We start from the raw sequence: 128,040 nt of genomic DNA, 5'->3' as shown, positions 1-128,040 counted from the left end.
TAACACAGTATCCCTGCAAACACTTCAAAAATGGCTTATCTGTCTCATGAGAAAATCACCAAAATATAGGATCACGTGTTAGGTAGAAACTTGAGTTATACGGGGGACAGGTAGCAGGGGACTGTTATTTGGAGGCTTCTGTCTGATACCCAGTGCTTTTTACATAGTATAATTTGTTCACACTGCTGTTGTTTTGCTGGGTTTTCTTGTACTTCAGGTGTACATTCGCTGGACAGGGGCTATCCTTCTGTGTGGTGCAGTAGAAACTGCACTAAAAGTTACTGCTGTTGCAATAAAATAGCTTCAACTTGGGACTGCTGGTTTAAATCCTGCTCAGACAAGAAGTGATAACAGGCTCTTAGAATTTAAGCACCTCTACAAAATGTAGTTTCCCCATAGCTGTTTATATTCAATACAGAGCTGTTGACACTGAGGGCATTGGCAATACTATGAGTATTTCATATGACAAAATGCACCATGGAAACCTGCTTATTTTCATCAAGAGACAGTCCTTTCACTTCAGGTGGGATTGAAGTGTACACCTGGGAATACTAAGGGAAAACTGTTCACTAGGCCTACACACTACTAAGACTGTCAATCCAATATTTTCCACAAGACCTAGAATAAGGAATTTCTCATAATTATAAACCGTAGGTATTTTCCTGTGTTTTATCAGCGTATGACTTAAGTGTCTAATATTAGGTTCTCATGCCACACCTCAATAATTTAAACAATGGGGGGAAAAGATATATTAAAAATCCTCTGCATGTAAATGTATATTCTGATGTTTTTCAACATGATTTTAGACCACGAACAGATGGCATGGTTTTCCATTTTGCCATTGCAAAAGTCCTCTTTTTTCTAGACTAAAAAAGGCAATGCATGGACTGAAAAGTTCAGCATTTTTGTTCAGGGCTGTACTGTAGTAAATGCCCTTCAAACTGCAATTAGTATTTCTTTATGGCAAACACTACATCTGGCTTCTCAGCCCTGAAAGTAGAATTGAAATTTTTCTCAGTAGGGAAGCAATAGGGATGGGAGGGAGGGAGAGAGAGCTGGAGGGAAGAGCCCAACTGCTGCTGGGGCAAGGTGAATGTGAGCTCTTGCTGTAATGGGAGTAACAGTTCCTACCACAGTCCCATATATTCTGTAATTCCTGCAGCAGCAGGGGCTAACTTGATTCTCAGGGCTTTGTTATTAGACAAGTAGGCAGTGAGAGCCATTTCTCACCCCCTCCTTTCCCTCTTCCCCCTTCAGCAATCTGCTGCTTTGGGAACTGCCTTTGCCTATAACTAACCCTGGCAAGTGTGACATGATGTTATAGATAATACTACATGGTTTCGTTGTGCATTTTATAAGCAAAGAATTATGATTGCTGCAAACTGCCTGGCACTTTTTTCTCTAACCCTCATGGTAAGATTCCAGCTTCTCCAGCTGTGTTTCCTTTTCTGCATGTGAACAGGAGATTGAGACTTATATTTAAATAGAAAGAAGTTTGTTTAATTAATCCCAGCAAATACATGTAAATGTCCACTAAAACCAAGAAATGCTTCAGTGGATCAAATGCATTATAAAGATTTATCTGTGTTTTCACATTAGAAAATTCTGCCTCTCTCAGATGTGAAAGTACTTAAAGGTTTTTTGATTTCTAGAAATTGCCTGAATTCTGTGTGCACTTCTGAAGATGCAGGAGAGTGTTTTTGTTTGAAGAAGACAGTCAGCATTTCCAGTTCAGCTGCTTAGGTCAGATACGTGACTTAGCTCTACCAAGCCCTTCAAAAAGCTCTATGAGCTGAAAGTGATCTTCTTCTGTCAATATACCTGGGAGTGATTCCGTTTGCAATTATGTGAGTCAGTGTTTAGTTTTTAATTGGAGCAGGAGTGAGCTCTTTGTTTTGTGCCATCTGGGCTGTAATTTCTTTCAAGTACAAGTGCTTTTAAATAGCTGAACTGCTTATTTATTTATATATTTTATTAAATTAATAATTATGTTAAGAACTTTGGCATTGCATTTACGTTTGGTCAAGGGCTTATCTATTTCTTCCAAGAGTAGTGTAGGAGGGGTAAATGTAGAGCACTGACTTAATGTACTTCTTTCATAGAAAGATGGCAAATCCTGTTTGGTTCATGAGATGGTGTTAACATCTTGGATGGCAAGCACTGCAGAAAAGCAATTTTTCTCCTGCCAGTGTACCTCTTGTAAAGGTCACTGATGGTAAAACCTATTCTAAAAAATCTAGGATTCATGAGACACCTCCATCAAAACTGTTGAAACTGAATTTCTGTGGGAAGAAGAGACAGAAAGGGGAGAAAAGCATAGAGAGCACAAGCATGCATGGCATGTAATCTGTGTGTGACCTGCTGTCTATTCACAATCCTTCACACTGCCAGTGCCAGAGGAAACTGAAATGTGTACACTTTGCTTCTGTGAAACAAACCACAGAACCCCTCAGTGCAGGCATCTGTCCCGTCTGCAGATGTGCACTGCATACAACATGCACGTGATCACTTGCACTAGAACGTATTCATGGGTAAAATGTTTCACAGTCCCTCTCTTTTTGCACGATTAGGGTTTTGGGGAAGAATAAGCTACAGAGAAATGTGGTATAGAGATTTGATTCTTAAAGAAATGTTGCTGTTTGTAGATGTGGGTAACAGTTGTTTAAACCAAGCTTAATTTCTCCTACTTTTTTTTAGTTATTTTAAATCTTTCAGAAAGAAAAAAAAAATAGGATTTGTCCATAAATCTGCTGCTAAATATAGACCATGATAACAATTGCATCTGCTTATTGTGAGAACTGCAGCTCTCCTCTCCTCTTGTGAGTCCTCTGATGGTTGCTGGGCAGTGCCATACATCCTGTGGGATGTATACCCACCCATCCAACTGCTGAGTCACAACTCTGGTTGTGTCCTGTTGTAGGCCTGGCTCCTCTGAGTGCTCTGAGCCCTGTGACAGGTGACTCTGTCCAGCAGTATGTGAGAGGAGGCATTTCATTCCTGTGACTGAATGTAGGATCTGTCAGGAGTTAACAGATGGGAAGAAACACTTTTGTTGGCTTATTATTTCACTGCCTGGTACCTTTATGTTTAGAATTGTGTTTAGAAAAGAGAAAAGGGCTACTGGTTCTGGATCAGCAGGAGAGACAACATCCCTATGACCTGGTACTGAGGTAAATGCCACATCTCTGGTATCTCTAAATCCTTGAAGGGAAGGAAACAACCCATACACAGTGTCTGAGAAGTGTCCCTGTTAAAGCTGGCATTATGGCTGTTGTCAGGTTTTGTACAGTGCATGGAATGTTTGATTCCCAGTGATCTCAATCTGTCACATCAGAGCTAACCAGCTCCTCAGTGTGAGGCTCTAAAGATGCTATTTAAAAAAAAAAAAAAAAAAAAAAGGCATCCTTCCTTACTTTTAAGAAGACCTTTATGCTTCTGTATAATCTGCTCAAATATTCCAGAGGCAATTACGTACTGCATTATGGCAGATTTAGCTTATCACTTCACTGCTGTGCCTAGGGATCATCACCCCCTTACTTACTTTCCAGTATCACAAATTGCAGCCACATCATATTAGGCTGGGACCTTGTCAGAGTCCCACTGGCTGCTCCTCTTGTGAGACATTGCTCAAGGAGTGCCAGCCAAATGCACCTGGGGCTAAGGGAGAGGCCTGAGTCACTCCAGTGACGCTTGGAAAGCAGCAAGGAATCAACAGTCACCTGGAATGGGTCACTTGGGCAGGTAACTGGCCATAGTGCACCGTTGGTATTTTGGCTCATGCTGTGTTGTGGTTATAGATACCACACACTGCTTCCCAGTGGGACACTGCCAATTTCCCCATGGCAGTCGAGGAACAGCCATCAAACTGCAGTATCTTGTTCCCTGTCACATATTGTCCTCCTTAGAAGTAAAAATCAATTTTCAAATAATCTCTTCCTCCTTTTTTTTTCCTTCTTTTTTCTAAAAAGGTTGATGTTCCAGGCAGGTACACAACTTCAAGCAATAGAGTCTCTTTTGTTTTTGATAAGTTTGTGGGGTTTTTTGGGGTGTGTGTTTTGGGTTGTTTTTGGGGTTTTTTTCTGTTTTTTTTTTTTTTTTTTTTTTTAAGCAAGACCTGTAGGCATGGGATAAGGAGAGCTAAGAACCTTATAGTCCTGATTAGTATAATAGTCTCAACCATGCCATATGATGTGGCACAGCCTTGGGGACTGTTTACTCCTGTGCTGTTGGAGGGGAGGGATCTGACTTCCTTTTCCAGTAAGGCAGGAGGGAAACAGGATAGAAAAGACAGGTCCTCAAAGAATAAACAAAAACTCCACTGTTAGTTAAATTTCTTTTATTGGTTCCCTAAAACATTTGGAATTGCTCCTCAGAAAGGGTATTTTGTGTGTTGTTATATATACAGCATGCTGTTGGAAAGTGCAGATAAATAACAAACCTGACAGCAAAACAGACCTGTGTGCTATCCAGATATCCATAATTTAATATCTTAGTTAAGACTGTGATCCATTATCAGACCCTCTTTCCATATGTATCTACTCAGTCCTTAGAAAAATTATGAGACTACCTCAAATACCCCATCAGACCTTACCTGGCATCAGGACATGTAGGAATTTTGCATCATAGGATATTTTTATCAAAATTCACATCTGATTCTTTATTTGTACCCAAAGATAGATAGTCACAAAATGTATTATATTTTTTCTGCAATGAGCATAAAGCAACCAATGTCCATCTGTCTCTTCCTGCCCCTTTCTGTTCAGCATCAGTCTGCTTTTCCAATCCGGATTAATGAGAGGATTTTCTTGCCCTGATGATGCAGGAACACAGGCAGGTTCAGAGCTCACAGTCCAAGTTACTGAACATTGAAGTATTAACTGGAGGAATTGTGATTGATGGATTTCTTGCTTTTCTGGCAACAGTGTAACATTTATCGTCTAATGTTTTAGCTGGTATAATTAGCCTTACAAATACTTAACATCATCTTACTTAATATCTATAAACTTCTCTTTGAGGGACAAAGAGAAAAGGAGAGAATTCAAAAGTAAATTCCTGTAGGAGGAATATGAGAACAGTGGAAAAGGCTAATCTGTCATATATACAGCAGGGGAATATTTTCTGGTACTGCTTTCCTCAATAATTTTTAACCATTGTATATGGAGTGAACTGTATTGATCTATCAAAGAATAGCCATCACTATAGTTAAAATTACATTGGTTTGATGCACAAGCTGAAACTGCCCTAGGTCATGTTTAATTGGAGCCTGACATGTTTCAGTGTTTAATCAGATGTCAGAAAACAACTTAGATCACAAACAAGTTCTGAATATATACTGCATGAACTGAGAAGGGGGTTGAGAGAATGGATGTCAGCTCTCTGCCTTTAATATATCTATTAAGTAGATTCCAGATATGCATCTGTCAGTTTTTTTTTTTTAGCTACTTTTATTTCAGTATTCACCCTTTCAGAACTGTTGAGATCTGACATAATAAATGTACACATTTCAATCAAGTCTGTGTCAAACAGGCTGGTCCAGCAAGTGCTCTGACACGTCAGTGTTTCCAGACCTCACACATGTGTGCAGTGATAGAAGTGCCTCAGCACTGCAGCTGTTGATGCTGTAGTTATGAATTTCCACCTTCTCTCCTCCTGTTACAGTTGGTGCCACAGACTTGGGGAGTTCTGCCAAATGCTGTCGTCTTCAGTAGAAATTCCCCAAATACTATGTTTGGGGTTTTAATATGTATCCTCAAGTAGGCAACTTGCTGGTGGTTACATCAAATATTTGATGCCAGAAATTATTCAACATGCGTTTAAAATAATTATTCTGTTAGAGTTCAGATCTATAAAACTTTTCAAATGCAACGTACAACCTCTTCTCTTAGAAATTGATGAGAGATACTATGGAGCTTGTCAAGGAGTTGTACTGGTGTACCTGTAAACAGTGTTTTAAGAGGATAGGCTTTGATTCCTAATCTCTGAAAATAAGTAAATTTGGTTTTGCCATACTATGGGTACTTACTAAAAAAGATGATAGTAGATATTAATCAATTCTCTCTTCTTTTCAGGAGTATGTAAACTAAAGATCTCAATGTTTGTGCCACATTTTAAACAGGAAAATTAAAGATTGTAGGAGCCTTTTCATGAATTTCAAGCAATCGGTAACCTTCTGCTGTGGGAACTTTTCAGTGTATCATTCTGTAACAGTTAAGTCTTTATGCTATTTCCTGAAACAAGAGATTTCAAAGAAATGAGCCACCCAGCAAAGCACCACAGTTCGCCTGGAGTAAGCTGTTACCCATTTTCTACAGCCACTGGAAATCCTATTCCTGGGCAACTATTCCTATTTTTTTGCTATTTTTTGGGTTGTTGGGAGTTTTTACAGACAACATTGGGGAGTTATTAAGAGGAGATGCCTCTTTCGAACTGCCCACTGAACTGTGTTGGCCATGTCCTGTTTTAGGGATCCAGGATTCTGAAGAGGCAGTGTGCTGACTCTCAAAGCATGATTGCTGAAGAAACAATTGCCTTTTTTTCTTCTTCTTGGAAGTTGACACAGAATCATGGAATTGTTAGTGTTGGAAGGTATCTTTGGCGATCACCCCATCCAACCCTCCTGCCAAGGCAGTCACCTGGAGCGGTGACACAGGAAGGTGTCCAGGTGGGTTTGGAATGTCTCCAGGGAGGGAGAATCCCTAATGGCCCTGAAGAGCCTGTTCCAGTCTTCTGCTACCCTCAGTGTAAAATAGTTCTTCCTTGTGTTGAGGTGAAACTAATTGTGGTTTAATTTATGGCCATTGCTCCTCGTCCTGTCACTAGACACCACAGAAAAGAGTCTGGCACCATCCTGGCACAGGCTGCCCAGAGAAGCTGCGGCTGCTCCATCCCTGGAAGTGTTCCAGACCAGGCTGGACAGGGCTCTCAGAAACCTGATCTAGTGAGTGGCATCCTTACCCATGGCAGGGGACCGATCGAGATCATCCCTAAGGTCCCTTCCCACCCAAACCATTCTGTGATTCCATGATTCTGTGACCCTCTTGGCACCCACCTTTGAGGTATTTATATGCATTGAGATTCCCCCCTCAGTCTTCTCCAGACTAACAAACAAGGCCCAGCCGTCGCAGTCTCTCCTAAGAGAGACACTCCACACCCCTCACCACCTTTATGGCCTCCGCTGGACACTCTCTAGTAGCTGATGTAAATTTTCACATTGTTGACTTACAAAACATAATCAAATATACATATAATAGAATATATATTATATTCGCTATTTTTATATACATATACATACATACATACATACATATATATATATATATATATATATATATATATACACACACATACAGATCAGCTGCTCGGCCGCCCCAAGGGCTGAACCCCGCAGCCTCTCCCCTCCGCTCGGCCGGGCCCGCGGCTGCCGGGCCGGCCCCGCCGTGAGGGCGGCGCGGGGCGGGGCGGGGCGGGCGCTCCCCCCGCTTCCCGGCGTGCACCGGCGCGGGGCTGCCTGGCCACGTCCCCGGGCCACGTCGCTCGGTGCCCGCTGAGCTTGCGCCATCTTCGCTCCCCGGCTCCGGCTGCGCCGCCGCCTCTGCCGCCGCCATGAACATCTTCCGCCTCACCGGGGACCTGTCCCACCTGGCGGCCATCATCATCCTGCTGCTCAAGATCTGGAAGAGCCGCTCCTGCGCGGGTGCGTGCGGAGGCCGCGGGGTGGGACCGACCGGACGGCTCTGGGCCGCGGAGCCCCGCGGAACCCCGCGGGAGCCCCGCCGGGGCCGGGCGCCATCGCCCCGAGCTCGCCGCGGCCGCGGGGTGCTGTGATCGTCCCCGAAGGACCGCGCCCCGGGGTGGGGGGCGGGGGGTCCCGCCTGTCTCACTGGCCCGAGAGGCGGCCCTGGTGAAGCGGGGGAAAGGCGGGGAGGGGATTGACCCCGCTGGGGAGCCCCCGAGGGCCTCCGGGGCGGGCGGGCAGAACTCGGCCCGGGCAGGTGAAAAGGGACGGTCGCTCCCCTCCGCGCGGGGGAAGGGGCTCTGCCCTCCTCCTGACCTCCCCGCGATTCGGCCCCCTCCAAATCCGGCGCCGGCGGAGCGGGTGAGCAGCCGGGAGAGGGGGAAGGAGGAGGCGCATCCCCGCTCCGGGGTGGGGGTGCGCCGGCGGGAGCTGCCATTCCCTGAAAGGGGTTGTGGTTGCCATTATTTGTACTTTAATCCTTGTGCACCGCCGCTCCGGCTGTGTCCGGGAGGGTCGCTCCTTCCTTACGTAACTGCTCGGCGGCAGGCGAATGAATGGGGAGGCCGGTTTGGAGGAGGAGAGGGAGGAATTCGTCCCCCGCGGGGCGGGCAGCCGCCCTCCCTTCATCCCTCTGTCCCTCCATCCCTTCCTTCGCCTGCCCTGGCCGCGCCCGGCCTTTCTGCCGCCGGTGTTCCCGGCAGCCCCGGGTTCGGTGCAGCGCCGGCCGCCGCTGACTCGCGGTTCGCAACCTGTGAAGTTTCCCCGCTCTCTCTCCTCCGCGGCGGCCTCACGCTCCTCCTCTCGTTGGCTTTTGTGCAGGAATTGAGCAGCGTTTCGTGCCGCTGTTAGGGCTGCTGGAGGGTTTGCTGTCGGCCGGGCCAGCTTGCAGTAGGAAGCGGTAGGAGGGAGATTCCCGGCGGGAGCCGCGGGCCTGTATGACGTGGCAGCGGGAGCTGCGCCGGGTCCCGGCCGGGCGAACCCCGCTCCGCCGCCCCCCGCTGCCGCTTCCCCCCCGTTCCGAACGGGCGTGCTCCAATTCCTTGTGCCGAGGTTCGCTTTCCCCCTTCGGCCGTACGGTGTGGTGGTTGGAGGGAATTGCAGGCAGTTCCCATAACTGCAGCATGGCTGATTTCTTTCAGAAAACTGGGAGTTGTCATTCAGAATGGGCATTTGCTTGCGGTGTGTGTTATGTGGATCGGACCACCCGCCCTGGGAATACCGGTTTAGTTGTGCACGGGAGTTTGACTGTGAGCTTGACTTTGCTTTCTTTCCACTGAGCTTCTCCTTCTTTAGTGAGGGAGATTGTTCTTGAAATCAGTTTACCGTGTGTTGATGTTCAAATACCGGGTTAGCACTGTTGAACAGACGTACCTGTAAAATTTTCAGTTAAAAGCACGAATAATTAAGTTGTACCCTGAAATAACTGAGAATGGGGAAATGAAAGCGATTTACACTACAGGTAGGAGGAAGTGCAGGTTCTGTATGTTGTCGTGTCAAATCACTGGCTAATCACTTGGTAGCACAAAACAAAAAAGAGTAACTGAATAGTTTTTTCGGTTTGCTTTTTTTAAAGAAACTAATAGCTTTGGTTTTAAGCAGACTTCAAGTAAAAACTGTTCTTAACAAAAGAAGTCAAGCAAGTGACTCCATGGCTCCCATACAGTGGTTGTGCAGAACTATTGTTCCTGAGGTCATGAGCACAAGAGCACCTTCCTGATGAACTTACCTGGCTCAGGCTCTAGTGCATCACAGGAATCCTGCCTGGACCTGGCAGGAGAGGGCCTTGCTTCCCCCAACTCTTGTGTTTGAGAAGTGCAGTTGAGATTACAAACAGCAGGAGGGTTAATGATCTGAAAACGGTATATCGTTTACTGTGTGAAGAAGAAAAAACAAACAAAAAAAACCTGTTGCAAAGGTGAAATTCAGATAGGGTTTGAGCCAAGAGATCCATAAGTGACCTTTGGATGTGAGATTATTTACACAGTATAGTACAATGTGACCTGGTCCCATCTTTCTGCTTAAAAAGTGATCTGATGTTGCTTTCCTCAAGCCAGTTGTGGTTGAGAATCTCTGCTACTTGGGATTTATTCATAAGAAAGCAGCCTCACACCAGTCAATGCTATGGCCTTCTCCAAGACAGAAAAGTAAATAGGCCTGTGTCATATATGTGCTACAGCTCTCCCCTTTGCTAAATTAGCCAACATGCCTGGACACAAACACAAATGCATGAGCTCTTCCGGTAGAAAACGTTTGCTTACTTCGTGTTCCTGAGGAAAAAAAGAAGCAGGGATGTGTTTGTCAGGAGTTGGTTTGTTTTGGTGTCTTCCAGTTCTGCCTGAGTCCTCAGGAGTAAATGCAGATTTGTATTGGTGTCTGAGGCCTAACAAATTTGTCTAGAATGAGAAAAACATGAATACCTCAAAGGAACACAAGCAAATAATTTTATTTTGGGGGCTCTATTCTGTTTCTCCTAGTGGATCATTGTTGTCAGTTGAGGTTTCTATTGAAGAAACCTTTGTAAATATACATTTGCATATATTTGTAAAATTATACATTATAATAATCCCTGAGTAGTTACCAGTTAATGTTGAGCAGCTACGAAGAGCCTCTTATTAGAGGGTTTTCTGCTGTTTCTTTACACTGTATGGTTAATAGAGCCATTTGTAAATTAAATAAACTTACACCTCGTGGTTAGTGGTGACTAAGGAAACACGGGCAAACCAGCTGCTACTTTACTGTGCACTTTTGAAGCAGTAGAGGCTTTGAAAATAAATAAGGGTTAACTGCTGGCTGAACTGCAGGCTGTGATCCATGAAGAGCTGGCAAACCACATGGTGCCGACTCCTCTCTTCTGGTTGCATCTGTGTGTGAGGCCTTTGTTCCAGGAGAATTCGGGGGCCTGTAAAAGCAGCTGGAAGTGAGGGAGACAGCCTGTGCACCTCTGCTGCAACCTGATGTTTTTGAAGACTCACAGTCCCCATTTTCTTTGCTAAGAAATGACTCCTCTAATTGAAGAAGATGGGTAAGGCTAGGTTTATCTGCACTTTGAAGCAATCTTTGTTTCAGATTTTTTTTCTTATTTAGTCAATAGGTTGAAAAGAGAGCAAGGGGAAAGCAAATCAAATAATGACTTAAGAATTTCAGAGCTGGCAGGGAAACAATTTTTTGCATGTCTTGTTATTTGGGTTTCCAAATTTAGAATTTGGAAAAATGTTTGCCACTCAAAATAAAGAGTTCAAAAATCATTAGGAAGAGCCATGGAGAATGTAGTAGGTAACTCCATTATTGACATAGTGTCATAATTAGGAAATTGATGAGACTTGAGGAATCCTGTGCTTTCAAATATTGTCCTGTTCAGATTATATTTTCTTACCCATTTCAAGTCAAATTACATTGTTTGCAGTGCAAATTACTGCCTGAAAATTGATTCACACTTCTTTGTGCCATTTATCAAGTGTTAAAGGTGACCTACAGTTCCAGTGCTGTCAAATTATATGCAATATGCTCTAAAGAAGTAGCATAGATAGTAAATGTGTAGTACTTCTGCTAGGTAATGTAGCTATAACTCAATTCTGTTTGTCTACTGTGGACCAGATAATATGCTAAGATGAAGGCTTCTGACAGTACTTTGCCATAGGCTGCTGCTAATTTGTCTGTGTTGTCTCAAAAACTGTTGCTTTAGGTAGCTTTCAAATTTTTTCTCTCTCTTTGAAGGAAAGTATTCTCTTTCTCAGTTGGAAAATATGTCTTTAAAATTAGTTAGGGTTTTTAAATTGGAAGCACTAGAGTCTTAATGCTGGTACTTGTTAGCAGAACCAAAGAAGTGGTTCTGTGGCTGATGTGGACTTGGTACAGAACTATTTTAAAAAGTCTGTGAAGTTTCCATGGCAAGGTATGGATCGACCTACCTTAGAAGAGCTTTTGTTTGTAGGTTTTATGGCTGTGATGTGCAGTTCATAGTTGGTAAGTGCTGTACACACTCCACAGTTCATTGCCTCTGCTCCTGCCTGTTACTCCTTACCTGAGTCACCACAGCAAAATGAAGTTGATAAGAAAGTACTGCAGTTTCAGCTCTGCCCTCCTGCCAGGCTGTGAAAATCACCTGAATTAAAATTTCATGCTATGGCTTTCAGCCAAGCTGGAGCACAGAGGTTGAAGAAGTTAAGTGCGAAGATGAACAAAACGGAGAGGTTTGGTTCTTCCAAATTTGAGCCCGGAGCTTTGGAATAAGATATAAAAACATGTTTATTTAGTTCAAGAAAAAAAATAATGTTTGTGGAAGTAAAAGGAGAGGGAAAAGGATGAGAATAACATCATTGTAGCCTCAGTGTATTGCAGTTGCCCACATTAGCCAGGGTCAGTGCTGTGACGTATTGATACATTTCTTAAAGTTTTGATTTACCTGTTCTCTCACCCTCTTTTTGCTCATGGTATAGATGTTTCTTCTAGTTTGCCTGTCCCTTCATAGGCCTTTGGTTTACAATTTAAACCCTGCCTAGCATAGGTTACTTAACTTGAAAGTTAGTTTCATCTTGGATCAAGGGTGGGTTTCAGGATTTCACAAATACTCTAAAGGTTTAAAAATCAGTGAGAGTATTGAAAGCCTTAATAAAAATTCTGACTTTGGGGTTGAGGAGGTGAGACTGGCAGTAGCTTAGAAGAATTTATCAAGTATATTATATGTATTTATGACAGTATATCCAGATCCAAATTTATAGCTGTTATTAATAATTAATGTCTCTTATATGCTTTTTTTTTGCTGTTCCCAGTTATTTGCTGAAAGAAAATAGCATGCTACATAATGTAGCTTAATTATATTCTCCAGTGTGATGCTGTTCTGTAATCTGTCCAGGTGGATTTCTTTGTTCTGTGGATTCTGACCTTAGGACAGCTTTGCTTGCTGGAGGGTTTTATTGGCAAGTTGTGATGCCAAGAGGCACAGCTGGGATGAGCCTGGAGTCCTGCTTCAGTTGTCTGTGCAGTGTGGTTGTAGTTCAAGAAACGTCAAATGTAATTTTTTCTAAATTTTGAGAGGTAGTTTGTTTGTGGGTTTTTGGTTTTTTATTTATTTTTTTCTTGCGGGGGTGGGAGGTGTTTTGTTTGTAATACTCCTAGATTTACAGCCTGCAGGTTTTGAGGTGGTTTATGTTCCCTGTACTGCTCTTGGGTTGTTCTGTAGGTGGCACATCAGGCTCACCTTGCAGACATTTCACATGTGAAAGTTGCAAACACCGTCCTTTCTAATTGTTACTGTTTCAGCCATTCTTGTACTTTATAGGTTAAATTCCTTCGTCTGGAGCAGTTTATTCCATGTTCCTTAAGCTAGAGTGAAAAAGGACTTGAATAGCCATAGCAGATTGCCTTCTCCTAATTGCTTTATGGCACTGTTAATAAAAGCTTTTCTAGAAATATCTCTCTATAAAGGGACAGGGATTTTCAGCCTTGCATCATAACCCTCTCCTATGGAGTATTTTTCCCTCTTGTTTTTTTGAACAAGACTTGCATGCTTAGCTGAACAGATTCAATTATTTTCACCCTGGATGACTGAAAACAAGAATAATTGGAATAACAAGATAGAGGCACAGAGTGGGTTGTTTTGTCCCCCTGCTGTGACACACCACCATATCAGTATTATGGAGCGGTGCTTCACCTCCGTTTTTGGAAGCTTTTAGTGATTGACTGTGCAAAGCTTTTATGCTTCTGACTGTGCTCTAGTGCTTGAAGTTAAGTACAAACAAACGTTTTGACATTGGGGCTTTGACCTAGAATCGAAAGTTGCTTTGAAGATGCAGTGTAGATGTCTGACGTTTTATCTCACTTCTCTCTCTTTTTAAAATTTTGTTTTAGTACATAATAACACACAAATTTGATTGTTTGATGTTTTTCTCACCATGTGGCAAATTGAGTCTGTGTATTGAATTGCCTTACGTTTTAAAATCTGTATGTTCCTCTAAAATCCCATTATTGGTGCCAGCATACCTTCTGCTTGTCACTGGGTCTGTTCTGTCTACTGCCCTTCTACCTTTCCAGCTATTCAGCATCTAAAGATTGTACTGAGGCATGTGACAGCACTCTGAGAACTGAAAGCAGCAGCTTTGCCCAGTGATAATACAGAACAGATAGCTTCCAGGTGATATTTTTGGAGATGGCACTACCTGCTGTGATTAATTTCTAAACCTTGTGTAGTGCCAGCACCTATTCCAGTACAGGGTAACTTATGTTCACACTACTGAGCTATATAGGCTTAGAATTCCATTTGTACAGCTTGAGAACTTGGATTTTGTCCTAATTTTGTGATGAACTTGCTTAAAAATAAAGGATATAGCCTTTCTCATCCCAGGCATCAAATGTTTCAAAGCACCTCATTGCTTTCTGAATAATTAATTATTTCCTTTATCACTTTAGGTATTTCTGGGAAAAGCCAGCTTCTGTTTGCACTGGTCTTCACTACCCGTTACCTGGACCTCTTCACTTCATTCATTTCATTGTATAACACATCTATGAAGGTAGAGTATACTGAAGAGTTAGAAAAGCTAGTGGTGTTGCATGCAGAGTGCATAATTTCATTAATAAAAGCTACTTTGAATGGCCCACTGCACAGTTGTTACAGAGTAAGTTCTAGATGGGCTTTAGATAAAGAATGTGGAAGATGGACTCAAAATCCTGCTTTTTTTTCCTGCACTCTACATGCAGTGTTAAAAAACTGTTCATCTCAGGACTGTGACATTCAGAACAAAATGGCATTTTGAATATTGAAATAAAAGCTTTTGGAAAATGGTTCAAATAAACGGTGTTTCTCAATTGAGATATTAAAGTTCACGTAAATCTCATTTGATTCACTGCAAGCTAAATCAGTATTCAGGATGCACTGCTGGAATTGCAGCTACTGTCTGGTCAGAGGCTGATCAAAAGTTGACAAAAGTAAACTCTAAGGAATGTAGCTTCTGTGAGTTATGTCCCTGTCACTCTCCCACTGAATGTCAGTGAGCCTGAGCTCGATTGGTTACTTACTCATTCCTGCAACTTCTGGTGCTGAGTACAAGAAGATAAAGCTGCAGTCTGGGAGAGGACAGTATGTTTGTGCTTCTTTAAATCCAATTACATTATTCCTGGATTTTCTTGATGTTTTTCAGGTTTAATTTAGAGGGTAGTATAACTTTGCCAAGAGGAAAGACCAAATAATCAATAAGGCATAATGTACTGAAGAATTAGCAAAATAATACTGTAAAATAAAATTTTGTTTCTTAAACTCACACTTCCTTTCCAGCAAATAAAATGTTTGTGCTTAAATTTTAATATTAGCAGTATAGATGAAGAGTGGATTAAATAAAATACTTTGAAACAGAAGCTTTTTCCATATGTAGTTTCTGATTGGAAGGTAATTATTAGATGCACTAAAGGAGCAGGTTAGGGGGGTTTTGCCATTTATTTATATATTGGTCTTGATTCAGGGCCATGACCACATCTTTGTTCTGCAGCCCTCCTAATCAGAAAAGGAATGAATGTAGAAATTCTTTCAAAATACTAGCCTCTAGTTCAATTTCAAAAGTTACTGCTTAGAAAGACTGTTGGCTGTAATTGTTTTTTCAGGCCATTATTACAGTGTCAAGATGAAGCTGTTTGAGTGTCCCAACACAATATTGTGTTATATTTATACATATGTAGGAGTATATAATGTTACACAGTTGTTGAGAACTTGAGAGAACTTTAGCTGAGAAGTTGAGAGTTGAAATTCTTGAGACTAAGAAATATGTAATACAAGAAATTTGGATTCATTCACGCTTTCTTAGTGTCTTCTGTGACTATACCTGCTGTGATTAGTTTACATTCATAGTAAAGATTCTCTGTATCCTGTCCTGTGGTTCTTTATCTCCATTCAGCTGGGGTGCTTGTGTAGCAGATTGGATTCTTAGCTTCTTTATACAGCATTTGTAGGATTTTGTATCTGTGAGCAGAGCATTTAGTGATTAATAGCATCTGCAAACAGTGGGATTTTTAATCTGTTAATTCTCTGTTGCAGAGAACCCTTTTTAATGTCATAAATGGTTTGGAACAATCTTTGTGCTGAAACTGGCAGAAGCTAAAATATTTGTCTAGTCTGCCATACTGTGTTGACTCTGGGACAGTGAGCTCTGTCCTGATGATGGCAGATTGACCTTTAGAAAGTCTTAGATTCTCTCTAGGTCTGTTCTCTCACCTGTGAAATGAAGCTTTTTTCTTATTCCACAGGGAATAGCTATCAAGTCCAGTGTGCCATAACCATTCAAAATGGTTAGACATCAGCTCAAATTGAATTCTGGTTCATTGCTTCTCTCAGTCTCTTAGTCTTGCAGGTTTTGTGTTGGTTGGTAAAGAGCAGCATCCGGTTGCCACTCTTCAGATTTTAGAGATGTTTAGAAGTCTGAAGCAAATCAGCTTGTGATATGTTAAATGGTTGTCTGGATGGGGCTTACTGAATATTTTTTTATTTGCCTTGTGAACCACACCACGCTGGATTTTTTGAATGTAGAAAGGCCCCTTCCATTATTACTGTGTGTATGCACCTGCACATCTTTAACCTAAATGTTTGGGGCCAGTGCTTCCCCTGCAGTTGCAGAATGTGTATTCCTACTCCAGTCACTTCCTCGAGTTCTGGAAAGGGTCTTCACCTTTGAGCAGTCACTTCAACCATAGACATGTGATGCCTTTAAAATCAACAAAACCAGTAGAGCCCAGAATTGCTCATATGGCAATATTACTCTGCTAACAAAAGTTAAGCAGCACCAACAGCCTGCAAAACCGTGTAAACAATGCAAAGAATCAGAAAGACCACACTTACTCCTCTTAGTGCTTATTTGGGGAGAGTGAATTAATCCTGGAACATCTATGGATTGTTTTGGGGTTGTTTCTTTCCTTGCCTTCAGCTTATCTACATCGCTTGCTCGTACGCCACCGTGTACCTGATCTACATGAAGTTCAAGGCCACCTATGATGGAAACCATGACACGTTCCGAGTGGAGTTTCTGATAGTTCCTGTTGGTGGGCTCTCTTTTCTTGTCAATCATGACTTCTCTCCACTGGAGGTGAGTTGATTGTGCACAGGAGTGGTTTGGGCTTTTTTTTTTTTTGTTTTGTTTTGTTTTTGTTTTGTTTTTTTTCTTTTTCTTTTTTTTTTTCTAAAATACTTAGAATGTGAAGATGAGCATTTTTAGCCTGACCAGTGAATGTTTGAAGGGTGTCTATGTTAAGTGTGTTCAGGCTCATCCTTTCCTCAGTGAATCTATGTGATGCAGGTATCCCTGCAAATTTAAGGCACCTCAGGAGACCAGCATTGTTATCAGCATTGATTATTTTATTAAGGAGAAGACTGTGTTTTTCCCAGTACACTCTGATGGCTGTATTAATTCAGAATTCTTTTGTTCTGTTAAAGAAATCCCCAGGAATGCATTTTGGGAATAGTTGGTGCCACCTAGTGAAAATAAAAGGAATTATACTACTGCTTAAATTTTATATAATTTCAAATAGTCTAGACTATTAAAAAGAATTGCATTTTATTTAAAATTAAGCTATATTTTTAATTGCAGAAAAAGTATATTAAAAATGTAATTATAGAGAGTTCAAACAGGTAATTTGTCCTACAAAATAGAGATTAACTTCAGATCGTTGTTTTATGTTGACTGAGCTGCATTTTTACATTGGGATTAATATTATAGAGTAAGGGAATTTGAATTGTGACACTGAGACAGATTTTAAATTTTTTTCTGGGTTAACTCACTCTCTAAGGAAATAGATAAAAAATAGAAGAACATTATGGGGGAAAACAGAGTTCATCTTCCCTGCAGCTTTCTCAGCATGGACTCTGTAAGCTGCATTTCATTTTAACGTGATTTGGCTGCACAGAAGTTCCCTCAAGTAAACCTGTGTGTGCCAGCTCAGCAGAGAGCTGGTTTGGAGAGTCTGCTGTCTGCCAGGAGAGTTCCTTCCTCCTATCCACTGGTGGGTTATGAAGCTTTGACTTCGTTTTTCCTGTACTAGGGAAAGTTTGCCAAAATACTGTACCTGGGCAAATAGGTATTCATCCATAACGTTGGAGAGTAAAAAGTCAAGCCAAGTCAAATGTTTTCTGTCTTGCTGTTATCAGTAAGACAGTTGGATATATCTGTGGTTTTTTTTTCCTTTCAGATACTGTGGACCTTCTCCATCTATCTTGAATCGGTTGCTATTCTCCCTCAACTTTTTATGATCAGCAAAACTGGGGAAGCAGAGACCATCACTACTCACTATCTTTTCTTCTTGGGTCTGTACCGTGCCTTGTACTTAGTCAACTGGATTTGGCGCTACTACTTTGAGGGATTTTTTGACCTCATAGCTGTTGTTGCTGGTGTGGTCCAGACCGTTCTGTACTGTGACTTCTTCTATTTGTATGTTACAAAAGGTAAGTAAGGCAGTAACGTCCAGCTTCAGGTTATGAAATGTAGCAGTTAACAGGTTCATAGGGATCTGCTGCATCAGTATTACAAGTTTGTTAATGCTGTGTGCAAATTAATTCTGAAATATCCTTAATTTATTGAGTACACTCTCTGCTAGTGTGGGGCATTGCTGAGGGTTTTTTGGGGATATGGGTCGAATATAAATGCATAAATGGTCTGATGAACTTTTGGAAGAACTTAAGTATGGCTAAGTATATATTGCTGTTGCCTTCCATGGATAAGCATGATCCTTCTGCTTCCCCTGACCATGTGCAGTGTTACATGAAGATCCCGTGCCTACAGAGATCTTTCTCAGTGGTTTAAATATCATAAGAGTTGAAAGTGTGTTGGATGTTTCTGTTTATGCTGAGTGCAGAAGCAGGCACTTCTGCTGGGTCCATTAATAACTCTGCCCTTACTCACATTTCAGCTTCCCTCATGTAACCACAAAGCTGCATGGGGCTGTGTTATTTTAGTCATAATTCTTGAGAGGCTATGATGAGGGGCTAGGCTAGCATGTCCTGTGAGGATGAAAAGTGGGAACTCCAGAGTGCCTCAAGAGGGCAAGGTTAGAATTGTTAATTCTAGTTTTACCAGTATGTACTGAAGAGAGAGAGGCAGCCTGGGAGGATTATCTGCAATGGACCCATTTGGTGTGAAAGGTTTTGGTCCCTTTGACATTTTAACAGTGTGTGCTTTTCCTGCATCACAGCTTTGCTTTGCTGACTGTTTTCTTTCCCACTTTTCCTTGCAGTTCTCAAGGGAAAGAAGCTTAGTTTGCCAGCGTAAGTGCCAAAACATCACCAGCATCTGTCCTTCTGGATGCTTGGACAGAACAATCCTTATCACAAGCAAAGGTGAAGATGCTTGAGACAGAAAGTCAGAAACACAGCTCTTTATAGTGCAGGTAGTCATCAGCGGCTCTGTAAGAACGGAGGAAAAACGACCAGCAGATTTCTGTTTGATGCATCTTGCCTTTATCTTTTTTATTACTATGTATAAAGATTTTTTACATAAAGAAACTTATACTGTATTAATAAATTCAGTGTATGGTTTCAATTGGAATAGTTCCAAAAGTGAGATTTTTGTGAGATTGCTTATGACCAGGAACAAGTGCAAACGTTTTTTTAATTTTCAAGATTTTCTTTGAAATGACTGATTTTTTTTTTCTTTTTTTTTTTTTTTTCCAGTGCACAAATATGTGCATCCTTGATGGATGGTAGTCATCTGTTCTTTCCCTTTGATTAAGTTTCCATTCCACTATATTTATTTTTTTTCCAAAAGGCGAATATATGTCAACTCTAAATCTGAAACCACCAATGTTTGATGTGATGTGCTGGTGCCCAGTCTTTGTGCCATCTGCTGACATGGAGTTCCTTATTTAAAATATATGTTGGTCCTAGAAGGGGAACAGTCACATTTTGTAGTTGTTCTCCTTCTAAAACAGACTGATGACAAGAGGGCAGTGAGGAAATCACTTGAGAGCACAAGGATGGGCCCTTTCCTGTTCTGCCATGATGTCTGGGAGGATAATCTCAATAATAAAAGTACTTAGCAGCCCAGGTCGTGAGGGGTAAGAGATGCAATTGTGTTAATTAGTGGCAAGTATTTGTGACTGTTGTTTGTTCAGGAAGAGAAGGTTAAATATCTTGAATGTCCAGCCCTGTTCCACCATTACAGCTGTAGGAATGGGAGACTTGTAAGCTGTTGATTACAGAAATCTGTGGGTGATCATTTTAAACAATATCTACATTTTCTTATTAATGAATGCTTTATAAGCAACTTCCATGTTCAGTTTCAAGTGGTTTTCGATGTCACTTTTGGACAATTAATATTTTTTTTATAAACTTTTCAGAATCAGCAGCACCAGTTACCATTCTTCATCCTTCAAATGATTCCCTTTTTTTACTGAGCTGTTGCATGATTTATCCTGTGTTACCATCCTCAATAAACACTTTATGAAATGGTGAAAACATTTTGTTTTTTTTTTTCCTTTTTGCATTCTTGAATGTGAAAGTTTTCGGTTTGCCTGGGACTCGATGAAAAAAGTTGCAGTGAGGATGAGTTGCTGTATTGAAATAAAAAGTTTTTTTAAGGCTCTGAGGGGCTGATGGAAGCAATGATGGCTGAGTTGTGCTTGTTTAATAAGAGCTCAAGTCTTCAGCCTGGGGCAGAGGAGCGTTTGGTGCTTGTATGTGTTTTGTTTTACCCTCAGTTTAGTTCGCTGTCATCTCCGTAGTGAGTGCCGGTTCTCGTTCCTGAGCCCAGCTGAGCAGTGTTCGTGCACAGCTGTGCTGCTGCGTCTCCTGGCCGGCCTGCTCCAGGCCCAGTGCAGTCCGCCAGCCCGCAAGGAAGCGCAGGGCCTGCCCGCTGTTCGTTCCGTGACGTCACTCAGCGGCCTTGGAATCTTGTTCCGGGCCGGCGTGACGTCGCGGGCCTGTGACGTCATTGCTCCGCGGACACGCCCCGCCCACTGGGGCGCGCTGCGCACGCGCCCTGGGCGCCACCGCCCTTTTCCACCGCCCCACGCGCGCGCGCCCCGGGACGGGGCGGGGCTCCCGCCGGGCGCATGCGCGGCGCGGCCTGATGGGGGCGGGGCGACGCGCGCAGGGCGGAGGGGGCCTGCGTGACGTCACGGCAGCGCGAGGCCGTGCCCGCCCCGGCGGGCGGTGAGGCCTGAGGGCGGGGGGGGGGGGGGAAGCGTGGGACTCGGGCGGCCCTGAGGGGGACCCGCAGAATGCCGGGGCTCGTGCTGTTCGGCCGGCGCTGGGCCATCGGCAGCGACGACTTCGTACTCCCGGGAGCCTTCGAGCTGTTCGTCAGGCTGGTGTGGTAAGGCGCGCCCCGGGGCCGCTGCCCGGCGGGATGAGCGGTGCCCGCGGCCCGGACGCTGTCGGTCCCTGGCACAGCACTCACGGTGCAGTGCCCCGCGCTGCCGCTGCGCTCCGGGCCGCCGTCACCCGCTGGGCTTAATCTGCGAGTAGCGCTCGAGTGGTTTCGTAATTAATACAGTGATTGCTTTGTGCCCGCCGGCCGCGGTGCTTTGGGATCTGAGGGAGGGAGTGAGTAGCACCAGGCAGGGAGCAGGTGTCTCCGTCTGCACTCGGTTGAAGTGTAATTCCTGTTGAGTGTCGGTGTTGTGGTTTCATCCTGACACTTTCCTTATGTAACAGGTCCCCTGCTACTAATCTTTGTGCAGCGCTTTCATTAAGACGACTGCTGCCGTCAGGTGATCACTTCGCAGCCGGCACTTCTCCCTTCCTGCTGTAACTGTTGTTATCTCCCTTCCCGGCAGGTGGATTGGGATTTTTGTCCTTTACACAGTTCACAAGGGGCAGTTTAACTGTCCCGGGGGAGGATTGCTGCACAGCTACCTGCTCGGCCTCATCATTCTTCTGGCTTCCATAATATGTGCGTTATCTGCTCTTGTATACATCAGTATGCAAGGTAAATAGTTAATAATTATGTTTTGTGTTTATCTAGTAGAATTGTAATAGATGTGTGTTTTTAATCCGGAGCTGACTGGATTATAAAATACAAAAAAAAAAAAAACCTGAAGTGTTTTCATGGTAGTCAGACTTGAAAAACTCTATCAGCATTAACATATTTGCTTTAATAGTATTATCTTTGTTAGTCTGGAACCTAACAGAATAAATAGGTACAACAGCTTAATGCAGCCAATGGTTCATTGCCGTCAGAGCATCCTGAAAACTCTCTATGCATGATCTGTGATGTAACAGTGCTCAACCTCTCTGACAGTAATTTAGGGAAGTGTATCCAGAATCATTTGAAGTATCCTGTTAGTTCTGCCTTGCATAGGCAGGTTTAGTCATGTCTTGTCAAAGTCCCTTAGCTGCAGTGGGCTGCTTGAGGAAAAACACACAGAAAAGTGAGTTGTATGAATGTCATAATAAAGCTGAAAATGAGTATTGTTAAATAGAACAGGACGGCTTGAAATGAATGGCTGAACAGAAGTAAGGACCCAAATGCAACATCTAATTATTTGTAGAAATGGTTCATTTTGGGTTAAAATTGCTAGAAAGGTATTTTTCTGGTGAGGCGCCTGATCATCGAAGTAATGTTAAGAAGATCATTTTGAAATATGTGTGTGGTCTCTGGAGTAACAGATGAGACTCCACAGTTTCTAATATTTAGGTTTTCATGACTCACTGAAAATAAGTATTTATGCTTCTGTAAATAAGTATACTTCTTTTCATTTAAGCAATTTTAAGAGTGCACAGAGAGAAACTATGACAGAGCAGAGGTGTGGATGGTAACACTGGCCTTGAATCTGACTGCTGGTTTTCTCAGTTTCCAGAGGAGGGGAAGTAAGATCAGCCAGACCATGATGTTTATCTCAAAGTTTCACAGAATAGTCTGGTTTGGAGGACCCACAAGCATCATCGAGTCCAGCTCTTAAGTGAATGAGCCATACAGGGCTCAGTGTCCTTGGTGTTGTCAGCACCAGGCTCTAACCAAAGCTGCAGAAGTGAGAGATGTAACTAAATAGCAGTGATAAAAGAACCTTGTTCCGTATGAAAGTACAGCTACGAGGCCACTGTAACTAGGAAATGGAAGAATTCTGAGGTTAAATTTCCAGGAAAACAGGGTGAGGTGTGTTGGACTGTGGTGGGAATGTGTGGATTTGGGTGTGCTTGGTCTTGCACCAGCCCTTGTGTTGTCCTGAGGATTGGTGATGCCAGCAGGGAACCTGGCTGGAGCCCTCACACCCTGGAGGTGGTGCTGAGAAAGGAAAAGTTGTTTAGAGGACACACAGTTCCTTCTGATTGTATCAGGACACGCTGCAACATGAGAATGGGGAAAAGCAGCCTCTGGATCAAGGGCTTTTGAAACAGCTTTATCACTGGGTGTGAACCACAACTTTGTAATTGGAAAACAGTTCCCAAAGTTTTGGTTTTTTTTTTCTGCAGCCTTTACAAATTACTTGTCTACACCTGAGCATGCACACCCCACTACTTCATTACCCTGGGATCAGCAGACTGGTTTAAGGAGATGAGCTGGCCAAAAGTGACTCCCTTTTTTATTACCTTAGAGTACTAAAACAAAGAGGTTATTAGTAAATTAACAATACAGAAAATAGTCTGAGAAGTATTTGTTATGGTAATGGTCCTACTTTTGTTCTCCTGTTATTACCTAGTAACTCTATTAAAAAAACTTCATTGTAGCCCAGCAAAAATAGCATCTGAAAATGAAATATTAACCAACTAGAAGCTAAGTGGAATAATAAAAGCAGGCCCCAAGAGTTACAAGGAGATGTAGGTGAGCCAGTGCTCCTGGATGCAGCTTTGGCTTACACTGGGCATGGGCACAGCACTGCTGCCTCAAGTTCAGTGCAGAACTATCTCTGGCTAGAGTTGTTTTGGGTTTTAGTAGAGTATATTCTAAGAATCACAGCTATAAATCTATGTTTTTTCTTAGCTTCAGTGATGGCTTTCCAGTATGAAAGAACTCCATAGTTTCACTTACGTTTCTTACTTTCTGTAAAGCCCAGAAAGTTCGTATTTCCAATAGGATTTTATGTACTTGAGGTGGATTTGTGAACAGTTCTTACTGTAAATTCTCTCTCTAATTTCAGGAACAATTTCTAATCCAGGCCCAAGAAAATCACTTCCCAAAATACTTTATACTCGCCTGCTTCTCTATTTCCCTGAATTCATCTGGGCTGTTGTAGGAGCTGTGTGGGTGTCAGACAACAGCGTGCAGTGTGAGAAGACTGTGATAAATGGTGTCATTGGGACAGTTATTGCAAGGTAAAGGTGCCTCCCCACAAACCTGAGCTTGACAGTGCATGGGAAAAGGAAAATGAGTTGGTATCCGTCCTTAAAAAAGCTGCTTGCCCTGGGAGAGAGAACATGTCCTGCAGTGAAGGAAAGGAAGTGAAGGTCAGAAAGGGTGAGGGGGGCAACGGGAGTGTAGGAAACTGGGTAAATATGAAGAGTGTGGTAACCCGATCACTTAGCTGGTGGTGAAAAATGGAGATGCCACTCCTCTGTACTGCTGTTTCCAAAGCGCTGGGCAGTGATTTCGGGTTTGGTGCCCTGTGTGAACTGAGCCACCAGCCTTGTTCTGGTGCCCAGAGTATTGCAAGCACAGTCCGAAGAGCTGCAGCCTCAGGACAGCAGCAGAGGTTTCCATACAGAATTCCATACCCAGCTTCGGTTTCTGTCTGCCAAGATCTGTAGTTGGGATTTCTTGCACACTTGTCAGAAGTGTCTGGTTTCACAGTCTGTTATCCCACTCCCTCCTGTCTGGCAGCTGGATTATCATAATCTTTACCGTCATTGGAGTTGTCATTGTCTTCGATCCCCTCGGGGGAAAGAAGACTTTCTACCTGCCCGACGGTGTGAGCCGTAACCTGGAGAGCAGCCAGTCGGGGCAGTTGCTGTACAATGTGAAGAGCTCTGCCACCAGGGTGTGGGAGAAGAGGATCAGGCTGCTGTGCTGCTGCATCGTGCAGGATGATGATCACCGGGTGGCCTTCACCAGCATCGCCGAGCTCTTCCGCAACTACTTCTCAGTAAGAGGGAGAGCCTCGATCATGGTCAGAGTTTTGCCACGTTGAGGTGTGGGATAGTTTTACAGTCTCTTCCATGTCTTTGTACAGGACACTGATCTGGTGCCAAGTGACATAGCAGCTGGTTTGATTCTGCTCCATCAAGAGCAAGATAAAATGGAAAATTGCCCCAAAGAACCTGAAGAAGTCCTGTGTCATTCTCCATCATCTCTCGTGGTAAGATACAGTTGGTGCAGCCAATGGTGTAATTATTCTAAGAAATGGTGCCAGATCAAATTGAAATGCACTTCTTTCCGGTGAGGATTTTTTTTTGGGTTTGTTTGTTTGTTTATTCTTTTGATAAAATTAAACACTGCAATAAAAATTGCAATGTACGTTATTAATAAATGCAGTGAAAACAAGTTTGGGGTCAAAAACGTTTTTCTGCTTTTGCATGAATAGAACTTTGAGTGGGGAATTAAGTACAAAAAAGGAACCATTTAGGAATTTGATTATTGCTGAACAGTTGGGAGAGAAAGGGAGCAGAGGGAGAATGAATATTTGGAACTGATTACATAGAACTGAGAAGATAATCTTCTAGTATGTGTTGTGGGCTGTTTGTCTGCTGCAAATACCCAGACAAGGTAAGAAGCAAAAGTAGCATCTTTTAAATGCTTGCAGGTGGTCATTTAGTTTGCCAGCTGATTTTTCCTGGTCTTCTGTGGAAAAGTGCCTTTGTAAATTTTTTCCCCTCCTTTTAAGCCTGTTTCATAGATGCATGTAGTTGTACTTCAACCAATGCATCTCTGTCAACTTCTCTAATTCAGCCAGTGTGACGGGGTTGTGCTTTAAAAGTCTGCACCAGAGAGATCTGCTGCAGATTCTTTAGCCTTCCCTTGGACATCCTTAGGTAACATATTTGAAGTGTATGTTGTTTTCAGCATTGAGCTTATCAGTGTATCAGCATTGGAAGAAACTGATTCAGTGAGAGGTTTTCAAGATCCTTGAGCTGTGTAGCTACATAAATAAACACATACTTTTTCCTGAAATACAAGTGGCTATTTTTAGTTCCTCTTAGACCTTGAGGTTTTCCTTTTGGGTAGTGTGTATTTCATCATGCCTTGATTTTCACTAGTTTGTGTTCAGTTTTATTCTGAGACTGCCTAACACACCTTCCTCCCTTTCTCTGCTTCCTTTTCTTTCCCTGTGTGCTTCCAGACGGATGATTTGGATGTTGAGCTGGAGAATGCTTCTCACTACATGCTGTTTGCTGCAGCTGCCTATGGCTGGCCCTACTATGTGTACACCAACCCATATACTGCACTCTGTAAGCTCAATAGTGACTGGTAGGTTTGACCCAAGAGCTTAAAACACATAACTGCCTTCTATTTAACTAGTCTTAGCAGAAATAAAATAGTTACAATACCAGTGGTTTTGTTGCATTAAATTGTATCACTCTTGGGAGTACATGAGCTTGTCTGCTAGAGTTATCTTTCAGAAATTCAGAGAAACAAAATTCAAATATCTTTCCACCCTCAAACAGATTGGCTTTTTTTTCACGGTAGAAGTTTGTGATTGAGATTTTAAAAAGTTCATTTAGCAAAAAGATGAAGAACTCAAAATGAAACATGTTTTAAAATGAGGCTTTTTAGAGGTGCATTTTGGGCACAGATTTTCAAATGGAAATAAGAATCTATCAATAGTTTTCTCTGTCCTAAGGAATTAGCAGAAGTTCCCTGTCCCTCCAGCCTCCCTTCTGTTCCTTTTGACCCCTTTACTCAAAAATGTTTATGGTCAGTATGTCATTTTGCATATTGCTATGTAGGATTACTGTATGTGAGCACTGATAGTTGTGACTGAAAGAATGATTTTGTAATTATTAATATGAAATATCCATATACTCTACTGAAATATAAATCACTCAGAGAAAAAAATATCGCATAATACTGTGAGTAAAACATGAGATAAGATTGCTGTGCTTGAATTTCCTTTTTCCTCATTTGTATTTTCTCTCAGTGGCTTGTAATCTTAAGAATGCTTTTCTTACTGCACTGTTTGCTCTGCCAATGGTCCTGTAACAAGGCAGAGGTAACATCTTGCATCAGAATTTTTACTGGTGCTATTGCAAAAAGAAAGCACTTCTGATTCCTCGCAGAAGGCTCACTGCAAATTTAGCTGAGTTTGATTTCTTGCAAGAAAACCTAAAAAATTGGATCATGAAATTTTTTCTCTTCTGTGTTTGTTAGTTGCAGAAGTAGACCAACAGATTCTGATATAACGGGCAGTGATCATCATAACTTTCACTTTGGATCCATCCTAAAAATAACAGGACTGCAGTACAGAGACTTCATCCATATCAGTTTTCATAACAAGGTAAACAATCTGGACAGGCATTCAGTAAACTGTAGTGATTAATTCAGGGAAAACAAGGGGTGAAGGGTCTAGTTTGCCTTCAGCATTCATGAAGTGTAAGATGCAAAGGCAAATGAAAACGTGCACTTTGGATTTGTTTTTTAAGCTAACAGTACAGCCACAAAACCATTGATATAAATCTGTCTCGGTACTGAAAAAAGGCACTTAGACTAACCAAATAAGAGACCAATTCAGCTTCTTTACATAGTACAGTATGGAGGCCAGTGAGCTTCCAGAAAGTGAGAACAAGTGCTTGCCCTTACAAAACGTTGGTGTCTTTACTAATTACATTTTTCTCCTCCAGATCTATGAGATTCCATTTTTTGTTGCTTTGGATCACAAAAAAGAAGCTATTGTGGTCGCAGTGAGAGGAACCTTGTCTTTTGAGGTATCATCCATCTGGTATCAATAATTAGCTTTATAGAAATGAGTGAACTCCCAGTACCTAGAGGAAATTGTGTTATGCTGGCACATGTTAAAATAACTCACTCACAGATAGGAGTATTCCATGTTTAAGTTGTAAACCCTTCTGCTCTTGGATGGGTAATATTCCCTGTGCTACTGGAAGAGAGAGAGGACAGGCAGGGGTAATTCCAAGTCATTGTGAGTAGAGGTGCACCCATAATGGTATGTCTGCAGTTGGAAATAGTTGCCAGGCTTGGAGCTGTGGTTGCTGTGTGTTTGCTGTGGGTTGCTGGTGGTGAGTGGTGAGATGTGTTGTGCTGCTCACACACCTGGCAGCCAGCTGGTGATGTCCCTGTGGCAGGGGTGAGCAGCAGAGCATGACCCACGAGGCACACAGCCCTTCAGGGAGCTCTGACCAAGGTTTTGTTCACAGGACATTCTCACTGATCTGTCAGCAGACTGCGAAGACCTGACACTGGAGGAAGTTCTGGAGAATGGGTTTGTGCATAAGGTGTGTGCAGCCTGTGGCTCTTTGTAGATCAGGTCTGCAGTAGCAAGCTGTGAACTCCTGGGATCCTTAGTTAAACAGAAGAATATTCTACTTCTCAGATGGATTGCACAAATTATTTCAGTGTTTGGTGCATCAAATACTGCCTTTTGGCACTGTAAGGCAGAATTTTTAATCCTCTTGTCAGACTTAATGTTCTCATGAAATATCCCAAAACCTTTTTAACTCAAACATACAGTACATGCTGACCTCTTGGTTATAACCAGACCTCTGTCAGCAGGATGTCAAAGAGAAGACCAGCTTTGCAAAAAGAAGTTGTGCTGTGATGGTGCTGTACTTAAACTATTCATGTATCACACCTCAGATTAGATACCCTTCTAACCTGAAATGCTCTCTTGTAGGGAATAACTCAAGCTGCAAATTACATCTATCGAAAACTAATAAATGATGGAATTTTAAACCAGGCTTTCACAATTGCCCCAGTAAGTTACCTTCCAAATAAATTGATTTGTCAGAAAACTTCCTCACAGTTTTTTTTCTATGTCCATCTGAGTTTGTCTCTGTCTGCAGGAATATAAACTTGTGATAGTTGGTCACAGTTTGGGTGGTGGGACAGCATCTATCTTGGCCATCATGCTCAGGAACTCCTTCCCCACACTGAGGTGTTATGCCTTCTCTCCCCCAGGAGGGCTCTTAAGGTGAGAGACTTCTGTTCTTGGTTCTGTGCCTAAGCTCTAAAAGTCAAGGCAGCTGCCAGGTGTGTTAGCTGGCAGCTGTGGGCTGACTGTGGGAAGTTTGTATGTTCCCAACGCTTCACTCTCATTAATTTGCTCCAGTCGAGTTCTTGGTGGAGTGTTACAGAATGAAACACATCTGGGGAATTCTGTCAGGCAGTATAATTAGAGTTTAAAATAAGTGTTCCAGAGCTGGCTTGTCTGCCTTGGCCTGTTAGATATCTACACACCCATAGAGTCAGCACTGAAGTTAGTCTGTCACCTTCAAGGAGGTCTGAACACCCACTGAGGCTCTGACTGCAAATGATGCTGTCACATATTTGTATTTTTACTGAATTGTAGTGATCATCCTAAAACTAAAGTGTGGTTATCTCCTCAGTGCATCTAAACTGCCTTTTTTTCTTTTTTTTTAAGCAAATCACTTGCAGATTACACTAAGCACTTCATTGTTTCAGTCATTGTTGGAAAAGACCTTGTTGCAAGGTGAGATGAAAATACTATGAAATTTATATTTCGATATGTGTTTGATAGCAGACAATGGGAGGCTTTGCTTTTATTTTGTTCTCTGTGTTTAAACAGGTTAAGTATGCCTAACATGGAGGATTTAAAGAGAAGAATAGTGAGAATTGTGGCAAACTGCAACAGACCCAAGGTAATCAAATGCAGTTCCTGGTTAAAACTGTGGAATTGTTACCTGGGTTAAGCTCCAAATTTAATGCAGTAACTGCGGGTGTGAGTATTTTTGATCTTAAAGCTGAGAGTTTAAATTGTGTTTCAGAACAAAATTGTTTGCTTTTAATTCAGTGACATTTGTATTATTCTCCTATCCTGTAAAGCTGTGTTGTTGGAAATTAGGATTCAGTAAGACTCCCAGTATGCTGGTTTACAACATCAAAGACCTGAAATTATCTGTTTGCTAGTTTTGGTGATAAAAGGAAACTACTAAAAATGGGGAAAATGCCCCAAACACCTAAAATTATATAAAGTCAGTGAGATTACTTACTTTAATAGTGTAATAACAAGTATCAGTAAGTAAGCAAATTATTGATTTTCCTTATATATTACTGTCAGATTTCATTTGGAAAGCAACTACTCTGTAACAGTGTTAATTCTTTACCTCTTTGTACTGTTAGTGGGAAACAGTTTTGAGTATGCTGGATCAATGTGGTGTCAGGCAGGATGGTACTGGAGGTACAGAGGTGTGGCTTAAAGGTTCAGAATTGCCATTTTTGAACATCTGAGTTTGAATCTGCCATACCCACATGATTTCCAGGGATGAACAGAGGGTACGTGTGACATCATAAATACAGAATAAGATAATGGATAACAGAAGTTAGAGGTGCAAGAAAAGTTAAACCTGCAGAGCAGAATCCACATGGAGTAATTCAGCTGGTAGAGATGGCAATTTTTCTGTAGTATGACTGAAGGCTTAGGATCCATACTGTGTTACTGTGGGGAAATTCAGGAAGGAGATAATTACCAAACAAAATTTGGGAAGGATGTGCATAAAGTAATCTTTAATCTTTTAGTTGTATTTTCAGATGAAGCGTGTGCAAGCACACAGCTAGAGTAAGTTACTTGAAGAGATGCCAAACTTCAGCTGGACTGTTGTTTTCTCTGATTTCAGTACCAGATTTTGCTGCGGGGGTGTTGGTACGAGGTATTTGGAGGAGATCCTGATGACTTCCCTACAGAGCTGGATGGAAGGAACCAGGATGCCCTGACCCAGCCCCTCCTGGCCGAGGAAAGTTTAATGGTTCATCGGTCGCCTTCGTATAACGCCCTCGAGGAGGAGCCACACTTGAATTCACCCCCTCAGTATCCTCATCTGTATCTGCCTGGAAAGATCATCCACATTGTTGAAGAATGCAGTTCTAGGAGGTAAGTGGAATGATGAATTCCGCTCTCTGGTCTCCCTAAAGTCTACTTACAGCTCCTTGTCCCAGCTCTGTGACTTACCTGCATCTCTAGTACCCAGTTTTGATTATTGCACATTACCCAGTTTCCAGTTTCTATTCTGTGCCTCCCAGCCTCTTTCTGTTTCACTTCAAGCCCTGGACACTGTTGTCTTTATGCCTTATCCTGCCCATTTATTGCAGCTGCTGAAGTGAGGACTTTAGACACCAAGACTGGCAAGTTCAGCCTTGCCTGGCTGCAGTTTCTGCCAGAGACTGCAGATCTTCAGTGTGTCCTGGTAGTGGTGAAGTGGTAACACAATACCTTGTTACTGAGCAGTCCTGTGAATGTTGATTAGAAGGAGGTGCAATAGTGCCTGTAATCCTGACCCAGCCAGGCAGGAGAGCTGCAGCTGCCCCAGTACCCAGTGTGTACCCACATAGTCTGTAGTTTTTCCTGTCACTTGCTGCTTTTCTGTGGATGCAGGAAGCTGAGACAAAGACACCAGAAAGCTGAAACTGCTGGAAGTGTGAGAATTATGGCTTTGTTGGGGCAATGTTGTGTTCAGGGGGTTTTTTTGTGTTTTTTTGTTGATGTTGGGTTTTTTAGACAAAGCAACCTGAAACAGCCTACAAGCGAGGCAGGCCCAGATACCCTCTCATGTTCTGAAACAGAAATAAGAGCATTTCTAACTTGCACAAGACTATATTACAGAAAAAAAAGAGAAATTGTCCCTTGCAAAGAGGAAAGAAAATACTGGAGAAGAAATTTACTTCTTTCCTTCCATTCAGAAAATCAGCGTTTCGTTTAAGCTTCACATCTTTAATTTCTAATAATTTTAATACTATTTTTTCCAAGTTAGATACTTTAATACCTCTGACCTGGGCAGGTTTTCCCAATGGCTGCTCTTTTACTTTATTGAATTAATTTCTTTTCTGTCTTTTACTCCACAGCACATCAGTTAATAATGGGAGTTTCAAGTAGGCCTAGCACACAAGAGCCCCTATCATGTATCTGGGATTCAGTTTTAAAGAATGGTGCATCCTATGTGCAGCATTAAATGTATTGCCTGGTCTCCTATTGGTACCAGTGTGTCTCATTCCCTAAATTTGACGTTTGCCATGTGAATGTGCAGTGTTTAATGCCTTCCCCCTCCTTGCTCAGGCTGTAGTCTGTGGTTTTGGGAGCAGGATTATTTGAATTTTTGATGGCTTCTTTCCCTGTTAAAGAACAGTGTAATTTGGTGCAGTTCTGCCCTCAGGGACATTTCATGGCAGCAATTCCAGCTGTTTGCTGAAGGGCAGACCTGCAGCTTTCTGGGATCCCACCTGCTGCTGTGAGAGGGTTCCAGTTCCTACCTGAGCCATGTCCAGTCTCCATGTTGCCTGTTCCAGTTCTGACAGAGCATTGTATTTGTGGTGTGTTTTTTCCCTAGGTTGTGTTCTTCAGATATTAAATATACGGCAAGATGGTCAAACGAAACCATCTTCAGCAGCATTTTAATAAGTCCCAAGATGATCACAGACCACATGCCAGATGTTGTGCTCAAAGCTCTGAACAGTTTGTCTCAGGAACATGGATCGTGTCTGTCTTGTCAAACGCGAGAATACAACCCCAGTGCAGTATAACCACAGCTCAAGGACGACCTGGGAGGCTTTTTTGCAGGTTTCAGGTATTCAGGACACATTCCACTTTCATGCCTAAGTGGATTTCAGTACTTTTCTCACATTGCATAAAATGAACAAGGGTCTTGGTGCCCGTGCCTCTGCAGCGACCTCGGGGACTGTTGTGCTGCTGAAAGCACAGATTGTGCCTCTGTGCTGAAGGCTGGGCTTTTCCAGAACGGATCAGGATGGGAAGCTCCAGCCGAGCCTGTGTGCGCTGGGGCAGCAGCTGAACGCTTGACCAAAGTGAGCGTGTGTGAGAACCGTGAGGCCGCGGGTCGTGGCCGTGGCGGAGCCGAGGGGCTGCAGGGAGGGCGGCGCTGCAGCTCGGGGCTGCGGGGTGAGGGAGCCCGGCCCGGGCGGGGCTGGGTCTGGCTCAGTGATTGCACTATTTTTTTCTTACGGATTGTGTTGGGATCCCGGGGTTGCGGGGGAGGGCTTGTGGTTAAATCATGCTTGGATATTCATGTGCAATATTCTTTAATTTACCTGTCTGTTGTATTTGTTGATCTACATCGCTGCTTTTATTGATTTGAAACTAAAACTATTTAATGAGAATGGAAAAAAAAAAAAATACCATTAAGGCCCTGGCATCATGCTGGTCACCAGCTCTAGCTCCAGCTATTCACCACCACTCTGATTCTGCCAAGAATGTGTAACCAGTTGTAACGATTTTTAAAAAGTGGATTCATTGTTTCTAGTGTGTAATTATTTTATTTTTTTTTCCTTTTTAAGACTCAGCAGCATTTATTTAAAAGAAATTGATGTAAGTAAAATATGATGTGGTTGAGAATTAACTGTGTGGATGTTCCTGCTGTGATACTCGATATGGAGACAAAATTAAATGGAGAATAAAACCTTGGCTCCTGTGCAATGACAGGTACCAGTGCTGCTGTCAGAGCAAAGAGGTCAGGCAGGGACCGTGCTGCTTTCAGGCCTGGGGGGTTCCCAGGGCACCAGCCACTCTGGAGGAGGGGAGGCAACACCCAGAGTAAGGCTTTTATTTAAAGCCTGGAATCTGGGGCATTTAGGCACAAAGTGTGACAAGTTCAGAGGAAAAGCATTTCTGTTTGTATAGAGGGGAGTGGAACAGAGAACCTGCCCCCCACTGTCAGCAGCTGTAACCCAGTGCACAAGCAGCAGCAGGAGCTGTAACAACTGCACTGAGAGAGCCAGGCCTCTGCAGAGCTGTTGCCAAGTGCTGTGTTTAGTTTGGGTTCTCAGAACACCACTGCCAGCCTGGGCTTTGCACACTGTCCCTGAGGAGACGTGGGCACACAAGGCTGCTGGCATGGAACAAAATTGTGTGCTCAGAGTGGCACAAGAATGAGACTCGCTCAGAAACTCAAACATTACCACACTTGTGATTCAAGGATTTATTAAGTCATACATGCAAAACATACTGCCAATTGCATTAGCAAAAGATCAATGTAAAAACTTCACAATTTTGCAACTTTTATTTTTAAATTTTGCTTTAGGCATTGAAAGGGTGTAGTTCAACATTATAATCCTGCCAGTTTGGAAGGTACAGAACATTAGCACTAATTACAGAACCTCACAGACCCAAGTTACTGTTACGCGATCGATGCTGCACATGGAGTGACAGAAGGAACACTTGGCTGCATTAGTCATGTTACAGTTGGGGGAACCTTGCAAATAGTGATGGTTGAAAGGTTTGTCAGTTACAGAAGTTTAAAATATAAAAATTACTAAAATGTGTAAAGCTGCTTCACATGATTTTTACACCTAGGTAATAGACTAAAAGCTCCTCAGAAAGCATAACTTACTGGGTCAGAAGTAACAGGAAAATAAGGATATGCTTGAACATTCTACTCTAAAAAAAATGAAAAAAAGAAGCTAACGTCTATCAATCAGGTTTTAAAATACAAGATATATTGCTCAGTAAGAAGAGATTCTACAAGAAAAGCATTTACTACATAAAAGTGGGAATGACTGATTCAGAATTGTACCTACATGAATGCCCTACTTGAAATTCAAAGGAATTTACCCATGAACACCAACCTCTCTCCACCACTGCTGGCAGTGTAGTGTAAGTCAGCTGTACAGTGTCAAAATACTGTCTGGCACTATCTCCTGATGCAACCCAATATTCCATTTATTCATCACAATACAATGCTGTCAAAAGGACTAGATACACTTCAGTAAGAATAGTTACTTTTTCAATCACAGCAGCAAGAACTAGATTGCAACCAAGCCCTTACCAATGATAAAGCATTTACACTGTGACTCAGGTGTCAGTCATTGCCAGAGCTGGGTGCTGGATGCACCACCAGGCAACGGCTGCACTGGGAGAACAGTTCAGAATAAAACACATTAGAGTGCAGTGTTCTGCTACTTCCCCGGTACTGTTACTTACTGTGAAAAACTAGAAAGAGATTTTGCATTTCCTACCAGAAATTAGAGTCATTTTCAAGAAGAATCTTTAAAAAACAGTTTAGTGTTTGTAGCACAACAATACGACTTAGTTCAGCAGATAGTTTGGCAACATTTAATTGAGCAAGAAGAGGATTTTAAAAATAAGGCTTTACATAGGTGTGTCTTTTCAGTTTGCTCTTAGAAGGATGCAAGGTAAGAATCATACTTTAAACAAATGAAACCATGAAATTGTCAACGGATTCAATAATTGATGGAAGAGAACTAATTTATAACAGAAAAAATTGGCGTGTGGATGCTCCATTGTTTGAGCAAAGCACAAGGTTGATGGGGTGGGGGAGGGTGACGTTTACAGCAGCAGACATTTTCTCTTCCTCTTCTTTACAGGAGGGGGGCACAGCACTGCTCGGATGGCTTCATCAAACACTGTCTTGAGGCCTCGCTGCGTAAGTGCTGAGCATTCGAGATACTTCACTGCACCTGGGGGAAGCAGAGACACAGTTACAGAGCAGCCCTGCACTGCTCCCAGCTGCCTCCACAACAAAAGCCAGGCATTCCATTTAATTAAGGTACAAAGTCTCCCACAAACACAGCCTACATCCAGCCAACAACAACCCCGCTGCTGCCATACCGATCTCTTTTGCCATGGCAAGGCCCTGTGGGTAGGTGATGGGAGTCAGCTTCTTCTCCTTCAGCTTCTCAATCGTGTCCTTGTCATCCCGGAGATCGAGTTTGGTGCCCACGAGAATGATGGGGGTGTTGGGACAGTGGTGCCGCACCTCAGGATACCACTGCAAGAGACAAATAAAAAATGGTGTCTCTTGTGTGGGGGCAGATTTCCCTGAAGGCCAGCACAGAACATCACAGCTGAAGGCTCCCAGGCCTTCGCTTTTGGTCAGTTGAAGTAGAGGGCAGGATTACAAAAGGGAACATCCCTGTAAAGCCAACAGCTACTTCCATATACTTAAAAAATGTAGCCCATTAAGGGATGTATTTTCCTCACACACCAGAAAAACCCTGTCCTGTTCCCGTTCCCCGTGGAGACTTCTCCTTGTGCAGCTGAATTGTCAGGACATGGAATACTCCCACAGTCACAGAGCACATGCAGAAGGATGGCTGACGCAAGGAACAAATGCTATCAACCCAATTTTTATATGCATTTCTTTTAAAACTCGTTTGTTTCAAACTCTACTAAAAGGAAAGCTCCTGTTTGTGATCCCAGCACCTTGCTGGCTGAACACTTAAATTACTGTTATCAATGCATCAAGGAACAATTCCTACTTAAGCGTGTCATGTGCCCTGAACTTCCATGACTCACAAGTTAGGCAAATGGATTTCTGCTTTTTCAAACTGCATTTCATGGGGCATGTGGGAAAAACAATTTAAAAAAAGCACCTAATGTTTTCCAAGCTCTGCTGTAAAGTGAACAGTATGATGAACATTCAGAAATAAAAGGGTACCAGCTCGTCCTTACCTTAGCACGGACATTTTCAAAGGAAGCTGGGCTCACGAGGGAAAAGCAGATTAAGAAGACATCCTACAAAACAAGTTGACAGAGGTCAGCCCAACAGAGAAACCACTGTAGAGTGTCATGAACAGGCCAGTATCACCTGTACCTCCACGACACTGCCAGCTCTACCAGACTTGCAAAAGGCAAGGTCAGCTATACAGTTGCACATGACAATCAGAGACAGCTTTCCCAGTGGGAAATCCATTCCCAGGCAGCTGCAAGCAGCCAGAGAGAAAGAGGGAAACAAATAACAAATAGATTGCAGTCAAACTTCTAATCAGCTATTGCAGTAGCCAGCAACCAGGACACTAATACCACTCCCTTTCAAGGGCTTTTTTTTTCTCTGAACATCATTTCTTCTTCACTGACCTCATCATCATAGGATCTTGCAAAGTGTTAACTATTAATACACAACTTTAAAGCAGTCTTAAATTGCGAAGGCCTATTTAAATGGTATGAAATTAAAAAAAAAATCACCCAAGAATTTCTACAATTATTGCTTCCATACCCAAATCAGAAGCAGCTTGTTGAACAACTTATAAAACTTCCCTCCTACTGAGTGCCAGTAAATAAAAAAATTTTAGAACTTCTCTATAACCAAATTAGGATTGAAAAGGGCATTAAAAATCTCAAAGCTCCTTCCTTTTCTTTCTACATAATGAGAAAGCAGAAAGAAAAATGGGTATTTTTAGGGATCTTGCACATCTTGCTTTTCAATTGAAGGCAAAATATTCTGAGTAAGAGCATGTAAAAACATTTCAGAGCACTTGTTTATAGTAACCACAGGATTCAATTCAGGTTTCACAGATAACACACTCCAGGTCTGCAGGCATTCAGAACAACCCCAACACTCATTTCCTCTGTCTGTGTTGATGTAAATTTGCTGTATGACCCAAAACTCAGTAGGTGTCTCCCAAACAAGCCCAACTTTCCCCAGCCTACCTCTGCATCCATACTTATTCCAGTACCAATCGTGCTACAGAATCAGGCATTGCAGAGTGTTAGTTGATTGTGCTGCATTTCAAGGCATTTTGTTAGGTCAGCAGCTGACATCTCACTGCTAAGCACTTGCAACCCAGTTGTTCATGCATCACCCCAACAAGTTTCCGTAGCAGCGTCCCAGAAGAAGAAAGAAACAACATCAAATAATGTGATACTATGGCCACTACTTCTGTTTTCCAATTCTGCAGGTTTGTGGGGACTCAAGGGCTGCACTTGAGGAGACTCTCTCCTCCACTAGCTCCAGAGATCAAAAGATTTGGTGTAACCACAAGGAATTACTGGAAGATTTCAGGTGTCCTGCACGCTAGTAGGAAAAGCTATTTGTTTTCAAGAAAATATTTAATCTTAGCAACTCATAAATTTGGCAACAGAGTTCTCAGATCTAGCAATCTGGTAGTTCCAAGGGAAGTATTTGTTCAAAAAATAGGGGCCAATTTATCACTATCATAGGCAAGACAAGATGACAGAACTTGGAACTGAAGTTTATTTAAAGTTTTACATACGGCAATAGGTTGATCTGTCAGACTGGAAGATATATTCTTACCATTGGTTCCTCCAACCTAGTAACAGTAGGAGATAAAGTTACTCCTCAAACAGGATTTAAGGGAAAACGTTTTCAGTCAGCAATTTCTGCTCACAGATATTCTTAAGGAGGATTTTCTTCTTAAGAGAGACGCTGCCCTGTAATTCAGCACAACCAACTGCACCCAGAGCAGACACCAGCCTTCCCCAGAAACCAGCTCTGCACTGTCAGGGGAAACCTGCAGGATCAAACCCCTCCTGAAAAGCACCCAACTAAAAACTTCTCTTTGGTTTGGTCTCCTGAGGAAACCTGAGACATGACCACCTTTTCTGTCCCAACTTTTTCCTTCCCCAAATATTTGAAACTAGTAGTAGACTTCAAATGTATTAAGAAGATATTAAATTCCTACATATTTTAAGGAATACAATAAAAATATGAATGAGAAAGAGATACAAATTAATGCCAAGGCCTCACTGTGAAGTTCCCAGCTGTTAACTGCTGGGCAGCTGATCCCAGCATGCACTGCCCAAGTAACCAACACCTGCTGCTTTCACCTTGCCCAAGACATCCTTCAGGTGCACAAACAGGCAAAGGAGAACATGCAAGGGCTGAGTTTTAAATAGCACAGTGAAGGAAAAGGGAGGCTGAACACAGATCCTAAAAAAAGCCATGTTTCATCAGCACCACTGTTCTCTTCCTCTGTGCTTTTTGTTAGTATTGTGGGGGTGACGAATCCTTGATACTGCGCAAGTCTGAAGTCTGAAGACTTCACAAGAACTTCAAGACTTCCCACCCTGTCTCATTTACTGCTGCAAAAAAAAAAAATCCAAATAACTGAAAGTACTCCAAACCTGTACTGCACAGTTATACATCCTTGCACAGACAACACTTTTTCCCCAAGATGCTTAGACATGGAATCATTTTGCAGTCCACCAGAAAGCCACAATTACTTTAGCAGGCTGAAGACATGCATATGCATTTTGTCCCTTTGTCACAAGACACTCTGTCCCAACTAAAGATCTTTCATCATACCTTCTTCTACTTTTTTGAAAATATTTTTATGATTTTAAGCAAAACTGAAGTTTAAGTATCCTATAAATAAGTATTAGAGAAAACCAGCTTTCCATTGTCTCTCCTTCTAAAATAGGTATTTCTGGCATTTCAACTATAGCTGCCCACAGCTGGCAAATTCATATCAATCTTGTGTATCATAACTGATGGGGAAGCCTAATGACTCTAAGTTTGTGACCAGTGAATTAATGAAAATTGTGAATCAAGGACAGATTACTGAAAATAGCGACAGAATTCCTTAAGTAAGATTCACATTATTCAAGAGAGCAGTTATGCTGTAGAGTGAAATCATTTTGCATCTTACATTATTAGCATTTAACACATATTTGACAGTCAACAGCAAGAGCAATCAGTGCCAAAAATCCCCTGCAAATTACCCTTTCTTTTCTTATAGCACAGCTCCATCAGATAACAGCCATTGCTCTAAACAGGTTACAAAACCACCTCTACAAAGATTAACTACAGATGAAGACACCCTGGAAAGAAGAGAGTAGATCACTTCAGTGTTTTCCTTGAACATGGAAAGACGCAGGATGCAGGCAGCACTTAACCAGTTGCACACAGGGAAGACAGAAGCACATTTGTATCGATGTCACAGCACAAACTACAGCAAGCAATAAAATAACCACGGGCTCAAGTACATTGGAAAGCTGGGACACCACAGCCTCTGTCAATATCAATAATCTCTTCATTCAGTGCTGCCTCTTTTACATGTAGAACATCTTCACATAGACTAAACAATATCAAGTGCTTAGCAGTGACAGTGTCAGGTTGCAGCCAAACATCGTCTAAAACCAAAAACAAACCCTGCCTTTGGGAGGCATGCTAACCTTAAAATCAATGGCCTAGCTGATGGGACTATTCACCAAGACTCTTTGAGATACTTTCGGGGTATTTTTTTTATTTTAAGTCTAGCATTCTAGACAATTCTGAGGCTGCAAACTACACAAAACCCAACAAGTACAAATACAGGTGTATTTGTGTGCACAAATACACAGGGCATGCAAATTTTAACTTTTTTACAACTGCACACACCCCAGAGATTACAAATTACAGCTACAGCACATGGAATGAAAGAGGGTCACTGTTACTAATAAATACAACTCCAGGTGTGACAATGCTGGCCTTATGTTCAAAAGGAAAAATGCTTAATGTTAGACAAAGCTGTAGAGACTGCTCCTGGTTTCACCCTGCAGCCCTTACTGTTTGCGGGTAGGAGAGTGGACGTAGTCTGTCATAATCCTCTTGACCAGCTGTGTCCCACAAACCCAGGTTGACCGGTTTTCCATCAACCATTACATTGGCAGAGTAGTTGTCAAAACTAAAAATAAAGAGAGAGTTAGCTGCATTAGCTTGCAGTAAAATACAGCACTCGAGGATTTTTCCCTCACAGAGGGGAAAAACTGGGGAAGGGAACATTTTCATTCCATCCATCGGCTCCCCAGAGACAGTAAAGTTGTTCTTTCATTAACAAGTATGATATTGGGTAATGGAATAAAAAATTATACACAACAGACTTGGTCCAGTCTGATCAGAAATGATCTCTGTCATGGCTCTTCCAAAGGAAGTGTTAATCCCAGTGAGTACAGGAAAGCAGGTGAGGTACTTAGCAAGCACTTTCCAGTCTTAGTGGGACATTCAGCAAATTAATCTGTCTCGTGGTGTGAGATTTAGACTAGAAGATACAGGAGCAACAACCAAGGAATCCTTAATGAAAACAGTAGGTAAGAAAAAAGCTAATTAATCCTGCTAATCAAAACCCCCTCCAATGAAATACCAAAGCTCATAACCAGGGGCCAGTGGAGGCATCGTTTTTATCTCATCACTGCTGTGGGTGCAAATGTTTTAATGACTCGTTAAGGCCAAACAAAGTTCACATGGGAACACAAGACACTGTAATGCAAAAAAACTCGAATTTAAGACCAAAAAAAAGGAAACAACAGTAACTAAAGCAACAAGGCCTTGGACAGGCAACAAAAGTAATCTGTAAACCTTATTAGAATGTATTTTGTTGTCTGAAAAGCTCATCAATTCAGAGCACCATAACCAGATGAAAATACAGAGACATCTGAAAAGGGCAAAGAAGCTGCCTATGTATAAAAGACCCCCAACAAGTTCTGGAAAAGAGAACTGCACTAATACTGATACTGACAAATCCTTACGTGAAAGAAAAAGGGAAGCACCAGAATAAATGAGTCTGCACAATGAGTCTGCCTGAGGAGCTAAAGAGCTGTGGCTGGCTTAGCACAAGATTGGCAGTAGCACAAAAACTGGAAGGAACAAATAAACAAAAAAAATCACCAGCCATGTAAGACAACTATTTCTGACTATGATATAATGTTTCACAAGCTGTTCAGCCTTGGGACAGCTTATTATGAATGACTTTAGAGACAGAAACACACTATTTTGGAAGAGAACAACATCTGGTAAAATGTTAGCAAATGTTAGTCCCTAATCTGCCAGGCCCAGAGGGCACAGAGGGCCAAAACTGAGGGACCTTCAGCAAGCACTGGTGTGACTGTACTGCAGCAAAAGCTCAAAGTGTTCCTTACGCACACCTGAGGGGTGCTTGCAGCCAATTCAAACAATTCAGGTAAGGAATCTGGGGTGGCAGCAGGCATTGAGAAGCTGACAGAAATGAGTTCTTTGGATTTTATAAGTACTTACACCGTGGGTATATACTCTCCAGGAAATGCATTGGTTGTGTAACTGATGAGTAGGCATGTTTTACCTACAGCACTGCAAAAAGAAAAAAGTTCACATGTAAAACACATTAATCTTGAATAGCAAGAAATAATATACCTTGTAGGGGGAAGAAGACTAATTAAATCCAGACACCCAAGGACAACTGAACATCTCCAGTCACTACTGTGCAGGAAAACAGCTGACAGACTGCAGCTTTAAAATTACTGGCAATGAAAACACACCTAGTATAAACATCCATTTTGTGAAGTGATAAATTACCGAAATTTGTTCATTTTTAGTCACAAAAACCCCCAACAAAGCCACATATATTAATTAGACTACTAACATCTCCCAGTCACCTGACTAAATACTCAGAAAGATGGCCTTCTTCCAACTCTCTGAAATGAAAAAAAACTGAGAAGTATTTCCAGACACCCTTAAAGAATCCCCAAACTGTTATCTTTTCCAGAAAATTGTATATTTGCATATAAGTGAAATTAAAGAAAGCTTGGAAAGTATAATTTCTCAACACATCATCACTTTTGAGTATTTAAGGAATGAATACAAATGATAACTCTCATATTGTATTGCAAAGCAACTCCCCACATGTGTTCACCCACTACTCAAGCATTTCATTAACTGATTTACAGATAAATTACATTCCAGTATTGGAAAACTTGGAACACCAAACCTCTTCCTACTGATCTAATTCACAAGAGCCTCAAATGAGGGCAGGGCAAGGCTCTGTTCCAGGATTCCTTCAAAACTGGCAGCCAGCTCGTTCCCTCTCCACCGTCCTCCCCACATCTTATCTGGAGTCAAACATTTGATTAATGACAGCATTCAGTTTTTGTTACAGTTTCAATTAAGTGTTGGAAAACTTGGAATTGGGCCTTATTTTTTCTTAAAATAGCATCTGCAAAAAGTGTTTGTGACACTGCAGACTGGTTCCCTTGCAGGCTTCCCACTTGCAGTGCATAATCCTTTGACCATGTGAGAGATTCCAGGGGTGAGCTCCTTCCTCCAAGGCAATGCTGCCAGACAGCCTCACAGCCTGCCCGAAGCCCCTTCCTGCTCCTGGGCAGGGAAAACTGCATTGTCTTGCAGATGTTTTATCACTACAGCGATTTGCTAAAAGCCAGTCAGCAGCAACTTTGAAACCTTGCTGCACCTACAAGTACCACTGTGCTGTTAGTACGAGGTTTGACTCATGACCCTCCTGAATTTAATCTCTCACAAGTGAATTTGAGCTTTGTCATATCCATAAGTCACAGTTCAATCTCTAACTAAAGTCTCTCCAACTTTAAGCAGTTGCTCACTGCATTAGCCCAAGAAGGTATTTGATAGCAGCTTCTGACATCATCTGAAATGCCTGAGCTACAGAAGAGATGCTTCAGTGTGCAAAATTATCTGGGATTTTGTCCCCTACAGCCATTTTTTATTGTAATTTGCTTTACATTTCTGAGCCAATACCTCGCATAACACCCTATCTGCTGCAACCTTGGTTGTACCATGCAGTTTTCTGCCCTGCTTTTCACACATGCTTCTAAGACACCAGTTCCTCACAGTCTGAGGGTTTTTTCCTTTCAGCACACACCAAGCTATAATAGTATCATGAAAGGAGGCATTTGATTCTGTTCTCATTAAGTACAATCTCTGAATATTCTCTTGTAAAAGGTCTGAGATATACTTGTGCTCAAAAGTAGATGGATTTACCCTTAAAAAAAACTTGGGAACGTGGGAAACAATCAAGGAGCAGTTCACCACGCAGATACCTGTTTAACAGCTGTCAAAAGAGGAGATCCCATCTTAGATCCTGAACTAACACTCTAACAAGCCAGAACAAGGAGTTAGGGAAAGTTATTCCTCCCCCATAAGGACAACTTGCTATTTTAGCTGCCTGATGATGAGTTAGATCAGTTTGGATGTGCTGCTGAGTTGCTCTCACAACACCACACAGCCGGCTGTGCTGGGCCAGCTCACAAAGGACAGGCAGGAAAACCTTCAGGATCCCGGGAAGAGAAACAGCCAAATGCTTTGGGAAATCTCTTGAGGCACAGAGACACGTTCTGGAACCAGTCTGGGCTGACGCTTCAGCTTCCAGTAAAGTCATTACAGGTAATTTGAGCTTCCCCCAAACTAATGTTGAACTCTGCATTTTCAGCAGCAGATTTAGAACTATTCTATGCATCCAGGTTTCTTTGCCCACTTTGCACTGATACGCCCAAGTCTGCTCTGGCTAATCAAAATAGCACAGGAAGGTGGTGAGAAATTTCATTCCAAGTTTAGAAGTGCCTGTAGTGTGATTTCTGCAGCACCAATCAGCCAGAGTCATTTAAACAAGAAAAAACCCATTCAACAGCCCCATTTCAGACTTACTCCATCCAGGTTTCCTGCTTTCCTTGCCTTTTGGCTCACTGCCACACGAATCAGATCATTATGGTCACCAGTCTTAAAAATAAACACTAATGCCTACCTTTATAAAGTACATCCTCTAAGTGCTTTATCAACTTTTTTAGACTACTAATTTCTGTAATAAAGCAACACCCCTAAAGAGAATTCCAACTGTTTGGCAAAGTTTAAATCCTTGTATATAAAGGCTGAGACTAAGAATCTAAAATAACACCGAGATTAGTCATAAGACTTCTAGCAACTACTTAATCATAACTCTGTCCACCCACTATTACATAAATGAAACTAGCAACGTTTGACTGTCATTAAAAACATGGCCTACAGAAATCAAGCTTTAAATGCTTAACGAAACTACCTTAACAAAAGACAGCACTGAGTCCCTTTTTGATTCCAAGCAGCACCCAAGAATCAATGTATTTATACAACCACATATGTATTAATTCCTAAAAACAAAACATATCTTCTCTTTAGTCATGCTAACAAGTTCTATGAAATTTCCCCACTGCAGCAGAGCTCCTTGAAGCCATGTTTTACTTGCACACAGGTGGCAGCCCTCATAAAAGGCTTTGCTTGTGCCATTTCTTTCCTTCTCTGATGCACACGACCAAACCCTCTGGAAGACACCATGCCCAACAGCCCAGGTCTTCAGACATTAGAGTAGCTGAGATTTCCCTAGTACCACGCTCAGACCAAGAGTTCAGTACTGCTGCTATAGGTCTAGCTACATAAGGCTCTCAGATAAGCTCTATTACTCACTGTGCCACACCCTGTCCCAAATAAGCTCTTCAGTACTTATAAAACAATTACTTTTAAAATAACTTTTTCAGTAACACAAGTTACCAAATTTCAAGTCACTGCACTTTCTCCAGGTAGCACAGGAGGGACCTGAAGTGTTCAGTGTCTCACACAAACACTGCACTACGCTCACTAAGAAGCCAATTCCCCTACACACACCCTCCCCTTCTCCTGTAGCCATCAAAGCAAATACACACACACAGAAAAGCCCAGCTTTAGCAGACAAGGCCTCAGATCAAGCAGAATTTCAAACAAGGACTCCTAAATTACTGCTCTTACAGTACTGCCACAATTGAAAGATGCCTACAAAAGAGCATGAAGTGTGAAAACTTCTGTGGCATCTAATAATTGGTATCTTCTCCAAAACACAGAACTTCTAACATTACACAACATCACTGGAGATTTTGTACCACTTAGCAGCTGCCTTTTTGGAGTGAAAACAAAAGCTGCTAAAAATAACTTCCACCAATGCTTCTTCTCAAGTGTCAATCAACAGCAATTCCTGCAGTTACTCAGCGGCTGCTCTTCATGTGTCCTGCACATTCCTCCTGCTCTCTATCCTGACAGCTCAAAGCAACAGTTGTCATTTATTTTCCCCCAAACAATCCCCACAACGAAAGAAAAAAACCAAGAGGAAAATATGATAGCCCAAACTAGCACACATGCCACTGTTCTAGTCTAGTTGTCTAAACATACAGTAGTCAAAACTCTAAGAACAAAACGTGAGTTACATATGAGAAACAGCCTACTCATTAACAAATTTAAAAAATAACCACAGGTACATCCAAAGCTTTGTTTATTTTTGTTCCTAGCAGATCTTTGTGGAGGGTACATAAAACAATACCCAAGCTTTGTGTTAAATAAGCAAACCTTTAACCTGCATTATTTTACAGGAACACTAAAACTTTGGCCTTATCTAAGCCAAACACACATTTCCTAGAATATCTGCAATGCTGGAGCTCTTGAAGCAACAACAGCACAAAGGAACACAAATAGTTAAACATTTTAAAAAAACAGTGAACATAGAATGATACAAAGCTACCAAAAATGAGCAACAGTACCTGAAAAGAACCTTAAGAAAGATTTGTTTCTAACTAAAGAAGAAGGAAAAGAAATTAAACCACTGTATTTTGTTCACACATACCTAGAAAAGTCAGGTAGAACTACACCATCTATATTTCCAAGACAAAGAAAAATAAACATGCTAGGAAGAGGGATGGTGTACAAAGCATATGACCCAAAGAACTGTTCTGTTGAATGAGTTACTGAACATTATACAGCTCGTTTGTGCTGAGTTCTCACTTCTAGAGGAGGAAGTAGACTGAGCCTTTTCCCCACCCAAACATGATGCATCGCATTTATTTACAGCACTGTAAATACAGAGTTCAGATAAATTTTTAAATATATATATATATAGTAGAAAAGCCATTTTATTTGGTTTAAATTCAATATAACCAAAAGACCAGTCTGCAGTTATCCTATCTGATATCAAAGAATTACACTACTATGACAATGATTTATTGAGATACCTCTTTCATGTTCATATCGCTCCAAATCTTACACAGCAAATCAAAACAAATTTGGCACACTATAAGGTATATCTTTCAGCCATACTTAGCTGCCTTCAAATCAACAACCCCCCAAACACACACACACAAAAATAACTTGAAAATTAAGGCACCATGTGAAATTGCAGACCACTGTGGTGAGTCCATTTAGCTACACTTCACTCCTCTGTTATCCACAGAAGTTTGCAGTGATACCAATTATGCTCAGTCTACACTGGGATATTTGTTTCTCCTAGAGGAAAACAAAACCAAAAACAACAACAACAACAACAACAAAAAAAAAAAAAAAAAAAAAAAAAAAAAAAAAAAACAAAAAAAAAACACAACACCAAACAACTCAAACTGCATAAGACAAGTCTTGTTTTCCAGCTGGCCTGTGATGTTCCCCTGAGCTCTGACATCCAGTCAGAGAGAAAATCCCTCGCAGCTGAGGGGAATAGTATTGTGGAGAATATTTGAAAATACCAAACACACAAACTCTTTTCTCAATTCCAGCACTCCTCACACTGAAATCCAACCGCTAAACTTATGGGTTAACCCAATTCTAAAAAGCATCCCCAACTTGTTTCACGTATAAGTAAGACTATATTAAGATACTGTAGGTGTAACAGCTCTTTACAGACAAGTCTATCATTAACTATTTGTATTTCAAGGGCCTATCTGTCTCCTTTAGACAGGACCCTTACAAGACCAGGTGTCTGCAGGCAAAAAAACAGTTTCTGCCCAAAAGCACTTACGATCTGTATAGAGTTTAGCCCATTTCACTCAGTTTTGCTGCAAAAGTCAGACGTCAAAAATCAAGATCTTAAAGGCTACTAAATTTATTACTTTCACAAAAAGCATTTCAAATCAATATTAATTTTCTCATTTAATTAAAAACACAGCAATTATTTTAATACATTTGAACTACTTGAGGTGATGAAAGAGCACCAGCAAGCAGCGGCAATCCAGGGACGCGGCCCGGCCTGCCCGGACAGCCCAGCACACCCTGTCCATTCACGGCTGCCGCTTCTGCCCGCACCAAGACGGAGAGCTCGGACCCACCACGGCCCCGGCCCCGGAGCAGCAGCCCCACAGCGACGGGGGGCTCGGCGCACGGCCTGCCGACCCGGCACCCCCGCTCCCGGGCCCGCCGTGCCCGCGCTCCCCTCCCCGTCCGGCGGCAGCAGCAGGAAGCCGCGGCCGCCACCCACCCACCCGCCCCCGGCCCCCGGCTCCCGGGCGCCCGCCACGGCCCGGCCCCGGCCCCGGCCCCGGCCCCGGCTAGCCGCGCTCCCTCAGGACGGCCGGGCCGGGCCGGGCCGGACCGGGCCGCACCCGCGCTCCGCGCCGGGATCGCCCACACCCCGCGGCCGGGCCCGGGGGCCGCTCCCGCCCCGCGGCCCGGCATCTCCCCCAGGCCGGCGGAGCGGCTCAGCGCCGGGCTCGGCCGAGGGTCCCTCGGACTTACCCGTCGCCCACGACCACACACTTGATAGCCTGCATCGGGGCTGCTGCTGAGCGGAGCAGGGAGCGGCGGCCGCCTCCGCCCTGAGCCTGGAGCGGGGACGAGACAGCGGCACCACCCAAGGCGGGGAGGGAGAGGGCGGACCGCGGGCGCAGGAAGCGGCGCCGCGCTCACATCCGGCCGGGCCGCGCCGGGGCCGCGTCGCGGGCGGTGCCTCGGCTCGGAGAGGGGAGGGAGCGGTCGGAGGGATCGCGCCCCGGTTCTGCGCTGGGTCAGTAGCACGGCCCCGGCCCTTGATCCGTGTATGCTGTATTCAGGCGGAGCCGTTCTGAGCGAGGATGTCAGCGCTGGCACTGCTGGCACAAGCCCGCAGCCCGGTCAGGGACAAGGGGCTGGCCACCGTCCCACAGCAGCCGTGTCGTGTCTTAACAAGTCGCTCTCGAACACAGCTGCCTTTCACAGCACCATGTATCCCGTCTATCACGGGTGCCGCCTGGCACCCATAACGCAGTAAACTCATTCCTGGCATCTCTTGAAGCACGTTAATGTTGTGTTCACCCCACAGACGTACTGAGCACGTGTAGCTCAGGTCACCGAAACGTTCCCCCTCTGCTGCTGTGGCCAGGTGCCCACTTTCCCCAGCCAGGCATGTGCCATGGGACCATCTATCACTGTGCCACCACTGCAGAGCCAGATTGTTTCCCTTCATCCATGGATCTTCACTCTATCCTCCCTCCTCCTGATATGCTGTGTGTAACATTAATTGTGCTGGCAAGTTTTAGATCAGATCAAACCAGTGCACGTCCAGTCTTCTCAAGATGGAACAACCCAGTGATTATCAGGCCTCACAGAGCTTTGGGTTTCTTTCTTCCCCCAAGCAAACCAGTTATTTCCATGAAATAGTGAAGAAGTCAAGCAGAGCAGGTCTGATGATCCCAAGAGTCTTAACTTCTACAATTAGTTCTTGCCACAGTTCTACTTGCCAGAGCATGTCCTGTTTGAGCTCATGCACAGAAGCACTGTTCCCTTTGTTTGTACTGCCATCTGTTCCTGGAAGGAAGTGTGGAGAGAGGACCCATGCACACACTGCTCCTGGTGGTTTTCCAGTGATTTGATCTTCTCTTAAATTTCAGAACATTTCTAAATTATTTTGATACCACACAACGCAACTTCATCAGTGGGCAGAGCATTCCAAAACAGTTACTCCCTTTCATTTATCTTTCATTAAGCAGAGACAATTCTCAGGTATTTCCCATCAGAGAGGAAATCCTAACTATCACTGTGAACCGAAGAGCTATTTTTGCAACACTTGTATGTCCGTGTTCCCTCATACAGATGGAAGCTGAAATGAGTTGCCACTTAAGCTAAATATCTGTAAAGCCAAGCCTTTGGCCTGGCGCCTGCTCTGTACCCGGCAGGAGAGGGAGGTGTGGGCAGCACCAAGGGCTGTGGGCAGGATCACTGCGCTCCTGCTGCTCCTGCTTGCTGCAACAACCCCTGGGGCCTCTGGGATCCTGCACAGGAGCACAGCAGCACCACGAGTGTCTGACTGATGTCAGATGAAGCACATGGGAAGATTCGAGGGACACATAAAACTGCTGCTGATTTTCCACCACCTGTCTCTTCCTTCACTGGTTCTTTTTTTATCCTGTGTATAACAGAGGGATGATTAGAGTTTTTTCTATGAAAAAGAGGTACAACAGCATTTACAATATAATTACAAAACAGCACACAAAGACAAGGATGAAGGCTGTAACAGACAAAACATTTTAGCACAAATTGTTTTATGATTCTGTCATGAGACAAGCATTATCTCTTTACATGTGTTCTTTTCAGTGCTCATCCACCCTATTGTTTTGGGATCAATTGTTTTGTGCTCTCAAAAAATACTTAAAACACAGGGCATGGTTTAAATAGGTTTTAAATTGACAATTTTATTCTGAATTTGGTATATAATTGACAACATTAGAAAATACCTAGAGAAATACTTACTGTTATTCATTAAAAACAATGTTACAGTTTCGGTAGATGATGATAATGGCCACATATTTAGACAATTTTCCTCCATACATTTGTAAATATTTATTCCTTCAAATGTTATAAAAAAGGCCATTTGGAATTTTTTTAACTTTTGCATTTGAAATCGTAGCTGATATTTCTCTTACAGTAGCTTTATTTGGCCTGGCAGACAATTGTATGTATGCTCCTTAAAATAAATGATGTGATAATTTTTATATTGTGAAACATTACTATAGTTCAGCTACATTTTATTTTACTTTGCATCTTTTTTGGTTTACCTCGTAGGCAGTGTGTTTGTTTTTAAAGAGAAAAAGATAACTTTGCAGGTATGTATTTTCCTCTGAGAATGAGAAGAGAGAACAACACAGAATATTTTGAAACATTCATTTAACAAAATAAGCTCATAGGATGAAACATAAGGCAAGGGAGTGAGAAGTTAATAACAGACAACTTACTAGAAGACTTCTCAGTTTGATACATAGGACTGCAGTGCTGAGTTGTACACAGGATAATTACAAATGCACCTCAGAGGAGTAGGATGGAAGAAACGAATGAGTGGCAGCGACAATAACCCATTATAGATCTTTCCATACCTCTGATAAAATCATGAATTGTACAGCTGAGGCTTAGATCAGTCTTAATATTATTCCACGCTCTATCACCTTGTCTTCTCTCACCATTACAATTGTTGTTGAGATCCTTTTTCTTAGACATCAAGGAGAAATCATTATTTAAGATTGTTTGGGATACTGCCTGAATGTGTGTATTGTGTGTGTGCTGGCACTGAGGCAGGATTATTCTCCTTTGTGGATGGGGAGTGGCAGGATAATCACACTGATGCAATACTAGAAAGTTCTACTCCCCATGACACAGACTATCAACATTACAGACACAATAATTATTTGCACTTTTGTAGTATCTTTCATCCCCAGCGATTACTGTGCTCTGTAAGTGACAGCTCATTAATGAAGCGACAGAGGAGTAGAGAAGGCCCAGCATACACTTTGTACAGGCACACAACCAGAACACCCGGCAGTGATCCTTAGGTGTGCTCCCTTTCTCGCACATGCCACCTCCTGCTGGCAGCGGCTCTGTTCAGCTGCCTCCCGGGCACGGCGTGTACAATAGTGAGGTCAAAAGGAACCTTGTGTCCTTAACAAGAGCGGAAAAGCTGGTTTAGGGTGAAAAGCTGTAACTGGAATTCACAGTCACTGGAAACCGGGCCTTGGACTGAAGTGCAAAAGCCAATTTTACATGAAGTAAGGGTGTGAAGTGTCAGAGGGTGGAATAAGGTTTTCAGCATATTGCACTCCTCTCTCTTTAGATAATTTCTATTAAAATCAGAAGCAAAAAAACCCCAAACCCCACACAAAACAGAGAGACTTGCCTTACTGAGGAAAACAGGGTTTCCAAATGCTTTTTCATCTTAAAATAGCCGACATTATTGTCTTTAAGAATTGTACTTAAGGCTTGACCCTAATTTTAGTTCGTGGCAGAAGTCAGGTATTTAATGATGAAGTATCAGGTACATAGCAACTGTCAATGTCAGAGAGCAGTGGGCACGCAAAATTCCTTCCTGGACTCTAGTTCCACCTGCAGTGTTATCCACCTTTCTGGCCTGTCACTGTCTGAGCCCCTCTGCCTCCCTGTTTTTAAATCCAGACAGTAGTACTTATTCCAGCTGTTTGGACTGTAGCTGCCACTTAAAACTTCTCACCTAACAGTTGCCTGAGATTCCAAGTTTTTTGCTTAATGATGTTTGAATTCTTTAGTTGATATATCTTTGTCAAGCTAATGGACCACAGATTTTTAACTGGGGAAAGTGACACTATTGCTGTGGAGGAAATTCAGGGTATCTTCACTGAACTTGTAGAGGTACCATGACATAAAATTATTATTAGAAAGTATTCTAATCCACAAGTAATGGATAGATATTCCAGGCAAACAGTTTTGGCATGATTAGCTTCCTGAGTGTTGAAAAAACTCTGTACTTGCATGTGATATGTACTCTGTTCAAATATAGCAGTCAGTCTGCTCTAGAGGAACCAAAGCCAGCAATAAAAAAGGAACCACAACTTTTAAATGTCAGCATTTGCTGCATCAGAGAGAACAGATTAAAGGAGCACAAAATAAAATGTTAGTATGTAAATCTTTACATTAATAAAAAGTATTGCAAAATAAATGCATCCCATTCATGTAATTCTAGCATAGATGATTTCTCTAGTATATGTATAAAACAGAAACAAGTCCTGTATTTTCTTTAGGTAGCTTCTGATGAATCTCTCTTCTGTCAAGAGTTTCAGTTACAAAAACCACATAAGGCTTTGCATTCACTGATGTCTACCCTCAGGTTTAGCAAGCAGTAACAGACAGTGCTTCAACTGTTGTTGAAGGCCATGGGACTACACAACAGTAATCCCTGTATATGACTGTGAGCTTTCTGGAATAGAGGCATCATTATATATTTATAAACAAGGACCTGAGACTTCTCTCTGTGTCTCTTCAGTTCTTTATCGTTGTAACTCCCTCAGCAGAAATATGGGAATAAGCCTTTTATAGGCATCACATCATGCCCTGGGGTGAGGCACTGCTGAAACACACAGACATGTAAGCTGCAAGTGCCCCTCAACTTCTACCTATCTTGACATAAAGCATTTCACAGAAATGAGCATTAAAATATCAAGAAAAGGACATACAGCTTTGACCATGACACAAGCCCATTTGGTATTACTAGTTTTGCTGCCTTCCATTGTCCAGTCATTGTTCACAAGAATAAAACTGAAAGCTACAAGCTGTAATCTGGCCTCTGGTTTCCTTAGAAAGATTTAGTGTTTGTTTTGCTCCAGACTTGCAGACAAGCTTATGGACTTCAGCAGAGCTAGGACCTAAAAAAGGACCAAACCTTCTGTGGTTGGTTTGTCTGGGAACAGATGGAATGGGAAGAAGCCTACTTCCCCCTGTCATGCTGCACAGCTGTGACTCACATCCCAACTGAACAGCTTCTCTTGGAGTGGAAAGCAAGACAAAAACCAGACAGCTTCAAATAACACATTAGACCAAAGCCAGAAATTAAAATCAGGGGTTCATCATATAGCATGGTCAACATTTGAAACAGAAATGCACATTTATTATAGAAACAAGACAATTGTCAGAAAGTGATGATACATTCTGGAATCCACTACTCACTGGGACAATCTGAACTTTTAAGAGTAATAGATATAAATATGTAATATAAATAAATACAAAATACCTTATTTTATCATAAATAGAATATTAAAAAAATATTAAAACCTGAAGTGTTTTTTCTCCAATGATTTTATATTGATAAACTGCTAAGTTATAATTTTGGCAAAGAGGAAAACTTCTTAAAATAAGATATTTGATTTATTCCTCATTTCCTAAATATAAAAATTACGAAATTGTTCTGTTTGTAAAACACTCCAGGCTAGCAGTGACATACATCAACCACCTTCTTTCTGTTTTACCAAGAGATACAGCTGGGTATTTTTGGGTATTTCTGCTTACTGCTGGCACTTGGGTATTTTGAATTATTGTGAGATCCAGCATTTAATAAACTGATTAAAAATACCTGTGCTGTGCCTTTTAAATGTCGCTGTGGTTCTGTGTGCAACACTGTTATAACCCTGCAGGAGGAGTTGTCCCTGTTGTCAGTGGCCTCCTGTGTATGTGACTGGAACTTGCACATGTCCTGTGGTGTAAATCCAGTGTCTTGTGCTGGTCACTTTCTAAGAGGTTTTGGAAAGGGAGGGCTCTCAGCTCGATGTCATCACAAACTCAGTGCTTTTGTCACCAGGACAATAAACTCTCTGAGGGATGCCTGGCATTCTGGAGTGTCCTGACAGGTCACTGCTGGGGAAGGAAGGCAGGGTGGCAGCAGACAGGCCACCACAGCTGATGGCAAGTTTCCTTTCACTCCTAAAAACCTCACTCACAAGAAGGGGTTTATTGGAACTATCTGGCTTTTTTTTTTTTTTAACTGAACTTTCATTCTATTCAATCTAAAATATTTGACTTTTCCCCTCTTCCAAGTGCCTGTTTGGACTCAGTCTTTTGCAATCAGTTAATGCATAGCCGTGGACATAAAGGCACCAGAAAGAAAGAACTGTAAGCATAAATAACCCTAAACTCTGTCTCATTTGCACACTCACTGTTCACAGATTATCTGTGTCATTATTAGTTCTTGGAGAGAGGCCTGGAGACCTGATCTCAAGGCCAAGGATTGTTCTGTGTCGTGCTGCAGAGCCAAGAAAAGGAATTTTTTCATAAACTTATGAGGAACTACTAAATATCACAGATATACATTGAGAAAGCTTAAGGAGATGTTTTGAAAGTGTAACAACTCAGAAATGTTGACTCACAACAATTTTTTTCTTTGAATAGAGGAATAACTGAATACCTAAGAAGAAATTTTAGGTAAAATGAAATAAAACATGAACAGTTGAGAAAAGATAAAGATGTTCTCTGATGCAACAGAAAAACAAGTCAGGGTTGAGAAGCAAAAGTGAGATAATGGCATTAAAGTGATGGAAAATGATCTCTACAGGCATCAGCTGCAAATTGCACGTCGATAGTTTTGGACTGCTGCATACTAAAGTAATCAGTGTTTTAGCTAAATTGAAAATTATTTTACCACCATGACAGAGCTGAAATCAAAAGAGGAAGTGTGGGATGCCTTTGAGGTTTAGTTTCACTATCAAAATAATGAGCTAAATTCCAAATCTTCATGTGACAAAATCTGGTAAATCTCTTCAATTGGTATTCAATTGCATTATCTGCTAATTTCTTTGCTGGAAAGCTAAAGAGTGTTTCATCCATCTCACTAATGAAACAATTATATCCAAATAAATACTGATGCTAACTTGTTATTATGACCTAATTTAGTAATTATATTGCCTATTTTAGTGTAGAAAGTAATTTACTCTTAATCAAGATTTAAAAACTGATACTGTGTCACATCTGTTGCAATGTGCAACATAAGCCAGAACTAATGAGACTGGCAGACATCTACTGGTAAATACAAAGTTAATCAGCTTCCTGATTTAACCTTTGTGTATCCTACATGGTTTTCCAATTAATAATGAAAACCTGCTAAATATCCTTTTCTGGAATTATCCTTTGTCTATAGGTCAGCTTGATTCTGTGTCAGTAAAATAGTATTTTGTAAGAAGTTTAGAGCAATGTATTGATTTTTCTGTTTCATTTCAGTTACTGAAAGCTGATTGAATGGAAACTGGAAAGAACAGTTCTAGGGAAAAAAAACGGGGCCATGTCCAAAAATTATATTGGTTAACTGTTCATCTTTTGGGATATTTTTCCTTATTGAAAAGTGTCATGATGGTAATTTATCTCAAAGACCTTCCCAGAAAATGTTTGCAAAATGTTTTCAAAATCTTGTGTGTAACCCAGACCTGAACAGTGTATTTTTAATTCATTATTAACTCAAGTATTGGCTTGAAAGGCAAAGCAAAGCATTTCCTTGTGACAGTAGCTGGCTTACTGAATTCATCACATGGCTGTGTAAACAACAAAATTAGAATCCAACGCACCCAAACCCAGAAACCATTATTGACATTTCACGCTGAAAGAGAGTGGATTTAGGTGTTAGGAGAAAATTCCCCCATGTGAGGGAGGTGAAGCCCTGGCACAGGCTGCCTAGAGAAGCTGTGGCTCTCTCAGCCCTGGCAGTGTCCAAGGCCAGGTTGGACAGGCTTGAAGCAGTCTGGGATACTGGAAGGTGTCCCTGCCATGGCAGGGGGGTGGAACTGGGTGACCTGAAAGGTCCTTCCAACCCAAACCATTCTATGATTCAACGACATCCATGCCCGTGCAGGTGTCACTGAGCAGGCCGGACAGCACACCTGGGTCACGCTCTCAGAACATGGGTTGAATCACGGTAACCCAGGGGACGTTGAAGTTGGGTATCAGCAGAAGGCACTTCCTCAACAGGGCGGGAACAGAGGCCCCAGGGAAGCGGTCACAGCACCAAACCTGACAAGAGCTCGACAAGTGTCCGGACAACGCTCTTATGCACACAGCGAGACTCTTGGGGAGTGCCCTGCGCAGGGCCAGGAGCTAGACTCGATGAGCGCTGCGGTAACCCCGTGCGCTCCCCGTGCGCTCCCCGCGCGCTCCCCGCACGACACCGACACCGACACCCACACCCACACCCACACCCACACCCACACCCACACCCACACCCACACCCACACCCACACCCACACCCGAGGGCCGGGCCGTGCCGGGGGCGGGGCGGCGGTGCGTGAGGGCGGCCCGGGAGGGCGGGGCCGCTCCTGGTCTCGCGCTGACGGCCCCCCGCGCCACGCCCCGCCCGCCCTCGCGCATGCGCAGGGAGCAGAACGGCGCGCTGCGGCAGCCCGGCCCGGCCCGGCCGGCGCACGCGCGGTGCTGACGCCCGGCCGCGCGCCCCGCCCGGCGGGCACGCGCAGTGCGGGGAGGCGGCGGCGGCGCCCGGGCGCGGCGCGGCCGCGGGAGCGGGGGCGGGTTTATGGCGGCGGCTCTGTCCGCACTCGCTGCCAGGCTCTCCCAGTCGGCCGCGGCCAGGTCCTACGGCGTGTTCTGCAAGGGGCTCACCAGGACCCTCCTCATCTTCTTCGACCTGGCCTGGAAGCTCCGCATCAACTTCCCCTACCTCTACATCGTCGCCTCCATGATGCTCAACGTGCGGCTGCAGGTGGGCGGGGGCGGCGGGGCTGGGGCGGGCCGGTGTCCCGGTGTCACCGCGGGCGGTTCGCAGCCGCTGCCCCGAATAACGGCGGAGCGCGCCCGCACGGTGCCCGTCCTGTGTAGCCCGGACAGTGTCCCCGGGGCTGTGCACGGATGCAGCCCCGGAGCCTTGCCCTTGCCGGTGGCCAGCTGCGAGTGCCCCGCTGTGCTGCTTGCTCTGCGCGTTAGCAGCAAACGTGCCGCTTTCCTATTACTTTGCCTAAGCCATAGCTGACTTAAATACTAGGAATAAACTGTGAATATGTGCGCTTTGATAGCACGGTCCTGACACTTTGTAAAGACCGAAGAAAACAATTTCCTTCATAGGTTTATAGGGTTTTTTTGAATTCGAGAAGTTGCAGGACGGAAAATGCCGAGAGTTTTAAAAAACAACGTTATTGCATGAAAAAGACTGTTCAGATTTAATTTCTATCTCTCCTGTTTTAAGCCTGTTTCTACAAAACGTGGAACTCTAACACAGCTTTGACCTGTTGTGGGGTTGACGTTTCATTGTTTTTATGATGAAATGAAAGATTTACTTTTAACCTAACTGGCAACAGAAGTGGGCTGTGCACTGTCACTACAAACATCTGTTCTAGCCAAGAATTGGACACTTTCTCCTGGTAAACATAGTTGTAATGAAAGTTTTGACATCTGGCCAGTGGCCAAGGGTTGAAAAACTAGTCTGGTGGGAGTTTGTCACTTTGTAAAAGATAATTTGAAATGGGAAGAGATCAAAATGTGGCATCTCCTATTTTTGTTTTTGGGATTTGCCCTACAATTCTGAAGCTTGAAAATGAGCCAGATGGCCAGCAGCTGTACAGGTAGCCGAGTAACCTTGGTAGCTGAAAAAGGCGTGTCTTTGCTCATTATCAGTGTTGGTACAGAATGGTTCTCCTGGAACACCACCAGCTTGTCCTTTGTGCTACAGCTGATACCTGCTAACTGTGCTGGGGCAGCCAGTCTGACCAGTTCCCTCCGGGAAGCTGTTTGTTGTACATTGTTGATTTCTAGTGTTGTGTGTTTGATTTCAGCTTGCACTTCTGTTTACAGGAGGATTACTTTAATATTAACCTTTCATGTTAACCTTCTAATCAGTCCCAGCCTGCGTTTCTATTGGTTAAGGGAAACGCTGCTGTTACACAGCAGATCTCTCTGGCTGCTCGTTTGCTGACTCACTTTCATGCCTGTCACCAAAAGAGAACTTGTAGCAGATTAAACTGAAACTACAGAAGGGTGGCTGGTATTTGGGCATACTTCCTACCCCTCAGGATGAGCTCAAGCAGCCTGTAGGGAGACTTTTCTGTTGGGACAACTATTACTTTCTGTAGCTGGGTTATTCTTACTGTGAAAGATTTGTAATTTAATTTTGATTTAATACACTGGGAACCAGGAAACTGGGGTACCAGTGTAGTAACTTCCTGCATTCTTTCTCTTTAGGTCCATATTGAGATCCATTGACTTGTGACTTGGTGCGCTGCTTCTGCTTTATGCTGCAACTAGAGTCAGTCACACTTCAAATCCAGCCTGCTGTGAAACAGCAAAGCTGTGCTCGTGGACTATGAAGAAAGAAGATTTTACCCAGGAACGAGTATGTGACAATGGTCCAGATGATCACAAGCCAGCAGCTCATCTGACATATGTGCATTCCATGTTGGACAGTTCTCGAAATCATAGTAGCTGTTTACAAGAATTATATAACATCAGGAATTGTTCTCTCTTTAATATTATACCTCTGTCTTCTGTTGGCAAGGAAATGCCTCTGAGTTTCAGTGAATCAGCAGAGACGAACTCAAGTGCAGCTGCTCCTTGGAAGGATTCATTTCATCTGCATTTTTCTTCTGGGAAAGACAGTCCTGATAGGGTTTCTCACTGCACTGGTGGCATTTCAGTAACAAGCTGGCTGGAAGAAGCTTGTAGCATTTCTGGAGACTTCAGCTCATGCTGCCCAGGAGACAACTCTGTATGTTTTGCACAATTCGGGCCGGGAAATTTGCAGTATAATAAAAACCTGTGGCTTCTGGAACTAGAAATGAGCAGTAGCAAAGACAATGAATTGCAGTTTGTATTTTTTAAAACATTGGAGCTTGGTGGACTCCCTGATCCCTGTTCTAATCCAGTTGCCTCTCTGAGCAACTCTGCTATGGGACTCTCAACCAACCAGAAACCATGTTTTTTTCTTTGTTTCTTAAACTGTGTATCTTCAGAGCAAACACTTGGATACGAGCAAGTGCTTTTGAATATACAATATGTGACTAATAATTTTCACATCACACAGCTGGTAATTTCTGTGCTAGCTTTTGCACTAGCAGATCTCTGGTATGCAGTAGTGAAGGTAAAAATGTACTGAGATTTTAATAACTACTATTTTTAATATTAGCAGAAAATGAGACAAGGTTACAGTTCAGGTTTTAGTGAGAATTAGCTGAAGTAAAAACTATAGTTGTATAATTGCTAGTTAAACTGGCTGTTGGAAGAATAGGGACTTTTTTCCTTTTTTTTTTTTTGTAAGGAGTAGCTGCATCTGAGTGTAAAGAACTTAATAATCTTCAGACTCTGGGACTTCTGCAGGTCTGCTGTTAACACTAAACAACAACCCAGTTAGCACAGGTCCTTTGTTTTCTATAGAGTTTGTATTAGTGGAGTGTTCTGGCTACTACTATTTATACCCATTTCCAATGAAACTTGTTGTTTGTAGAACTGAATTCCTGCTCTGAATCCAACAGCAACTAATGTATCAGTCCTTAGAACACTTTTAACTGGAAAGCTGTTGGGAGGGTGGTCTTCAATACAGCATAATTGTCACAGCATCACTTTCCAAGGATGGTACTGCTTTAATTTAACAATACCTTGTGAGCTTTATTGTGCTACAATAGACACTGCAAACAACTTTGTAAAGCAATTTTTTTGTGATTGCATTGCTGAAATACAGTAATAACTTCTGGGCCTGTTGATTTTGGGACAGGCTTCTGGCAATGAGGTTTGCAAAAGAATGGGGCAAATATGCTGGAATCCATAGAGCTGCTGGTGAATAGAATTTTGAGAAACAGGCTCCTGTTGGCACTTCAGTGGAGGAACTCACTGTGCAGTAGGTCAAACTTTGAACTCAATGTCCAAAATTCTCAGCAGGAGCATTGCTGTAGATAAGCTTAATCTGCTCTAAAGGTTCACATAAAGAGGGAGGTATTGGTGTGTGAGTTAGAATGCATTTTCAGCTTCCCCTTGATTCTGACTTAAAAGTGAGGACTTAATGTGGACTAAAGCCATGGCAATGATTCACACACTAGGTATCCTTTTTGCCAGCTGCTCTTGCTTTATCTTGGAAAGAGAGGAAATTATGTTGCATTTAGTTTGAACTGAACTTACCTGGAAAGCCAGTAGAGTTTCCATTGTGGTGGTTACTGGACTGTTAGCACATGTGTGTAGAGAAGTCCTTGATTATGATGATGAGATACTGGTTATCAGACTTAGGGAGAGAAGCGCTGAAATTTTTAAATCTTGAGTGCTGAAAATAAGATATTTTACTTTTTATGTTAAATGATATGTTGTGTTTTCATGATCCTCATTGGCTGATTGTTTCTTTTGGATGCTAAGAGAGATGAACAGCCACTTAATTTAATTTAGAAAATAACTTCTCCCTGGTGTGCATTTCAGTGATTGTTTAACTTGTAGACTTCTGACCAATTACCTGTCACAAAGTGACCAAAAGCACCAAAATAATACTGGATTATGTATTTTAAGTAATTACTCTGACAGCAACAGTTCCCTCTTAAGTCAAGATATTCACTCTCATCTCCACTGCTGGAATTCATCAGCCTTGTGTGAGTGGCATTAACACAATTTAACATGTGGTGTTGCAGAGGTTCAAGATTCCTGAATTGATGTGGATCTGACATCCCAGAACACCAGAAACGAAGACACTTCTTCAAAGGTCTTGGCTTGGAGTTACGGTGTTAAGCTGCTGTCTGCCTGTATCTTGACCCAGAAAAACACTTAGCAGAGCTGAAAGCAGAGGAATGAAGGCAGGGAGGGGTTGGAGCCTGTTTAGGCTGGCTTGATTGCTAAAGACAACGTTGTGCAACTCCATATTAATCTCTCTATGCAGCTCCACAGGTACAGCCATACCCTCCCTGTATGGCGAGCCTTACCTTAAGATGTGCATGAACACAGTTCTGCACCCAAAACTTGAGTGCTTGGACCTCTGGTACAAAGGATCAGTTGGCACAGCTGTACCTGCAGTTGTTACTTGACACTTTGTGCAGCTGACTGGTTTGGCCTGGAACATTCTCTGCTGTATGTCATTTGGGAACTACATGTTTTTGGAACCATAGTTCTATACAAGAGCTTGTAGGTGAGATTGTCAGGTTAATAGGCAAGGGGAGTAGCTAAAGGCATGAAAACATCAACTCAGTTTTTAATGCACCTCTTTTTTCATGGTGATTTTTGGGGTGGGGGAAATGAAACACCAGAGACAACACCAACGAAGTAGAATTTAAATGTGTGTACAGCAGAGTGCCAAGGGCTTTCTCCTTATCCACAAGCCTGTTGAGGAGGAGATCTTGGAATACTGAGTTGTTATGTATCACAGTCCAGCTAATACAGTCCTGTTTTAAGCAAAGTCTTGTTTGAGTGCGTGGCCTTTCATCACTTATTACAGGATCACTTTAAATACAATATAGCTAAGTGAAATGATGGATGTTTGTTGTGTATTACATGTATATTGAACATAATATACAAAGAATACTTAAATAAGTGGATTTAATCCATTTTAAGATAGTTTATGTACCTTGCCTTGAATTTTATTGCTTGAAACCTAAAAGGTAATTTTAACTTGAACATTCCTTCTGAAATTCAAATAAAGGATAGTTTGGTATGTTAAAATCTCATGTAATATACTGCACTTTAAGCCTGGGGAGGCCATGGATTGAAAGTGCTGTTCTTGCACTAACAGAACTGCTTGCCCTGACTGAGACAATGTTTAAATGGCTTTTCCTGTCTGGAGAGAGAATAGGGAACCTGAAGGATGGCATCCATCCTTTGAAAATATAGTTAAATCTAACACTGTATGGTTCAGGGTGTTATTCTCACAGATGTTTTGATATTAACTCATCTCAAAAGATGGAAGGTGTCTTGGCCAAGAATCAGTGTGTGTGGAGTTTCATGGCTTCACTATGTCCAGTGTGGAAAACTTTCCTGAGTTAATGTGCCGTTAGGGCTGTCTCAGATGATTATTATAGTACAGTAAAATAACAGTAGGGGTAAGGGACCTTTATATTCAACCAGGAGTTGCCTTCGTATTTCTGTATTTTTGTCTCTCCTTCTCTAGAAAGAGGTTATTTCTAAGCAAAATGTCAGGGTTCTACTGAACAACTTGTGCTATCTAAAGTTTCATTGATTGGTGTCCAGATCCTTCCTGCGCTACATAGCAGTTTTATTTCTGCCATTAGAAAAGAAGTAAGAAAATACTCAATATTTAGACAATTTCCTAATAGTTACACTTGAGTGAAAATTTACTATAGGGTGTACTGCTTTGAAAAGAAAATATACTTTTAAATGTGTGTGCACAAAGCTCTGCATGCAGATAAAGTGTTTTATTACAGTATGATGTTGGGATGCCTATGCAAATGCTTGTTTACTTTCTGATGTTTCAGTGCTAAATGCAGTAGAGATGGTGGTGTTACTTCTCTGTGTGGTTTTAGCCAGTGCAATCTTAGCAATTGTGTGTCTGCATCATCCTGCACAGGGGACAGTACTAGCTGTAGACATTTTTTAGCCTTTTGCTTTTTCAGTGTTGGGTTGGTTTTTGCTGTTGTTTGTGGTTTATTTCTCTCTTTTTAAAAAGTTATTATTAGGACTATAAAGACAGCACTTTCTTAAACTTTGCCAAAGTTCGCTTCCTTTCTTCTTTTTTTCCCCTTCTTTGCCCCTTATAGGCATACACATTTAATTTTTGGAAGAAGCAAGCCTGTATGTACTCTCCTAATATATAGTCTTATTGTCAGGTTACTCCTTTTGTTTTTATGGCCTGGTCATGCATATATTTCTCTCCCTATAATTTCTCAGCATAAGCATATGCTGATATTTTGTTCCGCCTCAGACACACTGTTCTATAATTAGTTATGCACAACAAATTGTGAAAAACCATGTAGGGATGTAAGAGTCCATAGTCTCTCATTAGGGTGTATGAAAAGTAGTATAACTGACAGAGCAATATGTAGCCAATGTGATGTATTTCTGCTTTTTTCCTCTTCAAAACAGCTGCTTTAATTAGATTCCAGTATTTAATATGAGTATGTGGTACCTCTGACAGCTGAGAATTGCAGCTAGAATTTGGGGCTTACAAAATACATTAAGGTTAGAACTTAGTGTAACTTTAAAAAAAATTACAGAGCACATTCACATGAATATTTTAAAACCTTTTTTTCCCCTAAGAGTGCACAGAATAAAATGTGTTCTGCCACTTGTTTCTGTAATGCAGAGCCAGTAACTGGGGGTGGGAGGAGAACCCTTTATAGACTGCAGAGCCTCTAATCCTCAAGGAAGAGCTGCACTTGATAGAACTTTTAAAATAAACCAAATGTTGCCTATACTGATATTTATGATCAACTGTCATACTTAAATTACAAGGTCATAGATATCTCCTGACAGTGTGAAAATGAGCGTAATAAATACAGAAGTGTTAGAATAATGCTATCCTTTACCAGCCTGCACTGGCAAAAGCAAATCCTATTGTACCTTGAATAGTAATTGTCTACTGCATCCCAAAATCTCAATTATCTTAGTCTTTTTGGAATTAGTGATACAAGATTCAGACTATGATGGGTATCTCGTTGTTAATGATGAAATAAATTTAAAAGCTAAAATATTTTTAAAGAAAGACCAGATGGACTTCCACAAAGAAAATCTGCCTTGAAAAGGTCCATTTTATTTGCGTGATCTCTATGTATAGTCTGTTTTGCAAATTCCTTCATTCTTCATGGAAGATTGCTATAAACTTGATAACAAAAATGGTCAAAACCCAAACTTGCAAAAGTATTAGTGTTTATGTTTGTAGTCAGTTTTAGCTATTATCAAACATAATTCCTAAATGTAATTTAAGCTTTTGTTCTTAAAATTAGGGAAATTGAATATTTCCATTTGAAATAATGCCTGATTCATCACTTGAAGTTGAGTGAAAACATTTCTTGAAAATGGGTTCTGCTACCTGATGGTGACTAATTTTCAATGCTGATACTCATTACTTCCTGTAAACTGTGATGTTATCCCTGCAGAACAATTTTAGCCTATGGCCTTGGTCTTTGGCCCTATTTTTTTTTTTTTTTATTATTAATTTTTACTGCAATGTGGGAGGTGAAGAAGGCTGGCACATTTTTTTTTTCCAGAGAAATATGTTTACAACTTTGTACTTTAAAAATGTATTGTGACACTTTTAACTTGGGAGAGAAGGTTCCGTAGTAGACTTGAAATCTGAACTCTGGAGTATCAGGCGTGCTCCCCAAGCTGCCAGAAGCTGTTGACTGTGAAGCTGCTCGCTCACACCACAGGAGGGAGTTCCACATCAGTCTTTGGAGTATTTTCGGTTATGGCATTGTTAGTACATCTTGCAGTACAGTGCATTTCAGTTTGCCTTGTCTTATACATTGTCACTGCAAGTAGATTAATGTACAAAATCAATACACAGCAGTAATGTATTGTAACTGTTTACAGTTGAACTCAAGAGTACCAATGGATGGGTTTTGTCAAGCTATTTAAAAACACAAATAAAAATCTTTTTTAAAAGACAAGAGGTAGTTTTGATGCTTCTCATTCTAATTCTTCACTGTATAAATTGAACATATGTACTTGAAGAGACTATTTCTGACAGTGTGAAGTCAGGCGAGGTTTATTCAGAGGTACAGTTTGAGAGATGTGTATTTAAAGAAATGAAACAAGTTTAAAACCTCTGTGAGAATAAAAGGGCTTAATGCTTATACCTGATCTTGGAAATGTGGTATTTGAAGTCAAGGCTAGTTTAATGATGTTAGCCACTAGTATTCCATTCTTTATACATCTTTTATATATTTATATATATATGTCCTTTTTTTAAGTGAAACAAGCCAGTTATTTTCAATGTAGTTCCAAGGTACTTCCTTACTAACTTGCTCCAGTCTTAAAGCACAGCTTCATTTTAAAGGGGAAAGCAAACCATGGTAAATACATGTAATGGCCACAGAAACTCTTGCATCATCCAGGATAAACATTGCTGGGAGCTTCTCTGCACAGTTAAAATCACCATGATATTAACAGATATGCCAGAACTTTTGTTTTTACTGAATGAAGTATTTCCATTAAAGGAGTAGAATAAACACGTATCCTCTGCTTAAAGTTAAGCACTAAAAAACATATTAAAACAGAAGGCACTCACCCTTCAGAGATCTCTCTTCTGAAAGCTGCTATCAGGTGACTTTTTGATTCTAGACTCAAAAAACTTAGTTTTTGTTTGATCTAGGGGTCCCTTGCTGCCCCAAATGATAATTTTGAGGAAGAATGTTATTGTTACAGGCTGTATTCTGGAAAAAACTGGTATTGACAACCCTGAAGACAAGGCTGATACTTTGTGTACAAAATTAATGTGTACTATTTTTCTTAATGATGAATGCTGAGATCATATTGTCCCTCAAAACAAGCATTTAAACAGAAAAGAAAGGAGAGAGGACAAAACTGAATATAATAAATCTAATAAAGTTCTATAATGTTTTGGCATCTGGTTAGACCTCTGTGGTTGAGAAAGTGCTCTCAGTGCTCCCTGTACATCACTGTAGGTTCCTCATGGCTTTTTGTATGGCAGATCCTGAAATAGTAAATTGTAACCTTTGTCCACAATATTCCAGCCACCCACTGTGACAGAGAAGTGATACAGCCTTAATTACTCATGTTGTCATCACTTTCAGATGCTTTATCAGTGGTTTTACATATATTTATATAATTGGGCATGATACCTGCAATGGGGAATATTAAGGAATTCTGAATACTTTTGTAAATAAATTCAGAAATAGGCATGCTACTCTGTGCATATCTAAATCTCTTCCTATTAGGATCTGAAATGCTTTGAAGTTGGATTTAAGTTGGTGGCCTATGACCTTATGGTAGTCTCTTTGTTCATCTCATACTGTAAAATTCTATAAGAGTAACTCATCTGTACAGGAGCCCAAATTTCCTCTCTGCAATGCTGAGATTGCCAGAGGAACATCTTACCAATTTATATTCATCACAACATTTATCTCTTCAGTATGTTTCTTGGCTCTTGCTTTTTCTGGCAGATATTATAGCAGCTTAAAATTTAAAAAACCCCAAAACCTGAAACAAACACAAGTATCAAAGATTCTGCTGAAGATATTCACGTTTATCAGGGATGATTTTTTAAAAGAGGATGGAGTGCTTTATCTTACATTAAAAAAAAGTACTCGATGGGGTTTTTGTTATCAAGAACTGTGGCATGTTTGTAAAGTGCACTTGCAATCTTGAACGTTAGGAAGTGCTTTGTCTATTTGTTATCACAAGTATTTTTCAGACATATCAAAATACTCTTTTATTTATCTTTAACCTTGTAGTTCAAAGAAAAGAAACACATTTTGGAATTCTTTCAAGTATTATGTTTTGTTAAAAGTGCCCCCAAGGGCAAAGGACCAAAACCAACACAGACCTCTTGCTCATTGAACAAAAAGCCAGCAGCAATGACAAGCAGGATGTTTCTGATGCTCTTTGTTTTTTTGTTTTGTTTTGTTTTGTTTTTTTTTGGGTAGTGGCTGAAGCCCTTAATCACTTTAGCTGGAAGTTATTCACAAATAACCCTTCTGAGCTCAGTAATCCTGTCTTGCTTTGTATCATAAAAAAATCTTTTCTGCAGCAGAGATTCCTAAATCGCCTCTCAGATCCCAGCCTTGCATTCCAGGTACTGGACGCTGACTGCAAGCATGTATGACCTGCTCCAGAGCTACAACAGTTAGAGCATTTCCAATTTCTGCCTCCTTCTGTATAAAAGCATTTAAGATTAAAACAACAAAAAATATTTCATGATGTTGTAAAGCACCTTCTTAAGGGTTCACTTGTATCCCTTCAGGTGTTTCTCACTTTAGGTCAGGTTTGTAGATGCTGAATTTTCTACCAAGCTGAAAATCAGAGACAAGTATGAAAACTTGTCAAAACAGAATGAATATTAAACCGTTTTTTGAAGTTGGACAGCCTTCTTTTATCTTCTGTTCCCTCTAGCTGCTTTCTGAGTGAGAACATCTGCACAGACTACAGCAGGTTTCAAGTCCTTCACTTTGATATACGGTGTATGTTCCCAACAATCTGTTGCTTAAAATAAAAGCTGTCTGGTCTGTGTTGTCACTGTCAATCATAATTTTCAGAGCTCTTCCTCACATTTTCTTTCTGGTTTATAATCATTCATTTGCAGTTGATAGCTGCATCTTCTGCTTTCCTTCTTTTTAGTGAAACTATTTACTTGCCAGTGCTGGCAAGCAGACGTTTGCAGAGCTTTTCATCACTGGATATTTTGTTACAGTCAGTTCATCGAGCTTTTTTTGCTATTCACTCAATTTACAATTAATTCTAATATATTTCCATTAGGTATCCATAAGGAGTTCCTGAATTGATTTTTGAGCAGTTTCAACACATAGGAATTGGTTTTTCTAAAGGCCCCTACTGAAACTGCACCGTCCAAAGGTTTGAATCCATTTCGTATATGGCTACTGCTACTATAGTTAATATAAAAGAATGTTTTTAAAAGTGAAAATATTTCTGGTCAATCTTGGCTGTTCACAGGTGCCTGTTAAATTCAGCAGTTGATCTGCCTGGGAGGGCTCTTCTGCCTCTGAGCAGATATTCCAGCCATGGCAAGATTATGTGATGTGCAAGATGTCTCCTCTCAACTTAACATACAAACCTGACACACAAGGAATAAACTCATGGAGAAAAAAAAAGAAAGACCAACCAATTAAAAAAAAAAAGTGTTTTGAACATATTCTTTGTTTAATTTGATATGGTATTTTGATAGGGTATTTTGCCAGAAACATGGGATGAATTAAAACTTGAGACAGGAAGCAACCTAGACATGATTTTCCTTTATAACAGAAATTGTCAAGTAGCTCAGATCACACAGGGAGGGTGAGGTTAACTAAGGACTGGAAATGGGCTTAGAGGAAATAAAAAAAGCAGCAGCATTTTACAACTTCTTGTGGAAAAGGAAAATCACACTTCTATTATTCCCCTTGAGGTATTTCTATTATCCCTACATGCACCTTATAATGCTACATGGAGAAATCAAGGTTGGGATTTTTTTAATTTTTTTTTTCCAGAAAGTGTAATCAATAAGAAAAGAAATTTGATAGTAGGATTTATCTGTTTAAGTACCTTAGAGTGGTTTCAGTAGGACAAATCACAGCTCCAATCCTGTAATCCAATCACACAAGATCAGTACTGATGTCTAGCCCTGTTGACTTAATCAGAGCTCTGGAGCTGAGGACCTGCCTGGGTGACCTAAGCTACAATGCCTGGACTTGGTGATTTATGGGAATATCATTAAATTTAGCTTGGGTTAAAAGTGCAGCCCTACACACAGCAGAGTCAATGTGAATCTTCCCAGCCATTCAAATTGAGACAGTACCACGTTCTTGAAGGGCCTTGAAATTCATTGCATACATTCCAAATACTGTACTCTTCATAGAACAGCCATCTTTAAGTGTATTATATTGAAAAAAAGAGAGAGTTCACCATCTGACAAGTTTAATAATAATATGTGTATGTAACATGATGTATATAATACATGTCTAAAGTTAGAGCATGTGGATGGTCTTCCAAGACAAATCTCCTCAGAATTCCAGTTTATAAAATGGTAAAATTTGCCACTTTATTTATTTGGTTTGATAGGACATTTTACATAGCTTCAAGCTCACTACTGCTTTTTAATCTCAGACATTCTCACATGAACTGCTCAAAGTAATTTTTAACAAGGTTATTAAAGCTTTATGAAAAGGATGTGTAACTTTTATTTCCTGGAGTACTAAATTCTAATTTTTTCCTTTCTCACCTACACGTTGTTCATTTGTAACATGCTGGGTCGTGTATTACTTTGCTTGATGTTGGTGCTGCAGTTAAACATAATTTTAATATTTTTATCTACTACTGATCAAGAAAATATATTGGCACATCTTCTTGAAAGGGCGACTTAATGAAGTCACACCAAACTTAATTAGAAAGTCCTTACAAGAAATCAGGCAGTTAGAAGAAATGGGTATATTTTCAGACCACCTTTTCTTACCACAGTTTAAGTAACAATAAATTATTTTTTCAAATTAATCTAATAAACACAAATATTTTCTATAATTTCTTGTCACTGTAAGGAGGAATCCACTGTTATTTTGCCCAGTTATTCTAAACAGTGTTATGACTGACACATTTATTAGCAAGTATTTATAGTATCTTCTTGTAATTTCCATTTAGAACAGAATACAGCCCCATCAAGAGTAAATTCAATTATTCAGGGAGCAGGCTAATTGACATCTCAAAAAAGTTGCTGATGTTATCATGGTAAAGAAGTACTACAGAAGTGTTAAACAATTGTTGATTGTTAGCAGAAGGGGAGGAGACATTTTTAACCAGGCAGACTCCAAACTCAAAAGGTGGAGTTTGTGTCTAAACTTTTACGAAGGGGCTCTGTAAGGAAATGAAAGAGCTCCCGTTATCCAAGTGACTGCTGGAATACGAGGGGACAAGCCTCTGTTCAAAGCTAGGGTGAAACCAAGGTAGGATGTCCAACCAGCTTTGCAGCAGCATTCAGGGAGTCTTTTGCTCATCACGCTCCCAGCACACCTCTAGTATTGTGATCAAGAGATAAAAGACCATTTCATTAAGACAAAACTAGAAATTGTAGTTTTCATGACTGCATGTAATAACTATATATAAACACATATACAAACATACGCATGCATTAATATCTGCTTATTTAGATCAAGGATAATTTTCTGCTTAAGTGCTTTCCATAAAAGATTAAAAGTGCAGTACAAAGAATGGAAACACACTCCAAGTGTGTAGCTGTAGGAGCTGCATTAAGCGTGGTAAAAGCACACCTTTCTTTGCTTGTTGTGTTATTCTGGAGTTAATACAGACCTTCCAAAATCCCATTGTGATAAAGATATTGCTTTACTCATTGCTGTGGCCTATGGTCAACATTCTGGAGGAACATATTTTATTGATTAGCACTTTAAGAATACTAAGAATACTGATTTATCTGCATTATCAGTTTCATAATCTAATAAAAATAGTATTATCTCATAATAGGTTCAAGGCAGCATTTCATTATTTTAGCTGAAGAATGTGAAGAATTTATCTCTTTTTAACTCGTATCAGAATATTCCAGCTTTACTAAACAAAATTAAAATGACATGTATAGAAGGAAAAGCTTTGTACAAATTGTATACAGGAAGTCCAAACCATTTCAGGAAAAAGCAGCAGCTAGAAAAAGAACTGCCAAGCAACTCTACTTTGTTGAGAGTAAATATGGAAATTCCATAGAAGCAATCAGAACACTGGAGATTGAAATGTAAGAAACACATAAATATCCTTCATGGAATGATTTAATGTATGGAGAAGATAACCACTCTTGTCAACAAGATGAAAAGGTTTTTACTGTGAATGAGACAATATTTAAGAACATAACTAGTTCTTGGCAGTGTATTTATGTTGCAAATGTGATTAAGATGTTGAAAAAAATATCTCTTTGTTTTAATGGTAGTTATCTGCCATCTTGTTTTTCAGGTTTGGAGTCCTTATTAACTTCCGAGCTCTGGAAAAGCCTCTCAGAGTAAAGAGCAAGGGCAGGATTTTGTTAGTCATGAGAATTTAGGTGTGGTCATTACCCATGTCCTACTGGATACCACTTCCAGCAGGAATACCAGAATGCAGGTCTTAGCAGGCCAGGGAGAAGAACATCCTTGCAGAAAATAATTCATTTGTTCTCAGCTGGTACAATAACTGAACTAAGTATCCCAGATTCTCATGCTTTTGAAGTGTTCTCCATCAACAGCACATTTCAAAGACTCTGATGTGAAAGTCTTTCAGGCATAGCTGTACTGTTATTTCCCAATGCTTTCAATTTTTTCCCCACGAACATAAAAAGAATTGGAGAACATAGTTCATTTAAAAAATGTATTCTTTATACAGCGTGAAAACACTTGAGCAGTCCACATTTACTTGAACATCTTTGTGCATTAAAACTGCAGTAAAGTAACTTATAAAGTATGCTTTAATGGTTCCACTACTTTGAAATAAAATTATTTACTTTCAAAATGCAGCCCCACTATAATTGTCTATTTCATATTTCATATATCCTGCTGAATGGCACACCTGATTGATGCAGACATCCGTAAGAGGAGGGCTTCCATCTGTGCAAATGAGCTTTCTGCTATTTGAAAATGCAACAAAACTTTTAAAGACCCACATGAAAAGTAAACAAAAAATGTTTAATTTAATTACTTTGTAGGACATTATTGTTTCCATTGTGTTTTGTACACTAAGTCAATTTTTTTTAATGTTACATTCCTTGTTTAGTCCAAAGCATGGCAATCTGCCATCCAGAGCTGTTAGTGATAAATTCTGCTATACAAAGCAAAAGTTTTTATATGTGAGGCCACTTCCTTCTGCTATTTTATCATCTTCCTGGTTTTGTCTGTTCTCAATAAATGCCTTTGTATTTTCACATCTTTTATATGCTTGTATACACAGACACTTTCCTCTGTATTAAAATTGATAGTTGCAAGTTGGTAAGGATAAAAAAGACAGACTGTTGACTTATATTTCATTGCACTAAGACACTATATAAATGCTTTAATGTTACAGTACTAAAAGATCTTAACATTGATATTGAAAGTATTCCCTGAATTTGGCAGTGGGGTGGAGAGGCAAGGATGATGTTTCATAATAAAGTTTTAAAACGGAAAAAATCTCTGGGTACAGCTACACTTTAGTACTACAGATTGGCACATGAAGGCTGGGCTCTTACAGTGAATTTGCATTATTTTAAAGCATCTCAAATTTAAACATATTGAAATTCAAAATCTAAAAAGAAATTATTGTGGAGGCCAAACATCTCTCCTTTATCTGTCCCAAAGGGCTGAATATTTCTGCCTGAGGAGAAAAATCTAAAAAACTCATCAGTAAAGAGAAACCACAGAGACCCCTGCACACACCATGGAACCCCAGGGAAAGGAGAATTTGAATTAGGGGGGTCAGAGGAGAAGGATGAGATTGAAGGGGAAAACTTGAAGTTGCAATGCAGCAAACTGGAGAAAAGCTTCTGGAACTTACAGGAAAGAGAAACTGTCCTTGCTGTCCCTGTCCATTTGAGCAGTCTGTCATGAATTCCTCTTTCCCACCAAAAAATGTTACCAAGGATGTAAGCTACAAATCATCATGTACCAATCTTTTTATGAAGACCTTTTTTTGTTGTTCTGCAGACTTATTGCTCTTTTACAGTTATATTAATGGACTAAAAATAACAAGGGCAGTTCTACCAGACTTAAATTATAATTCTGTTTTTTAAGAATTATTATTTTATACTCTGCTGATTGAGATCACAGAGATCTTTTTCTGACCACAGAGGTAAAAGGTACCAAATTCATCCCTCCTGTAACTGTACTGAGGTAAATGGAGTTACGTAAGGAATTAATTTGACCTGTCTCCTCCATTTCCTCGGAAAAATTATTTGTTTTAGCTTTTGCCAAGTTTTAACTTCGACTTTCCCTTGCTTAACATCTTCTTGTATCTAGAGGCGTTTTTCCTTTAAGATTGTAAAGAGAAATACAGCAGGGGAATGACAATTAAGGTGAGGATCTGCTTTTTAAATTGAAAGTACATTTCAATAATGGTAAGAAAATGCCAAAACCTTTTGTTATAGATGTGTATGGAATTATTCTTACATCTATGAGGATATGAAAGGTATAAAACAGTGCCTATAACCATGAGAAGGTCAGGATCTAAGTAATGTTTTTCTGCCTAAGACCCATGTGTTTATTTCTAACTGCAACTGCAACAGTAATAAATGGGGACCTTTCTTGGCTAGAGAAGATAAGAATTTAAAATATTACACATCACATTTTAACAAAGAATCATCCTTGTTACCCTAGACTCAACAGGTACATTCAAAAATAACTTTTGAGAGAAGCTGAAAGCCTACTCTCAGTAGTACATAACTACAATTTCATGATGCAATAAATTTAATTTTTGGATGACAATGTGGCATGAAATTTGTATTCAACCTGGCAGTACAAAGTTAAAACCCAAAACCCTCAAAAACAAGGACTGGTGAGCAGTTTTCCTCCTGCTGGTTTTATGTTAAGAGTTGATATCATCTGTCTTCCTGCTGCCAGGAAAAAGCTTGGTCTAAACACTGTAACTCATAGCTCACCAACCTTGAGAGAAATGCAATTACACATTCATATTTAATCTCGATCAGTTTATTACCATTAGATGATCTAGGATTGCACAGATGAGACGTAACAAGCATGTAAGCCTGAGTACAGGCTCAGTTTGACCTGGGCTGAGCACGAGGGATCAGAAAGTGAAATTAATGGAGTCTCTGGTTCAGAATAAGGGATATTGCCCCTAGAGACAAACTTGCAATCCAGCAGCCTCCCTTCTTTCTTTCCACACCATCTGTGTGTCACAGTCTACCAGTGCTAAAACTGTGCCAATGCAACTGTTTGTGGGGTCCAGAGCATGAATTAAATCAATGGAGCTATTCTGGTTAAAAATTATTAGACTAGACAGAACTTTAAAAATCTGGACTGAGTGATTTGATTTACGGTGTGGCTTCATGAACATCTGCACAAACAGCTCAGAGGCCACAATAAGTCAAAATCATTAGTTGCCAGTTCCTGCTCCAGTCTGAATTTATGGTTCCATATTTATTAAACCCAGATTTGTGCACTGCTGACTAGCCAGCAGCAAGATTTGAGCCAGCTCATGTGGAGATATGCCATTGCATTTCACTCACCGGTGAACCAACAAGAGCACCTGGTGTGACACTTCTAACACTGTGTGTCATGAGCAAGTACAGCTTGTCACTTGGCTGCCACCTGTGCCAGGGGATGCCAACCCTGCTATACTGGGACTTGGCTGAGGAGGCTTCCTCAGGCAGGGAGAAGGAACCATGGGGGTTCCCATCCCTCAGCTGCTGCCATGTGCATGCAGCCAGAGCAGGACTCATGCATGGTTTGCATGCTGCAGCTCCCACTGTAGGCTGAATTAGGAATTTTAAATTCCTAGGCCGCAGTGAGACTGGAGAGCTGTATGTGAGAATACATCTAACCATGCCAAACTGGAGTTAGCCAGCAGAGAGGAATTCAGACTGTGGCTACTTCTTAGGGTGGGAACAGTCTGGCCTTAATCAGCACACTCTCCTTTGAGAGTTAATTTACATAGAGTTTTTTCACTTTCCTGAGATAGAAAAATTCTCTCAAGCATCATGCAAAATTCCATTCATGATCTGTTTCAGCCCATATCGTTTGAATCCAAGTCCTCTTTTTCTGTTATTTTAGGCACAGCTTTCATGCTAGAAAGCATCCTGCTTGTGTCTAGTACTGTGCATAATTAATACAGGTAGAACAAGTTCTAATGCAAAGTGTATTTCAGATTAGAAGCATTTCAGAGGTGGTGGACTGTCAGTCCCAAGGCTTGTGGCGGTCTGACCTGCCACCACCTCGGGACCACATCGGCCAAGGGGAATATTAAAGGAATGGCTTGATGGAGTAACTCAAAAAACAAAAGGGTTTAATGACAAAAATAACAAACAGGACAATCCCAACAGCAGTATAGGAGTGCTCCAAAAAGCAAGGTCCAGGCTGGATACAGAGTATATAAAAGATAGGTTGGGGCAGAGTCTGAGGGTGAGGGTCCAGTGGGGAAAAAAATTAGGAATATGTAAAACACTGCACCAAATGATAACCAATCAGGGGGAAGAACTGGGGAACCTTCTAGAACCATAACCTTCTATGAACAGAGCTATTACCATATAATTTCCCAGGAGTCAAAGCTGCTTGAATCATGCTCACCCTAAGCTAACATCGGTTACACTAACTACAGACCAGATACCCACAGTCTATTGTTGATGCCTTCAGGCAGCCCAGCTTCCAGAGTGAACCTTTGCAATTTTTGATGCATTTTGTTTTTCTCACCAGGATATTCTGATGTTTTTTTCTCAATAACTCACAAGTGGCCCTATCAGTGTTATACAATGGAAACAAGCACTGCCTTCCAAAACCAGTCATATTTGATGCTAGAAGTAGATAAAGCTCATTTAGAAATTTTTAAAAAAACACAAACCCTCAAATGTGTCAAGAATAGGAATTTAACTGCAAATAAAACTCAGGACATGATTTCAAAGTTAATCTGAGAGAAACCCCTGCAAAATTCTTAGAAGAGAGCTATCTTTATTCTTGGGGGTTTTGACTGTTTTAATGGAACTAGCTTCCTATCCATACAAAAAAGCACCATTCATAAAAGATGTTTGACTTGCTAAGATTTAGCTTTGATGTTCCCCAAAGCAATATAAAATACCTGCATGTAAATTTTTTTAGCCTAAATGAAAGGTACAAGCACTTTTGAAACCTTTGAGACAACCAGCAAACAGGATTTTCTACAAAAATGTTTTTCCAGCTGAGAAAAATATGGTAAGTGTGACAACATAAACATTTTAAGAAACAATACATGGCTAAAACCCATCTGCCAAGCAGAGGAAGTCAAAGAGCTTGCCTGAGGGGTTTAAGAATACCAGATTATTCAAGTACTGATAAATAAAAAATTTTTAAAAATAGGGAAAAGAAGGACATGCTAATGGACTAAGACTTTCCTGCACTGAAACTATTAAGCAATGCTTCTCAAAAATAAAACCTGTTTGACTGTCTAGATTTGAAACAAAAGTACTCTTTAATTCAATGGCTGACTATCAATGACAGTAATTCTATCACCAAGATGTTGTTTTAGGAAATGTAATGCTTCCACCATTTTTCTAAAAATGGTAGAGCATCTATGTGAGCAAGTTCTAAAATCAACCAATCAATTCTAGATTATAAAACACTGCACAACATCTGTATTAAGATGTATCTGTATTTTTGGTATAGATCTATCTTCTCTAAGAATGCATTATGATTAAGACTGTACAGATGTTCATGTCTCTGTCTTCCTTCAGGGTAACTATCCATCTTACCAAATCTAACAGAAATCACACTAAGCCAGACTTGCAAATTAGTGATGTCTTGCTGTCCTAGGATACTATATGATGCTTGTATCCCCAGTTGCCTGTTCTGTTTATGCTGGATATTAAGTTCTGCAGCTTTAAGATTGGTTCTGACACTGAAGGGGGAGAGAAGCATGGAGTTTGTTATCAGAGACTGCACTTGCTCCCCCACATCCTTCTCACACTGTACTGCTGTCTGCAGTGGACAGCAGGAGAGAGTTCTCCTTTGCTTTTTAGGTAGTTTTTAGCTAGCTGAGGAAGACAAGTTCCCTTGACTGTTTTTTTTTTTTCTTTTTCTTGGAACTGATCAAACCTGCACTAGACTGGAGATCCAGGGGAGCACTGGGAGCTCACGCCTGTGTTCCACCAGGCCTGGCCTGGGCTGTGACATTTCCCAGCACTGGAGGGACTGAGAACAGCCTGAGTGAGCCGGGCTGCAACCCACGGAAGGGACTCTGCTGAATCTGTCATCTCTTCAGAGCAGTGAGAGGTTTTGGTGTTTAGTATTGTTCATTTTTGTGCTGGGGAGTGCTTTGCCTGGTAAATAAACCGGTTTTTTCCACTTCTCTCTGAGGAAATGTTTTCCTGAACCAGCTGGGGAAGGGTCGCTCGAATCTAAAGGTTTCCTCCCAAATTTGCCCTAAACCAGGAGCCTTTCCTACACAAGAAACAGGAATACCTGCATGGAGGTGACTACCTCTCTCCAACACTAAGGAGCATTATTCCATCTCCCTGTGGCTGATACCGACATCCAGTCTGATGGCCCAACAGTTACTTTATTTCTTTCTGAATTGAGAAAATTCAGAATTTTATTTCTTATACTTGAATACAGTGCTACTATCCATGTATGAACATCCTCATAGCTCATCCTTTTGATCAGAAATAAAAACTTTATTAAATCTATAATCGTAAAATTTTTATTTTCATTCACTGCTCTTGGAATCTGGTTCAAACTGAAACCCACAGAAATGGCTTAATATTTAATGAGCTTTACAGACCACAAAAATGTGATGCAAGGGTTTCAGTTGTCTTCACTGACTCTCTGTTTAGGGACAAATGCCATAACAGATGTGCTCCTCAACCCTTAAAATGAAAAATGACATGATAAATTACTTCTTAGTGGAAACTGAACCAGAACAGTTACTGAACTATCCAAAGAGGGACCAAAAAAATAAAATGACAAAGTATATTACCTGAAAATTCAGCAAGTAATCACATTTATCATTGAGGACTCAACCCTGCCAACAGCAAGTTTTGGAGAAAGCCCAATTTTCCACTACAAATAATTTCAACAGACCTGCTATTAGACTATTATTTACATGAATGACAGACTATGAAGTTCTTCCAACACAGAAGGTCTGGCTTGTGGATGTGAAATTGGCAAAATATACTGGTGGTAAAAATAGATTTAAGACTATAGAAGATACTACAAGAAGGAAAAAAAAACCATAATCAAGCAATCCTGAGGAAATTGTTGATGGAAAGTCTTAATATTACAATGAAAAAAATTAAAATTCATATGTACTTCAAAACCGAAGAATGATCAAAATTCTGGAAAACAAAGTAGATACAACAAAATTATTCACATGAGCAGGAAATCATTTATTGGCGTTTGTCTTGGAATCTGCTGAGATTGTAACCTGTATTGCTTCCTGGCATCTTTGTTGGTAAGGAACCACCCTGTATTTAATGACAGCAGTGTTGTTACTGTTGAATTGCCAAAAACTAGGGAGGAGTTCTATAAGGAGTTCTAAGGAGTGCTATGCTGTAAGTGCTATAACTACAATGTAGAACTGTGACTGTAACTCTTTACTTGATTTTACACATTATCAAGAAATCTACTCCTGACCTACTTTGGGTTACAGCCAGACATGAGCTTAACTTTATACAAAGGAAAATGAGGCAACAGGGTGAAAGGTTTGATCTTAAAAGTTTCTGTGACATCTCTCACCTACAGATTGAACACCTTTTTCCACTAAAATACCTTGTACACAGAATTAACAGTTTTTTATGCTTACAACACTTGTAGGATCAGGCCCATGCAAAAGTAAGTCTGTCTACTTATGATACACACAGCATGAACAAAAATGTTTTAAGGAATATCTGCCATCCTTTCAAAGACACATGGCGTTGGAGAGAACACTATAATTTCAGTAATCTTTTGTACTATATATCATTAATAAGTCATCCTACTAAAGCAGGACTGGAAAGAACAGATTCTTCTTGAGAGGGTATTAAGTGATATATATTCCAGAGTTTCAATACAGTAAGTTATATATGCAGCAAAACATTGAAAATTTCCCTGTTCAAGTTAATAATGAAGGTATAATAAAGAACCTTTTCCATATCTCATGAGTTTGGAATTGGATTTCACCAAAAGGTTTCTATAAAATATTGCAACTGGTCACTTGCAACTAGGACAAACACTTTTCATCTTTTCCTTGCGTAACAAAATATTTTTTCTCTTTGCTATTAATTTGGAGAGTTTTAAAACCAGTACTGCTTCCATGAAGTCAACAGGAATCTGCACTGAATGGGTGGGAAGAGGACTGTTCTCCACACTTCACTCTCCCCTGCTATTAGAATTAGTGATTAGGCTTTTTTATTTTGGACTAGAATCTTCCTTGTAACAGAAGTATAGGAAGGAAGGAAGGCAGGCAGAGAAACAGAAACAAGAACATAAAGCCATATACTCTATATAAAGGTGTAAAACAACATGAATGCTAAGAATGCATTCATGCAATGAAATTAACTGAAAGCAAACAATCTGTGATTGATTATAAAATTAGAATACTTTTCATGAACCAGATTCCCCACTAATGTAAATGAACAGTTTGTTCAGTGTGCAAAAATATTCAGAGCCCACAGTCAGTTCATCTTGCATTAAGACTTATTTTAAACCATCCTGTAATGGCACTTCATAGACATAATTTCAAAATAAATCTCTTACCAAGGTGATGCTTCTGTTTTATGTAATCATATCCTTTTTATAACTAACTTACTAAACTTATAACAATATTTAATTTCATATACAAAAGACAAAGAGGAGTATTTTAAAGGTTTATGATTTTTAGATGAGATAAAACACTTTATCACCAGAGCAGCTGTCAGAGCCAAACCTCAGCTCTCAGCAAAATGGGCTGTAATAACTACCTATTAGTAGCAGTGTCAAGAGGTGAATGCTCCTGACACAGCTTCCTAGACGGTGCTCTGTCCCATGCCAGCCTACAAAAGGAAAATGAAAAACCTGGTATTTTCCTGTTGGCTGACCCTTTCCTCCCACAGCTTCCTTTCTGAATAAAATGTTGACACAAACGGTTTTAAAAAACAACAAGGGGCAGTGGGAAGGAAGGAAGGAAGGAAGGAAGGAAGGAAGGAAGGAAGGAAGGAAGGAAGGAAGGAAGGGTGATGTGCGCCAGAACACTTCTGCTTACCTTTACAGACTTTTGATGCTGTTGGTATCCCGACTCCCACGGTAGGTAACTCACTAAAGATCTTTACTGAAGACTAAAGAAATCCCACAGATGCTCTGGCTCCTAGGGCAGTAGCAGAATCCTGTTACCCACACAGACGATGCTCACCAACACAAAACCCTGCACAGCCCAAGAGGCGCAGTCCCATTTCCATACCAGGCTCTCCACGACCCCAGTGGCAAGGAGAGCACCCAGCACCGGACCCAAAAAGAATGAACAAAGCAAGAACCAGCAGATAACATGCAGAAACGTCAGATGTCTCGGGCTCTTTACCAGAGACTTCAACTCACCTCGTCCCCCTTCACTACGCTGCTTCAGGCCAGCTCGGCCCACACCTTCCAGTGTTCTCCCGCTCTCCCCCGCTTCCTTTTATAACCCCCAAAGGAGTCTTTAGACCTCCACGAAAGAGTCAGGGGCTCTGCAGACACTTTCTGGCTCTTACAGACCCCTAAACACGACCCCAGCCGGCACGAGCCCAAGTGACTCGGCCCAGGCTCCTCTCGCTCCCGACCGCCCGGGCGACCCCCGACAGCCCCCGGGCAGGTCGCTCTGGGGGCCTCAGCGCTGCGGGGCCGCGCCGTGCGGGGAGGGAACACCGCTCCACAGCAGGGCTCGGGGCGCTGAGGGGGACGGGCAGCGCGGCGCTGTCCGCGACCCTGCGGCGCGGGGGTGGTGGCGGAGGGGCCGGGCGGGGCCGCCTCCCCTCCGCGGGTCACATGAGAGGGGCGGGCGGCTGGGCCGAGGCGGTGGTGGCTGCCGGGGCTGAGGTTGGCTTGGGAGGGACGGGTCTGCGGAGCGCAGCGGCAGAGAGCGGAGGCGGTGGTAGTAGCAGCGGAGAAGGAAGAAGAAGAGGACAAGAAGGGGAAAGAGGAGGAGAAGGAGGAGTAGGAGCGGCCGCGAGGCGCCGAGCGAGTGGAACGAACCCCGGGCCTCCCTGAGCCGCAGCCGCCGCGGAGCGCCCTGCCCGCGGTCCTAACATGGACGAAGAGGGTGGCGGAGGTGGCGGCGGTGAGTGCGGGGCTCGCGCGGGTAGGACGCGGCCGCTCAGCCGGCGCCGCGAGCGGCAGGACGGCGGCGGCTCCTGAGAACTGCTGCGGCCGCGGCCCCTGCCGGGTGCTGCCCCGTCCTGCCCCGCTCCCCCGGGCCGAGCCGCTGTATCGGCGCTACCGAGCAGTGCCCGGGCGGGCGGGGAACGGGCCACAATGGGGGCTCTGTGTCCCGTGCCCGGGCAGGTCTGGCGGGGGCGCGGCGGGTCCGGGGGCGGCCGGGCAGGGCAGGGCAGGCGGGTCCCGGCCCCGCCGCCGTGACAGCCCGGTGCTCGCTGCCGCGGCTGATCCTCCGCTGCGAGAGGGGAAGGGGCAAAATAGAAAAAAGTAGGCGTCTGGCGGTGCAGAAACACAGAAAAGAGTAATTAAGCTCTGCGAGGGCTCTGTTTGTGTGTGTCATCTTAATGGAGGCTCGGTGATAATCACGGGGTGGTTCAGCCAGTTTAAACAAGGTGAACTGTGTCCAAAGGCAGCGGCTTTAACCTTGCCAGCTACTACTTTTAGAAAATCCGGACTCGCATGTTGGGGAAGCTTTTATTTGTATTTTCTGTCTTTAGGAGACCGGCTTGCGCGCTGCCCTAGTTTAAGGCACTGCAGACGTGCCACACGCTTCTCTCCTTTAATTTATAATGTGTTTGTGAGTGCGTGTGTAAAGCTGCTGCCTGAAATAAGCAGTTCTTGTGTATCATCAGCGATAATGGTGGCTGAGCAGGAGCTGATCCTGCCCTGAGGCAGAGGGATCGACTGCACGGCCTGCCCTGTATTCAGTGTGTCTGTGACCGTCTGTGCCGGGGTGGTGCAGAATGGAGCGATGAGGGTATAGCTTAAACCAGATGCTAAACAGGCGGCCCTTGAATGCATTGGCTGATCTCTAAATAGGTAAAGTAAGGGCTAAGCATTGTATGATTAATAGTTGCGCGGTACTTGCTAATTCTAAATATAATTACCCAGAACTCGGAAATCGAGAGGGTGTGGTGTTTGTTTTGACAACTTGAAAAAATAATGCTGAGATGAATCAGAAAAATAATTCTTCAAGCAGTGGGTTGGAAATGTGGCCATTTCTCAGCAGGCATTTCTGCTTGTTTTGACAGTGATAGACTTAACTCTTAAAAAAATTTAAAAATAATCTGAAAAAGGAAAGCAAAAGACAAAGCTTGCCAGTCCTGAGAAGTTATTATTCAAAGCAGTTGAACACTGTAATTGTCGAGAGCAAAAAGCTCATTTAACTCAAAATATGTTATTTTCACAGCATTATGGACTTGCATCTGCAGTTAAGGGAAATGAACGTGCTTGTTATTTGCACTAACCCTGTATAATACAGTACTTAATCATGTGCAAAGTATAAACTAGAAAGTGGATATATTGCTGAATTAAACTTTCATAAGATGTTAAGCATTTCAAAGTTGGATTTTCATGGGAGGACAAATACTCAGGATCTGGGGACGACGCAGTCTGTATTTTGCTAAATGCTGATTCTGTATGTGAAGCCAAATTTGTACCTCTGGCATGTAAGTGAAACTAATATCACTTCAATACATACGTTGCTTTTTTGGAGCAGACTACAGTATAGTGTATGTTCGGCTTACTTGTAAAACAATTGCGGACAAGTAAGTCTGGAATTTTGTTCAGCATTTGGTGTATATGACACTGTACTCTGACTTCTTCTAAGTATTGTTCTTTGCTCTTGAAGAGAGACACAGTCTCGCTTTTTCTTAGGGATTGCCATTGATTTGGAACACCAGGAATAGTTAGGTAATTTCTAGCTAATGAATTGGAAAGTTGTTACTTTGTTTGGTTTTTTTTTTCTTTTTTTTTTTTTTAATGACAGGAAACGTGGATTTGACAGCCTGCTTTAAAACTCTTTATTGCTGTTGAGTAATGAGACCTGTGATACCTGAGCAATGAGACTCCCTTTGGAGCCTGACCAGGGCAGCCCAGTGTTTTGAACTTCTGCAGGACATCCTAAATCTTCATAAAATTGACACTATTGAGTGGGGAAACTCTTACAGCTAAGCTTATCACTGTGTACAAGTATGCAAAATTATTTAAGGACCGCACAGAGTCACCCTAATTAGAGACTTGAACTAGATAAGTATGTAAATATGTAGGACATTAAAGTATGATTCAGAAGGTAAGGTGCTATTCCCAGTTCAGCTCTGCCTGCTGCGCTGCTCTTCAGTTTGATTTGCATCCTATGCTTCAGTTCTCTTATTTGTCAAATGGGGTCAGCTGTTTTACCACCTCTGATAAAAACTGTGAATGAAAACAGAGCTGTGTAAAGTTGAAATTTATTATTTTAGAATCACTTGATGGAAGAGAAATGCTAATTAAGGAAATTGTTCTCCGTACCTCCTTTTCTTTTGTATGTGAGCCCTACACAGGGCCGTGCATTTATGTTATACAATCCACTTCCACACAAGCCTCCCATTGATTCCAGCAGAGGCTCTGTGCATGGATTATTGATGTGATATGATCCGAGTCAGTTGGTGTTTGGCTCAACTTTCTTTTTTTGTGTCCTGATTAAAATATCTCTGTGGTTTGCATGGTCCAGAAAATTTCTCTTCTTCCCTCTCCCCACTTGGTTTAAAAGCACATCTGGTGTGATTTGAGTGGCTTTTCTCACAGGCTCACAGTTGGGTGGTGGTGGTGCCAGTGGCCGGGACCCTCGCATTCAGTAGTGCTCTCGGTGTGGTCACACAGTGAGCGACTGATCCTCTGTGAAAGGTCAAAATATAGAAACAGTCAGTGCTGCAGGCACAGGATAGAACTCCCGTTTGTTTTCTGAATTTGACAGTCCCCCCAGTTCAATTCTGTGCCATTCCTCTAGAAAAAGACTGCAAGACTGGGTACTTAACCAGCTTCTGTATGTTTGTTTTATGCTGTCTCTACAAAGGGCTCTAAACAGACATGCCAGAAGGTTAAAGTCCTGCTTCTATTTGACAAATAGACCAAATTATAGCACTAATTATGGCATTGAGGTTTCACTGTTGTTCCCCAAGCTCTGTGCTTTATTTCTGAATGTTGAAGCTCTTCTAGGACAGAGCAGTTGGGTTGCCAAGCTCTGATAGTTGCTGGCTGTACTTGCCAGTGATGGTGCCAGGTAGCACATTGGGTCTGTGATGAGGACAGAATGGAGACAGTGCTTCATTAGGAGAGACACCAAGAGACCAGATCGTCACACAGAGGACTCGGGAGAGTGGATTTGCTGCCAAACCAGACTTAGCAGGATGACTTCTATTCTTCTGCAGGGCAAAGCAGTTACCTACTAATAGGTAAAAGCTGCTAGATGTAACAAATGATCCCGATTTTTCTTAGAAAAAAGTTTTTAAAACTGATTAAAAGTATATATTAATACGTTTTGGTGTGAGTGGCCTCATCTCTTCTTTCCACGTTGTAATATCTTTCGAAGATGAACCTTAAAGATACCAGAGTCCATGAAACCTCCTCATAGTTATAGACATTTGCTTTGCATTTAAGACTAATTCTGCATGTTTTCTTGTGAGTTTCTTTTATTACAAACAAATGTTTTTTAGCACAGAAGAACAGTAAATATGTTTCACTTCCTACTCATCAAAGCAGATAACTTGTACCAGTAGTTAAGTTGTCCCAAAAGTCCTTCAGAGGAGGGCTTGCCATTTTAAATAGCACTTTGAGGAAATCCCAAGAATATAAAAATGCACCTGAGTGTTTTACTTACCACTCAGCTTGGTTCTAGGGTGTGAAAAAGAGCAGATACAGAGATAGTCTATTTATGTAGTTTAGTTTTTTGTGTTCTTTTGCCAGCCAGCAGAGCTGCATGCTAAGTCTTCTTTGCTGAACAGATATTTCTTCATGCTAAACTAATCTCGTATTTCTTTGGATTACCTGTCAGCTCAGTAGGATCTTAATTTTTAGCCCAAATTTGTTTAATCTGTTATCGTGGCAGTAAAAAATGTCATAATAAAGTATTATCAATTATGTTGTACATATTAGTTATTTTTGGTGGTGTCGGAAAATGTGCTTCTTTGTTGCAGTAACTTGTTAGGTTTTACTTAGCCTAATGTTTGATATTTTTAGCTGTGACTTGGAAGAAAATGTGAAATTTTTGCTGTTAAGTGTTTCCAGAGGTGGTTGGTTGCCAAACTTGATGTATTGTTACATAATGGTATTTGGTGATATGCTCAGCAATGTAAGCACGCTGTGGATTTAGGGGAGCAGTGTGCATGTAACAGCATCTGTCTTTACTGTTGCAGCTGGGAAGGAAAGCTGTAGGATTTACAGGCAGGAGCAGAGTGTATTTTGCAGAACAGCAGCTGGGAATCACAGTAATAGCCACATGAAAGTGGGCTTCCTGTGGGCCACTGTTATCAAATGGATATTGCAGTCTTTTAATAAATATCACTTGGAAATTGGAGTTCCAAGAGCTTTCCAATTGAAGGGCTGCAGAAGGTGAGACTACACAGTGGTTTTTAAGATGTATTCTGCAGTTTACCTCAAATTTTTCAATCCATCATGTTTATTGCTTCTTTCTTTTTATGATTTTTGAATGCTTTTTCAAGGGGAAAATGAAAAAAATGGCTTTCCTCCATTTTCTTCCTTTTACAAGAGTATGTGGTGATAGGATGAGCGGTAATGGCTTTAAACTGAAAGAGGGTGGATTTAGATCAGATTTTAGGAAGAGGTTGTTCAGTGTGAGTGTGGTTAGACACTGGCACAGATTTCCTGGAGAAACTGTGTCTGCCCCATGCCTGGCAGTGTCCAAGGCCAGGTTGGATGGGGCTTGGAGCAGTCTGGGATAGTGGAAGGTGTCCCTGCCATGGCAGGGGGATAGAATGAAAAGAGCTTTGAGGTCCCTTTCAACCCAAACCATTCTGTGATTCTGTTTCTTGTCTTTTTGTCCTGTAAGTCTCTCTTTTCCTAGTGCAATAAAGGTTTGAAAAGCTTTGAAGTGTTCCACTTAAACTGTAGCTCTATCCTACCTGCTGCAATCTTTTGCCTCATTCAAATATGGAAAATGGATTAGTCTCATTCTTTATACACCCCTTTTTTGACTCCAAGGCCAACATTTGAGCTACCACTCCTCTCCTTTCCTTGCTGGAAGTCATTGAACAAGCTGTTTGCAGTCCATCTCTGAATTCAAGAGTATCTCCTTGAGGTTTATCCTAGGTCTTTTCCACACTTGTACTGACCCCTTGTACTCAGTACATTCTCTTCCTCCTCTTTGTACTGCCAGCTGCCTCTAGTACTGTTTACTATATTTTTCTTTTTGAAATCTTGCCTTTTTTTTTTTTTTTCCTTGGTCTGTTCTCTCCTTCTCTTCCTGTCTTACTTGCTTTTTCATTTGGAAGATTATCTTTCCACTTCCAACATTTTAGGTGAAGATTTGCAGGACTCTGTGCTTGCTTTAATGCTCTCTTCCTCTCTACATCTTGTTTCTGGATAACGAAATTTGCAAATAAGAGTGGAACTATCAACTCACAGCATATACTCTGTGTGCTCTGCATCCAATACCATCTGTCCCAGCTAAAATGTTGGCTTGTTTGACATCTTAAGATTGTGTAATTGTCATCTTAAGCTTAATGAGTCTGAAACAGAGCTCTTAATGTTGTTTCCACCCACTTCCTCTTTTTGATGTCTTTGGACACATGCTGGCATCCTGAGTGGTTATTGACAAGTAAATAGTGAGATGTTATAATATATTGCTTCTTAAAAAACAGTCTGTAGAGAAGTTGTAATAAAAACAGCAGTGAAAGGGCAATGCAATAGTATTGACATTCTTAAGAAATAAGTTATGTTCTATCCAATATTAATTTTCCTATTTGAATGCACAAACAGATTTAATCTGGTTATGGGATCATATTTTCTGTAGACATCTGCATGGGACCAGCTAGCACACAGGTTAGTATTTTGTGACAATTGATTGAATCTATATGGATTTTTTCCTTCTTTTAAAAATAATGTGATAGTTAATGATTTCTTCTTCACTTTGTCTCCCTGTAAGTCACGAGTACTTAAGCATGTACAAAAGGATTGCACTAATTTTAGTGAGGAGCCTGAACCTAGTGACCATGTGCTTCATTCACAGAGGATAAAAATAAATCCTTAGCAGCTGGATTGTTAGGAAAACCTGTCAATGTATAGACTTGTGAGGCAGGGATCCCAGGGAAGTGAAGAACATGTGGTGTTTTACTTTGTTTTATAGAAGCAAAGGAGAAGTTGTGTGAACAGATGTGCTGTTGGCATTTCTGAATTCTTCACTGTGCCTTCTTTTAGAGCAATATACTGTACAGGAAAGGTGTATGAGGTAGTAAGAGTCTATTTATGTCATGTGTATAATTTTAACATCTAGCAAATGAGTTTTAATTGCCTATGACTTCCTTGTTTTTAATTTCAACAATTTCATGGGAAAACTTAGTATTGCAAATTTTTTTGGACAGCAGTGTTTCCTCTTAGTGGGATAGACATACAAAATCTGCTAGAAAACCATGTGTTTTGTGGTCCTCTGAGATTTGCCTGCAGAAGGAAATGGCTTGACCTATTTGGTTGCTATGAAGTAAAAACATTCTTGTTCTCTCTCGCTTCTTTTTTTTTTTTTTTTTTGTGAACATCTGTGTCACATTTATTTCATTAATTTCTGAGGTTCTTTAAGCACATTATTTACTAATACAAAGTTTAAGGAAAGTAAAGTGATACATAGCTGCTTCCAAAATTTCATTGAATTTCTGATACCTGCTTTTAAATAGGTGTGATATCAGTGGATAGGGTTTCCAGTCAAACTTGACACATTGAAAGGCAAACACGAATGTTATCTAGTATTTCTTAGGGAAAAAATGTGTTTGACAAATCCTGTAGGATCTCATGGAGGTAACAGGAAGTGTTGCATGCTGGAACCTTGGGAAATCTAAATGATAATCTCATCTAGGATTTAATTTTTCAACAGCTTGGCCTTCTTAGTGTGGTTTTAGTGATTAGCCACATTTTCAGGCGTTTATAATAAAAAGAAATAGTTATCTTATGCCAGGTGTATGGAAGAATTGAAACTGATTCTGTTATTTAGCAGCATAATGGAAATTGTCCCAATGAGGATATATTGTATTGATTTTACTAACAATTCTTCTGAATTTCCATAAGAAAATTCTTCAACAAGAATCTAGGATGAGTCCATTTGTGCAAGTTGAATCTGAATTCAGATCTAGCTTTTCTTGTCACGCCCAAGGGGTTGGTTGGATTTTTTGATGTAAGCTCTTGATAAAAGAATAGAAACCAGTGTTGATTTTTAAGTGAAATACGTTGAGTGTCTTAACAAAAGAAAAAAGCTGTGTGAAAATGAGGAACTGTGAGTCTGTTGATCTCAGGGTATGGAAAAGGCTAACAGTAACTGTGGGAATTAGTTTTGGTGGTTCTTCTATCCAGCTGCTTGTTCTCACACAGCTTGTAGGAACATCATCTACTCAGTCAAATTAGATGGAAATTGAGTGCTGTGCAAGGTGTACTTGGGAAGGAGCTGATGGGTAGGGAAACAAATGTGGCCAATGTCTCTTGTGCTCACTCTTGTTTTCACACACATGCATGCACAAAAAAAGGCTGAAAAAATTAGCATATGCAAGTAAGGGAATTGCCTCACACTGTTTTCTCTAAGAGGAGCTGTGAGATGTAATCTCTTCATGAGTCACCTCTAAGTTTTTTATACAACTGCCTCATTAGTGTAACTTCTAGAATGCAGATTTTAATTTTTTAATATCTGATTCATATTGAAAAATATTATTGATGCTGTTTTTTGTTAAATTCCAAGTGTTCAAGAGTCTATTTGCTGTTCCATTTTTGCTTTCATGTGTTAAATACCATGTTCCTTAATAAGGGCCTTGTTTAGCTCACAGTCAGTGTTGTCTGTAGAATCAAATTCTGACACAAACAGATCCATTGCCTTGCTTACAAGAGAGGGAGAATTCTCAAAAGGGGTATTTGTAATTGCATTAGTTACTGTAAAATAAGGAATTATGGTTGCTTGAGGCAGTGGTTTTTTTATATTCAGCAGTCAGATTCCAAGTAAGGTTGTTTTGGTTTTTTGTTTTTTGTTTTTTTTGTCTTTCTTACTCAAATAAGTTTGTCCTAATGAACTTCCTGCCCAGTCACTCTGTTGCACAGAGCAGGAATTTTTCCCACCAGGCCATGTACTCTGAATACAAAATTGACCACTTTCAAATGAAATTTTTGAATTTGTAAAGCTGCTGCTTGTTTTTGTTTCACTGTTGTAACTGTCCAGCCAGGGGGTGTGAAGGAAAGTTTTTTTTCCCAGGAAGTTGAGGTTAAACCTCAGTGGCCATAAGAAAAGATGGTGTCTGTGTTAGGGAGAAACTCCATTCCCTGGGAAGAGCTTTGCAAGTTAAATGTGTTCTCTGACCATGAAACTTCTCATGCTTTCAGGACAAGGGCTGGGTCCTGCACAGGACCATGCTCAGTCCTTCTGGAGACCAGAAGGACCTGACTCCTCTCTTGTACTGGTGCAGTGCTCCTCTGGCTCTGTTCCAGGCAGGAGCTGCTATATGCAGACCCTGTGTGCTGATGATTCCTTGTAGCAGATCTGTGAATAGATCCCTGGACTTCACTGCATCTCACTACTGCTTTGGGGTTCTCCCTTTAGATTTTTCATTTTTTTGGTTCTATTTTTTAATTCTTTTTTCTTTTAGGTGAAAGGGTTCTGCCTGATACCCACCCAAAACAAGCATTTCATGTTTGCCTTAAAGAGCCCTTATGAGGCTGAAATAATCCTTGCTTTAGTGTTGTATTTTGTAAACGTGGTGTATGCTAATTGGGGAAAACTCACTTTGCATTTGGTATCTGTCATGTAAATGCATAAATGGGTAGTCCTCATTGTGGAAGTATATATTCACAGACTCAAAAGTAACTGTGTTACTTAACAGACCTTTTATTTAACTTCCTCTTCTGCTATTCAGTTTTGATCTACTATACCCTTTTGGTCATTAAAATGATCATATTATGTAGTAGCAGCATTTTAAAGCAGCATCCAACATTCATCTGGGGACAGAGAGAGTATCTGTGCTTGTGTTCCTACTATCTCTTATCAGTTGTGCTGCTATCCCTGATCTGCAGTTTGCAGAGTAACCATTTCATAACTGGAAGCTGAAACTGGTAGCCAAGGCTAGCCAGAGTTTAGGGAATTAGCTCTTTTGTCTTGGAAAACATTTGCAGTCACAGAAAGGAGAGATTAGAAATTTCCAGGTGTATGTGAGTAGCTTGTTCTTTGTGTAGATATTGCTGATTAATTCTGTAATCTCAGAATTGTGGGAATTTCAGGCTGAATCTTAAACCTGTATTCTGTGTATTATGTGTGATCAGCCTTTCTAGGCAGCTGACATTTCAGTTTGCTGTACATGTTTTAACAAGGATAGATGAATGGAGCATATGGAGCTGATTATTTTTTTGGCTATAGGAAGTGGATTTTTGTGCATTAAATATAGTAACTTTCTTTTTTTAAATATCTGAGCGGAAGTTTCCCCACTCCCAGTATTTTTTTTTTTTTAAATAAGAATACATGCAACTTTCTTCACTCTCATTTTGTGCAATGTAAGCTGGAAAGACTGCAATGTTTAGTCTTGGTCTTGTACCAATAAATGACATAGTATCACATGAATGTTTTAAAAGATTAGGTGATAAGAACAAACATATAAAAAATGCTGGTTTAAGTCCTTCCGCTGTGAATTCACTGATATTCAAAGTAAAGAGAATATGCGTTATCTTATTGTTCTTACTCTGCTGAAAACTTATATTCCTTTTGTATCTTCTACCTGAGTAGTAAGCCTAAAAAAGTAACATGTGTTATGAAGGGGAAAGGTTAGATGAAATTGGTAATCCAAATTAAATACAAATAATACTCTCAAGTTTATAGAGCCTGTGGGTGGGTGGACTTGGCAGATCAATCCGTTGTGGTATGTTAGACTTGAAAGAGCATATGGAGATGATTATTTTCTGGCATTTTGTAGTAGAAGTTTTTGAAGAGGGAAGTTTTAAATTTTTTTAAGTTTTTTTTTTTTTCTTTAGAAATGATGTGAAAAGTAGGAAGAATAACATCTTTTGCATTGAGTAGTAAAGTAGTTTGTTGTAGTAGCATATGAAAATAACAATTTATTTGAAGGTAAGCTGCTAAAAGAAATTCTCCTACTGTTTTCCTATTGGCTGTTCTGTTTTCTGAAGATCCTGCCCAGCTGGGACTAATACAGGATCCAGCTGTAACTTTTTTTTATTGTTGTTCAGATGTCCGGTGATGGTCAGATCTAAGTTATTGTGTGGAAATTCAGTAAAGGAAAAGGGTAGGGTGGGAAAAAAGTGACTCTCCATAGAAGTATTCCAGTAAAAGCAACAGGAACTAGGAGTATCCATTTCAGAACTCTGCCATAAATGCCATCCTGAAATACTTAAACGCCTTCAGATTTTGCTGTAGACTTTAAGTCATCTGCAAGGTTTTGGTTAATTTTTTAAACAGAAATGAAGTTAACTGGTTGGAATGGGAGGGTGCCTGTTCTTTCGAATTACTTAATGGAAGAAGATGCTGTTTTCTCATCCACAGTACAAGTTTTGGTCTCTTTACTCTTTACAGTATTGGTGCAGTATGTAATGCTACAGCATGGAGTAGATGAACAGGTTTGGGTTTACTCATTTCACTTATGCTGTGTTTTGCTAATTTTAGTTTTATAGAACCTAAGGATGTAAGAAGGGGAGAAGCCTGATATTTTTCTATTGAATTTGATTTGCCTTTGGTATATTTGGTGCTTCCAATTCTTTTAGGTATCTACTTCCTTTCCAAGTCTTCATTCTGAACTTAACTTGCCCAGGAGTCTATCAAATAGTTGCCTACATTTTAGAGTTCGTTTACAGTTACTCCAAGCCTTTAATTTTGAATGTCATTACTCAATCAGTTTGTAATTACACTAGTCTAATTTCAGAAGTTTAATAACAATAGGATACCAATTATAAGTCCTGGTTGACTGAAAGATACTTAATACTGTAAGTTATATCCATCAATACTGACCGTGAGGTGAATTTTAAAACATAATTACTGTCTCAGATATAATCTGGATTCTGCATTTCTTTCCATGTTCCTTAATTGGTTGTTGATATTAATAATTTTTTTTGAGGAAAAAGAAAAATAGATTTATGGTGGGTCTGTTGGCTGTGGAATAGCCTGGCACTTTGCCCCTCATTGCTAGAATAAAACAGCAACAACAACTTATTTTCCTTCCTGGGCAAGTAGGAGCTAATCTTTGGCTTCAGAGTAGAAATGAAATGTGGACAAATGCTGTGCTTTGAAGGGAGAACACTTCTAACACAAACCAATTGCAATGCAGAAACATCTGTGATGTCCTTCTTTTACTTACATACAATATTTTAAATGAATACCATGCAAATAATTCACTTTACTTTTTTTTTTTTTTTTTTTACATTTGCAGGGATTAAATAACCAGTATTGCATTTTGTTCTTGTTTAGTAAGAATGGTAGTCAGAGTTCTTTTATCCCGATTTCTAGAGGCTATGATCTTTATATGAATTGTGAAGATCCTAAAGGAATCTCTCAGTTAATTGTTTTCTTAAAGTGCAGGTCCTCTTCCAGTGCATTTTTCAAAATTGGTTTTATGTAGACTCTGCCAGTGTCAAAGACCATTAAGATACAGCAGCTAGAACTAGAAAATTGACTTACAGATTTTCTTTAGGATGTTTTGGCTGTATTAATGACACATTATAAGGAATGTAAAGGAAATATTTGTGGCCTAAGAATAAAATCTGCCAGCTAAGTTGAAGAAAGTGGTATGATAATGTCTTGCATCTTGGATAGGGAGAGAACACTGCACTGCAACTATTGCTGTATTGTGTCTTTCTCTGGTGCTCATATGGACTTAGGAGATGATTTTCTAATGTGATGGGAGAACATTAAAAGGTCCTTCTCACATTGGCAAAATAATAGTACAACAATTCTAGCAAAGTTTTGGCTTTTCACTACCTCATTTTACATTTTTAAGAAAGGGTTTCCTGCTGAACAGCACATGTTAGTCTGATAGCATTTTCCTGTATTTGAATTGTGAACAGTCAAATGACTCAAAAAAATGTATGTTGAAGTAGATACAGGGTTTTAGCATAGAATATGTGCATACAATAAATCTATTCAACTAATCAGTCTGCTTCCTTTCTCTCCCACCCCCTTACAGCTGGAAGTTCATCAGCTTCTGCTACTATATCTAGCTTCCTCTTGAGACTTTCTGGTTTAGAGCTAACAGTGGTGGCAGGCATTAGTGAACAATGTCATTATTATATTCTTTGGGTCTGTATAAGTTGTCATTTTCCATTGCTGCTGTTTCTAATGGAAAATATGTCATCTATTTAGTACGAGCATATTATGAGTGCCGTGCAAAGTTGCATACTGCAGGGTTTAGTGAAAGCATGTACATCATCATTAAATCAATATAAAATATTTCTAGATTTCATTAGTGGCCAATTTGGCCAATTTTAAAATGGAAAATTTATGATAAGGTTTTATTTTTGTAAGTTCTTAGATACTATAATGCAGGATGTATAGACTTGCATTGTTAGTTAGTTCATAATTAATTATGCTTTGAGGTTCTTTATGTTAAGACTTTGTTTTGAGGCACAAAGAATGTGAAAGAATGCAAAAAAAAGAAAAATAAGATGCTTCCAGTTGTCTTATCAGTTGTGACCTTCATGACAGTACTTGCAGTCAGATCTACTGGAATCTAATAGCCTGATTAAAAATTGTTAAACCTTATTTTTGTTGACCTTTCTTTTTAAAGTGTCACAATGTAATCTTTCAGGAACAGCTTCTGGAGAAGCTGAATTTGGAGATCCTGGTAGAACATCTGCAGGGTCAGTTGAGTATGGTGATTGGGTGTTCTGCTTGAGCTTCAACTGCTTCAACAAAGTTTCAAGATCCACTTTAAGATATTTAGAAAAGGTAGAATAGATACTATGACTAAAGAATCTTTTAGAAGTAATTTTTGTATGATTTTCAAGTGGACTGTAGACTGCTGCCTTTGCGTATGTGTGTTGGAATTATTGGGGATGAAAGTATAGCCTTAATAGTGCCACTGCTTTTATTACCAACCACTTCTTTCAGTGTTCAAGAAATCGTTAAAACAATGAAGGTGTTTTGTACTCGCTGCTGCACTGTCCGTGTCTGTGATACACAGAAGTATTTCTGAGCTGTACTAATAAGTTTTCCCACTGATAAGTTTTCCCACTGTTCAGTATGTGAGCTATGTTGGTGGAGCTGCAGACACTGTTGCTACAGACTGCTTAACAGAAGTTAGAGCTTGGTATTTCTGGTTGCCCTAAGGCAAATTTAGGATAATTGCAAGTATGTTAATATGAGCCAGATTTTTTCAGTCTTACACAAAGTTTGTCTTTGTATAATGAAAGCTTGTGCCAGGTAGAGCACTGCTCTGAAGGCACTACCTCTTTGCAAAGATGTTTAGCAGAGGCTACATCTGACCACACTGTCAATGGAACTGGTGTCTGCAGGTGAAAAAATCAGGATCTGCTATAGGTTTTACCTGTTTAGGAAGTGATATCTTTTATTGTTACCTTTTGTGCCATATTGAGGGGTAGCAGAACTAAAATATATAGTCCTACTTAATTGTTTCCTAGTCAACAAAAGTCTTTTGTATTTGGGCATGACACAATGAAGTGGAAATATTAGAAAAAATGTTTATTATAGTAGCAGTGGCTGCTGGTAGATTTAAAAACGAGATTGAGGGTTGAATCCCAGTTAGTTGCTTACATTTTCAGGGAAGATTCTGAATCTCAGACACTGAGAGTAACAAAACTAAATTGCTTAGGTCTTTGAAGTTGTATGGAAATGATTTTTTTCTTGTTAGGTACTTAGCTGAGAAAAATGACTAAGTTACTTGAAAATAAAGTACAAAAGATTATGTGTTCAGATTATTTTTCACTGATCTCTTGAAGGAATGCAGTGATTTTGCCAGTAAGGAGCAGAGAAAACAGCTTAGAAAGGGCAATGTAATATTTCAGCGGATTTAGTTGAAACAGTTGGGGAAAGTTTAAATAGGAAGAATGTATTTATTCAAATGAGTTTTTGATCAGAATGCCAGGAAGTCTGCCTGGAGTTTGAAAAATGTTTCTTTTAGTCACCTATAACTTATATCTGTACTTAGAAGAGTTTCAGCAGATGTTGAATGGGCTCTATTTTGGAAGTATGGTGAAGCAGATTTGGTATGACTGCTGATGGTCTTTTGCCAAGCAAAGAATGAGGGACTGGGAGTTTGACCTTATGGTAAATGGATCCATCCAACAGACTTGTTTTCAGTGGGCCAGATAGAAAGCTCTTTTATATCTGAATTAGTGACCTGTCAAACTAATTGTTTCATGGTGTGATGGCAACCGGCAATTCACAAAAGCTGTGTATACTCTTCTGAGGAATCTGAAAATGCTTCACAGTCTTAAACAAAGCTTTGCTATTCCTTCACCAGCAAATCTGTGAGTAAATTCCCAGCTCTCTGCGTGCCCTCTCAGACTTAAGACAACGTGACCAATGGGCCTGTTGATGTAATATTAAGAAACTGGAGCAATTCAAGCCTTGGATAGCCAAGCAGCAAGACGCTGTATTATCTGTAGTGCATTTCTCTCCAAGCACTGCAGCTCGGTGGTTTCCATAGCAGGTATCACGGTTTCTTTTTTTGGATGAGACTGCAGGAATTTAAAAGGCTTACACAACGTCGGACATAACATTATGAACAGAGTTGTGCATCCTGGAATCTGTCTTGTTTTGGATGAATATAAACACTGCTCAAGCAGTTACTTGCTAGATGAGCAGTCCTGTGTGGCACTCTGTAGCTGCCTTTGGAGACATTCCTCAGGGAAGGGAGATTGCTTTCAAATCCAGAAGTTGCTCCACCTCCTCCAGTGTGCAACCCATCTTGGAAAACGAATAAGTAGAAAACTTCTGCAATAAATACTGTTCTGAAGTCTAACTCCAGAACTGTGTCAGGCAGGGATGGGGGAAGGGAAAATATAAACTTTGCCGTGCTTTTTCTGAAAATTGGATTGTGTGTTTTAGAAGCAGCCGGCAGTCCTAAGTAATGGCTAAAGCTCTTCAGTAATGAGTGCAGTGCTGTGAGCAGATCCTTCATTGCCAAGAGTAGATGTTACTGGAAATTTGTGACAGAAAGCCTGTCTGAGCCCCAGCTGTTTTGCTGGGAGCACAGTGGGTCTGATGAGCTGTGCCTGAATATTGAGCAGAATTTGGGGCTGTTGCTGGTGGCTGACCACCAGGTCTCCAGGACCCCCCTGCAGCTGCTCAGCGACATTCCTGTCAATTTTCCGTGCTGCTTCTCGAAATGGATCTGACAGGAATGTCTGCTACTACTCTGGTGTGTTTGCCTTTCAAGTCTATTTTCCAAAGGTCTATGCTAGGAAAAAATGTAGGTACCTGCCAGCCAACCACTTCCTCTTCCCTGTAATTCAGGGTGACTGGGGAAACACAGCCCTTCTGTAAGGATAAAGCTGAAATATACCACTAGCAGTCTTATTCTTTTTTCCTTCTCATACCATTTCAAAAGCTGAAGGAATCAGTGTTTTTGTTTGCCTCTTCCTCACATAGAATGTTTTTAAATGATCTCTGCTTTCAGGAGGAGTTGTTCCATCCTTGGTCTGAGTTGCTTGGATCCTGGAGCTGAAAGAATTCTAGATTGGCAGCAGGACATGCATGGTTACTCTAGTTGTTCACAGGGACTACAGGAGCCATGTACCAATGAGAGATGAAGTGTCCCTGCTTTTCTTTTGATCCACACATACTCCTTGGGATGGTTGGGAGAAAGAGTCCTGTCCTGACTGACAAGGAACAGAAGCTGTCAGGGGTATTTGCTCTTCTCCTGTCAGTAGTTTAAGATTTACCTCACACTCTACAGAGCTGCTGGGAGTCCTCCCAAACATGCTCAAGTGACCACAGAACCAAATCCTGAGCAGTGGCTGCAGTACTTCAGGCAGTCCAGCTTCCTAATCTGTATAGGCTCCCACTTGTTCCACCCATTTTCCATCAGCAATCTGAGCAGGTCATTCTCCTGTGCTGGTCATCCAGAGTTGCTTAAAGTGTTTTTTAATACCTTTCAGTGTTGTCTGTATGCTTGGCTCAGTCGGAAGTGAGCTGTGTTGCCATAGAAATTAGTCATGGGACCATACAGTCCCTTTCCATCAGATTTTTTGTATAATTCTGTCTAGTAATACGCTACAGTTGTAATGGGCAAACCCATAAATGCCCCAAATTAAAAGGTACATGCTGCTTCTATTGTGTGGCTTGAAAGATCTTACTTCTGGAAAGCTATTTTGCATCTACACATTTTAATTTCAGGATTTTCTTATTTTGCTGCAGGCAAGCAAAATCCACTGCTCTTTTGCTGTCCTTCCTTTGCTCTGTAGTGAATGAAGGGTTTCAGCTAAAGACATGATATCTCTAATGTGCCACTTAGGTATGCTGTGCATAGTTGGCATGGTGATCTGTTCCTTTCACCTCCTAGATAGTGTTGAGAGGGAGGCCTGATTTCCTTCCCAAAACTCCCACTTGAAAAGTGGCTGTTGTTCTGCATTGCAAGTAGGTACATAATGTGCTATCAGCTGTTATCCGTGGTCTCCCCATGTGTTATTGCTGGATCATTCTCTTCCTCAGGGGGTGCTAAATTTTTTTGACCTGAATCTTGCCATGAAAGTGTACAAAAGAAATTCAGAATTTGCAGACTTTCACTCTTTAAAGACTAAATTTGTGTTAATGCATACTATAAATATAATGTACTCCAAGGAAAGGCTTTCAAATGCAAACATCAGAGAAAATTTGTTTGATTTCAGCTGTGGCACTACATAAGTTCCCCATTTGTTTCTCCAGTTTTGCACATACAAATGCTCCACAGAGAGAAAATTATTACTGAGCTTTCCCAAAATTATTTATCAGTGAGATTCTGCCTTGCAGCATGCATAATGAGGAGGGGGGAAAAATTGTTTCTGTTTGATAGTATTTTGTTGGTCTGATGCAGTGTAAAGAAAAGGCTTGAGGCCACTTCATTTTGGAAGAGTGATATGTGTATTTATAATGGTGGAATTACTACAAAAAGCTGATTCTGGTCACCCTTCGTCATTATTTGCTGTGCAGAAAATAAATCAGATGCAATCATTTTGTTAAAAAGCTGAAAGCAGAGTAAGCAAATTTTAAGGCAGTATAAATGCCCTGCTGTCCCTAAGCCAGCAGGACAGTCCCAGATTGTGCATTTTTACTTACAGTGCTAGGCACAGCTCAGCATTGCATTTGTCCCTCGTTAGTTGGATGTTACTGTTCTCCGTGTTGGAAGGGGACTGTGATGTGGAGATGTGATAGTGTTGACAGTGCGTAGCTGGAACACCGAAATCAGAGTGGTGATTCACCAGAATTCCTGAATAGTAATTGGTAACTTATGCTGATGAAGGCACATGTTATGTTGGATAGTGTTTCCTGTATCTGTGCTAATCTCTTCATGGCCCTCTCTGAAATACACACCACTGCAGAGTGGCCAACATCTTCCTTTTTAATTTCCGCATTAGCTGGCAGAATTTTTTTCTGCACTTCTTAAATATGCATGGATATGCATATTTTAACACTTTATATTATTAATGCAAGTATTAATGTATTTGGGTAAGAGACTTAGAATGTTAAGTTGAACTCAGCTTTCTTTTCATATTCAGTAATTTGTATTTACATATTTTAGAAAGAAAAGTTGGCCTAGAAGCATCTTGTGATCTTGAAGCAAGAGTAGAATGACTTCAAAAGAAAAATGCTTCTGAAAGGAAATCCATGCTTATCTATTATTAATATCAGGTTGAACTACTTTTAGTATTTAGAGAATAGAGCCTGTAAGGGTGGGGTTTTGGGGCTGAGCTAAGCGGGTTTTAGGGATGGCTGACCTCAAGTGGGTTGCTGTCCCCTGTAACTTTGTGCTGCCAGGGATTTCTGCCGTGCCTGTTGTCTTGGGCAATTCTGTGGTCCCTTGGTGAAACCATTTGTCCTGCTGAACTGGGGGGAAAAAATCAACTCGGGAAAAACAGGGTCCAGGCATCGAATGGCAAAAGCAGTGCAGGAACACAGAGGGGCAGGTACCAACTCGTTACCTGTGAAATCCTGCTCAGACCTTCTCCTTGTGGGTTTTTTCTTCTTTCTCCCCAGGTCATGCTCCTTTATGTGGCTGAAAGTGGTTCTTTTATTTAGTTGCAGCAAAACACTTGGTTTCCTAATGGAAACACATAAAAACGTTGAAATAAGACACACTATTGAGTTAAAGCAGGCAAATATAATGTAATCATGACATTCAATTGCCTGCTCATGAAAATAAAGGGCAGTAAAAAGGAAATACTCATTAACTTAAACACACCCTGCTTTCTAATGGCCAGTATCTGTCAGAGGCCTAATTAGGAGCTAAAAAGCAAGGGAGGTGCCTCTCCGGTATCCGTGGGTATGTGTGTATAGGAAGGTGAAGATGTGGAAGTTGCTGTAAAGCACCTCTTTGTGCTTTGGTGCAGTTAAGAAGGGCAGCTCATCGCTCCCGGGCAGGATTAGCAGCTCATGCGAGAGCTCTGGGAAGCCTTTACACTCCCTGTTCCCTGCCCAGCTGTCTGTGTTCTCTGCACACAGTTTGTAAAGACACAGCTGCTGCTGCTGACTCCTCTTCCTTTTCTACTCCAGAGGCAGAAACATTTAGAGGTACTATGGCAGGGGTTCTGTGATATCTGAAACAAGATGGATTTTGGGAGGCAGGTAAAATTTCCCTTCCCTCCAAATCAGTGTTATCAGGACCCTGATTTTGCACAACTTTGCAACTGCCTAATTTCTGCTTGACTAGAGACGCTAACACATTAACAAATTATGTAGGGCTGTTTCTGGCCAGAACAAAAATACAGTCTTGCCTATGGATTATAAGAAATACTGTTTGTTTGTTTTTTACACAAGATGATTTCACGCTTGATGGTACTGTCACCCCGCTGGATCTTTTCTATATAACAAAAATGTATTTCATATTTCCAATTTTTTATGCTTTTGTCTGTTTTAAAAAAACCTACACAAATGTGTACCATTTGCAGCAGAAGTAAAAGGAAAACATGTCGAAGGTGTAGCAGATCAGAGGGAAACTATTTCCTCTAAATTTCTGAAAAAAAAATATTTTTGTGGTAGTAGTGTTAATATTTTTAGGTCATTTCCCCCCCCCCCCCCTCTACTAGAAGCACAACATTATAATATCTTTAACTTTCCTGCAAAATATGTCCTCATCCTAGGGAAAAAAGTGTTTTCAGGAACATCTTGTAATGGTGTGATTTCCAGCAGCTAAACAATGAGCATGATGGATGTGCGTTGGAGGTTCTTTGCTGGGTTTGGCCACTAATGTGATTTCTGGCCACAGAGTCCCTTGTGATTGAAAACTCAAAATAACTCTGCAAGCCATGAATTCTGTCCTAGATTCCTCATACCAGCAACTGGTGATTTTTTTGTGTGTGAAAGGATATTGTGTACAGGATTATTTCCCCTCTTAATGTAAGTGTCATTGCTCCTATGCTGGAACATGCTCAGCAGTGCCTGAACGGCAGATTCACATAGTGAGGTAGTTAAGAGGTAGTTAAGGAAGCAGCCAAATCCAGCTGGTTTTAATGATGGAATTTAATGTAGATACAATTTGTTTCTACACTGTGAAGTGAATCTATTCAGAAGGATGTCCTCCTACAAAAACTCCTATGGAATTTTTAATAGCCACAAGTGGTTTGGAGCATTGTTTATACATCTTGTCTGAAAGCTGGAAAATGTTCCTGTAACCATGTTTTTAAAAAGGGGAGCATGTAGCAGGAAAGGAAGAGAGAATAGCCTGAGAATGTCCGTTGAGGCAAATGTTCTTGAGACAATCAGATTTGTTCTCAGAGATGAATGTATATTATTTTAAAGGCCAGAAGAAACATGTCTACCCATTTTGTGTATGGGTGAGGAAAGGTTTGTTTAGCTTAAGCCTTGCATTGTGTAACTATCTTTACACTTGCAAGATGTTTCAACTGCAGCAAAATTAAATTCCATCTAATTGTTCTTTGCTTGGAATGTAAATACTGAAGACCACTAATTTGGGACTGACACAGAAGAAGGAAAATGTTTATCTTTATGAAACCAAGAAGTTAGCAGAGCAATGAGAGTCAGGGTGTTGTATTGCTTTGTAAGTGGGGTTACAGAATTAGTGTTTTGTCTGTGTTAGATATTGTTAGATGTTTGCTTTCTGCTGGTTTTGGATATTTCACTGTGACTTCTTGAGAGACTGAACTCTAAAGTCAGTTAAAGGGGTCAGGTGAGATTGCTTTAGACTTTGGCTGGTGACTGGATCTTAAAAGGCCAGTCAAAGTTAAACACAGGAGTTTTACTTCTAATACCACTGGAGAGCTGGAAAAGATTTAAATTTTACCACTGAAAAAGAGGAAGGTATCATGATTATGGACTTGGAAAGTACTAGGTTTCTGTTCCCTATTATGGGATTTGCTCCTGGTTTTCACTAACCTGTGGGAACTTTTCTTTGTAACCTGATCTGCAGTTCTTTCTCAGTCTCTAAAAGTTTTGGGGTTTTTGGTACTTGCTATCTTAAAAATGCTTCATATTGAGAGTTGTGTGATAATGCTCTTCTTTCAATATTGTACTTGGGCTGTCCGTAGTGGAGAATTATTTAACCAAGTGACATCAGAACTGATGCACAATACACTGATTTCTGGGTGCAATTTGTTTGTTTTCCCTAACGCAGTATAGTAAACAGAACTGTATTAAAAGTGTGTTCCGTTCAGTGTTGCTTTACAGAATGTTCAGGTACATATAGTTCAGTTACAGGGATTGAATTCTATAGGCTATGTTGGAATATATTAAATATTCTTCTATTTTTTTCTGTTGGTAATAGGAGTAGTATTGAAACATATATGGTATTGTGTGTTTCTTTCTGTTTGGCCAAGAATATAATTAGTATTTTCAACAACTGTGTTCCATCATAAATGAAATATCAATAGTATATTGACTTTCTATTTACTACCTGAAGCTCAAGAAAAAGGAAATGTTCTCCCTGTAAGATAAAAGATTTCACAGAAATTACTTACATTAGAACATTGTCTTTATTTAAAGATTAGAAGATAGCATAAAAGAATGCTGTAGCTTGTTCACTTTGCTGAAATGCTTTTGTGCTTTTTCAGTATTAAATTCTCATGCTAACTCTTCCTATCCTGTCTACCTCATGTTTAGATTGGTGAAAGGAAAAAAAAAAAAAACAGAAGTGACTCAGAGAGGACAGCTAGAAAACTTGTTTTATAGAACAAATGCATGATATGTGCTCCGTGAGTTGTTCTGTGTAGAGGATTATGTGAACACAGGGTTGAAAAATAAGTGTTTGCTGGAGGCAGAAGGGTGGCCTTGGGAGGGGTCTTGCCAGAGCAGATCATCTCTTATCACCTGTCTACAATGTTTGCTTAGGACTGTAAAGATGTTTTAATCCACCAATGTGTGTTGCCCTCCTGTTAATATTTCAGAAGCCTTAATTGAAATACAGAAATACTGTTAGCCTTTGTTTTAAGACACAGAGTTGAAACAGCAGGGACAGTAGCCATCCAAAGTCACACAGCCTCCTGGAGCAGGCACCTTCTAGGCTGTAATGCCACATGAAATCTCTTCAGAAACCTTTTTTTGGTGCATTGATTTTCCCACCGATACATCTACAGCATGAGGAGCAGCACTGGAGAAGGGAGGCGGTGATAGACAACCAGTAGAAGGGTGATAATGAGGCAAACATCTTCAGTATCACACAGAGGCCAATTCATGTGACTACAGGACAGTGCACTTGGGAGTGATCCTGGTGAGTCAGTCATCCCTTCTCTGTGCTGGTAGAGTGAGGGAAAGGAAAATGCTGTCTATACCAAGAGTTTCCAGGAGTAAAACAGTACTGCAGCTCCCACTCAATTATATCCTGACTCTTCCATTCTTGTCAAAAGATACTGAAATATTTTGGCTCTGATATTTAAATATCGTTGTTTAAAGATGTTGCATTAATGTCCGGTTTTATCTAAGTGCTCTCCAAGTGCAGAATCTTCTTTTCCAGCAGACTGCTTGTCTTGTATCTGGCAGATAAATACTTGATGTTATTTCCTAATGCAAAATGTAGTCTGACTCCATTTAGCTTTTTTCCTTTCTGTTCAACAGCATCATTAATTATATTGTGAGGCTTGTCTCTACTGTGGCTGTGATCAGAGGAGAGGAAAATACAGCACACAGTATGTGGGTACTGTTTTAAAAAGCACTGAGGTGTTTGACTTTTTTTTGGTGGGTTACTCGAGCACAGAACACTGTTACAATTCATGTTGATTCAAAAAAATTAATTTCACTGGTTTCAGATATTCTAAGTCTGTCCAAAGGAGACATCACTGCATACTAGAGTAAGGGAGAATATGTTGCAGTACCACTCAGTTCTGTGTAGATTTGGGAATGGTTTGTGGTAGTGGCTAATCCAGAGGTTTTGTAACTCATCTTGAAGAAAAAGCAACACTGTCTATGAATTGTAAATATTTATTGCTTCCTGATGATTTTCTGTTTGAGGTTTGATTAGTATTTCCATCGCCAGCGAAGGTGAGAGTTACCAAACTGTCTTGCTGCAGCAGAGAGTTAAAAATTTAGCATCTCTCACTAATACTGCTACTGTAAAGCTGCAGTGTAATTTTGTCTACAGTACTGCATAAATGCTTTAAGGATATCAGACTGTGCTTCCTAACTAAGAGAATGATTATATATGGTTTGCCTTTTTTTTTATAATGAACATTGGGTAGCAGTATTATTTTTTTTGATTAGTTCTCAGTTAACTAGCACTAGTTAACTAGTTGGAATATTTGTGGTGTGTTAATGTATATAGTGTGTGTAGTCAGGCTTTCTGATGAGATGAACAGAATAAGCAGGTAAACATATTGAAGTCTGGTATTTGTTCAACAGAAGACAGTAATTTCCTAAACTGAAAGTAATTTAATCATGTTTGTATCTGGAGTAGTTAAATGAAATCATTTGCCATAATTACTTCATGTCTAACAAGGTCTGTCGCCATTTGAATTTTGTAATGGTTCGGATCCTAAAAGGAAAGGAGCTTAACCACTGGATGTTGAAATAATCAATATATTTCATTATTAGGATTCAAGCAGAAGCTCCATTCCAAATGTGTGTTTAAAACTCTCCTCTCAAGCTGAACTTTTCTTTGTGTGTATAGTTTCTTCATGTGTGTATAGGACATAAAGCAGTGCCCTTGACCATCCCAAATGACTACATTTGTTGTGTGCTGCAATTACATACCTTATTAATTATTTTTGTGGTTCCATTTTACTGAGCTGGCAGGAAAAGCTGTTCCATAATTAAGAAGTGATTTCCAGAGAAGTGGGTAGCATTAGAACTGTTCTTATAGGATTGGTGCACAGGAAGTGTATATTTGTGGTTGGTGTCTAGTGCTGTACAAATGAACAGAAGTAATCTCTATCCAAAGAAATTCTTGATGGGGAACATCTGATTGTTCAAGAAAAGCAACGGTTTTATGCTAATGATTTTTGGTGTTTGCTGATTGTCAGACAGACACACACAGGGTGAGAGTAGGATGAGTGACAGACAAACATTTGTGTCCTCAGTAGCAACTGATTTTTATCAGCAGGCTCATATATTTGATTTAGCATGGACAAGAAGAGACCTGAAATGCCCAAATACTACAGACTCACCTAAATGATGTCCTGCAAAGCCCATGTTTGTGTTAGATAACTGATTCTGCTGTTGTATTTGTGTGTCCTGCTGCTGGGAGGTATTTGGTGTTAGGGGTGTTTGTTGGGTTGTACCTGTCTGTATCTCTCTCTCCAAAGCACCCAAATGAAGGGGCACTGCTGGCATTAGGGGATGCCTGAAGTCAGCACCAGGATACACACCTTGGCTATAGCATTGGCTATTATTTGGCTTTTTTTCTCTGAAAGATGGTAATATCTTCTGAGTAATAATTAATTTATATGAAGAATTTTGGTATATTACTGATATAATAGAATTATATCTGACTTGAATTTGGCAATTAAGCTGTAGACCCAAATCTTGCCACATCATGTGATAGCAAGATTCCTTTGATTGGCTGTTTTTCTTTTAAAAGATAAATTCTTCCCATAGTCATTCATTCAGTTACCTTACTTAGGATTTTTATAAAGCAGATTACAAATATATTAGATTTATGTTTCATTTGTGTTGTTTGTATTTATTTGTTTTGGGTTTATTTCCTGAAAATTATGTTAAAAAAAATGTCCTGATGTTTCATATAAGCTTATTTTTCCTAATCAGTTTATTAAGTTTTTTGTGATGATGAGGTATGTTTGAAAATGCTAAAAAATTGTACATTTTGCTCCATTCCAGTGCCTGATGACCTCTCCATGGAAGAAAGAGAAGAGCTTTTAAATATTCGTCGCAGGAAAAAAGAACTGATTGATGATATTGAGGTAATTGGCTTACTATAAAGATCCTTAGAAGATTCCTTCAGTAGATTAAGTTACAGACCTAAGCTGCAAACATAAATATGAATTTCAGGTAATGGTTTTAAAAGCATATAAAGGACTTAATTGAAATACTCCTGATAGCTAAAAGGATTTATGCATCATATGTGTGCTTTTAAAAATATTAACTTCTGAATTTATGTGATGCGATATATGCAGATGTCCACATTTGATTTCTATAGTCAAAACCTCATTAAATAGCAGATTTGCATCCAGGATAGTGAGTGAGAAATGTGGGTAAAGAAATCCTATGGATTGATAATAGCAGCTTGGTCTTGGTGCTCTGGCATGAGCACACACTGAGAATGCAGGGTCATGTGTTTAACAGTCTTTCAGTTGTGATCAAATCTTTAAATATCTAAGTAAGCCCTAAGATTGTTCACTTTTCTTCAGGTGAATCACAAATATTAGAAAATAAAATCTAATTGATCCTATTATTGTATGATAGATGATTTCAAAATATGTTCTAATGCAGATTAATGTATTGTCATTCCTTCTTTTGGCAGAGATTAAAATTTGAAATTGCTGAGGTTATGACTGAAATTGATAATCTGACTAGTGTGGAAGAAAGGTAAGTAATGCCAACATATGGACATGATTCAGTAAGACCTTGGAATGGGTCTTCCAGGAACAGCAAGTGAAAATACCTTTCCCTTGCTAAACAAATAATGGATTTTATTACCTTTATTTAGTCTGTTCTAGAGCCTGACTTCATCCCATGCAGGCATGTCATTTATTTGCATAGAGAATATGTTGGATAGAGTGTAATATTTTACTGTCCAGTTGATGAGGATATGGGTCTCTGAAGCTGCAGTCATTTAAAGGAGTTGAAAATAGCATCATAATTTTCTCCATTACAGAAAGTGAACGTGTTGATTTTTGTAGTAGAATATACAAAGTAGCAAAACACAAAAGTTCATCCAGAAGTCTTTTTGTAAAAGAGTGCTTGGTAAGTGCTGTTGTTTCTTCTTTGTCTCCGTATGTAGCAAAACTACACAAAGAAATAAGCAAATAGCCATGGGAAGGAAGAAATTCAACATGGACCCAAAGAAGGTAGAGAATTTTTTTTCACTTGTCAGGAATCAAGTTTCTGCTTGTAGTACAATCTGTGACAAATACTTGTATGTTTTTTTTTTTTTAAGAAATATTTCTGATAATATTTAGGCCTTACTTGCATGTCCTGTAACACACTGAGCAGAGGATTAAATTGGAAGCAGCCATCAGGTCAGGTGCCAGTTGCGTGCTTCTTTCACTCAAACAAACCCTCAATAATGGAGGTTACTTATCAACAACCAAATATGCCAGGTATTGATTGACCTGGCTTGCTTTGTACCCGATAGAGGTGTTCTCTGTTGAGATGTCAAATATAATGAAATGATTTTTTGATACATGGTTGTTAGTGAGGTCATGCTTCTTTAATGCTGTCCTGTTTTTATCTTTCAAAATACCTTTGTCATATTTTTTAATTTGTTCTCGTGCAGACTTTTATATTTGGTTATCTAAAGCCTGTTTCTGAAAAAGTCATATGTGAACATCTGTATTTTTGTATATACATACATACTTACAGATGTGTTCCCATCTGACTTGTACAAGCTTGGTTACCAGTTTCAAGAGATATGCTCTGCCTGTAGCAGGGGAGTAATGCAGTTTTTCTGAAGTGCCTCTGTGTTTCTTAAATAGTTGTTAATTTTCTGGAAAATTTAGGGACCTGCACATTCTCTTACACACCTCCTCTGCAATATTTAAAAGAGCTTCTTTGACACGTTTGACCTTTTGCTGTGTTTTATTGTCTTCTATTGTTCATAATTGAGAGTCCATTTTGAATTTGTGAAGAGTGTTCTTCAAGATCTTTTTGGAAATCATTTAGCATTTGTTTTTTTGTGTTTTTGACATGATTTCTTTCCAGTTGTGTTGAGTTCATTTACATTTTGGTGGCTTTTCTGAAATGTTCTGAGTACAGTAGTGGCTTCTGTTCTTCAAGCTGTTTCCAGTTTGCCAGAAATTCTCAAGTGCAAGAACACTTTCTAAACCATTGACCATATCTTTTATTTTTATTTTCCATTTTGGTGACTGCTTAACTTCTGTTCTGTTGAGGGCAGATACCCCCAAATATCCTGGTAGTTTCCTGTGGTCCTCTAGCTCTTTCAAGTCCTGGAAGTTTGTGGCAAAGTCACAGATGATGTCAGATGCTTTCATTCCAGTATTAACTGTTTCTTGTTATGGTCCTTGCTGGATGAAATTATTTCTGTAAATAAATGCTGTGGCCACGTTGCTACTGTAACATAATTTAAATGTGGTGAGCAGACTTAGAGTAGTAATTTCTTAATAATGCCTGTGATCAGTGGTGGCTGCAGTAGCTGTATGCTCTGAGGCTGGATCATGGTGTTGTTTGCAAATGCTGTGTTAGGTTACAGACAGCTGAAGTATACATCCTTCTGGTGCTGGGAAAAAATGGGGCTCACTGGGAAAAGGATGTTTTTAATTCAGGAATAGGAGGGAAAAAGGTCTCTGGATTTATGAATGCCCAAGAACTGGGGTAATAATACTTGGGTTGACCCCAGAAAGTTTCCTCCTTTAAAAGCAGGCAGCAGAGGTCTCATGTTTTCATATTAGCAGGAGCACAGTGAGTAATTTTCTTTCATCACTTCTATTTGAATACACATTTTTGTGTGCGTAGAGCAATTCCCCCTTACCCCCTCTGAAAATAGGTTTGTTTTATGTTTGTTCCATGATGATGTACCTGGGGGTTTGGATTTGGATTTTCCCATTCGTGTGGGAATGGTTGTAATGGTAAAGTTTGTAAAACAATTCAAGAATCCCTGTGCAGAGACAAATTCGTGCTGGAGACTTGCTGTGCTGAAGTTGGTACTGCCTGTGTTGGGCCCAGGAAATGAACGCTCTGTGACAAAGGCAGGGTTTAAATAACTGCAGAATTTATAATCGAGTTACTGTAAAAGCGATGAAATTCAAAGCAGATTTCATTGCAGTGATGAAAAAAAAAAATCCATGCAATATTTGTAGTGAATATGGAAAATGTCTGTAGCCATGACTTTTGTGTAAGTTAAACTAGTACAGCTGTCATCTGTCTCCTGTCAGTCTACGGAAAGAAAATTTGCATCAAGACAAAAGATAGTGTAGGAGGTGATGGGGGTTTGCTTGGCCTATTTTGCCATTTATTCCAGATGCTGTAGGTAGTTGTTGTCCCAGACAAATTACTTTTCCTGTCTGACTTCTGGTTCTTCAACATCTTAGGAATAATTTTTTTTAAAAATCCAGGAAAAGGAAAATTAAATTGCTTTTTGCAGTATGGTAAAATGTCTGCTTCTGTGCACAGAAATTTATTTTCCATACTTCAAGTCATGTCCATTATCAGTAACTTGTAGAACTTCAAAAAACCTATTCAGATTAGTCTGTTTAAATTAAGCTTGAATAATATGGTCCAGGTGTTGAACCAAGGGAATGTGCTATTTCTGATATCAGAGGAACGATTCTCTTTTTGACTGTCAAAGAGCTCTGTGTATAACTTGAAGAAAGCTCAGCAATTTCAGGTTCAAGATATAATGGATATATTCTTTGCAAAGAAATCATGTCTGTTGTGAAGTGATTTATCAAAATATTAAGTTGTCAGAGTAACAGCCTGGCATCAAAAATTTTCAGATGATGATGAAATTGTTCTGAGAGAGTTGCATTCCAGACTTTCTAAAGAAAGCTTCAAGCTTTATAACATCACTGTTTACTTTCCCTGTTAAATGAGATCAGAAAACTGGCCTTTTTTTTTTTTTTTTGTCAAGCAGGTACCCATTTCATTATTAAGAAATAGAATTAATCAAACAGAAGGATAACTTTTTTGAATGTTACTAGAGGGCCATCTATGCTATTAGAAAAGACATTTTTTCAGTTGTAATGAAATAAATAATACTCGCAGAAATTGAAAAACTACTCTTGAAATTCTGAAATAGTCTAGTGTAGGACATTAGCAAAAATTTATTAGCGTCTTTTGTACTTTGGAATATATATTGGAATCAAAGGCAATCAAATGTATATTTGGAATCAAAGACATTAAGGCTACTTAAAGTTTCCATTTCTATTTTTTACCAGCATGTTATTAGAGTTTGAAGAAATCAGCAGGAGTAGCAGCATCTGTGTAGGGGTCTGTGGGCTGTGCAGAGCATGGTTATCTCTGCATGACCTGCTCAGAGTTGCAACAACATCCCTTCTGTCCTTTCCATAATCTCTGTGTCTCCTTTCTTTGCCACTTTCCAGAGAAATCTCTGGGCTTCCTTAGCGTGTGCCAGTTGTAGGGCAGTAATTTATGGAGGATAGGACTACTGGGGCTTCATCAAGTACTCTCTGAGGGACAGGGTAAGACTCTCCACCTGCCTTTGGTAGCAGCTGACTGATCACCCCTTGTGAGTAGTGTAGTTCCAGTCCTTTGTGAGTAGTTTAGTTCCGGCACAACCAGAATTCACTGATAATCCCAATGTCAGCATAAACTCTTTTAAACCGGTTTCAGTATTTTCAGCTGTGACTTCCTACTGCAAGTAGTGGCTTTGATATATTGGGTTGCAGTTTGTAGATTATACCAGATGCTTTATTTTGTGTCTTGGTGGTAATTAAGTTGTTTCTGTGTACCTCTTCATTATATGATTTTGCAGATTATGGCTCTGCAGACATTGATGCAATGCTGGGAACAGGCCAGCTCACACATTAGTTCCAAAGAGCAACATGCAATCATTATTCAATTAATATTTGATCTTTCAAATCAAATATTTAGGGTTGAGTGATTCAAACTGCCACCTAGTACTTCTAGCCTTAAAAATGTGCTCTCATTTTCGTCTTAAAACCAGTACTAAATATTGCTTATCTAACTGAAAAACATTTGTTTACCATTTTATTAAAAGAAATAAAAATCTGTAGGTAATGTAACTCTTAATCTGCTGTGTGTATGTCTGTATCATATAATACCACATATTATGTGATAATTACTTCAGTGCTTGTGGAAGAAGACATAACATTCCTTTTCATCTGGAATTTCTTCTCCTAGGGAATACAGTTTCTGATAGAAAATGACCTCCTGCACAACACTGCAGAAGACATTGCACAGTTCCTTTATAAAGGAGAAGGATTAAATAAAACGGTAATTGGAGATTACCTCGGTGAAAGGTAAAGTAAAAATGTTGGAACTTTGCACTTGAGCTTACAAAGCACTTGTACAGGTTTTGGGTAGTTGCCTTCACAGGCTGCAAGAGAGAGCTGCTTAAGTACTCTGAGATCTTTAAAAGCTACAGGGGGGTTGTAAAACTGCTGCAGTATTGTGGTAGGTTTTCTTCCTGTTAGGTTGTTATTTTTAAATGGGTACATTATGGAATTATATTTAATTAAATATAACTTAGTATTATGAGTAAACCAGAACTTTTGTCTGTAGTGCAGAATTCAATACCATGAGCTTTTGGAATGTCTGAGAGTTGTGTTCCAGCAGTAATGGTAACTTTTAGTGCCGTGTCCAGGGGAGGAGTGATTTACAGTCAGTAATAACTGGACAGTAAAGAAGTTGCTTGTTAAAACAGGTATTTCCTGGGACAGTAGTTGCAAGCAGGCTTTGGTGTTGTCAATTCCCTGCATACACAGGTCCCATTGCTAAGCAGGTGTTTCCAAGGGCAGCTGCACCCTGTCCTTATCAATCCTGGTAAAATAAACATGCACTGTGCATATTTATGCACACTGTTGCAAAACACAGTCAGAATGCAAATGACTTCCATTGCTGTGTAACCCAAGAATTGATTTTAAAAAGGCAGCTGAGAGAGGCAGCAGTGCAGTGGGTTGGAGTGTGTGTATGTATGTGCTGGCACATGTTCCAGTGCCACTTAGGGAGCTCTCAAAGGTGACTCATTTAGGATGTGTTCCTGTGGTGGTGGGTTGTGGCAGGTCTCTTTTGAGACACTCTTCAGTCTGCTTCCAGCAGCAACGCTGTGGTTTTTGCTCAGCAGTTTCCTCTTGGCTTTCATAGGTTTGGTGAAAGTTTTTACTGTAATACAAGTATTTTGAAAATAGATCTTTGTTATGAAGTCTCTATGCAGAATATGTAGACATGTCGACGGTTTTTATACAACAGAATTATGTCTGAGGTCATTCTCTCATGCTTTGCACCCCCTCCCATGGGCCCATCGTAAATTACTTGTGTATTGTAGCTAAATATAGCTGGAGACAAGACCAGGTTAGTCAACAGACTGAAATATTTATATAACGTTCTGCCATAAAGAGATAAATTCTATATTATTGACTGTTATAGTCTTAAAGCACGCAAACAGAAAAAGTGAGTGGTGAAATGGAATAAGATAACAATATACAGCAAAATTATAATAAGTAAGGGATGAATTGCATCCTAAAAAAAGTTTGTGGGCTGTTTGTTTTTTGTTTTTTTTTTTTCCTGTGTGGGTAAGTCTTCGCTTTCCTTTCTAAGGGGCTTCCTGGAGCATTTGTGTTATTTGTCTTGTGTCTTTGGAGGCCTACCCAGCACAAGTACTCCATAAACAAAATAAATAGTTTGCTTAAAGTAAAAACATACCCCTCTTTTATACTCTCTTCTGTTACGCTCTCATGCCACTTAATTGAAAAGCAGTTGCCCAGTTGAATTGTGCATTGCTAATTTGATGAGAATTACTTGGATTTGCTGCCAGAACTGGTGTGTTCTGTAAACAGTGTGGGAACATGCTAATGAACAAACAGTTGGTTTTAAGGTATTGACTCCTGAGTGTTGCAGGTTAGTCTGCCTAGGCAGTTAGTCAGCAAAGCAACAGATAATTCCTGGTGAGTGCACACCTTTCTATTTTTGGGTGGAGGCTGATGCACTACATTCTGTCTTGGTGAGGTATTTAAAGCACACCCTGAGGATTATAAACCTTTATTCTTCCAGCACAAGAACTCTGTGTTGGTGTAGGCAAAGTTCTGTCCATCCACATAGTTTTTTGGTCATTAATGTTTAAATGTTACTTTTGAATTTAAATGCCCTTCCATCAAAGAAAGCATAAATTGGCTCATGGTTTGCATACCAGTATAGGAGATGGGTGAAAGGAAGCCCATTCAAAACCTCTTCTGATTTTAGTTAACTTTGTTGTACCAATTCTTGGGAATAGAGTAAGAATACAGTATGTACTAAGTAGCTCTTTTCAAAAGCTGTTCTTTTTCTTGGATGCAGTCAACAGAAGCATTTTTGTTTCTTATCTCTACATAAATTAAGATACTGCTTTAATATTTTCTGTTCTTGGAGTGGAAAAAAGGACAGTTTGTTCATTGTATGTTTTATGGCTAAAGAAATTAGTCTTGCATTAACCATTGTTTTAAGGATTCATGACAATTTCTGCAAAAGGCTTTTTACTGAATAAAGTTCTCAGGCATCCTCCTCTGCCAAGGCAGGTACAGTAATAATAAATGTGAAGCAAAGAAGGCACGGCTATTTTTATGTCATTTAAATAAGCAGTTCTAAAATAAGTTCAAATGTACCGGCTTTTGCTAGCCTGCCAGCAAAAACTGGCAAAGTACTGCTGTTAAATATGAAGATACCCCTCAAATAAATGTGTAGATTATTTCTGATGGCTTTATTTGATCAGTATGATTGTTTATTTCCTTATTTATTTTCAGAAGCAAATAGAGATAGCTAGCAAGCCTTTAAAGGTCAGAATTGTGATTGTCTATTTCCATTTTTGTCTTTCAGAGATGAATTTAATATTAAAGTTCTTCAGGCTTTTGTTGAACTCCATGAGTTCGCTGATCTCAATCTTGTACAAGCCTTAAGGTGAGTAAATTCTTTCTGATTTTTGACTTGACCTTCCTCTATCAAATTGCATGTTTATATGAGTCACTGTGTTGATTTATTCGTCAGAAAGCTGCTCTACAGCTCAGCACAACTGTACAAATTACTGTGCAAGTGAGCAGAGACAGCTCTGTTTAACCCTTCTGATGTCTTGTGTGTGTCCTGCCTTTGAGGGTGAAAACTCCTGGTTATTTCAGACAAATACAAGCAACTAAAACAGCTCTTACTCCTTGGTGTGCCTGCCTTATGTGGACATTTGAAGACCTGTTTTATATCTTAGCACAGAGATAGGTTAAAAAAGAAACAAACTCTTTATTTAAGTATTTTTCTTCTTTCTTTTATTCCACCTCAACTTGTCCTTCTGGGCAAGGAGGGGGAGAAATCCACTGGCTGTAGTCACTGATTATGTTCAATCACAGAGAGGTAAACTCTGAAACAAGTGATTTCGTTCTGCTTGCCTCAGCTTCCCACTTGTCATGTGACAGAAAGTGTGATATCTTAGTTTATTTTCTTTCCCTTGCTACATGAACAGTTCTCTTGATTTATCTGGGATGCTTGCATACACTGACCTTGTGAGATCCCCTCTCATCTTGAAGAAAATCTGTAACAGATTGATCAAATTAAGTTCACTTAGACAGTTCTGCCTGTATTTTTTTTTTTTTTTTTTTTTTTTTTTTTTGCTGCAAGTGACTCCCTCCTGACACCAGATAAATGGAAATGTCTGTGTGATCTTTGTTTCTGGTGCAGTGCCTTGTGATGCGGAGTCAGAACAGCTTTGCTATGGTTGAGTGATGTGGTGATGATAACTTGAACTGCCTGAGGCTTGGGCCAAAGAAGCCTTTTCTGTGGCTGCTGAAGCTTCTCTGGGAAGCTTCATATTCCTGTCTTTTACCTAATTTGATGTTAGGTTTAACTTTATTCTTCCTTAGCAGCTGCTACTATTAAATGTTTGTATTTTGGTAGCTTACAAAATTCGTGATCTGGGTTGGAACCTTGCATGAGGTGAGTAAAAGACAGAGCTGACAAACTAAAGATGGCCTGTGACACTTGAATATGATGTCCTAAAATGAAAACTGATGATGATAGGAATAAATGGTTTTGTTATATTGGCATCCGGTGTACAGGGAATAGTGAGAACTTGTTTTGCATGGCAGAGCATGTAACTTTGCTGGTTTAAATCCTAGTTTAATTCAGATAATTCTTTTGTTAAGAGATAAAAGAATAAATGATGAATATCATTGGAACATTTTAGTGCCACAGTGTGCCAAAATAAATTTGTGAAGACTTCTGTCCTGTATGCATTCCAGTGTTCCTCTATGTAGAAATAATAAGTTGCAAAAGTGAACTCTGTATTTTAGTTTATGCTGCTAAGCACCAGCAAGATCTGCTGCATATATTACAAAATTACTGAAATGATGACATGAGTTGTTCTTTTTAAGGCTTAGGTCTGATTCTTGTAGGGTGAGCTTACAGTAGACAGGCAGCACCTCTCTAAGCAGCGGGGTTTTCTTCTTATTATTACAATTTTTAAAAGGTTTTGTATGAATTTAAGTAAATATGTCAAGTCCTTCTGTATTCCTTGTTTCTCTCTTCTTACACCAGAAATGTTTTTTATAATGTGTCTTTTTACATTGTGAATAAAGTCTAGCTGACTGTTCATTGCTTTTTGTAGCCAGGAATCCCAGGGAGGATTGAACTCATTTTTTCCCTGCATAGCATTCTCATGGCAAAAATGGGATGCATACAGAAAAATTGTTTACTAGTCTGGAAAAAAGAGAGAGCCTCAGAATATGAACTGCCATATTATCTTGCCTGATAGCATGCAGTGTTGCTGGCTGAGTTACTGGGCTAGCCATCTGTGCATGTTGCTTTATAATAGCTCCTGACTTGTGTGTTGAGAGATTGAGAACATATTTCTAGGACATTCTATATAGACAATGCTGATTTTTTTTCTTTTTTTTTTGTTTGTTTCGGATTATTTGTAATAAATATTTAATATATAAATACTGGAATGAGTCTAACAACTATTCTTCCCTTCTTTAGGCAGTTTCTGTGGAGCTTCAGACTCCCAGGAGAGGCTCAAAAAATTGACCGTATGATGGAAGCTTTTGCTTCACGCTATTGCCTTTGTAACCCAGGAGTCTTCCAGTCTACAGGTCAGTTACAGGAAACCCCAGGACTTCTTAAGTACTTATATGATCCAAATATATATTTATATTTGTGTGTGTGTGTATGTTCTGCTACATCTGATGCAAGGAGATAATGGGCAGTTGGAAGTAGGGATAAAATAATGTGTGAAATGAGAAATATCTAAGAACTGAGAAAATGTGACTGTCTAATCCAGGGGGTACAAGCTTATGGTCAGAATGCATTTTCATTTATAAAACATCACAGAACTGCACAGGATGCCTTGGCATTGCTGTTCTGTTTGGTTATATACACACATGGATTGCTCTTGATCACTTAATTTCAGGAACAGATAGGATGTGAAAAGGTTTGTGTAAAGCGGGTCTGTGACAGCTAGAGAGGAAAATAGCTACTGAAAACAAACTGCTGAAGACACAGGCACAGTTTTCCTCTCTGTAGCAGGTTTTCATCCTGCTTTTTCTTACACAGAATTTTGTACTTGAATTCTGGAAGAATTTACTATAATCATAACTCTGTCAAGAGGTGTAAAATTGCCTTTGTCATCTTCTGATATTACCCAGTAGTGCTAGTTACCTCCTGTATGCCAAGGAATTGAGTCAATGTCATTTTCAGTCTTTTTAAATGTAGTCAAAATATTATTTTGAAGAGATCATTCCTTCTCTTTGGAGAGAGCTTTGGAAGTACTTTGAGTAGGAGGAGGCTGATGGACCAAGTTTATTATAGCATCCACCACTATGATTTAGGCAAAATCTGTGCAGAGAACATTTTGCCCAACACTTCAGCGTTTCGAGTGAAATCTTAATTTAGGGTGATAGCAACGATTTCATAAGAGTTTAAATTTTTTTTGGACTCTCATACAGTTTTTCTTACACTTGGTTTTTATTTGAACTCTTAACTTTTTTTTCTTGGGCTTACTTCAACAGCATAAGGATTTTAGACTTTTTTATACAGTGTTCAGGGTTTTTTGACTGTTTCTTTTTCTTTATCAGTTAGGATGAACTCTATACTAATTTTACAGGTTTGTACACACAACATATGGGAAGATAAACCATTTTTCTAATCTGATTTCAGATACATGTTACGTGCTTTCATTTGCCATCATTATGTTGAATACCAGCCTGCACAACCACAATGTGCGAGATAAACCCACAGTGGAGAGGTTTATCTCCATGAACCGTGGAATTAATGAAGGTGGAGACCTTCCAGAGGAATTGCTAAGGGTAAGTTGGGCTGGGTAAGGCAAAACCTGCTTCGTGTTTTTAATAGCAGACTTGAAAGTGTGTACAACAATTCTCATGGAAATTTGTAAAGGAAGGCAAAAGAACAAAGCATGTGTAACCATTTGAGTAGTTGAAAGAAGCATTTTTTGTTACTCAATTATTTGAGCTAGTTTTCCCTATATACAACCTTTTGTTGAGAACAGGCTGTTTCAGAGAAGGTGCTCTATGTATCTCTCTGTAGTTTGCTTATGGGAAAATTCTTGTAGAATTGGCTTCTTGTGAAAAAAAGTAGTATTTCTATCAGAAAAAAAATTGGAAAAATTGTTTTCTTCTTTATTGCCTTTCACTTTTCCTTCGCATCTTGTGGAGCTCCCTCCTTAAGAAATCAGTAAAAATAACTGCTGTAAGACAGTGTTATGGGCTACACTATTTTCTGAAAACCCAGATTCATTGGCAAAACTTGTATGAAATGAAACTGATCTTGAAATCTTTGAAATACTAAACGCTGAAGTTAAAAGAAAATTGTCATTGCTAGGAGTGTATAAGAAATTTGTACTGAAGAGAGACTTCCTTATAGATGAAGAAGTTTGATTTCAAACTTGATCAAAGTAGTACATGAAGATTGACAGGGGGTGGTCCAGAATTTAATGGACAGTATTTCCTGTGCTCTTTACACTAATAGTCTGAGAAGCAGTGAGATATCCTGGTTGCATTTTCTGTTAAGACATTTATTAATGAGGTCTTTCTCCTTTTTTTTTTTCATTTTTCTAGAATTTATATGAAAGTATTAAGAATGAGCCATTTAAAATTCCAGAGGATGATGGAAATGATCTAACGCATACATTTTTTAATCCAGATAGAGAAGGTTGGCTGCTGAAATTAGGTTAGTCACAAGGGCAGTTCTGCTGCTGTTTGTTTGTTCATTGTTAGCATGTTTGCTGCTCCATGTCTTCCTGCTTTCTTGTCAAGGTAACAGGTTTAACTTTGTATTTTAAAATGTATGAACCAAAATAAGTAGCTGCTTTACGTCTGAAGGCTGTTGCTTCTTATTTTGCATACCCAAATTAGCAATCTCGTTTCAAACTTCAGAGTTTTATTTCTGAGATCTGAGAAATAAAAACTCGTCGACAAAAAGGAAACACCACATGGTATTTACCACATGCTGTGACTGATAAATAACAACTAAGTCTCCACAAGGTCATTTCAGAAAACTGTGTGTGATGTTTCAACACAGTTTTCTGTGTACAAAAAAAAAAAAGGATTTCTCTTCAAACAGTTATTTTTGTATGTCTTTATTTTGCCATATTATTTGTGAGTTTCTCTTGGTTTGGTTTTGGCTATGATTTTTTAATGAGTGGTTTAAATGTGCCTTCTTGTTTTCCTTATGGCCTATGACCTATCACCTTTCTGTTCTGTGACTGGCTGTCTCTGCTTATTCTGCATTAGGAGGTACGTATCTGATTGCTTTCCAGTCCCCTCTTCTTCAGTTGCTCATTCTTTTGTTTTCTTCTTCCTTCCTCCTGGATTTTTCTTTTTTTTCTTTTGTTTTTTTTTTTTTTTTAAATCGTTGTAGCATTTTGCTTTTTCACTCAGTGTCACTAACAGTGTCATCAGTGGTGCTCTGAGGGACTGGCATGTCAGTGTCTGGCTCACATGCAAGTGTGTTCTGCAAAAGAAGAAAGCGTTTACATGCGAAGCAGAAAAATAAAGTTGACTTCAGCACACTTTTCTCATTCATGGAAGAACATAACAAGGAAAGAATAATCTCTACTGAGACTAAGCAACATATATTACTCTCTCATGAAGTTTCAGAGGTTTTTTTGTTCCTTGTTAGTCAATGATAATAGATTATTGAAAGATTGTTTACATGTAAACTACATATTTGTAAAAGCTGTTATTTTTCCTTTTTAAAAGCTTGTTTTCATTTTTAAATAATATGTTTAGCAGGGTCTTAAATGAGCTTCAAACTTAGGGTTGCAGAAACCTCAGGTAGTTCAGTCTCCTGGCACTACCAGATGCCTTACAGACTCTTGTAAAGTTGATGGGATTCAGTTTTTTGTTTGGCCTTAGAGAATTATGTACCTATATAAAGGAGACTGACTTTTTTTTAAAGAGTTGTTTTTCAAAACAATAATTTTTTTAAGAATTTAAACACCAGCACACACTTCACTAGAACCAGTTGTTGGCCACTTTGATGGGTTAAAGTGGAAGGAGCTTTGCACTGGGAGAATGGTGACTAAAGTGTGGAAAGGGGATATGTGCTGGGATGCACATAGGGAGGAGGGTGAAAGTAGAGCCTGGATAGAGCCATGAGCCCACTCTGCTGATTGCACCTGGAACTCAGTGGTCATGCTTGTGCTGGAAGGAAATGGATGTGAAAAGGAAGCATTTGGAATTCATTTCTGTGCTCCCCAGTGTCAAATTCTGACCTCTCTGCTACAGATGCTGTGGAGCTCCTTTTCTAACTACAAAGAAGCAAAGCTCTTGCTTTTTGACCTGTTTTGGCTCAGCTGGCACAATTTCAGATGTGACTTTGCAGCTTTTCTCCATTTGATAGTATGAGATGATGGTTAACAGAAAAGCCTTTCAGACTGGTGTAAGTGGAATGTGCCTCTTGGAGAAGAGGTTGAGTGTGAGGCCATCCTGTGCCTGTTGCTGTTGCCAGTGCTCCTTCATGGACTTGGACGCATAATGAGAGTACAGGCAAGTGTGAGTGTCTGTAGAGGAGTGACAACATCCTCTGTGGAAGAAACTGCCCATAAAAGAGATCAAACAAAAAATAGAGGAACAAAGAAATTGAGGAAGCGATGACTGAAAGTAAGTGAGAGCTGCCAGGAACTTCCACACAGTCTGTGTCTGGCTGTGGTGCAAAGTCAATAAACCACAGATCAGGACTGAAAACTGCCTGAGTCTTCAGTGTGTAGGATGCAGATGAGGCACAATGCACAGAAACCCAGTAGTAAAAGGGTGTGTGAAGCAGAAGGGTGTTACACGTAACACTCCCACAATATGAGAGTTATTTGAATAAAGAAATGAAACGTGTCCAGAAGCCTCTGGTGAATCAGCCTGGGAATGCCTGGAGCTGTGCTTCCGTGAAAGACTGCATTTTTCCACAGACACAGACTGGTACAGACTAATATACTGCTGGTTTAGATGCAATGACCAGAAATAAACCTGGCAGTCTTTTTTCCTGTTTTTTTTTTTCTTTTCCTTCTTTTTATTTCTTTCCTCTCCTTTGAGTCTCCTATTTGCTAGGAGTATTTAACTGTATGTTTAGAGTGCTGTCTCAATCCACATCGTTTGCATTTTTACAGTACTTTCTCTTGGGAAGCACTTGTTGTGAAGTGGGTAGGGTTTCCTTCAGTTCTAGAAGGTTCTGATATTAAAAATTTGTGTATTGTTGAAATGCTAAGGAGACAAACTCCTGTATGAGGGTTTAAGTGCTCAGTTGTGATAAAACATAAAAGTTGTAATACAAAGATTTATATAAAACTATAAACATGACTAAGACTACTTGCAGACTCTTGAGTATATCAAGACAGTATTCTGTATCTGGTGTTTCTTATAGTCAACTCTTCCCATTTATGTAGTTGTGCCCCTTTGTTAGTATTCCATCCCTCACTATACTGATTTTTCTCTGGGCAGAAGATGGATGTCTTGAAAGTTTCATACATTGTAAAATTTATCTGTCAAAAAAAACCAGTCTGGGTTTTAGAAGGCTACGAAGGTGCAGAAGGCTTTTGGAGAGTTTGCTGCTCTGAGCTGTTTAGAAGTTACTGTGTTAAACCCAAGTGCTAAACCTGGCAGCCAGACAGCAATTCTGGTTTTATCTATCTAGACATAGCCCGTGCCTTAAAATAGACATCTTTATCTTGGTAGGCCTGAATTATCATTCAGTTCTGCATCATTTGAAGCATGGTGTATTGAAAATGAATACAGCAAGTTAAAAACTGAAAGGTGCTGAGTGCTAGTAAGTCCTCCTTGGAGCAGCTTGACACGTTATGAGCCTTCAGGTTTTTCTGCATAATGAGCAGTGTTGATACCACGAAATTTTCTGCCATACACTCTAAGGTATTTTGAAATTGTTGCCTATGCTCTCTTTGAGAACGCCCAAGTTAGAACTGTTTTGCCAGGAAGGTGTTTCCTTGCCTTAAACAGCTTCTCTTGGCAAATTGCTTGGTTTGTGTAATATTTTCTTCCAGTTACAGGGAAACTATGACATTACTCCCCCAAGCTGGAGAGGAAATGATTCTAGGCAGACACAGGAGTGTGTTAATTTTTCTGCCAGTCAGGCGGTTACGGAGTGCTTTGGAGATGGTCCAAAAGCTTCACATCCGGGCTTGTCCTGCCAGCGGTGCTCATTCCAGCACATCTGTCCTTGGGAGGATGTTGTTCCTCTTCCCTAATCTGGGGTGGAAGAACAGTGCTGGTTCATCAGGAAATCGATGCCTTCCGGTACCTGCTTGGCTCCTGTGGGGACTGAGGCTCTTCCAGGTTGAGGCAATCAGTGTTGTGGTCAAGGGAAAATGTTTTTTAATAGAAAGCCAAACCTTGATCCAACCAACTGTGTAGTTGTTGAGTGTCTTCTGTCTAGTGCTATCTAAATCAACTCAGGTGAAAAAAAACATTCTTAATATGTGCATCTGTCTCATTCAGCTCTAAAACTTTTATATAAATGAGCTGAAGATTTGACTGGAACTTTCTAACTTTAGATTCTTTGCTGCCTTTAGCCTTAAGGCTTTATTTTGGAAATTTATGTTTCCTTAATCATTGCCAGTTGTTTTTTCCTTATTGTAGATGGTTTGTTTTACCTTGCTACCTAGTTTGTACTTCGCCCAGACTTAAAAAAAAAATTAATCCTATGTTAAGTTGCAAAGGTGAAGAGGGTTTCTGTTCCTGTTTCTGTATGTTTTACCTTGTAGCCTTTTCTTGTTATTTACTTACATTTCCACCTACTGTGGAAGATACTGTGCTTCTAGATTTCATTATTTGAGATGTCTGTGTATTTTTGTAATCAGCTTGATCTTTCAGAAGTATGTCACTTATCTCTCCCTTTCTGTAAATGTTTATGAATTCATACTCTGGTTTTCTTTATCCTCTTCTGCTAACTTAATTCCTTCCAGTCTTAATCTTTAAAAGGCTGGGAGCTGGAATAAAAGATCAAGTATGGTGCTAAACCCTCTGTTTTTTGTTTTGTGAGCCTACAGCAATCTCAGCTGAGGACAAGAATGTTCTGTTACCACGTTTTTACCTATTAATCTCATCTGCAGTTTACAGGTCTCAGTGCCTTGTCAGCCAACTGCTTGGGCTGCAGCCCATTGTAAAGGCTTATTAAACACGTGTGCTGTGGTGACCCTTGCAAAATTGATTAGTACAGTTTAGATTTTGAGCTTTATTAGAGTTTCTGTGCTGTTGACAGCTGAAACTTAGTAATGGAATGGGGAGACAGAGACTTATGTATGAGAGGCATTCCTTATCCTGCCAAAAAAATCCTGCTTAACTGCTTTATTGTTTTGTTGTTTTTTTCTTTTTTTCTTCTTTCTTTTTTTTTTCCCCCTTTGTAGGAGTAACTGATAGCTTGGTGGAGCAGGGACTTAGGGTCTATTTCTGTGACTCCCATGAGTGCTGTAACCTAGTGAGCTACTGGCTGTTGAAGGGAGCAGTAAGAGGGATGTTGTTGGAAATGCTTAATCTTCCTTGTGGCTTCCCTGGAGCTGGGAGATGTTTCATGACAAAAGCTTCCTCAAAACTGCAGCATGTGTACAAAAGGTTTCAGGTTTGAGAAATCTGCCTTTTCCAGAAAGTGGATCTTGTCAGGAAAACGTTCAGCAAACTCAACTGCTGTTCACTGCTTGGCAATTCATACTGTTCTGGGAGTGTGTGTTTTAGGTCTGTTGTTTCTTTCTTAAATTATAAACAGGTCTTCTTTTAAATATGTGGTTATTACTGATTTTTTTTATTGTGATTTGGACATGATATCACAGTTAATGAGAAACACCTTTGTTCACTTTAATCTTCTCTGTGATAGTAACCTCTTTCCCTGTTCAATTCGCTATCTCTCATCGTGAATTATTCTCCTACTAGAATTGGGCAAGCCATGACCTCTGATAGCTGATGTTGCCTGAGCCTGAAAAACTTGGGTGGTTTAGGGCCATAAGAATGTTAAGTGGTGTTAATCTGCTAACCTTGGAGAGCAGAACGTGACTTCAAGCCCTGGCAGTTGATCCTGGGTTATGTGAAAAGAAGTCACGTTGTGGCGATGGCAGGGAGTGCCCTGGCAGTCACCCTGACTCACTGGCTGCTTTTCCATTGGTCTGGAAGTGAGTCAAGCTTGAGTTCATCATTCCAAGTCCAGATACTTCCTGATACTTGAGCCAGCTCTTGGTCAAGGTGATGGGGAATTTTTCTAGTGACTTACGTGCCAGTTTGAACATCTCTGCAATGCTTTATTTAAGGATCTGTCACAGTGGTTGTACTAAAATGCCACCAGTTCTTCCCTCACTGTCTCCAGTTCACTCAGCCATTCATTGTGTCACGGCTTCTGCATCTGCACTATTTTGCCTTTGCTTATTTCACCACACCTGCTTGCAGATTAAGTTTTTCTTAAGATATGAGTGCATCTGGTGGAAACAAAGTTTATTGTGTACATTGAATGTTGCCGTGTGTTAGCACTGGGTTATTGTGGAGGTTGTGAAACCCTGCAAAAGGAAAGGTGCAACATGCAACATACTTGGTCTACAATGCAAACATGCAATAGATTGATATCAAGAAATGTCATTATATCCCTAGAATTGTTCTTTAATTTAATATGATTTGGATTTCACTATTAAACAAAAACCCAGCTGTCTTAAGCAGAACAAAAGATGAAAAAAATATGCTTATGTCTTAAATTTGATTGTATGACTTGGATTAAACTGGGTGTCTTGTGTGTATTGATGGTGCTCTTCCATGCACAGGTGTTCAATAGCAAGATCAACTCTTTTGAAATGTTGGCTGAATGAAATTAAATCACTGCTGAATGGATGATGCACAGGTGGTGACATAATCCTGAAGTCAGATAACTATGGTGGATCTAAACCTTTGAACTAATAACATATGCATGCTCTATCTACAATTGTCTTTCTTGGAAATGAGTTTAAAAATAATGTAATGTGGGAAGCCAGGTGTGTTCTGAAGCAGCCAATGGCAGAAAAACAACTGAAAGGGCCAGAACAATACTGGTTTTTTTTAAAAAGGAACTGTTCCCTACAGGGTGACATTAGCAGACAAGTCAGTGGTTGCTGTTGTCTAAACAGTTAATGAAGGAAATATGGGCATTTTTGGAGCAGTAGCTATTTCTTCTGTCAAGTGTACTCGATATATTAACCCATGAAGAGAAGATTTTTCTAAAAACATTGAAAAGTGACACATCAGTAAATATAGTATGTTTTGACATAGAATTTACTCCTCATTGATGACACATATTTGCTCTTCTGCTTATGAGTACCTTACACACTTATTGTTAAACCTGGGAGTAAAGACAGGTTCTTAATCACATGTTTGCTCATGGGTGGAGTGACAGGAAGGTGATAAAATGCCCTTAATTTTATTGATGAGACCCTTGCCTTGCCCAGGACAAGCTGTTGAGGGGGTTGCTCCTGTTGCAGGGACACAGTTCCCAGTTCTGCAGCCGGGGCTGGTGTGAGTGGCTGTGGGTGTCAGAGCAGTTTGGGGCTGGCCTCACTCACACCCTGGCAGCACAGGCTGTGTCCAGCTCTGTGCTGAACTGGTATTTTTGGTGCAGTGAACACATATGAGGGCCTGGACAGAGGGAGCAGGTCTGGCCACTCACTGTTGCCTACAGCTCTCATGGCTGATGGCACCTCCATAGCTGATGCTGCCTCAGGACAAGTTGTGGTAACATGTTCCTTCAGCCTTACTCATCTGTGCCTGATCCATTTACCATTAAGCAATTAAACCATACTTTGAAGAATAAGCCAAACTTAATTGTTTCCTTGCCTGTCGTTGAAACCCTGAAAGCAGCACATGTTTAATTCTGGAATACCTTTTGTTTGTAGGGGGAAGAGTAAAAACATGGAAACGGAGATGGTTTATTCTGACTGATAATTGCCTGTATTACTTTGAATACACAACAGTGAGTATATATCTTGGTGAATTTTCTTTGTAATCAAGATTAATAAGTAGCTAATAATGTGATATTTTCCTAACTTTTTAGGACAAAGAACCTAGAGGAATTATTCCTTTAGAAAATCTTAGCATAAGAGAAGTCGAAGACCCTAGAAAACCAGTAAGACAGTTTCATATTTTTTTTTTAAATGAAGATGACTAAACCATATGGAACTCAATTGTACTGTTAAATGAATTTTTTTGTCAGTTTTGTTCTGTTCTTTTAAACTTAGTACTTCATTTCTGCCCTCCAGAACTGCTTTGAGCTCTACAACCCCAGTCATAAAGGTCAAGTAATTAAAGCATGTAAAACTGAAGCTGATGGTAGAGTGGTGGAAGGCAACCATGTAGTGTACAGAATATCTGCTCCTACCCCAGAAGAAAAGGAAGAGTGGATTAAATCTATCAAGTGAGTTTGAAGTCTTAAATATCTTTCCAAAATGAAGTGTAAGCTCTTTTCAGAGTATGATACTAGAGAATTTGTAGTAACTTGTTTGAAGAACCCTGATGTGGAAATGTCCTTGAGGACTAGCAATGAGTTCTGTGGGGTTGATGGATCAAGATACAAGTCTGTTACTGAGTGGGCTTAAGGAAATAGTGCTGCTAACTCAAATGAGGAGAATATGGATTTATTTTTCTATGCATATGTAGAACCTTGTCAGAATTGTCTTTAAACCTAACTCTATTGGATTCTTAGTTCCCCCAATAACTAACTTTAGTAACATGTATCTTAAACATGTTCACAAGCAGCTTTGAACTTCTACAGCTTGACTTTATGTTGGAAGGTTTCTAAGCACACCCACACTTAAAGAAATAAATAATAGTCAGGGTGTGAATGTGTGAACTCTGAACAATTCACAGTGGAATAGCACCTTGTGCTGAAGAAATATCTGTGGTGCTTAGAAGTCAGCCATCCATCTTAAGAGCGTGGAGTCATCCACAAGGAAGAGAGAACAAAAGTTTCGTTTTCAAAACCAGGTATTTGTTAACCAAACCAATGATTCCTTTTTTCTCTTCCAGAGCAAGTATCAGCAGGGATCCCTTTTATGATATGCTGGCAACAAGGAAAAGAAGAATTGCAAATAAGAAATAGAACGTGATCAGCAACTTGTAGACCTGCATCAACCTATAACTGAGCATACTGTGGAGTGATAAATTGGACAAACTAAATGGCGACAACTGTAAATTTTATATATATATACATATATATATATACATTTTACTATGGCATAAAAACTTGGCAAAACTTTTCAGGGTAAACAGTTATTGTGATATCATTTGAAGTAAGCTTCAAATCCCAGAGAATTATTATATTGGAACTTAATTCAACTGAACACATGGAAGCCTTGTTTTCAGTTACATTAGTGACAACTCCAATTTACTTGGGTTGGGAGGAGGGAAGGAGTTCAGGTCTAACACTAAAATGTCCTCTACCTGCTACCTGAACACATTTCCCATAAAAGAAGGAGTGATTATAAGACTTTGAGTTCTCACTAAAGTGCAACACCAACAGTGGAGCACAGCATGATCTGGCACTGCATTTTCCTGTAAGCAGAAACCTCACAATCCCAATGTCAGTTTTCAGGTGTGTGTGTTTCACAGTAACAGCTGAGTGCAACTTTCATTCGGGATTCCTCTCCTACCTTTATGGAAATAGAAACACAGTGACTGGCAGCTCAGTAGGTACCTTGTGGTGCTAAAGGGTTTGTCAGTGTGCACTGAAATGCAGGCAGGGCCCAGCAGCAGAGGTCTGAGACTGTGGCCATGACATGAAGTACCAGATGTCTGGTGTTTGCCAGTTGGCTAAAACTTAATTCCTGTCTGCTTATACACTCACAACAAACACTAAGGTTTAATGACTGATTTAATCTGCTTTTTATATAGTAATGTCCTTCTTACGTTTGAGATGCTGTAGTTTGATTAACACTAAGTTACTGCTAAAGGAGAGAGATGACAGGGCTTGGGTGATTTTAAACCTTGCATGTGAAAACACCCCCAAATAATTTCACAGGCATTCAATGTTTTTAAAGGGAAAAGCCAAGAAGGTGAACTATCTCTGTAAGATGCAGCCCTAGAGAGTTGAGCAAGCAGGATTCATTCCTTTGCTTGATAACAAACCTTGGGCATAAAGAGTTCATGCAAGTTCACACAAGTTCATTGTTTTTATTGCATTCTTAAAGGCAGTTTTCAGATTTGTGTTGAAGCAGTTGAAATTGAAAAAAATAGACATTTTAATAGAAAGTAAATTATTGGATACCTGGTGCAGCTAGACTTGCCCACAGGCGTGTCTGTTTTTGAAACCTGTGAAGATCTTTCTGTGGTCCTAAAGATAGGTCTTTCAGGAACACAACTGCTGCAGCACATGTTACTCCAGTGCTTTTCTGTTGATAGCACACACATAGTGTCTTAAGGTAAAATCCCTAATTCCACAGTGGGGGCAAAAAGTGTGAGGTTTTGGCTCTACTGCTTCTGTTACTACTCAGTTTTTCCCAAACTTGTTGAACCTGAGCCTTGCCTCCTGTGCCAGTCAATGTGTTGGACACCCAAAATGTTGAAGCAGCTTTGCTTGTTGGTTACAGGAGCACCTCTGGGTCTGTTGCAGGGAGGTGTGCTGCACTTGCAAACCCACAGACTTACCAAGCTGATCTGTTTGAAATCTCCTTTGAACTGTAGCAGAGAGTCTGTTTCATTTTTCTGTCTTACTGATTTGCCTTGTTTTGCATGGGGTGTCAGCCTTGTGAGTGTTTTGCTTTATTGCATGTTTGCAAAAGAGGCTGAGAGGAAAAGAACAAAGTAAGCTTTCCTACATTTTAGATTTTCCCCAGGGTGTGTGGAATTTCTTGGGTGAATGTTGAAATCTTAGTGCTTCCAAAGGAGTAAAACTCAGCCAGAGGAGGTAGAATCCTTGAATAACTGTCAGTGTGGGGATATCTTTTCATAATGGAACACATTCAGACTCTTTATAGAAATTAATTGTGTGTCCTGTGTTTGCAAAGCAGCACAATGATGGAGCTGTTGCCAGCGCTTATTTTGAGTCTTCTGTTCTGCAGTGACATCTTGTTTTCAAGCCCTGCCTACATCAGTCTTAGCTTTGGACAAGTAGATTTGTAATGCAAATAGTGACAAGCCAAATCAGTGGTACTAGTGAACATAAAGGTGAAAGGCAGCAAATACAGTATTTCTGGAGAAATGTGAGATTACAAAAGCATTAATAAGCCATGAAGCACTTTTGTATCAATTCCTTTTGAAATACCACCTTTGAGGAACTCTATTTATTTTACCAGGTGAGGATGTCTGCCTGTAAGCATGAAGGAAAGGCCTTGACAGTTAATTTGCTGTATTTAGTTTGAAGTTCTTATATCAAGCAGAAATTATTATTTAGAGTAACATGTAACTAAGGATATTATAGCAGGAAATATATTATTCCTTAGCATTGAAATGCAACAACTTAAACAGCTACTTGTGGTGCTCAGTGTATCTATTTAATTTACCAAAGTTAATGGAATAGCATTTTTGTGTATATTAATATTTGATTTCAAATATTCTTTATAACAGTATTAACAGGGAGTGAAACTGGCCCAAAATTTCCACTGGCCACGAGGCCAGTAAAACAAAGTGGCTTGTGAAAATTTTGGCCATATCAGGTACTATCCACGAGGGTGAAGAAAAATCTCTCAACCTTTCCCTTTTTTATTGGGCTTCAAGTCCAGGGGTGGCCTCTGAAAGTGGCTGCTCTGTGGCCTAAAGCAGGATCTGTTACAGTTTGGCCATGCTGAGGAAAAGTCCTCTGGGGACAATAGATTCTCCCTTCCTGTGGCACTGAAACTTGAGTA

General features: G+C 40.4%; 5 protein-coding genes across 8 annotated transcripts; 4 read left to right on the top strand and 1 right to left on the bottom strand.

Moving 5' to 3' along the window:
- The first annotated feature begins 7,558 nt into the window (after window positions 1-7,558).
- On the top strand, window positions 7,559-19,213 carry KDELR2 (KDEL endoplasmic reticulum protein retention receptor 2). Its single transcript, XM_062503716.1, has 5 exons — window positions 7,559-7,693; window positions 14,141-14,241; window positions 16,639-16,797; window positions 17,897-18,149; window positions 18,938-19,213. The coding sequence occupies exons 1-5, from the start codon at window positions 7,603-7,605 to the stop codon at window positions 18,970-18,972; spliced, it is 639 nt and encodes a 212-aa protein (XP_062359700.1). The 5' UTR covers window positions 7,559-7,602; the 3' UTR covers window positions 18,973-19,213.
- A 1,690-nt stretch (window positions 19,214-20,903) lies between these two features.
- On the top strand, window positions 20,904-33,358 carry DAGLB (diacylglycerol lipase beta). Of its 2 annotated transcripts, none has more exons than XM_062503559.1 (15): window positions 20,904-21,015; window positions 21,479-21,630; window positions 23,780-23,954; window positions 24,460-24,721; window positions 24,809-24,934; window positions 25,916-26,043; window positions 26,944-27,070; window positions 27,414-27,497; window positions 27,948-28,025; window positions 28,424-28,504; window positions 28,593-28,720; window positions 29,171-29,239; window positions 29,336-29,408; window positions 30,384-30,637; window positions 32,088-33,358. In XM_062503559.1, the coding sequence occupies exons 1-15, from the start codon at window positions 20,921-20,923 to the stop codon at window positions 32,278-32,280; spliced, it is 2,025 nt and encodes a 674-aa protein (XP_062359543.1). In that variant the 5' UTR covers window positions 20,904-20,920; the 3' UTR covers window positions 32,281-33,358. The 2 variants fall into 2 exon arrangements, with proteins under 2 accessions (XP_062359543.1, XP_062359542.1); XM_062503558.1 differs by having other exon boundaries at window positions 24,430-24,721.
- A 319-nt stretch (window positions 33,359-33,677) lies between these two features.
- RAC1 (Rac family small GTPase 1) lies at window positions 33,678-47,852 on the bottom strand. 2 transcript variants are annotated; one of them, XM_062503921.1, is made up of 7 exons: window positions 47,727-47,852; window positions 41,484-41,555; window positions 40,020-40,137; window positions 37,726-37,782; window positions 36,185-36,247; window positions 35,342-35,501; window positions 33,678-35,190 (listed from the first exon to the last, which is right to left on the bottom strand). In XM_062503921.1, the coding sequence occupies exons 1-7, from the start codon at window positions 47,759-47,761 to the stop codon at window positions 35,060-35,062; spliced, it is 636 nt and encodes a 211-aa protein (XP_062359905.1). In that variant the 5' UTR covers window positions 47,762-47,852; the 3' UTR covers window positions 33,678-35,059. The 2 variants fall into 2 exon arrangements, with proteins under 2 accessions (XP_062359905.1, XP_062359906.1); XM_062503922.1 differs by lacking the exon at window positions 37,726-37,782.
- Window positions 47,853-56,247: 8,395 nt separating this feature from the next.
- LOC134050433 (small integral membrane protein 10-like protein 2A) lies at window positions 56,248-64,238 on the top strand. The gene is made up of 2 exons (XM_062503496.1): window positions 56,248-56,454; window positions 57,927-64,238. Exons 1-2 carry the CDS (start codon window positions 56,269-56,271, stop codon window positions 57,945-57,947), a joined length of 207 nt encoding a protein of 68 aa, XP_062359480.1. The 5' UTR covers window positions 56,248-56,268; the 3' UTR covers window positions 57,948-64,238.
- A 15,762-nt stretch (window positions 64,239-80,000) lies between these two features.
- CYTH3 (cytohesin 3) lies at window positions 80,001-127,038 on the top strand. Of its 2 annotated transcripts, XM_062503448.1 has the most exons (14): window positions 80,001-80,240; window positions 104,727-104,809; window positions 105,370-105,434; window positions 105,850-105,916; window positions 109,908-110,026; window positions 112,575-112,655; window positions 114,717-114,829; window positions 115,893-116,041; window positions 116,813-116,924; window positions 117,488-117,490; window positions 124,099-124,175; window positions 124,257-124,328; window positions 124,462-124,616; window positions 125,228-127,038. In XM_062503448.1, exons 1-14 carry the CDS (start codon window positions 80,210-80,212, stop codon window positions 125,298-125,300), a joined length of 1,200 nt encoding a protein of 399 aa, XP_062359432.1. In that variant the 5' UTR covers window positions 80,001-80,209; the 3' UTR covers window positions 125,301-127,038. The 2 variants fall into 2 exon arrangements, with proteins under 2 accessions (XP_062359432.1, XP_062359431.1); XM_062503447.1 differs by lacking the exon at window positions 117,488-117,490.
- The last annotated feature ends 1,002 nt before the right edge of the window (window positions 127,039-128,040 follow it).

This window comes from Cinclus cinclus, chromosome 16, assembly GCF_963662255.1.
Source record: "Cinclus cinclus chromosome 16, bCinCin1.1, whole genome shotgun sequence".
Lineage (NCBI taxonomy): Eukaryota > Metazoa > Chordata > Aves > Passeriformes > Cinclidae > Cinclus > Cinclus cinclus.
This window is presented reverse-complemented; position numbering and strand designations above follow the sequence as displayed.

Coding starts and splice junctions, on each gene's coding strand:
- LOC134050433 (XM_062503496.1), top strand. CDS start 56,269: ATGGCGGCGGCTCTGTCCGCACTCGCTGCCAGGCTCTCCCAGTCGGCC. Junction 56,455..57,926: donor TGCTCAACGTGCGGCTGCAG/GTGGGCGGGGGC, acceptor CTTTCTCTTTAG/GTCCATATTGAGATCCATTG.
- RAC1 (XM_062503921.1), bottom strand. CDS start 47,761: ATGCAGGCTATCAAGTGTGTGGTCGTGGGCGACGG. Junction 40,138..41,483: donor GGAGAGTATATACCCACGGT/GTAAGTACTTAT, acceptor CTTTATTTTTAG/TTTTGACAACTACTCTGCCA. Junction 35,502..36,184: donor TTGAAAATGTCCGTGCTAAG/GTAAGGACGAGC, acceptor TGTCTCTTGCAG/TGGTATCCTGAGGTGCGGCA.
- KDELR2 (XM_062503716.1), top strand. CDS start 7,603: ATGAACATCTTCCGCCTCACCGGGGACCTGTCCCACCTGGCGGCCATC. Junction 7,694..14,140: donor GAAGAGCCGCTCCTGCGCGG/GTGCGTGCGGAG, acceptor TTATCACTTTAG/GTATTTCTGGGAAAAGCCAG. Junction 18,150..18,937: donor CTATTTGTATGTTACAAAAG/GTAAGTAAGGCA, acceptor TTTTCCTTGCAG/TTCTCAAGGGAAAGAAGCTT.
- DAGLB (XM_062503558.1), top strand. CDS start 20,921: ATGCCGGGGCTCGTGCTGTTCGGCCGGCGCTGGGCCATCGGCAGCGAC. Junction 21,631..23,779: donor TGTATACATCAGTATGCAAG/GTAAATAGTTAA, acceptor CTCTAATTTCAG/GAACAATTTCTAATCCAGGC. Junction 28,721..29,170: donor CCCCCAGGAGGGCTCTTAAG/GTGAGAGACTTC, acceptor TTTTTTTTTAAG/CAAATCACTTGCAGATTACA.
- CYTH3 (XM_062503448.1), top strand. CDS start 80,210: ATGGACGAAGAGGGTGGCGGAGGTGGCGGCG. Junction 80,241..104,726: donor GGGTGGCGGAGGTGGCGGCG/GTGAGTGCGGGG, acceptor GCTCCATTCCAG/TGCCTGATGACCTCTCCATG. Junction 105,435..105,849: donor CTGACTAGTGTGGAAGAAAG/GTAAGTAATGCC, acceptor CTCCGTATGTAG/CAAAACTACACAAAGAAATA.